General features: G+C 40.5%; 4 protein-coding genes across 11 annotated transcripts; 1 reads left to right on the top strand and 3 right to left on the bottom strand.

Moving 5' to 3' along the window:
• Positions 1-7,650: 7,650 nt before the first annotated feature.
• LOC134619230 (specifically androgen-regulated gene protein-like) lies at positions 7,651-9,417 on the bottom strand. Its single transcript, XM_063465002.1, has 2 exons — positions 9,267-9,417; positions 7,651-9,158 (listed from the first exon to the last, which is right to left on the bottom strand). Exons 1-2 carry the CDS (start codon positions 9,415-9,417, stop codon positions 7,651-7,653), a joined length of 1,659 nt encoding a protein of 552 aa, XP_063321072.1.
• Positions 9,418-17,358: 7,941 nt separating this feature from the next.
• LOC134618063 (ankyrin repeat and SAM domain-containing protein 1A-like) lies at positions 17,359-80,921 on the bottom strand. Of its 7 annotated transcripts, XR_010091787.1 has the most exons (28): positions 80,377-80,921; positions 68,189-68,269; positions 67,831-67,987; positions 66,885-66,947; positions 57,726-58,022; positions 56,989-57,064; positions 56,795-56,896; positions 56,611-56,697; positions 56,266-56,435; positions 55,940-56,002; positions 54,954-55,086; positions 54,132-54,175; positions 52,765-52,858; positions 48,545-49,038; positions 38,139-38,208; positions 35,004-35,119; positions 27,894-27,992; positions 27,272-27,418; positions 26,516-26,623; positions 26,095-26,265; positions 25,875-26,012; positions 25,711-25,782; positions 25,533-25,619; positions 24,873-25,010; positions 22,644-22,826; positions 20,206-20,300; positions 19,366-19,720; positions 17,359-18,897 (listed from the first exon to the last, which is right to left on the bottom strand). XR_010091787.1 is itself a non-coding variant. In XM_063463266.1 (27 exons), the coding sequence occupies exons 1-27, from the start codon at positions 80,544-80,546 to the stop codon at positions 19,705-19,707; spliced, it is 3,471 nt and encodes a 1,156-aa protein (XP_063319336.1). In that variant the 5' UTR covers positions 80,547-80,921; the 3' UTR covers positions 17,359-19,704. The 7 variants fall into 7 exon arrangements, 6 of the variants coding, with proteins under 6 accessions (XP_063319336.1, XP_063319337.1, XP_063319334.1 ...); XM_063463266.1 differs by having other exon boundaries at positions 17,359-19,720; XM_063463267.1 differs by lacking the exon at positions 19,366-19,720.
• A 707-nt stretch (positions 80,922-81,628) lies between these two features.
• On the top strand, positions 81,629-85,019 carry taf11 (TAF11 RNA polymerase II, TATA box binding protein (TBP)-associated factor). 2 transcript variants are annotated; one of them, XM_063464282.1, is made up of 6 exons: positions 81,629-81,667; positions 82,028-82,217; positions 83,708-83,838; positions 83,932-84,019; positions 84,122-84,218; positions 84,307-85,019. In XM_063464282.1, exons 2-6 carry the CDS (start codon positions 82,050-82,052, stop codon positions 84,435-84,437), a joined length of 615 nt encoding a protein of 204 aa, XP_063320352.1. In that variant the 5' UTR covers positions 81,629-81,667; positions 82,028-82,049; the 3' UTR covers positions 84,438-85,019. The 2 variants fall into 2 exon arrangements, with proteins under 2 accessions (XP_063320352.1, XP_063320351.1); XM_063464281.1 differs by lacking the exon at positions 81,629-81,667 and adding an exon at positions 81,674-81,849.
• A 192-nt stretch (positions 85,020-85,211) lies between these two features.
• On the bottom strand, positions 85,212-102,865 carry bltp3a (bridge-like lipid transfer protein family member 3A). The gene is made up of 21 exons (XM_063464294.1): positions 102,660-102,865; positions 99,889-100,051; positions 98,540-98,578; positions 98,196-98,287; positions 97,924-98,113; positions 97,419-97,559; positions 97,123-97,293; positions 96,723-96,903; positions 96,477-96,563; positions 94,106-94,276; positions 93,589-93,728; positions 92,627-92,768; positions 92,326-92,519; positions 91,005-92,200; positions 90,740-90,900; positions 90,517-90,656; positions 90,273-90,423; positions 88,700-88,965; positions 88,495-88,603; positions 88,231-88,322; positions 85,212-87,949 (listed from the first exon to the last, which is right to left on the bottom strand). Exons 1-21 carry the CDS (start codon positions 102,701-102,703, stop codon positions 87,833-87,835), a joined length of 3,987 nt encoding a protein of 1,328 aa, XP_063320364.1. The 5' UTR covers positions 102,704-102,865; the 3' UTR covers positions 85,212-87,832.
• Positions 102,866-103,357: the final 492 nt, after the last annotated feature.

Here is a 103,357-nt window from a genome sequence, read left to right as displayed (position 1 = left end):
CCGAGTGAACCTGTGAATCTCACAAAAGATTACTTTAATAAAACCGCGTAGATGATTATGTTGAACGATTAAGCTACACCAGCTGTTAAAAATACAGTTCGAGATGAAACAGTTCCTCAGGTATGATAACTTACAATTGGTATTTGTTTACAGGAAAATTGGTGAAAGCTTTATGAAAATCATCTGGTATATTGGGGAAAAACAGGATAGAAATTATATCTCGAGTCATCTGGTTCCAAAACCTTAACCAACACCACATTACCAGTTTGTCTTTTCCTGCAGGAGATTAGCTCAACTGCCACATTTCTCTCAGAGATTTTTCCCCCTCCTGGCTTTGAATAAGTAAGCCCTGTCTAGTGACAGAAATCAGTAATACTGAGATTCACTGAGGTATTTGTGAAGCATGTGTTAGAGGGAAAAACATTAAAAGGCAGCATTTCCTTGAACCAAATAAAGATGAGACAGCTTCAGCATGTTAAAACTTTTGAAGTTAAATTCGGGGGTTGAAGATGAACAGCCATCAGCCATTTCTGCAGATCATGAGTCACTCTGTGCACACCATTACCCCCAAGACCTGAAGAGAAATGAGGCTTGAGGAGTTACATGAATCAGAACAGGCCTTTTTCATATCATCACTATCACAACCCACTGAGCTACTGTGCCACATTTCACCAGCAATGACATATGAAGCATTTGTTTCCAGGAAGTGTGCAGCGAAGGAAACACATCTGTATCCCCACACCTGCTACCTCCTTCTGCATTATCACTTAAATTAACCAGCTGTGTCGATGCATTTATGTTTGCATTTCGCTGTGCGAGCAGATCCAACACTGTAATCATCACGCCTGCTCCCATGTGTAATTTTTTTCTCTCAATCAAATATAATTAGGGCATCACAATGAGGCTGATTGCAGATAACAACTCTGCTTTCTTCAGATGATGCAGACACACACATTATGATGGGGTTGAGGGCAGAAAGGAGGAGAGAGGATTATTACTCATTATACCGTATATTATCTCTGTCTATCTCTATCTCTATTTTAAAAATTACCAGTGAAATATTCATTATTTTGGATTCAGAGAAAAGAAATTTCATAAACAATGTCTTTTAGTGTGGATTCCCATGCTACCCCACATTTCACCAGAGACTAGGGGCCTCAATAACTAAGAGATTCAGTGCAACAGAATAACCTTCCGAGGATCCCTCTTTGCATCCACAGAAGAAGAAAAAACATGTAAATCCACAGCTCAAAGTCAAGCAGTTCAGTGTAATTAAAATAACATCCGTCAGGGATATGGAAATATCCCGTGTCCCCGTGTCCAAATCTCTGGGTAATTGTGAGCACTTGTATAACCAAATGAGCTCAGAGTCACACAGGGAGTTTGAGAAAGTCAGCACATGGTTGCCACAGAGCCCATGCACAAGTCACACTGGTGGATCAGTACACTTTTCATGGCAACACTTCATTAAAGACAGAGGTTTGTGCACAGGCACTACACTCAGCACCAGACCGAGCTATTTTTACAACAACAGACACACAAGGGAAACCCAGGCCATGTTTAATTTATGATTCTTGTCACAAAAAGGACTTTGGCTTCATATTGGGTAAAGAAAAGTGGGAGAGTGGAGAAGGTGAAGAAGAAGAAGGTGTCAAGAGATCTGTAAGGATCTTTCACAGGTAATGAGACCAATTGAGCTGTGTTTCACCAAGACTGAGACGGTCTTTATGCAACATGTTCAAGAGATTTGCTGCAGAGCGGCTGACCACAACTTGCTCCAACTTGTTCTGCAATGAATGAACAGCACCATTTTCCCTCTGAATTTTTTTATTTTTTTATCTGAAGGCAATATCTTTTTGTAATGTCCTTTGAAAGAGGCAAGTTGCTGTTTGGCACGATATGAAAAATGCATGATTGTCAGAGATACACCACATCAACACAATTTAACAACAGCTGTTCAAGCTGTTCTCACCTTGCAACTCCAAAATATCCACTTCTCAGAAATTAGAGGGCAAAAATATGCAGCAACCAGTTGTTTTAAGACAGTGTTGGTAAAACCTACATTTTGGCTCCAAAATATCAAAGTCAGACAATATTCCAACAGCTGTTTCTGTAAGATAAATGCGACATGGATGCATGTTAGGAGGCAACTGTGGGCCACCCCTTTACTATACTGCATGCTAATGAACTGTGGAGTTAGAGGCCCTGCAGAGAGCCTAATGTGCTCTTCCAGATGGTCATACACAGGGGCACATCACCTCATTTACTTTCTTCCAGTCCGACATTTGTGCTCCCAATTGTCTTAAAGAATTACGTGTGAATATGTCACAGCTTGGAGCGCAGAACTTTTTCCGCTTTGTTCATACATATTTTTTTACCCCCTTCTTATGCTAGGTTACCAACACTACCACAGGCCCAGCAGGATGCCTTGGTACTCACCATGCCAGCACCACAGGGGAGCCGAGTGGCTTGCTGAGTTCCACACTTTAGTACAGGCATCCCAGCGAATGCTGTGGGCTTGCCCCAGGAATGCCTCCTGACCACAGCCTCAGTCACTGGCAAAAACAGGGAGCAAGAGAGGGAGAGTGAAGAAGGAAATACACTTATCGAGTCAGAACAAACACAGATGTCACATAGTCACCCTGACCAGCTGAAAGACTTATTCGTCCCTATCGAATACCACGTCTCCTCGAACAAGAGTAATCGGCGAAGCTATGTTGCATTTGTAACAACACACCACAGAAAATGAGCTTCTAATGAGAGTTATCATCACCTTGCTGTCAGGCCCCGAGTCATGAAGGCTTGGTTACCTTTCAAGTGAGAGTCCTAGTGATATTACCTGAGTCTTATTGCTGTTGCAGCAGGGAGGTAAACAAGATACAAACAGCTTGTTAGCTGCATGAGCATAGTGCGGGTACTAGGGGAGATACAAGAGGGTGCTCGTTCTGTATCTCCTGCGTCTGAGTGTCTGTGAATACCTATAATCAAGTGGACTCATCATGATCAAATGAGACAGAGTGGAAGATTTGGTCCTGTTAGGGTCCTAAATGTAATCCTTTCTATGCCTGCATCTTTCAAAGTATCAGCCATCATTATACAACTGAATTGTATCACTGTGCTTAGTGGCTATCTGAAAGCACACACACCCAAACAGAGGAGCCATAATAACCATGAATTTTAAGTAAACTCTTTTGATGACACAGAGCTGGGCTGGGCATGCTTAAACCCAAGCACACTCAGCAGTGGCTCTTTGCCACTTTGTCTTCACTAATCCTCAATAATCTGCTCATATACTGAGAAAGGGATGAGGATTTTGGCCACAACTTTCAGACACTATGCAAGAAGGTAAGTACAGAACAGGTCCAGGGTGGTGGGGAAGTCCCATGAGCTCACTGTCTAGCCAGATAGTGCAACAGCTACGCCTACCTGCTCCAACCACTGACACCAGGGAGTGTCTACAAGGAGCTTTGTGGAGATTTAGCTCATCTATGCATCATAAAATATAAAATATAACTAAACCTTTGAAATTTTACTCCATGTATAACTGGTAAAATATCAAACTTCAATTCCCCTTTAAACTGTTTAAGGCTGAAATGTTGATGAGTAAAAACTTCCCGCAAATCACCCCCATTCATTTCTCCCACTATTTGCTAATACTCTGACATGAATCATTTCGAATGAATCATTTTGTCTAGAAGAAAAGATAACGGGATGTTGTTGCAAAGATAAAACCCATGGTTACAGCGGCCCCCAAAAGTGTTTTTGTTCCCCTTAAAGAAAAAAAGGTTTATAAAGAAAGTCCATCCTTTATCTTATCTAACCACATCCATATTTATGGCCAAATAATCAGTTAAAGCAATCAAATGAGGCACAGAGGGAACAGGCAGCTCTACACAAGAAGACCTCAGGCGCCTAAGCAATCTAAACCAAGAAGCAATGGTAGAGACAGCGCTAACCACCGCACCGCCATGTTACCCCGAAGAAAGACAAAACATCTAAGATGCAACAGGTCCAATTTTCCACAGAAAAGCATGTTTAGTGAGATTGAATAGCTCAGTTAATTGGTTAACTGAATCCTCCTCCCACATACGCACACAAACACACACACACTTTTAATGACTAAGCTTGAAACTAAAACTTGAACTTTCTGGTTCACATTTTTGGTAGTGAAACCCCCTTTGATGCAGACTTACTTTGTCCTGGTCTAGGCCTACAGCAAATGCATTTTAATCCTCACTGATGTGCCATAATGTCAGATTATCTGGTGGGATAGTCTAATCTCATCCATAAATGCAGTTAGAGGTCTTTTCAAGGATACATATAAAAAGCAAATAAACAAAAGACACCCGTTATTACAAAAGTGAATGGTACACAGAGAAACTGATCTGTTTTCACTTTACTCTATATTTTTTAAATTGAAATATTTAATTAAGCACTTTTTCTGTGTGCAGTTTATTTGTACACAGTTTTTGTTTTTGAAAATAAGGCGCAGAAATAAAAGGAGAAAAAAAAATCAATCACATCTGTGCACAAATTCAAATGTACAACAGCAACATATGGCCCTCTGCCATTATGGATACAGCATAAGCGGTTGTGGTTCTACCCACATATGAATCTAGACTGCACTCTAGTGGCTGCAGGTTTCAAAGTGAGAAAGTAATACAAACGTGAGGTTTTGACTCATCAGAGCAGAAGGAATAAATATGATTAATGAAGAGTCAGTTTTATTAAATGTCCTAGTATGCGTATACACATGTACACACACTAGTAGATCCTCTCTTTAGTGGATCCAACAATCACTACCAAACTTGTGCTCCTCCTGCTATGACAGCTAAAACGCCCTCCAGGATTTCAGAAAACAAAGATTATATCACTGTAACACTGAGACAAACACATTCTAAAATTGTATATTGAAAATTTTTGATAATATAATAATGGATACTGTAAAATTTCACTCATATTTGTACATTATCATTCTTTTTTTTTTATTTTTTGCATTCAAATTTTAGAACTATGCTTTGCATGATTAGATATAAACTGAAAGAATACATTTACAATGTTGTGGATAGAATACCAAACCTTACATTTGTTTACCTTTCTTAAATTGCTCTATTAAAAGTTGGAATGATCAGCTATTAGCAATCCCTGACTGCAGTGCACCCATGAATGTTCAGAAAAATATCACAGGACTGTTTTTACACTGAAGAAAACATAAAAATGTACAATACTCAAGCCAGTTGTTATGTGGATGTTTTTTTAAGAGCACACATGGACATAGTGATAGGTAACTGAAATCTTGTACATTCTGAAGTTTGGTACTTCAGCATAGAGCTGTGTGTCACATGCAAGTGCTAATAAGCAAGCCAAACGTATCGCTGCCCCCTTCGACTCTCCTGTGCCCCACAGTTTGAACATTACTGCTGGAGAATGATGGACGGGTGTTTGCTCTGTAGACTCTTGTTCACCTCTGTCATATTTCATACCATATTTCATTTTCTCTGTAGGCAGAATTTTATGGTATGTTTCTCATAGTGGCTGTTTCAGGATCCTAGGAGAACAACTGTGAAAGCTGACAGTTGCTGTCATTGAGTCCTTGTCAGTCAGGTCTGCTGCGCTCAGGTGGAAAGGAAAAATAGCTCACATACCAACACGCCACAGTGCAGCACAAAGCTGTCTGTGTCAGTCTGACGGCACCCACTGTAGCTGCTTTCTCTTCTCTTGGGTTTACAGGGAATGAGGATGTTCACTTTGAGTTAAACAAAAATAAACCACTGATACTTTACATACTAGCTTTTTGGTGTCTGGAACAAAACAGTGAGTACTATTCAACTCTGAATTAAACAAATGTGCTTCATCTCTTGATGTAAAATATTAAAAACAATATTCAAATTTCCACTCGGCTCATATTAAAAATTGCGACTGGGAGATCGAGATCAGGGATTTACTTTCTTATAAAAATATTTTTAGACTTTAAACAAAAAGCATAGAAATATTCTGAGTGTAGAAAATGCAAACTAGAGGCTGGACTTTAAAAAAAAAAAAAATCATGCTGCAAAGCTGTCCTAGGCGTTATCAGGATCAGAACAAAACGATTTGTGAGTTAAGGGCTGGTATCAAGGGCAGGGCTCAAAGAATTACAACAACGACAGAGTGCCATTGGCACTGATCCAGTCATGCAGAGAAAGCGCACCTTCACCTTGCTAATTTCTAATTGGACAGTTAAAGAGGAGTCATTGTTATCCGCCTGGACACACCAAGAAAATTTTAATTTTGCTCATTTTTTCCATCAGTACTGTCTGGAAAGTTTAGTTCCAAAAATAGCCAAATGTGTTGATCCAGTCCCTGCTTTGTTCTTTATTGGCTCTGTAGTTCTGCACCCTGGTGTAAACAGCTGCTCAGATAAAACACTTTTTCAAATTGAGCTGGCGTTCACAGAAGTAGGTGACCTCACCGGCAAATTACAGGAAAGAGCAATTCTATTTGTCTAAAAAGCCTGCAGCAGCAATAAAATGTTTTTCAGACAAACCGTCGGCTCGTAAATGAGCCATCATGAGCAGCAAAGATGTTCCATGAAGGCTGAACCGGGAGGTGAAAAACAGGTTGTACTAGTTCACTCGACATCACATCAGATAAAGTTGCTGAGGCTGAGCCACAAAACTGGTGCCTCAAGTTTTGATTTGATATGACAGACGCATCTGCGTTTTAAAAAAATGACCAAAAGGAGTCAAAACAATGACATTCAGAAAGCAGTCAGTTTATGGTTTAAATAAAAGATGCAATAAATGCCTGCAACTTGTCGACCCATTAACTCCAGACATGTAGCTGCTATGTAACAAGCTTATGCATCATTATTCAGCCATGCAAAACACATTTTAGATCCTTCTCACCCAGTGGTCACCGACTATGTGCTCTGAGTTACGGTAAGGTATGTTCCCGGACATCCCTTCCCCATCTCCATTGATTTAAAAAAAGGCGGGGGGGAACAACAACCCAACAACAACAACATCTTCTAGTTATGATACAAACTCTACAAAGCAAATAGGTTCAGTGCAGTTCACAGTAAATGCACAAATCTGAGTACTAGCCAGTGCTTGGTAAAAGGAAACAAAACCAGACAAAAAGTCTAACAGACTGTAGGAAGTGAAAATCAAATTACATAACATAACAGCAACACATGGAAGTACCTAAAAGGAGAAGTACAAAGAGACCCTTTGAAAGCACACAGCGAGGGACATTAAGAAGGTTTCTACTTATACTTCACAAAATAAACTGAAATGACTAAATAACTCGCTATTGTCTCATAAAAGCAACATCATTTACTTTACAAAAGTACATATATCACAGTGACAGTTAATGAATATTAAAAATATCCTTGACTGCTAGTTCTGTGGGAAATAAAACATTGGAACGAAGGTTGTACAATATAGGTAAAAAGTACATTCAATAATGTCCTTGACAGTCATTTAATTCCAAGTTTTGTTAATGCAGTAAAATGAAAATGCATAAATATGTGGTTAAGCTGCTTCCCAAAAGCTTTTTTTTTTTTTTTTTTTTTTTTTAAACTGTCCATACTAATCATGCAGAAAACTCTGGTATGTTTCTTAACATACATCATCTTAAAGTAGTCTGACAGATAAATGAGGTGCATATTCAATCTCTTAGCAGTCCGAGCTTCTTCAGGGCCCCACGGCGGTCCTCTTCATTTTCTGAACGAGGGCAGATCAGCACACTGATACCTTGTGATCGAGGCAGTTTCTGAGTGTCTCTGGAGTGATGCAAGGCAGTGTGGGCAGGCAAGGCCTTCTCTGAGGCTGGCTCTTTAGTAATGGAAGGCCCTGCCTCCAAACCCTCTCCTTGAGCACTTGAGAACTCCTTCCTACTCCCAAGAGAGGCGGGGCGTGGTCGATGGTTACGCAGCTGGTTGAGGTTCTGATTAATGCTGGTGCCCTGACTGGCCTCACTGTAGTCTTGACCTGCTGTATATCTGCTTATACCCACCTCAGCGCGCCCGAGGCTGGCTGATTTGACCTTTGGCGGTGTCAGCTGCTTGACCAGGCCAGGATAGCTAAGAGAAGTGGCATCTTTGACAGCAGATGGTTGATTTTCTGAAGGAGAAAGCTCAATGGAGTCACTGAAATCAGCAGGTGCTGGGAGAATATCAGGATCCAGAACTGTAAGAGCAGTAGAAGTGTTTGATGGTAATATAGCACCAGGGTTCAAAGGCTGGACAGTAACAGAGGCAGGGGTAAGGTTATGAGACTGTGATGATGGTGGTTCATTTGGAGCTGCAGGGCTGATTGGAGGAGAAGAAGAAGATGAAGCTGCCCAAGACACTCTGGTTTTGAGAGGAAGTTTAGAGCTCTGGTTTGGGATCGATTCTTCCTCACTGCTTTTAAGCAGGCCGAGCTTTCTGAGAGCCTCCATGCGAACTTTGTGAGGATCCAAGAATGGCCGCTGTTCACTGCTGTTGAGCACTGGATGCGCTGAGTTTCCATCAGAGTTAGTCATCTTGTGAGATTTCAGAATAATGTTGGGGGGAAGCTTTTTAGGCTTTGGGGCCACAACAGGTGGACTTTTGGGCTCTGCACTTTCAGGAGACGCTGGAGCAACAATTTGTGAACTTGTGAGCAGACTGAGAGACTCATCAGGCGGAGGTTTGATTTGAGGTACCTTGGTCACAGGGCTTGTCAAATTTTTCTTGACAGAGGCCCTCTGACGAATCTGCTCCAAATCAAAGGTTATTCCCGGCTTTTTCCTGGAAATTCCCACAGATGGAGTAAGGTCTTTTACTTTCACAGGCTGTGAAGGAGAGTCAGGTTCATCCCTAAAGTTTAAGGGAGGTGGAATTACACTCAGATCAATCTCAGAGGTGTCAGTAGATGGTCCTGGACAAACAATTGTACTTTTGACACTCTCGGGATCAGCATCTTTATTTGTGGCTGAGCTTGACATCTCAGTCTGTATAGCTGATGAGTGGATTCTGGTATCAGTAGAAGATTCAGGGATTAGAGGACTGTCTTGTGGTTCAGAGATTTGATTTAGCTGAGTTTTTCCTTCTTTGGCTAATGCTGTGAATGCAGGTGGTGCTGTGGGCACTTCATCACTTAGAAATGATTTCTGGTCGCTTTTGGAGCCATTAGGCATCAAAGTGGAAATGTCTAATTAAGAAAAGCACAATTACAACAGTTAGTGTTGCAGCACAAACTGTGCATCTGCGAAGCAAATAAAGGTACACAAGAAAATATACACAACAGCACATCACATACCATTTACTCTCATCTGATCTGCTTTTTCTGTCAGATTCTCATGATGTGATTCATCATTCGATACGCCGCTGTCCTCCTGCGTCTCCAGCGCTTCGATTGTTTCTTCCAGATACGTGAGACACGCCCTCTCCTCTGCAGATAAGTGGTCCATGCTGTCTTCACTCTGACAAAAAATGAAATTATATATTTTTGACTTTGTCAATTTGATTCTCATATTATCACCTGACTGTTTTGCATTTCATAACGCTTTTTTAAAAATACCCAATTCTCCCCATACAGTTTTAATAAATATAACATCTTATTCAGTTTGTCAAAGGCCCTAATTTAAATTACCACACAGTGCTGGTGTGTGGGGTGGGAGGGAGGAGTCTGTCAGTCATGTTTGAAGAAGAAAGACTCCACTACTGCATTTATTAGCTGGATAGGGAACTTCCCAGACTTGACGTTATCAGAAATGAGAGTGTCACGAGATCTACCTGAAACAGCTGAGTTGTGCTCTGATCATGCCACAAATAAAAAGCTATATTGCAAGCTCCAGTCTCAGCAGCAATGACCCTTCTCATAGCGTGAAAAACTCCACCTGCTGATGTCCAGCATTCAGCTGGAAAATCCCGAAACAAAGACAGGCAGGCAGAAACTCCGCCAGTCACATACCAGCATGCCCGGAGCATAGCATGAGGCAAACTAGGTGTGATAACTGCCTGTATTATGTGTTTAGCTTCATTAGTTTGACTTGTTTCTAGTGACAGCTTAATTTGCATTGGCAGCAAAAAGTCAGACTTGTTCCTGGTGGATGCTTGACTCCATCAGGGCTGTCCTTTTTCAAAGATTTCTAAGGACAGTCAAGGGGTAGAGGGTGTTGAATTCTGTAGTCTCAAGTTCTCATTTCTGCTTTTTGCAGACAATGTGATTATCTTGGCTACATCAGCCGGCGGCCTCCAGCTCGTACTGGAGTGGTTTACAGCTGAGTGTGAAGCATGAAGAATGAGAATTAGGACCTACGAGTCTAAAGCCGTGGTTCTCAGCCAGAAAATGGTGAAACTCTGTGTAGTGACTCACTAGTCTCCTCCAAAGGGTGTCTATGCTCACCCGTAGAGACAGAGTTGGGAGCTTATCTGGGAGGAGCATTGAGTACAGCTACTCCTTTTCCTCAAAAGAAGCCAGTTGAGGTGGTTTGGCCTTTGACCAGGATACCTCCTAGACAAGGTGTTTCAGGCATCTCCTACAGGGAGGAGGCCTTAGGGCAGACTCAGAGCAAACTGGACAGATTACATTTCAGGGATACCAATTGATTTTTGCGTGTTTATTTCAGTTATTTTATATTGAAGTCAAAATGAAACTGAATTGGTTTCATCACATAAATTCAGCACAAATAATGATTAAACTCAGTGGCACCAGAACCAAGGGATGATAAATAAGGTTTTAAGAAATAATGTAGATTAAATCTGTAAGATCAGGTGCAAAATATGCAAATTAATTGCAACTTTGCCATTTTTTACCATATCGAATAATACTCCAAGAAGAAATAATGTTTGCTATTTTGATTTCTTCTTACAGTAAATAATTCTTGGGATCCCCAGGGAACCCAGCTGGTAGTCTGTGTGTTAAATATGCAGTAGGTCAAACAGGTCCAAAGGAACAACTCCCATCCATCTCCTAGTTTTCTCTTATTCTATATTAGCCTGTTGGAAAAAAAAATATTTCAGGTGGCTGCTGGTGTCTGAGGGCTTCAGATTGTTTATACTTCATTTATGAAAACATGTGCTGAAACCCTTTGAAGGCTCCTCACTGACTAAACATGAGAACCTTTCATCAATTACAAATTCAGTTCCTCTCATCACTCAGACTTCACAAATCTCAATTATTTCTTTATTCTCTTCCAGTCGAGGACAGAAGCAAGAGAGTACAAGAGAGTCAGTGAAACAGGTGACTGAGATAAAGCGCTACAGCGGCACTCACATAGCCAGAGTTCGTGCTGATTACACTGTCCGAGCTTCCTGCGCTGTCCATATTGTTACGGGAACACCACCTGGCCACGTGTCACTCTTTGGCATTGCACATGAAGGAAGATGAGGGCATCACATGCGCTTCGCGGCCTGTTTCGTTTGTGTAAATCTCACTGAAAGTCTGTCTCAGGAAAAATCTGAAATGTCAAGGACAAAAGCATGAAACTACAATCAGATGAAATTTGTGAGTCACTACTGTCTCCACAGTGGACAATGTTCATTTCTTTGACAACTGACTGATGAAGCCTTAGTTTGAGGCTAAATATAGCTAGAGAATTAGTTGGTAAACAAAACAGCATCTTTACAATTATTGTGATAAATTAAGGTCATAAATTACAGCTGATAGTTTAATGATCCTCATAATGTAATGGCTGTCTTATTTTTGTAACATGATTCAAATGTGCTGTCATGGTCACTATGATATATTAAGCAAATCTTGTTTTGCTAATTGAGTCATTAAATAAAATAATGGTTGAGCTAAAACTTTGCCTTTTTTTTAAAACGTGGATCGAGGCACGCATTAAAGGTGAGTAGCTGTGAAATGGAGAATATTTTCAGTTATGCATATCTGTCATGCATAGTGATGTCTTTCACAGGAAACAGATTATCATTTATTAATAATTAAACTCACCTGTATGCCAACCGAAAAGACCTCTTATGGAAAACATTGTCGCATATTTAAAAAAAAAATTGAGTCAGTTTTCTAGTAAAAATGCCAAATATCTCAGAAATTTGGCATCTTCAGACTTAATAATTCATTTTGCTTGTGCTTAATTGTGCTTTCCTTTTTTTGCCACTTATAACAGTGTACTTATTTATTTATAATTCATTACTGGTTTGGTCTCTAAGATATTCCTACAAATCAGGAAAACGAACTCGTCATCGCAAGCAGACAGTGCTGTCAGCATCCCTTAATAATCAGTATTTCAGCCATTATGATGTAACAATCAAACGCTCTTACTTGCAAATACACACGGCATACCTCACATCATGGCAAATTTGTGCCAAGAATGCAGATATGTTGTGTTACTGCATGCTTGTGCCTCCGTTCCCTATCCTTTGCATATCATTACTGGCAGGTGAGGCATGAGGAAAGTATGCTAGTCGTAAAAAATAAAATAAAATAAAAAAAACAACCAAACCAACAGGTTGATTATTAATAAGAGCATAAAGAAAAGGCAACTTCAAGTAGGTGTTTTTTTAGGGCTAGAGGAAAAATTGTCGACAATGGTCGTCAAAAGTTTTTTAGCTAATTAAAACTAAATGGGTCAGACAAATTGATAATTTTACTTAAAAAAAAACAATTTACCGACCTGGTATAGAACTTATTTACCACATAGTGCTGCAGCCAGTTCAGGTATGTTTGTGGAAGCACAAGCAACACCATTATGTTGATTAAAAATACAAGAGTAACAGAATTAAAGTTTCTTTTCATACCCTGCTGCGCCTGCATGCAAATTATCCCCCAAAATAGCATGCTGTGTGTCATAGCTTTAGTTTATTTGTGCAATAGTAAATTAATGTGGTTCGAGAAGTGAGAGAAACTCAGACACTCAGAGGCTCATTCAGCAAAAACAATACATAACTCTGTCAGCACAAGAATTACAATGTACATCGAACATTCTCATAAAAACAAAACTTAAAAAAGCTAAAAACTAACACTTCCTGTGGGCCCATAAAGGGCCACCATAATTTTATTGCTGCAAGTGAAATATTTGAAATATTACCGAACAGTAAGATTGGGTAACAAGTGGGGGATTTTCTATGACTTTTGTGTTTTGAAATCTTGCGTCTAATTAAAAAGCATGTTTTTTAAAAGTAGCATTAAACACTACATTGAAGAAAATGAAATTCATTTTTAGAGGACATAAGAAACGCATGTAACTACTTTTTAATTTTACCGTCAGCTTTTTCACCTTATTACTTTTAAGATTTGAGTCATGCAAAGACAGTGACAGACTTTTCCTTTGTTCACTGATCTAATCAGCTCTATCTTCTGTACATGGCACTTTTGACCTGATGACATGAAAACTTAGCAAAGGCAGCTGGTGAAAAACCTGATCATCAACCCCCACATTCCCACATGTTTTCTGGAAACAAAAGCTAGTTGACAAAGCACACACCGGCCTCCCACAGTAAGCAGCTAATTATCGTCCCTCCCTTTGTCCAAACCTGAGCAGGCAACACCTCTTAAACTGGAGCACTGGCAAAGCACACTGCACCCACAGCTGAGTCAGGATTTAATAGTGACAGGAATGTCACTTTGCCTGCTTCCATGTCTTCGACACAACTCTTAAATGAAGCCAAACACATGAGCAGATGAAACCTTTAAAATATGAAAAGGGAGGATCAGCTCCAGGCCTTAAATGTGAGAACAGCTGCACAGTTTGTGAGCTAGACTTATTAAAAACCCAGGATAATGATTGATAGCTTTTGATAACAAATCACAGTGCCTTATTGAAAAACTCAAAAATGTTAAGTATGTATTCAAGGTTAGCCAGTCAGCCAGAGCTGGTTTAATGATTAACAATAAACAAAAGTTCATGGTTAACATTGGGTTGTGCAACTCACAGCCTGTTTGAGTGAACAGAAACATGTCTTTAATGTTCACACTTGTTCCATTAAAATGACTGTTAGTGACATTTATGAGCAAATATTTGCATTAATCCTGACTCAGATAATCAGGGTCTAAACACTATGGTCAGTTGTGTTATCTCTAAAAACAAATTTAGAGCATAAAAACTGATAAGTAATGCATATCGGAACATTTCTGATACTGATGTTAGTCTTTTGCTGAATATCTTACCCGTCTCTCTATTCCTGCTGCACTCCCCTCCACCCGAACAGACACAAAATGACACTCCAGGGTCAAAACTTACAAACTAATAAAAAAAACAAAAAACAAAAACATTATGTTATACCTGATGGTAAAATCTGCTCTGAACAAATGGAGCGCACACACTCACACACACGCACCACTCTAAATCATCACTGTATTTTCACAAAGTAGACTTACGAGCTTTCACACAACTTTATTTCGTCGTCGCCTCCATTGTAAGTTATGATTACACCCTAAACGAGCACATTTCGCTTTTAAGAGGACAGTTTCCTGATAACTTACCAGAAAAAGGTCGGTGAAACTGCACTGCTGTCAGTCCATAGCTGCGGTGCACCTCACTCCCCCGACAGCACTGTTCTGGAAGTAAAACTACGCGACTAGTAGTGACAGACGGGAGAGGTGCGAGAGGCTTACGGCCAGGTGAGGCAATTAACTTCCGCACAGGTTGGTTTGTGGCCAATCAGAGAACTGGCCGACTGAGACTTTTCCAAGGAAGAGCCAATAGGAGAACAGCAGTAAAACGAGCGAAACCTCAAATGATTTTTTCCCTTTTACTTTTCTGTGTGGAATACTGTCACTTATATTAAGTTATTATAACACTATATATAACTATATATAAGCATGTTAATAACAGGTATTTAAACCAATGTACTGTAATTCAATTGGATTTGCATAGCGCCACATCACAACAGTCGTCTCAAAGCCCTTTACTTGTAAAGTAAAAGCGCTACAATAATACAATATAATATTGAAAATATAAATAATACAATATAATCCTACAATAATAGCAAAACCCCAACAATCAGATGAGGCTCTATAAGCAAGCACCTGGCAAAAGTGGGAAGGAAAAACTCCCTTTTAAAACCTTTTAACAGAACCAGGCTCAGGGAGGTGCGGCCATTGTCGCCACCTGTTGTGGATGAGGAGAGGGAGGTAGGGCTAGAGACAAGCTGTGGAAAAGAGCCATAGTTTAATAATAACTGATGATAAGTGCAGAGCGGTGTATAAACACATAGTGAGTGAAAAAGAAATACTCAGTACATCCAAACCTTCCTGTTTGGATTTGGGAGACAGACACCATCTCTATTTTTAAGATTAGGCTTCAAACTTTCCTTTTCGCTAAAGCATATAGTTAGGGCTGGATCAGTTATGCTGCAATAGGTGTAGGCTGCTGGGGGTTTCCCATGATAAATTGAGTGTTTCTTCTTCAGTCACCTTTCTCACTCATTATGTGTTAATAGACCTCTCTGCACTGAATCATACTTGTTATTCATCTCTAGCTCTCTTCCACAGCATGTCTTTGAATTGAATCAAGGGAAGCCCTAACTATAAGCTTCATCAAATAGAGATTGATCTTTAAATTCGAGAGGATGTTTGTCTCCCGAATCCAAACTGGGAGCTGCTTCCACAGAAGAGAGGCCTGAAAGCTGAACATTCTGCCTCTCATTCTACATTTAAATACTCTAGGAACCGCGAGTCTGAGAGCGAACAGCATGTTTCTAATTTTGAGATATTGCACAATTGCAACAAAGCTGTCCTAGATATTTGTGTAATATGAACACTGAAAGATCTATCCTGGTCAGAAATGACTCCAAGGTTCCTCACAGTGGTACTGGAAGTCAAGGTAATGCCATCCAGAGTAAGTATCTGGCTTGACACCACATTTCTAAGATTTTTATCGTTGAGTAGCAGAAGAAGCAGGAAATTACAGCACAAAAAGAAAGTTTGATTTGTTGCCAAATCAAAATTGAACAATCTTGAGCGGAACAGGAACATCTGCATCAATTTTCACTGCAATTAATACTAAAACATGAGTGTGTCAACCTCAGAAAATTAAGAGGTTAATCAGAGCCATTAAAGACTGTTGCTTTAGGACATTTGTATCTGTGGGAAATGCAATGGAAATCCATCCAGTAGATGTGGAGCTATTTCAGCCTGCCTGACCAACATGACTACAACACAACTTCTGTGAGAAAACAAGGTAACCTAGATTCTCAGCATCTGATTGTAAAATTACTACCAACAAACATTTATTTCAGTAATAATTTTTTCCATTTTTACAGGCCAGATACCACACACAGTCTGTGCGATACTGTGAGCAAAGCAGAACATCTGTGGATCAGATCTCACAGTCAGCATCTGTTTTCCAGGAACAGCAGCATATGTCTGTGACAGATGTGTAAACATCTCCATCATCTCATCTGTCATTGGGCCGCTGCTAGTACATTTTTTTTCCATGCCAGCAGTCACATCAAAGATGCAGCCATAGTTTGACATTTTTTAAAGACATACTCATTACTCAGATTACAGAACAAACTGAATTTACTCTTGCCAGTTGAATTTGCAGCTAAAAACAATGAACAACTTAAGTTTAATTGGAAATACTTTGTAATACATGGAAAACATCAGGTATTTAAACCACTCGCTTAAATATTTTGTTAAATAAACTGAGTGAGATTTGCCTTTTCTCCCCCAAAACCAACGTTAAAACTTCTATTCAGTCAACATTAAAAGTCTATTTCAGTTTACATTCACAAATGTAATAATTATTTTGAGTAAACACACATGACGTCTTGTTGTTGACATTTCACCGCAGCTGGCATTCGAATTATAGCTGCAGCAGTTTTCTCGCGACTCATTTCCCTCATAACAAAGATAAAAATAATTGTCAAAGCACAACCAGAAGTTGGGGCAATTTAAAACCTTTGCAATATTTCAATTAACTTGAGCCGATAAAGCTAAACATGAACACAAAGTCAAAAGCACAATATGGCTTATGTAAGGTTTAAAAGGTGACAGCAGTAATAAAACTGAAGGTGACCGAGGTCAAAGGGGCAAAGAAAAGTAAAACTGTTGTGTTTATAATCCTGTGCTGAAAAGTGAATTTCAGTTCAAATAAAAAGTTTCTTTGTTCTGATTTAATGAACTTTTTTTTTTTTTTTTTTTTTTTTTTAAATAGACTGGCAGAAGAAGCAGCTGTAATACATATTTCCTTTGTAAATCCACTGAGCTGTTGCAGAGAAGTTTATGATGTGGAGATGGGGTGGAGAGCAAACATTTCATTGGAAGACGTCCACTAACCTCGGCTGCCCTGAGCCAAATCGAGATACTCTGAATGCATTGACACTCATGCATCACTTACCCTTAAAGGCTGCAACAGAGCTGTAAATCCATCCGAAATTTACCCAAATTTGGAGGAAGAGCCGTTAAAACAAGAACAAAGAATGTCCTAATAAACATCCAGAGACAACGATTCTAACTGTACCATTTATTAGTTGTACAATTATGAAAAATAATCATAAAAAAGACTGGAAGCCCAAGATTATTTACAATCTTTTTCTCTGAAGTGAGGTCCCTCTTGTGAGTCATGTTCTCAGCCTTCTTTTTTTAATGTTTTTTTAAATCACAGGGTATTTATTCACGATATGTTTAACTTTATAAGACAGTCCTTTTCTCTTTTTTGACAAATGTCAAAAATTACATACGTACATACATATACATACATACATATATATAGATATCTATAAAAACAAAAATCATTCAAGTATCAAAATACAGACCGCTAGATTCATGTACAATATCATTCTCATCATTGTTGTCATCAGATTAGTCCCAAAATATCTTTCCTGATCCTCAGCAATGTGCAAAAGCAGAACAGGACCAGGCTGATGGCTAAAGGTGCTGACACCAGCGCGCTGAAGACAGTGTACCATAGAGTTATCGTACTGGCCGGATAAAAATGTACCACATATACAAGAGTTAAATCAAAATGAGCCGACTATGCACCCATATACAGATTGGTGGACCAAACAGTACCATTAACAGTCAACATATTAGGAGTTAGCTAGAGAAACATGCCGTGCCCTATTGTTCTTGTCTGCAGCTATAAATCTAGAGTCGTACCGGCCTGCATGGCAGGTTTGGTGAATAATCTTGTCGAGATTAACTGAACAAAGGGGCAGGGAAGGAGAGAAAGAACCACACCTGATCCAGTTCCAGCATTAGGACAAATCATAGTCCTATAAAAAAGTAAACGCCCACCCACACACACACACACTCACGCAAAAAGTAAAATAAACACCATCCCCCGTTATTTCAATATAAAACAGTCTTTTAGTGTCAGTTTCTTTGCCCCTTGAGTTTGGTAAGAGAGCTCCTCCCATGCAAGATTACATTGTTTATCACAGTTACACATGTATGCAAGCTGACGGTGATGAAAGAAGCTAAAATGTTTGGATACAGGACAAACAACCCAGGAAGAAGTGTGTACCTACAGTGTGAGGTCTCTTGTCTGACAGTTTGTTTCATAATAAAAAGTGAATGTTCCTCATCTCTGCAGCAACTTCCCCTTTAACTACAAGTTCTGCTTTGAAAACGGCAGGTACATTTCCTGAAACGATAAACACCAACTCTCAGTGAGGGACGTGATGATTCATTTCGGAGGAAATGCACACAACATAACAAATACATCTGTCTCTAATGTCGCACGGAACAACCATCACTTTTCTAAGCATCGACAAGTTAAATGGAGGGGGGTGCGTGCGTGTGTGCGTGCAGGGTGATGAAGTTGGAGAAGTCTGATGAACCGGGGGAGCGTGTTGCGTTGCCGAAAGGTTTACATCCGTCTTATTCTCCAGGCCCGTGTGTAACTGTGGGCACAATCCGACTGCTGATGTGATCTGCTCGGTGAGAAGTGGGGCAATGATCCAGCAAAACATCCTACCCACCACTCAACAGGGCTCATTCCTGTCCTTTTCTCACTGTCTGGGATTGGCCACAGTGTCAGCTACAGGGAAGGGACACAGACACACGCAAACAAAGCAGTGGAGTTAAAATAAAGTAAAACCGGCGGACACAAACAGCACTATAGTGATGGATTACGTCCTTCGTAATGATTAACTCTTTTCACCAAGCATCTGTGAAACATTAACCTGGTATGACTGGGGGGGGGAAAGGCAATGCTGACAGGATGAACACTGAAGGCATTTGTTGTGAAAGGAAAAAAAAGAGACAGGGGAAAATGCACTTATTCTTTCAAACTTGGGGATTTTATGAAAGTGCTTAGGTGTAGTTAGTTCGCTTCAGATGAAGCATTGGGTTTAAATCCTGACTGATAGTTGAGAGCATGCCAGTTTTGAATTAGTTTGAGCTGTCTTTTTGGAGCAAGGACCACTAACATGCAGATCCATATCTGCCTCTGTGCCCTATTCTGTCCCTCTGATCCTCTCTAGAAACCCCACCCCAAAATGCTTACTTCATTAGCATCAAAAGGATCATATCACAGTGCTAGGATCTTGGCCTCTTTTGGCTTTAAGCAGGCAGCTGACTGTAAGAAGAAGAAGAAGAAGAAGAAAGAAAAAAAAAAGCCTTGCCCTTAATTGATCTTATTTAACCTCAATAACACCTGCATCCCTGCGAACATAAACATGCTACAGTCCGACTGATGCATAGAATTACAGGATCAGTTTCACAGTTCAGGAAACATGTCCATCCAGGTACAGGATGTGTGCAGTGGGTCACTCTTGGCTGTGGTAAAAATCAGTTTTCTCAGCACTCGGTGAAGTCAGGAGTTGGAACGTCAGAGTGAAAAGCCTCAGAGCGGCCGTCGCCTAACAGAGCAGGAAAAGCATTAAGAAAAGAGAGAGCTTATCACCAAGAGCAAAGAGTGGGATGTTGACAGTTGGGAAGAAAAAAAGAAAAAAAAGAAAAGAAAGGGGGAAGCATTGTTGGAGGAAGCATATAAGGTAAACAGAAAGGAGGAATAAGGGAAAGTGAGTGGCAGGCTCATAGTAGAAGAGATACCAACTAGACAGCTAGAAGACGGTGGGCAAGGTGGAGGGGTTGCATTAATAATCGAGAAAAAGTGTAAAGGTGCTGGCAGTTAAACATAAGAAGGGGCAACAGCTGGTCAGTTGTCATAGAGTGTGGTGTTGTCGGAGGAGGAAACAAGTGATGGCGGTGGGGAGGAGCAGAGGTCCAGCGCGGAGAAAGAGGCAGCGTCACAGTGAAAGGCACACAGAAGGAGGGGAAGGAAGGAGGGTGAGGCTGAGCCCAGGAGGAAGAGGGGTCCACTCAGAAAATGGTGGTCTCGTACTTAGTGCTGATAGTGCGCTTGGATTCCTTGGGGTCCATGAGCCACGTGGCACTACCCTGGGACTGAGAATCGCCTTCCTGGTCCACGATGTCCCCCTGTGAGTACAAACAGACAGCAATGAAATATCTGAATCTTTCCATACGAGGCTGATTACACTTTTTGTAATGCTTAGATTCAAAATGCAGCAATGAAGTATTATTGTGGCAACAAACTGTAATTGTTTGTGGTGAAATTTAACCACATTTACCCATGAAAGTGTTGATGTTTGTGCTTAAACAGATTCCATAAACGACACAGTATCACACCTATCCATCAATTATCATAAAATTACAACCCCAATCCTAAAAAAGTTGAAATGCTGTCTAGAATGTAAAGAAAACAGGATGCAATGATTTGCAGATCTCATAAACCCATATTTTATTTATTATATTAGACAAAAAGGTTTTTAACTAATACTTTTTACTATTTCATGAAAAACATTAAGTCATTTTGAATTTGATGGCAGCAACACTTCTCAGAATAGTTGGGGCTCAAAAGATCAGAAGTACTATGTGATGCACTGCCATCTTCTCTGAGCCAAAGCTCTGAGGCAACTTGGAAAACTGTTATGTGGTCAGACAAATCCAAATTTAAAATTCTTTTTAGAAAACACGGATGAAAAGTCCTCTGGAGAAGAGGGACTATCAGGCTTGCCGCCAGTGCTCAGTTCAAAAGCCTGCATCTGTCATGGTATGTGGGTGGATCATTCCCATGAAATAGGCAGCTTGCACACATGGGAAAACATTATTGCCGAAAGGTATCTACAGGTTTTAGAGTAACACATGCTTCCATCCAGATGACGTCTTCTTCAGGGAAGGCCTTGCATAGTTTGACTAAACTAAACTAAACCACATACTTCATCTATTACAGCCGCATAGCTTCGGTGCTGAACTGCAGTTCAGACTTTTCACAATCAAAAACAGTTGACACACCATGAAATACAACAAAGAAGACGCAGAACTACTGAGCAGTTAAAAACGATACAATAAACAAGAATGGGACACATTTCTCTGCTGAAAGTCCGGCAACTGCTTTCCTCATCTTCCAGAAAATGACCTTATGTTTTTTCTCAGTGTAAACAGTTAAAATGTTTTGCGTGTTCAGATGTGAATAAAAATATGGGTCTATGAGATTTGCAATTTTTGAAATTTTAACTTTTCCTGGTTCTCATTTTGCTGAGCACTTTTGGGAGTAATTAGTAAGTAGCCCATTTTGCTGGCTTTTTTATTGATAAAACATAATAAAATTTTCTCTATGTATATCATAAAGGGACTTTTAAAAAAAGTAAACGTAAAAGTTTCAATTAAGTAAAAACACCCAAAAAGAATTCTGTGTACAGTATATAAACTTTGTCTGTCTTACTACAAAGCGTGTCACTAGAGGGCGTTGGAGTTAACAGTATACATCATGGTTTGTAGTTTTCAACACAGAGCAGTGAAAATATAGTGAAATAAACAGACACAAAAAAAAGTTTACGGGCTTTTCAGGAAAGTCAGAGAAAATAAGCTGTGACAGGAAGGCAAAAAAAAAAAAAGAAGAGAGTGGGTGAGAAGGGTGGGGATGGGATAGGAGGCAGCACCTGGGCAGCATGGCTGGCAGAGTGCAGCGGTAGGAAGGAGGGACGGTGGTTGGTGCAGGTGTAACAGTAACAGCAACGACTGTCGAGAGGAAGAGGAGAGTCCTGGGAGAAATAAACACCACCAGGAGGAAGAGAGGCGAGCCAGACGGAGACGAAGATTAGAAGAGAAAAGGGAAAGTGCACAAAGAACCAGGAAGAAGCAGCGACAGAGTCAAAGGACTTAAAGGGCGGGGAAAGTGACACAGATTTTAACAGGCATGACACATGAGGAGGTCGCACACAACACAGAAGACACTGCAGGTGCATTTTGAAGCTTATATGTGCTTATCGGTGTGGATATGTGTAACGGAGTATGAAGTGCATGTGTGCTCAGGTGCAGATTAAACACATTTAAAAATGTACATGTAAAAAAACAAAGCCACACAGATGAAACACACTGAACAGAATTACATTGTTAAATCATTGTGATCATTAAGCTACAGCTAGAAATGTGTGACTTGTCCCTGAGGTGGAGTTAGCTCATTTATATTCAGCACAAGCTTCCCTCTTAATGGTTTAATGCTAATGCCCAGATGAACATCAGCATAGCATAACCACTGTGATGTCGAGAGGTGTAGACTGATGCAAGCAATCTAACACCGTTTTTGCTTCCAAAAAATTAGGCGTGCGCTGAAAATTAATCACAAAACACAAAAAGTTTTTTTTCTGGCACAGAGAAGTAAAAAAGGATTTAAAATTCCAAATTTGCTTGAGAACATGTTGAACAATATTTCAGCTTGATTTGGTGTTTTTACTGCAACACTTTTAACAACCAACTCACCGCTGTTTTGCGTATGCTGCCTCGCGGTTTGGGCACAGGTTTGCTGGACTTGGTCTCAATGACCTCTGATCCAGATCCAGCTGGGACGCTCTGGTGCGGTTTGGTCCTCTGGGCCTGCAGAGCCAGCTGATATGCTACCTCAAATGCCTGGCCCAGTGTCAGTATAATCTCATAGGTCAGGTTCTATACAGAAAGGGAGAAAAAGGAGGATCACTGAGTCATTACAAGCCTTTAGCCAAAGGACCACCACCACCACCATCTCAGTGTGCAGCGAGACAGCAAAACGTAACAGAAGAAAGATTTTTCCTCCAAAACTTCTTCAAAACAAAATTGCATAACCTGAAGAAGTGGCAGTAATCTCAGGAGTATTGTGCAGCAACCCCCTGTTCCTGAACTAGATCCATCCTCTGTAGCTCAGTAATAAAGCTGCTGGATTATTCTGTTTTACCCTGACAGCTCCCAGGTACGAACAAGCACTGCAGACTAAAGACAGATGATTCATGCTTTATACGTTATGCCTTGGGAGTCTGAAAAAGCAATCCTATGGTGGGAACAACAATCATCATTTGAAGAGACACATAACACAGAGCTGTGAAATCCTCTTTATATCCTTTGATGTAGTAACCTGCCCTGAGATAAAGCACTCCATGTACACCGATACGCAGAAACTGAACATTTCTCTTGTGTAGTGACGATTGTGCCTGGCGGACCCTGAAAGCAGCCATATAGTCAGTACAGTTTAAAATAACCAAATAAACCTCATGGAGATTCATATGGACACTTTCGGTAGCAGAAGGGACACGGCAAAGCTGTGGTAACGATTTGACTCATAGAGTCAGTGTTTAATGACTACCAACAGCCCGCAATCAAATAAAAAAACATTACTGTCTACAGCTGAAAACTTCTGTTAAGCTACTGCTAGCATAATGGACAGGTTTTTGACGGGGCTGCCACACAAACGCAAAGCAGGAGATGAAGCATCGCCAGATAGGTTTCCAAACCAACTTCCTTCCAAGTCAAAGACTAGAAAATATGGTGAAGCATATCTTCCCTTTGGCTTCACCTGCACAAGTGCAAGGTAGGTCTCCCCTGCAGAATTGGTTTTTCCTGCGTCGGGAGCACCCGCTGGGCTCTCCAAATCACAGACACACAGTATCCCACATTCTTGACTTTTAGTTCACAACCACTTCTTGTAATGACTAACTACTCCTGACATTTTGGAGATGTTAGCTCTTTATACAGTAAAGTTACAGTGGGATACAAATAACATCAGACTGATCCTGCAGTAATTTGTTCCCCGCTTCATATCACGGACAAACAGTATCCCACAGCTGTTTATGTTTTTGAACCCATTTTGCACAGAGAGGTGTTTTTTGAAAAATGTATTGATAGCAATGTTGAATATTATTACACAGGAAAAAAAAACAACTACACGTAAAGTAACTACACCATGACGACTCTGCCTTTCTAAATGGAGGGACAGTAACATTTTTCTTGTAAAACAAAGGGGGGCCCAGCAAAAAAGGTTTGGGAAACACTGAGCTACTACTACTGTTCAAGGCCCACAGGTACCCTGAATAAGCAGACAAATTGCAAGCTGAGATAAATAGCAGATAAATCTGTGCTTTGTTTTGAACACAGGGGAGAAACTCCAGAAGTACAAAAACTGCAATTCCTCTGTGCAAAGCTTGAAGCTGGCTCCAAAAACGACAGACTTCCATGTTAAAATGTCACATTTTACAGGTACAAAAAATATTTTGGCCTCTATGGATTGTTTCGCCCTTCATAACAATTTAATAACAACATAATAATTGAGGACTCATTCTGAAGTACTAAACTGGAGCGCTTCACCGTGTGCCTACTACTACTGGTGACTTTTAGAACATTTCTAATTGATTACATGACTAACACTGTTCATTTCTGTGTGGTGCTGACCATCCAAGAAGTTTGTGCTCTAATGTTTTATCCATCTGTTTCTTACATTAATTAGCCTGTATGTGTGTATCTATATTGCATGCCTGCTTGCATGCCATGAGCTGCTGTTTATGAATGCAACTTGCTAAGCGCTAGCTGCTAAGTTAACCCTCCACCCTCCCATCTTTGTAAGATAACTTCTGGCTCTAAAACGCCAGCATATAAAAGTTTCAAGAGCGATGGGTGACATCACAATCACACAATCATCTTTTATACCATCTATAGTACAATAGAGCCCAGTACAAGTGTCCTTACCACATCTACTGTGCTGAAGACATGGCAGTAATGGTGGCTGGTCTGCAGGTCCTTAGTGATGTAGGCAAATGTGCACAAGTCCTCTGGGTCCTGGGCTGCACAAGAAATGTTACGGATCTCGTGCTCTGCAATGATGTTCTGGACCAAGAAGAGCGACATGAGTGAGGTTTAGTAATGAGAGTACACAGTGCATTCTTTCATTTTTTTAATTTTATTTCATTCCATCAACATTGAGACAATAATGCTGTTAGAAAATGTTACAAAATAAAAAAACTAAACGGTTAAAGGAGAGACACTGACTGCCAGCCATCACAAGTGCAACTACAACAAGACCATGTTGAGCTTCAACATTTCAAAGCCTTTTTTTATTAATGTCAACTAAATGTCAATCAGATTTGCTTCCTACAAGGAAATATAAGCACAAACTAATCTGACACAAACTTGCAGGCATGATATTTACAATCACAGAAAGAGAGGAAGCTTGATGTCTGACTGCGTCACTTTCATGCACACATTAAAAAAGGAAACATGCTGTTATTTGCCCCGGCCTCAATTTGATGTATCACACGCCTCAAAGGACACGTCTGGTTAAGAAGTAAACCTTTACGCAAAGAAAAAATATGTATGTATGTGTGTGTGCGCATGTGTGTAGTCGCTAACCTTGTTGGCTGCATCGATAAACTTCACACCCTTGTATGTGATTGAAAGGACGATAGTCGGGACTTTTCTCATTTGCTCTGTTGACCTCTGGAGGAAAGATTAAAAGGACAGGTCAATTGCCACTCACGCAAACAATATCTATGAGTTTATCCTCAGGGATTGGAGAAACTTGTCATACCCGCATTTTGGCACAAGCATCCTGCGTGGACTCAGTGCCCCTTAGTTCCTTAATAAGCATGGAACCAAGATACTGTAATGAAATGGAGGGGGAAAAGACATTACTGCTGATGTGTTTAATCAACAAAGCGGAATCATGTAGGAAGGAGAATGGTGCAGACGTACACTAGCTTCATAAGCGCAGGATTCAAAGATGAGTTTCTCCGGTTGGTGATGCCAGTTCTGAACCGGGGCGTACGGTGCTGCTAGACTAGGTGGCCGCAAGGTCAGGCGGGGCTCTCGTTGCCAGTCTTCATGTCGCTCCTATAAAAATAACCATAAGTATCAAAGAAGCCTGGCAGAGGCCCTCAATAATCATTAACACACTCGTAGATATACCACATACAGGAGGCCTGTGTCGTTCGCTGCGATATCTTTGGGTAACGTCATAGTCATTTTCTTGTGCTTTTTTCCTCCCTGGCTCGCCTGCAGGCAGCAGAGGGTCCATTGAGCGTCCTGTGTAGGGCTCCATCTGACTCATGGGAGATGAAGTCTGGGATCCCGGCAGGTCTTGGCACTGCGGAGATGTAATATGACACAGTTGGGTATCTCATGTCAGATGCACTCTCGATCATTAGCTATCACGCATTCATCTTTGTCAATATACTTTGCAACATTTACAGGCTAAAAATAAAGAATTTGAAACATAAGCCTAAGTTTGTCGGACAGTATTCAAACATCAGATCTGGTTCCGAAGTGAGTGAAGAGTAAACAAGAAACATTTTGTGAAGCACTTTTACACAGGAAAGTAGTTTGTAGGTCCTCACCCTGATCTGAGACAAACGAGGAGGTTTGACAGGAGGCTCTTCATAAGGCCTCTCCGCTAAGGAAGCGATGATGCGTTTCCTGTGACCAAGTAGGCTAATTTTTAGCACCTGTAAAAAGGAAAATTATGAAGTGATCATACTGAGCAGCACATAAGGAAATGCCAGAAAACAACACATCAGGCACCGCTATCTCATTTGTGACGTTCCCTTAATGGTTCTCCATGTGAAGCTGTTTCTCCTCTGAGTCCCTTCTCTTCTGTTAATCTTGAATCCATATACGGGATTGCACAAGTTCACACGTTCATGCAGCGATACAGTGTCTGACATTACTTCACTGATCTACCGGTGATGGTATTGCACACAGAAATGGAGGAATGCAGCACCGATCTTGGAGTGAACAAGAAAACATGTTTCTTTCAGAGACCCTTCCCAGTAGTAGCAAAAGGCAACACATTTTCTCACAGACCAGTTAAGTCTGACGTGCCATCTTCTAACCAAGTAATTTCAGTTCTGTCTTTCAAAAGTGAAATTCTCAATTAATTTTTTTGAGTGAGACTTTGGAATCCATTTCCCAATATTCAACACAAATACACATTCACCTTCAGAGTTTTAGCCTCCTGCTTCAGTTTGGGGGGGGAACCTGAAGTAAACCGTCAAACTCGTTTCCCTATCCTGATTTTTTTTTTTCCAAGACACCTGAAGACTAATTTCACCCTCTGATACTCCTCACTGTCCTTGTACATCACTGTGACTCACATTGACAATCTCCAGCTCCCACAGGTTTCTGACGCAGTCCAGAGTGCGGTAGCCGCTGGACAGGAAGTTTTGCAAGTACTCATGCAGGCCCAGATTCTCCAGCCAGGAGGACAGGGAGTTGCTGCCGTCACAGCCGAGCGCTTTCACCTGCAGCAGAAAACGTAATCATTCACAGACACTTTGAGGAATTCAGGGCGTTGGCCGAACCAATATGCTGCAAATTTAGCCAATTTTCCTTGGCAGAAAATTGAAGGGTTCTGGTTTCAATAACCCCCGCAGATGTATTTTTGTATACAAGCAGAATGAGCTAAAGCAATACAAATTAAAGTGACAATACTGCAGAGGTGTTTTAGTTTAATTTTATTTTTATAACAAAAGTAAAGCTCCCAATACAATAATATAAAGCAAGCCCACCGCCAAACCGCATTCGACTTCATTATTAAGCACTATTGCTCCTGCTCAGCCGTATGCCTAACCCACAAATTAACTTGTTAATTTCCATAAATGCAATAGATACTTGGGTCTAAGGTGAGAATATTACTTGATCATCTAACATTAAAGCAAATGCAAAACACTGAATTGGGTCTGAAAAGTATTAAAGTAGGAATCAATGATTTATCACCTTTGGAAAGGAACGTGCTGCGTGCAGGATCTTCTTTCTGTGGCTCGGATCTGTGATTCCAATCTCTCTCAAGTCCTGGTCCTCCATTACATTGCTCCCCTTTAAAGCAACATACAAAACAAGCATTTTTTGTTACTGGCATTTCTATTCTAAGACCCATGAAAGTCATTAGAAAGCAAGGTACATTGAACTGTGTCATAATAAAGTAATTTAAGTTACCATTTAGTAAAAGGCAGTTTTTGTTTTTTTACGTAGTTTATTCAAGTCATCTATGAAAATCCCAAAACACAGACTGCTTTGATTTAAGATTATATATAATTAAGACGAACCCTCCAAGCTAAAAGCCTTCAGTGCAACGTGAGAATTGATCACAAGTATGCTACCATTGCATACCATTACTCCTGATTGAGATCCTCCCTAGAACTCAACTTAGTGACTATCACCAGAGGAGCCACATCGATAACCCCTTGAATGAGACTTAAGTGTGTGTGGGGGGTGGTACTGACAGGAATGCGGTGATTGATGTTCAAACCAGTCTTTGGTTACACACGATATCACCTTTGGAGACTGAGTGGCAACAAACGGATAATGGAGAAGGGAGGGATGAATCAATGTCTGAGTTGCAGAGTGGTCAGCGTTATGAGATGGAGGCGCATCGATAGCTGACGACAGCCGCGGGGGAAATCAAAACACCTTGACGTGTAAAAGGAAAGCCTTTATTTGAACACCGAACATCATTTATTCATTTATTTTAGTTCCATATTAAACAATTTCATGGTACAACAGACCAAATAAGAGAGTCACAAGACAGTAAACTGTGTTTCCCACAGATTTAGATTAAAACGATAACAGATTCATAATAAAGCTTCTGGGGTTTTCACACTTAATGTTGCAGCTTTACTGAGCAACATAATCAGCTGCCTCTGAGGTGAGTGAAAGAACTCCGAGATTACAGCTGATGATTGTGGGTCTTGTTTATTAACAATTTCCCTACCCACTGTTAGATCCTGGTTAGAGTGGCTCTTCAGGTCTCAGCATCTGGAGAGGAGAAGAAAGACTACTGTCTTCAACTGCAGTCCAGGAGGGTGGAATAGAACGTGAATATCTCCAAGAAGCAGCTGAATGACTGATTGGACCAAAACAACAACCACCCAGCAATTGAACTGGTAGTCAAAACCACAGGATGGCAAGGGCTGGGATTAGCCAATTAGCAGAGATTGAAGGAATTGCCGTCAGTTAAACTGAATTAAACTGACTGTTAACCATGCTCAGACTAACCAATAAGAAGTCGGTAAGGGTCACAAGTCCAGCCTGTTGGATATAAACCATAAATGCTAGCTGTAATGCTTCTACAGGGGAGTCAGCAGCTAACTCTCATCTGCCAGTATCACTACGGTCCAGAGAAGGTGCCGCCTCAGGGCTCATGTGGCTGACTCTTCAATATGAACCTAAAGTTAATCCTGTGGTGCTCACCTCTGCGCACACGCACACATACACACACACCACTAATGGCATAGCAGAGATGCTGTCTGTAGGTCAAACTTGACAGCCTGTTTTTCATGCAGATGCTGTTGATGCAAACAAGGGGCGGAGAGCATGAGGAGCGGGGAGGAGTGAGTCTGTTAGAGTAAATGCTGCAGAGCAATCTTTGTAATGCTGCCTGTGGAATCACAATGCTAATCACAATTCAGCTAAGACACTGACATAAACTTTTACATTGCCATCATGTTCATGCTGAAATTTCTAATAGGCTGTGATCCAGCCTGTCGATGGAAATCCGGAGAAGGAAGACGGAAAGCAGAAATATGAGTACCTGAATGCTCCAAGTGAGTTTATTGATCAGAACTCACCATGATCTTGGCTTCAGCCCACACTAAGCACAGGACATTATGTATCATCTCTTTTGCCTTCACACTGCCTCACACGAAACTGACAACTGAAAGCCCATTATCTCTGAGCAGCAACATGCTGATTGCTGCCTCTCTAGTTGAGGACTGATATGGTTTGTGGGGCTGAATGGATGATAATGCTTCAAAGTGTATGGATCATTGCATTACTGTCCCACTGGAGATTAACTGATAAATGGCTCTATGCGGGGGAATACAGCTGTAACAGACTGGGTTTACACTCTTTGCCCATTTCCTGATTTATTCATTTTTCTACCACTCGGATTTTCTCATGTGTCTTCTGCTAATTCTGGCAGATGTGCAGAAATGTTAACTCATCACTTCGAAATCATCCTGTTTATTGAGCTTTACAGACTTTAAGATTTGTTTTATGACATCTATCACTGAGGCAAGCGTTGTGTAGGTGCTGGAGTCCATCCCAGCCACCATAGGGCGAGACCCTGGGTACACCCTGGACAAGTCGCCAAGCTGACACAGGGCTCTTTTGTTCGTTTCTTTCAATCTTTTTTTTGTCCTTGGATAATTTTATTTCATGTTGAAGTTAAGCTGGCTAAGCTTAGACATAAATAAATGACTCCCAGTCCCCAGTCCCATGATTAATGGCTTGATGGTTGAATGACAACCTGACTGATAAAGCAAATAACTGTGAACACTAATCAACATTTTGCTTCTGGACACACCTCACTAAGCTAAACCAAACCAGAGCGAACTGAACACCTGTTAGGTGAAGAATGTTTGTTCATACCTGGTTTAATAAAAATTCTCATTTCCTTTCATGTAAAGTGTTACATTCACCTCTGCTATATCTGGATAAGCCATTTATCCTCATTCAAAGACTCTGAAAACACAAACAACATGATGTGGTGGTGACAACTCTGTGGGGAGATTTCTGGCTAATGTGCTTCCACAGGGTTGGCAGGTTTCAAGGAGTACATTAGTAGAGAGAACGCTAATATCAGCACAACATTGGCAAACAGAATACATTTAAAGCAGCGTAAGCTGGGCCTGTTTTATGCCTGTGCAGCTTGTCCAGCTCTGCTTTACTCTGTCCTCTCATTAAAATGCTGCTCTGTTCCTCCTCGGCCTATCCAGAGAACAGCCACAGTGGCCTCCCTGGTTTAAAAGCACTCTGAATTCAGGCTGGGTGCTCAGGGGCGCGGATCACTCATTCTGACCCTCTAAAGGACAGCTACCTAACAGCACTAAGACTCAGTTTGTCCTCCTAAACTGGCTGCCATGAGACCACTCAGACCTCAAAAGAAAAGTGCAAATGAAACGGTGACAGAACATTAAAAAAATGTTTCTTTCAAATTAACAAACAAATCTAAGCCCCCCCCCCCAAAGAAAAATCAATCAATCCATTCCCAGTCCTTTAGCTTCGGATGCAGGAAGCCATTACTGGATTTTTCCGCAGGGTTTGGTCCCTCGCTGCAGCATGAGCCCTTTGCATTTATTAAAAGGCAGAAAAAGCAATGACGACAGAAAAAAAAAAGGGGGGGGGGCACGGCGGGGGTCACGAAAACTTCATGAATTTAGATTACACGAACGCAACTCAGAAGTAGAAAAGGTTTGCCTAACCTTGGTGCAACTTTTAGATCTGACCAACTCTTTCTAAAAAAACAAAACAAAAAAGGCTTTCTCCTTATAAATCCTCAGCCACCTTCACTGATTTGAAACTCAAAGTAAATTTGTTCTCCCTCAGCTGACCGCATAAAAGTCAGATCCAGACGCCCCCGCCAGAAGACCGTCGGTCTCACAGTCGCCTCGAATACAAACGAACTTGCCGACTGTGTCACAGCGCAGAAGTCTAACACAGAGAAAAAGAGTCATTTCATTTCAACAGGCTTTACTTGTCAGCACCAACGAGCGGTGGAGAACAGCATGATTGCGCAGCGCTTGTTTCATCGGGACATTTGCTCCACGAGTCGATAAAAAGCATCTAATTGGTTTCAGAAAAAGGCTCGTCTCTGCAACGCTGCTTGAACACAATACATTCACTGCTGTTATTGATCTGCTTCTAGAGCGTGCCTGCAGGGGAGACACAGATCACAGTTGGCCGAGTGGCAGAGTAAACACTGTTTAATTAGTGATCTCGCTGCTACATCGGCTACAGCGACATACTATTTATTTTTCCAAGTATTCTTAACAACCTAATTCAGAGAAGAACCATTTTCTTACCATTGTTTAAAATTTGACGATGAAGTGTGAACATTTCAATTAAAATACTGGCATCTTGCCCGTCTTTTAGCAGCTCATAGGAAATGCATAAGAGTAATAACATGACTCTGCATCTATTTTTGAGTCTGAAGTGTTTGTAGATTGTTGTTTTGAAAGTCGCACACAGAAGGTGATCAGTCTCTTGAAGATAAAAGTGGATTGGCTGACAGGCATATCTGTACACAGTACTGGCAAAAAAATGTTTGTCTGGCAACTCAGCCAAGAACGAAATATGGCTCGTTTCTGCTCTATTCACTAATGCATAGATTAAACGCAATTCTAAAAGTTTAGCAAAGGCAAGGTGACTCAGAGGGTAATTCTAATTTCCAATTGAGACTAAATTGTGATTCATAAAAAAAAAGGTCAACATTTGCTGTGGGAAGGACATGTTGTTTTGTTCAGAGGTAAGAGCTTTTTCTCTAAACCCTGCAGCGACTTTAGGAAGCCAGGTGGTTAGTAAGCCATGTTTAAAGATAGAAATGTTGCCAGCTTGCTGCTTTGGAATAAAAAGAAGACTCAAGCCTAAGAAAAAGGAGTGTGAAAGCCTAAAAGACAGTAGGAAGATTAAACCCCGAGAGTAACTTCAGAGGCTTCAACACGTACTTAAATATGGGTGTGGATCACGCTTTCTCCAAGCGGAGAGGCTGATAAGTGGATGAATTCTCTAGTCTCGGGTTATGTAAAGTAGATTAAAAGGTTGTTTATGGGAGAATCAGAGTGCACTGAAATTAGACAGATATAGTTTGATAGCAGCCACACATTTTATTTATTAAACAAGAAACACCAAATTTATAATATTTAAGTCTAATTAACAAGCCTTACATGCAGAGATAAAGAAATAAATATACAGATACTGACAATCAGTGATGACCTTTATCTGGCGTCAGACCAGACAGTGATCTTCTAGTTTTCTATTGTCTAATTCTGGTCAGGTTGTGTTAATCATTGCTTCAGTTTGCTGTCTTTAGTTGACAGTAGTGGCACCTTGTGTGGTCTTCTGCAGTTCAGAGATGCTCTTCTGCATACATTGGTTGTAACGAGTGGTTACTGGAGTTACTTTCAAGTTGCCTTCCAGTGAACTCGAGGCATTCACAAGACATTTTCACCCAGAGATGTGGATGTTTTGACATTTTCAGATCATTCTTTGTAAAACCCTAGAAATAATTTTGTAGGAAAATCCTCAGTCCAGGCTGTCTGACACCAACAGCCATTTAAATCACCGTTCTTTTCCATCCTGAAGCTCCATTCAAACTTCAGAAGGTCATCCTGACCGTATCTGCATGCCTAAATGCATCGCGTTACTACAAACCCAATTAGATTGAACACCTGATTAGTATACATCATTAGCATACCAAATGAAGTTGCCTATATATAGTCTTTATTATATCCAGTTTTGCAAAGCTCAAGGTTAATGATTTAGAATTTAAAGTTCAAGTTTATTTTTAAAAATTGTTTAAAAAGTTTGATAAGTTAATCTCAAAGAAAAAAAGTGTGAAAAGAAAGAAATATATTCATTAATTTTTGTCCCATCACTTCATGTTTTTTTTGGGTTTTTTTTTATTATAGTAAATGTTTCCCTCAGAGAGATCGATGTTTTGTTTTGTAGTTTTTGAACTTTAAATGTCTGTACTGGTTTTAATATCGCTGCTATATCACATAACCTCAGGGCCTTATAAGTTGAAACGTGTACGTCTGTTTACATCTGCTGTCATGTGTTGTGGAGCTTACAAACAGAGGGGTATATCTTCTGAATCGCACAAGGAAACAGCTGTTATGCTTATGTACAATACGCTGAGTGTCTAAGGGACCATATTCTTTGGAGTCTTTGTCAGCTTCTCATAGTCGCACTCATCTGAGGCACAGTTCATTCAAATTCAAATTAAAAGTGCCCGAGACCCTTTCTTTCTTTCAGCTGAAATGAAAAGTTTAATTTGCACCCAACACAGTGGTTTATGAATTATTTTTGTAGTCGCTAAGGGAACTTGTTCTGTTTTGTTGTTGTTGCTGTGTTCCTGTTTATACGCAGCGCTCTGGATCTGGCTTCATTTACTTTGTGGTAAGTAGTAAGTCCACGTGGAGGGAATCTTGAGTACATTTATAACTTATGTGTGAATCTACAGTAGTGTTTGAAAAACATAATCTGTTGTCCACAGTGTGTTTTATTTGTTACAGTGAAGGTTTTTATAAGTCTGATAGAGATGTGAGTTCTTATCTTGACAAATAGGATGCTTATCTCTCAACTTTCCCACCGGTTCAGACTGCCAGCTGTGCCCCTTCATCAGATTTCAGGACTGAGAAAAGCAACTGAGCCAACTCAGAGAGGCATCGCACACTGTGGGCTCTATAAACTTGTCAGATTGGCAATAGCACCCCATTACCCATCAAGATTCTTCTCCCTTGTGGTCGGGCATCAGCTGCTTTGTTGGCAGCCGGCTCTCTGACTGTTAGCGAGAAGCCACGACAATCGCCTCCCAGGCCAGAGACAAACCATCTGAGAGTGTGAGGATCCAGGACAGCCTTGATTCAAAACTAAACCAGAGGTAACAGTATCAAACAAACTATCTGACAGGAGCTGAGCTCAGACTGCATCGGCTAAGTTGAATGGTGGATGCTTTGCTCAAGAGTCACCAGAACAGATGGAAAAGTTGAAACACTGAGTTAAGCCAAGCACTAAATAATGTAAATACCTATGATGCAAATATGATACCGAGTTATGTGAAAAGCATTTTTCAAAAAGTAAGATTATTATTATCACAGGGATACATCTAATTGAACTTTAGATGACGCTAACAGGATCATCATACTTAATGGCACTAATATGATCAATGCATAAAAGCACAAATGAAAGTCACTTTAGAGTACAGGGAAAAGGTAAAAAAAAAAAAGTCTTCAAAGATTTAAAAAGTGAAAACAAATGGCTAAACATACGAGAGAATTAAATATGAAACAAAGACAGTAATAAAAATGAAGTAAGTGAGGCACTCACCATGTAGTGAAGGTCGTCGAATCCATTCAGGAGTAGTTTGCTCTCGTACTGCGGCAGACCCACATGCTCCAGCCAGTCTCCCACGGGCTGGTCCAGCAGCCGGCCTGCAGCACCTGCTGACAGGGGAAAGCGCTTCAGGAGTGAGAAACCTTTCAGCCGGTAGCAGCGGCACTCCGAGGACGAGACGTGGCATTGCCACATCATTCTCGGCCAGCAGAGCCGAGCGCACCAGCAGCAGGAACGTGAGGGAGACAGTGTCCTCTGTGAACAAGGCGTCAGCTCCCGCAGGACAGCGGGGGCTGAACAACAGTCACTCGAAATAGATAAAACTACCCCTGAGTCGGGGGTGAAGGTAAGACAAAAGGGATAAATCCACAAAAAAATGGATAATATCTAAAAAATAAAGAATATATTTTTGCTATGGTAGTCAGCCAGGAGAATGCTGAAATGCATTTCTGTTTAGCACACAGCACGGTGCCTCACCTAACTCACAAATATGACTAAATATTTCATATCTGATTATGAAAAAGTCCCATTTCAGGAGGTACCTTTTTCTGCCCAAAAAGAAAAAAAAAATTAGGGCTGTTTTAATTACACTTTAACTTTACAATAACACTCAGAGGTTGGAGCATATAACTTTAGTTTAAGTTCTTCCAGGGTAGTAGATTTGTTGCAGCCAAGTGTAAGTGATCCAGACTTGTAGCCAAGACAGGTATTTGGTAAATAATTAGATCCCAGATTCACATATCCAACCTGTTTAAGATTTAATCCCCCACGGACAATCCAAACAGGAATCTACCTGTGATGTGCCACTGTCCACATCGGAAGCAGCAGGACAAGCAAAAAACGCAGAGGGACTTAAGGAAACCTGTGACATGACTGCAATGAACGGAGATTGATAACAGAGCAACACTATACTGACAGCTGTCAGCAGTCTAAGCTGAGAGCAGACTAATGTATACAAAGACAGATTGGTGCCTCTCCTCTAGTGAACATGTTACTGGAATTCTTTAACTCTCTTTCAAAGCAAATACACACTCCACACTAGAAACCAATCACTGCACAGGTAGTTACCTCCTAATATATTAACTACCCATCAAACACAGAGGCTAACAGAGTCAGTCGTTTTCTACCTTGTGAAATCTGGCAGCTTAAGTAAACAGCGTTAAATTCGATAACATAACATTTCTTTATAAAACACAGATTTGAAAGTTTCCCTTTCTGCTTGTCGGCTGTCTTATCATTTAAACCTGCTACATAAACAGTCACGTTCCAGATGAGGGTCCCATGTCAAAAGTTCAATTCAGACATTTCATAAGCTTGAAAATTTGTCAAGGAGAAAAGAAAAAAAAAATCCAGTCAAGAATCCGATCAGCTCCTTCAAAAAGCACTTTCAGTGATAGCTCACTCCCAGGATTAACTCCTCTGCAGACAAGAGAGCGCTAAGATTATCTGAGAGATGCGGTCCGGCAACAGACGAGGTCTAAAAGAAACATTTTTTTAGCTGCTCCTAGCTAAAGAGCAGATAACCTAGTCCTACAGATGCAGAAGTTACATCCTCCTATTGTCCTGACTGATCACAATTCTGCTGCCTGCAATTCCTCTCTCCTCCCTTCCTCTCTCGCTCTCTCTACCCCCCCTTCAATGCATACACTTCCCCACTCCCTCTCTCTCTCCCTCTGTAACACTGCAGGTGGCTGCTCTTTATCAGGGCTAGCTACCATTTCAGCTACAACCCCCCTCCCACCCACCCCTAATTTGCTCTCAAGTTCCTGCAGCATCTGTACCTCAGTCCGTTGTTTTTCCACATTCTCTTTGTAAAGGTAAATCAGTGAAGATACAACAGACTGGAGGCACAGAGCCAATCAACTCGGCACGTCACCGCCGAGCACCGGACCAAATCAAGGAGTAGAGGGAGGAAAAAAGTGATGCGGTTTATCACATCAAACAGAGAGCCTCCTCTTGACCGAGTCCCCCGATGGTCTGCTCCACTGAGCTGGAGCTGTGAGCGTGGTAGCTACAAGGTTAAGGCTCACACACGCATGGAAGTGGAATCAGACTCATGGAAACTTCACACCAAGTGCCTGTGATGGGATGCTAACTACTTTACTGCAGCAGTGTCAGCTTTCTATTTAGTCTGCTTCCTCCAAAGCAGAATGAGCTCACCCCCTGACATACGTACAGAAGTGGTTAATATTTAAACAGCTCAATCCAGCGCAGGGCACAGCAAACCACAGGGCTAGAATAAGACGATGGAGTTTGGCGAAGGAAAAGAGGATGTGCTGCTTTGTTTAAATATATTAAAAAGATTGCTCAGGCACAGCGGTGACTGACAGTGGATGTTGAAGAATGTCAACAGGGAGAGCTGAAGGGAAAGATTTGATTGCTCGGGTTACTGCTACAATCCTTGGACGCCATCCATCAAACCTTAATGACAGGCTTTGAAAAGCAGAATAACAGCAGAGCAGGTTACAGTCCTTACACTGCTTGTAATACAGGTTCTCTCTCAGGCACTTTGGTTTTAAAAATAAAGATCCTGGTACATTATGATGCAGATTTAGTACTTGGCTCATGTCAGACACCACAGCTTGAATTACTGCCTCAAAAAAACAGAGACACACAAAATAAACCAAGGGGTCAAATCTCAATGGTGGATGACACACGCCTTTTAAAAGAAACGTTTTAGACTCTTTTTTTTGTCATTTGTTCTATAAAAAAACAAACCAGTAATTTCTAAAATAATATTTTTGTATCCAAACCTCCATTTGTAACTAATCTGTATTTAGAGCTCTCCTCTCCACTATCATTGCCAAGCACTTGTTTAATATCTTTTAAGGTTCAGGGTGAGCATCTAATAACTATAACTATAGTATAAATCAAATTCCAAGCATTCCAAGCCCACTATTTGGCAATAAAGGCAGCCGTTGCATTAACATCCACACCCACAAAAAGATAAATAATGAATTAATACAAGGTGCTTTTGCTCACATTTATTAAACAGATGAGTAGCTAATGGAAAACTACCCATTTCTTCCTGTTTTCCTTCAGGTTTCCTTGATAAGTGTCAAATTCACAAATAAATTAAGTCATTTTAACATGCATGAAAAGGCAACAATATTAGTAATCATACTCTACCTGGTGTAGCGTATTGCTGATCTCTGGAAAAATCAATGCCTGCACCGATCATAGTCATCATCTTCTCGATCTAAAGACAGGAACAGAGGGGGGGGGGAAACAAAATGTAAGGGCTTGGAAGAGTGATCAGAGTTTGGCCACCACCTTTCACCAGCAAAAATACAGAGAAAAGCCCCTAAAGCAATAATACACTGTCCCTGTAAGAGCAAATGATGAGTATGTCAGCAAGAAGAAAATTAGGTTGCAGTGATTTTGCAAAGACATGTTAAAGGACAGCTTGAGGACCGAAACGGTTGAGTGCCCTTATATCCTATTTATGGTCACATTAAAACAATCATTGCTATTGTCCCACATTAAATGAGTAACCAGGGCTTGACTGCAGGTAGGGGACAACAGGCACAAAAATGCTGCTTTATACTGGCATGCCGGTCTTACCGTCCGACTCTAATAAGGTTAAAAGCAAAAGGGTAATTGTAATAAACAAGCTTAAAGAGAACGTGCGCAAGTCTGGAAAAATAATACAGAACAAAGTCTGGTTGTTTATGTTTCCCATGTACTTATAAAGCTCTCAGTGAAGAGAGTTTTGGAGCAGGTTTAACTGTGTCTTGATGCTTAAACCAATGCTTGTAACAAATGTTTCAAGACAACTGAAGCTTCGTAGACAAAACACAAAAAGGGTTAGAAACCCAGCAAGACTGAGAATGAGAAGCTACAGCTGAAACGATGCCCAGAAACCTAACATTTCTTGCAATAATTTCATGCATCATGACATAATGCATGATGCATGCAACATCACCAGCAGTTTGTTTCCAATCATAGTAAGTCACGTACATACACACATCACATGCACATGCCGCTTATGGACTTGTAAAAACACAATACTGTCATTTCATAGAAATGTATTCATAAGCGAAGCAGCAGTGGGACATGAAACTGCAATATTACATCTGTCACAGCACAGAATCATGGTTCCCTTTAAAGTGGCCCAGAGCTGAATATGCATGGACACTGGGAGTGAATTAAATGCAAACGGAGAGACTGACTGTGCTGCTGTCACACCTGTCAGGTACTCTGACTACTTTGAGTATGAGGCCATGTTGTATAAACTAGAGTGAACAGATAAAACTACAGCTGGAGAAGTTTTATCTGAATTTGAATGTCCTCGCTCCTTAAAAAGCCCCCAGACACATTTGATGACCCCATTAGTATAATTATATGTGAGATAATAAAGCGACACTGGAAAACCAAAGTAGCAGTCTTTTTCATCATCGATCAGCAGGTGGATGTTTAGTAGTGAAATAGTGCATAATTAGAAGATTAATGTCAGAAGGGCAGAGAAAGATATTAACTTTGAACAATGATGCATCTATTTTAGTATGCTGCTGTCAGACTGGAAATCCAGTCACAAACTGAAGTTTCTGGACTTAGAAAAAGAAATGAATAATCTGAGTTAATGTTATTCCAAAAGGGTTCCTAAAGCCTCAAAGGATCCCATCTACCTCTACAAAGAATGCCCCAGTAGAGGACAGAGCCAAAACCCAAAAGGACCAGAAGATTGACATCTTACGCTGTCGGAGGAATTAGATCTTCTTTGTTTTGGGGTGTCACAAGTCGCCGGTGTCTGCTGAGAGAGAATTCATCGTTTTGTTTCGCCTTCTTCCCATTCAAAGTGTGTATCCACACTGTGCCAACTATCCTCTGGCAGTGTTATTATAATCATCCTGTTTCACACAAAAAACACTCTTGACAGGAGATTTTAAAAACTCTAAATTGAAAGAAACACTATTCCAGATGGAAAACTGCACACGTTTAGTGCATAACAAATGCATCTGTTATGACTGGATCTATGAATAATCAGTGTAGTCATAGGAAGTGAAGAAATATAAACACAAAAGCTCAGGATCACACACTCAGCCTCAGTGTAAAGTACAATTCCTTCCTCATGTCCACATTCTCCACATTCATGTTCACCATCAGTCCTCAATACGGCAGAGGGAAAATGCCAAAGTTTTGGCGAGAAGAGGTGTGAGACAAAGGACGGTTAGAGAATGGCATTATTTTTGATATCCATCTGCCCAGTGTGAAGTCACCATACTCTTGATTAGAGTCCTGCATATTGGGCAGATGGTAGATTAGTCACACAAGCTCAACAAATAACTGCCGTCCACATGTTCATTCTATGTCGTTAAACAGGAAAGCTGATGATGGAGTGGGAACACAACTTCTAGCTGAGCAAAGAGCAAACATGAGTCATCAAAAATAGTTGCCTCCTCTTCACACGAGAGTCTCTGTATGCATGTCACACATACTGAAAGCATGTGAGACCTTGTGTGCTCAGACTTTTCAACAGTGATGGTTCAGTTAGTCTGAAGCATTTTAGGAAAGAAGAATGATGCTGGTTGGGAGAGATGCTCCCCCCACACCTCCCCCCCCCCCCCCCCCCCCCCCCCCCCAAAAAAAAAAGAATAGCTCTGTTTAGTAAAAATCTTTGAAACAACATGAACAGCATGTAGTTGCTGTTGCTTCTTGGATTCCTTAGATTTTCTTCTAGTGGTGAAATAAAAGAAAAACACAAACCAACTACGTCTTCATTAGAATTTCTGTTCACCTAGGGATGGCTGCTTATTTTCCTAAGTTGTGATATCAAACTGATCTTGACAGGTTTATGTTGCTCTCATAATAAACTAAATTATTAGGCCTTGGCAGGACAAAAGCAATTAGAAAGCCCCTGATGAACGCTGGCCTCGACTGGGGGTCTAATCTGTAAAATCACACACATGCATAAGCAGTAGCAGCACCTGAGTTAATGAAGACAAGGCAGTGCTCTTTGCCTCATTAAAGTGGCCAAGGTCTGTACTCGAGGGAGGATAATACTCCCATCAATCGCATCTTTGACACACAGTTCAGCTGCCCAAGTTTTTTACTCCACCATTCAGGAGATAAAACAGGCCATTGTACTTATAAACACTGAAGGAGAATTTAATATATACACTCACTACTGTGGATAAACAAAATAAACTGGATGCGTTTAAAATGTCACTTAAGTTAAAGCACAGAGCTTCTTTTTTTTCCTATTTAAAGAAATGTACACACATGAACGCACACACAAATCACAACAAAAAAAGCACATCAACGTTCAGTCCTGCTGTATTGGCCTCACTTATCCAGCATAATGGAAAAGGGAATGTTAGCTGCTCCAATGAGAGTTCAAGGCAGCTATCCAGAAAGGTAGGTGTGTTGGAGCTGGGTAAATATATCCTTATCAGAGGATGCCAGCCAGTGATTTCCTCAAAGTAAATCACATTCACAGCAAGAAGAGGCTTCTGAATTTCATGGTCAGGAACTAGGATGCTCAGTGTCGTGAGAATTAATAGAGGAGAGAGAGAGAGGGGTGTGTTTTTGTGCTGCAGGATTGAATCAATGCAGAGAACTGAAATGGAGAGGCATCCATTGTTAGAGAGCCTCACTGTGAGCATAGGGATACAATGAGAGGGGTCAGAAGTCACTCAGGAGGTGGAGGTCAACAGCTGAAGAGCCAGCAGTGTTGCGAGATGGCCAGGGTGAGATTAAAGACGCATGAACCCATTTATCATGCTCCTCACAGTAGGCCTGCTGCCCTGAGGTGACTTCGCAGAATAACGGGTCCGCTATCCTACCGGGATGTGAAAACACAAACTGTCTTTTCATTAACAGCCTTGAACAATGCCCAACTAAAGCCGAGAGAAAGGGTGGCGGCAGAGCTAAAGGACGCCTGGCAGTGTGTAGAGGGTGAAACAAAAGGCTGCAGCAGAGACCGTGTGCCCAGACCACCAGCCTCAAATTGGCAAGCTGGCACCAAAACAAGGGTTGGACGAAAACTACGGACTAGTGAAAAGCATCAAGGGGAACACAAACACAACCCTGTTTGTAGCAGGTGCCAAGACCTCAATGCCACAGTGGGACAAAACACTGTCAGCAGTCCCATCAACATCCTCCTGAAATAGCCCAATGTCATGCTTATGTTTTTATGAACAACGTCCCCTCTGGGAAACCTTGAACACTCATTCCGCATTACACATAAATATTTCCAGTTAAACTTAAACTAGAAAGGGCATTCCTTTGCAAATAATTACTAGAGTTATACCAAGCAGTGGCTGCTGGGTCAGCCCCCTGTGGCTCTCCTGTGTTCTCCCCCTGGTGGGGATCAGAGAATAGATTTACCTCGCTGGCTGCACTGGAGCTCTGACACACACCCACAGTTTGGTTTGATCTCAGCAAGTCAAACACATGAAACTGCTTAGCAAACAATGAAGACACAGAAAACCAACGCATAGCCAAACCCTTAATGATCCCATGAACATGGATTAAAAAGAAAAAGAGAGCAAAGAAATGATGCATGGCTTAAAAACATCAGAGAGGACGAGGTTTTTGAAGAAAGGGCAGGATAATCTGGGTGTGAGCCTCACTTTGTTTCCCTTTTATTTATCCTTTTATTTCTTTATAAATAAAGCAACCGGCTTCAATCAGTGAATACCAATCAGAAAGGCTTTAAAAGAAATATAATATCCACAGAAATGCTAGAAAGCATTCATTATTTTCTCATTCTGTTCAGTCATAGCAGGTAGACAAGATTAATGAGCCTCTAGCAGAGCTGCTGCCTGTAAGGGAATCAATACTCACAAAAGCTGGTTTCATAGTGGCTATTGGATCTGTGAAGTGCGAATCAAAAACGAAGTTAAAAAGTGAAGTGGGGAAGTGGATAGCGGCCCTCTCCTGTCTCTGTCTAAAGCTCGCAGTCTCCTTCCCTCTCCTTCCATCTGTGGAGCTCAGAGTGCTGGCCCACACAAAGCGCCCCCCTGGATTGTCATCTTCAGTCTGATTGCAAGGACCAGCACCAACCCACATTAGCATGCGCTTTACACACATGCACACACACTGAGAGCGCCTTAAAAGGAGAGATGCATAGGCCAAGACCTCATGCAAGTCAAATCTCCTTGTCTTGAAACCCGAGGCAGTGCATCCAAGGGTTTGTCTAGTTGAGAAAGAGGGGGGGATGACTAGGAACGATACTGAAAGGAAGGGGAAGAGGGTGTGAGAACCAGAATATTTAGCAAACCAGATTAAAAAGGAAGAAAAAAAGATGTTTTTAGAAGAGGTGTGTCCATGCACTTGGGGGTGGGTTTGGTAATGTCCAGGGACCCCAAATGCTGTCACACAGCTCTGTCGAGTGCTCCAGAGCAGCCAGTCGTGACCGGCAAGATGGCTGCCACAGCACATCAGGGAAAGCAAGAGTAAGCAAACACTGCAGATGGAGAGACAAGGGCTGAAGAGAATGCAGCAAGAGAGAGAGAAAGTGAATAGAAAAGGGAGTTTTCAATTTTCAGGGGACACTCCCAACATCAGTAAGAAAGTGTAGGCAAGGCTACGCCCAATGAAACTTTTACTGCTTTTCCCACACACTCCTCTCATTTGCTATGCACTTTAAATCGCTGGTGTGAATATTTCTATTTCAAGCAGACACAGGCTTATTCCCTGAAAGGAAAGAGAGAGAGAGAGAAAAATGAGCTATTGCGCTTTGGTTTGAGCACAGAACTCACCGCCATCTAAATCACTATTCATGTGAAAAGAAAAAAGCTTTCCGGGTTCATTAACTTTAAGTAAGGCTCAAAAATTGGACACAAGAAACTGCTTTTCAAAGGCTTTTAGAAGCTTACCAGCCAACCAAGGCCTCTAATAAACATCTAGTCACGATCAACCGAATCGAAAATGCCTAATGCGATTCAGCATGCTTTCAAAAAGTACTAAAACATGGCTTCATTGTTACGGAAAACTGTGCAAGCAGGGTAGTGGTAAATTCTACAAAGCATCATTTCATGACAAGCTACATTTTTTATTTATTTATTATTTTTTTTTGGTTTTCGGGGCTTGTATTTTAAATTTTAACTTTCTACATCACAGTACATGTGCTGCGACAGGGAGCACGACAAGGAACCTGTGCATGTGTGAGCTACATCAGAAGCTGATATTAGGAATATTAGGGAGTACGAACACATTTTATTCCGTAGCACCACTGATAGCAAAAGAGAAAGAAAAAATATATCTATATTTTTAAGGTCAACTGTCTAGTAGTAGTGGAGCCCTAAAACAATTTTATTACTTGTCTGGCTGAATGACTGGAGAGTAAATAAAATTTATTCCCAAGAGAAGAATGAAATTAACAGAGGGCAGCTCTCTGCCAGCAGCCAACTTAACGATTTTTTAAAAAGCCTCCAGACATTCAGATGAACTCAAAGCTGCCCAATTCCCTTGGTAAAATACACTTGCATGGCACATACAGGAAATGGGGGCACTGCTTCAAGTTCATCTCCTTTTAGCAGACCAGAGCTATTTTTTTTCAGTTTGGAACCAATATCACCATCTATTCTCCTGCCAAAGAAATGCAGTTTGTTTTGGCTCCTCCTCTTAGGCCACGTTTAGTCTGTTTACTTCATCTTTCTCTAAGCACCGGGGAGAATACAACAGGACTCGGGAGCTCCAGGATTATTGTGAGCTGCTGAGGATATCTAGGAAAAGCAGAAAGCTCCAATAGCCAAGTAATGTCACAGCTGGCTTAATCCTGTCACTCTCTCACGGGCCACATCCCTCAAGGTGCAGTCTGAGGAGGTGAGGTGTTCATTAAACTAGATAATTAGAATGAACAGTGACCTGCCAGTGACCAGACTTTAAAGGGGAAATAAAAGATCCAAGCACATACTTGATTGAGCTCATTACCCACTACGCCACATTCTGTAAAAGGAAGACAATGGGAAAACCTCTGGATGTCTTTTAAATAGACATCATTACACTTTAGGCTATGGTACATTTCCATTAGTATTTGTCATAGTTTGTGACTGAATTACAAAAATACCACTAGATCCAAATGGTAATGCTACATTGCTACAGGTATAAATTGGTGGTGCATATATGTCGGCCAATCAGCAACCAGAAATTGCAAGAAGTGGGCAGCCAGGTAGGTATAATACAATCAGAGACAATAATGCACAGTTTGCCCACCAGAGGGCATAGACATGTTGATTTTAAAACTAAAACAACCCATTTAGTACATTTGATAAGAGACCCTTTTGGTGAATGTTTATGGAATTATCTTATGTAAAAACAAACAAACCAGTCCCTATAGGCCCCTATATATTGCTAACCAGTCTTTTTTAAATAAATCATAATCCTTTCAAATTGGACTCACATTTAGTGAGATTGAGAAGCTGAGGCGGGCACAAAAAATTCAAACTCAGCTGACCATAATGCTCACCGAAATCACCTGATGGCCTTGCATCTGATTAAGCTACATAAGTAGCAGCCCTGTAATCTAGTCTATTAGTCGCTATACATTTGCAAGCCACTTTGAAACCCACACCCACCCCTTTTCTTCATGCCATGTTTGACTGACTGACTGACTGACTGACAGACGAAACTCAAATATGAATTGTGTTTAATACACAAACCTGAATACAGAGTATACCTGCCTGCAATACTGAGTTAAAGTCACTTATTAATATACTAACAATACTTCATCAAATCGGTGCATTACCTTAGTGTGGTGGTTAACACATTTGCCTAACACACGCAGGATCACTAGTTTAAGAGTAGTAGGAGGCACAAATCCTTCAGGATTGCGTCAATAATTTAAAGTCTGTGGATCCATCCACTGTGGTGACCCCTTGTGAATAAGAGAGCAGGTAAGTGTTCACTTAGTGTTCAGGATATTACAGAACAGTTCCTACTGGCTAGAGCTGAGAAAACATGGTCTAGTACACTTTAATTGAGGCGAGGCATTCACTCGGCTGCATACAGACGAATACCAAAGGTCAGTCATTTTCCACGAGTGTTTCCTTGGCAGCCTTTGACAAAACTATAAACTAAAGTAATGCCTGCAAATGCTGAAATAGCTCAAGAACAAACCCTCTTTGGAGTGCTCCCATACATAAAAGCTCAACAGCAAGGTTATCCCAGAATGAGTCATATTACCATAGTGGAAGGCAGCTGTGATCTTTCTCATGATAGAAAAGCCTGTTGAACTTGGATAAAGCACATGTACAAGGCCTCGGGCCTCTCTCCTTCCAAAAGCAGCTAAAGATGAAAGTGTTGACAGCAGTATTTCCATATAGAGCCAATATCGTGTCTGTTCCTTCCATAAATGCACATCAAAGATGTTTTGAACTACAGTATCCCCTCTGTGGGCCGGTGCAATATTTTTTATCATGATCTAATAGTGAGCAGTAAACTGCAGCAACATCAACACAACATCTGGCACTTTATGGTAGCACAACACTGCCAAATAAGAAAGTATGACTTTGTCGGACAACAGTCACATACCAGCATCTAATGACGAGGACATAAATTGCACTGGCTGCAACAATGACGCATAATCCAGATTGCTAGCGTGCAGTCTCACACATGAATAGAAAAAAAGAGATTCTTAAAAGCTTCAGAATCGCAGCACACCACAGTGTAATTACTGTATCGGTGGCATAAGTTGGCAGCGTCTAAAAACTGACCACCTGCATGCAAACCATGGCCCGCAGTAGCCAAGACATTGACCTCAAATCTGCAATTAGCTCACTGTGGTTGTTCTGACAGGGTCATGTAAAGGAACACTAGGCAGCAACGTGAGCTCCTCACTGTGGGAAGAGAAAGCATTAGTGCTATCTGAGCCTGCGATTTGCTCAGGATGGACAGGCATCACAAATAAAACATACAAGTCACTTCTGGACTGTGTGTAGCAGTGCAGTTATCAGTAACAGAAATGGAGCAGAACACAAACAGAACAAGGGGAAATTACTGAGAGGCTAGTGGACAGCTTATGCAAAACTTAACTGAGAAGCTTACAGAGGATTTCTTTAATTCTGCCAACAATAAGATGATTGTTTTAGGATAATGGTAAAAGAGCCAATGAGGAAACCATGCCAACTGTATCTTGTGTGGCTGTTTAATGACTGCAATACTAAAAACCAAGGTTTATAAAACTTATACCTTCTTGGTAACTTGTGTCTTAAAAGAGTAAAATCTAACAAACTCTGAAAAGGAAGGGTTCTATACTGTATTTGTTTAGCTGTGTGTTTTTTGTGTTCTGATGGGTTGTCAGTCTCTACAGAGATTCAGGTCGGAGTTTCACGTCTTTACAACAGGAGGAGGCAAGAGCCGAAGAGACGGATCTACGGCTTCCACGTCTTCTCTGAATCTCAATTTCCAAATCTCTGTCTCTTGTCTTATTTTTTCAGTCTCTCAGTTGTTTTATCCCCATCTTCTTGTCTTCTCTAATCTCTTCCCGCTGTGTCTCTACTCAGCTCTTTATCTACATCCCAGACAAAACATTAAAGCGCTGCATGCATGGGGAATATATTTAGATGTGAATATGCTCTGTGATACTAACACATAGTGGGATTGAGACAAATTTAAAAAAAAAAAAGAAAAAGTTTTAAACACAGAATTCTGAAAATATTTTTATACACTGCAGTTTTTTAACAAAAGAAATGTACTAATGCAAATATGTGCAAAGATCATTCCATCATTCCATCATTTACTGTTTTGCCAAAAAGTTTATGTTCCAGACAAGTTTTGACCTAAATTGCATGATGAGACATCAGGCGGGCCTTTGAGTCTTTGTTGAAGTTCACAATAGTTATTACAAATCCTTGCAGTTGATACACTTATTGAAGGAAAACCTCAGTATGTAGCTGCAACCAAAACACAAGCTGAGTTCAGGGATAACAACTATGGGTTTGTGAGAAAAGGACAGTGCAATCCTAGCTAATACGCTTATGCTCTAAATCTATTGTTAAACAAAACAAGTCAACTTTTGTACTTGCTTAAAAACTGTGTCCAATAATGTCAATGTCAATACATTTTAGAACTATATTAACCTTATGCACATAATATTAATCGTTTCCATCCAATGGGATTCATGACAAATGTTTTAGAAACAAAGTTCTTTTTTGTTTTTACACGTTACAATTGGGATGAGTGAAATTCTTCTAGTAATGAATGAGTTTGTTACCTAGCACATACACGTGTCTGTGCCTTTTACCTGTGCAGGTTATGGCAATAACATCGCAACAGCCTAAACACTAACACTGAGGCTTCAAAATGCAGAGTCCAGAAACCAGTGACTGATGTCACGGTGGCTACATCCATCTTTAATATACAGTCTGTGGTTTCACCTGCTGTCACTCTGCTACCTTGCAGTTACATTGCTGTGAAAAAGGTCACCTTTATTCATATTAAACATCTGTGAAACATGTAATTATTATATACTGGCCTGCATTATACAATATTTGTTTGTACATGCATAAACACTAAACGGTACAGACACTAAATCCTGTTTTTTTTTTTCCTCTGTGTGTGTCTTAAATATTTCAAGCAGAAACACTTACCTCATCCCATTCTGAGGTGAAAGAGGGAGATTTCTCAAGTCTCTTCTTAGCCGTGCTACAGTTAGAAACAGACTCGCTACGGTTTCCCAATCCTCCTTCCTCTTCATTAGGAGGCGACACGAGCAAGTCTGAGTCAGACTTGGACAGGCTGCGTGCCAGCTTCAGGTCCCCAGGAGGGCGCATCTTGACAGCAGATACAGCACCAGCCACCGAGTCCCTGGGCTCCTTGTTCACAGTAGCATAAATTGCTTTTGGATCACAGTCTGTCAGGATGGCGGCCATGCTAGGACGGCTAGGTGGCGGTGCAGCTGCCGTCACTCCCTCTTTAGCTTTGGCCCTCTTTTTTGTTTCTGGCTGGTCTTGGTTGGGTGGCAGAACACCTGGAAGCCGGAAGCACTCCTCACGGCTCTCAAAGACAGGAGAAGATCCGTGTAGGAGGCCTGTGAACTGCTCTGGTACACCTGCTTCCTGGTCCTGGCTGAGCTGAGAGTGATCTAGACAAAGAGAAAGGGAATAGACAAAGTCAGTGAAGAAGGAAAGCAGTCTGTGAGGGCTGGAAAGTAGACTTCCAACTGAGGGGCTGATCCTTACAGTGTGGCTAATAAGAAACCACCCACACAAGCCCTGAAACAGATCTGTAATTGTTTCCTACCAGGAGTGACGAAGAGAAAAAGGGGGAGAGAAGAGATGGAGCAAAGAGAAGGCGTATGTTGGCTAGAGAAATGACTGAATTCCAAACTCAGCTTGTAGCCGTCTGACAGCTATCTGCTGGTGCCTGAATGCCTGTATTTTGCAACAGGGAGTTGAAGCAAGTCATCTCTGTGAGCAGCCTCATCACAGAGGCCTACTTGTCTGTTAAGCCTGTTTTCCTAAAATGACATAACACTGAGAATGTCCCAGAGTTTCTGACTAAACTTTCAAACAAACCTACACATAAATTCCATGTATGCCAGAGAAAAATGAATACAACACAGCAAATATCACAAAGAGGAGTGAAACTTACTGTTTGCCGTCTTCTCCAATAAAAACAACTCCTTAATGAGACTCAATGGCAAGTGCAACAAAGAACAATGAGATTTTTTCCTCCTCCCCTCTCCCAAGGACTTACTGCCACCTAAGCCTATTTTCCACAATCAAATCAGCCACAGCTTGATAGTACCTGTTGTCATCGATACATTGGATTTAGGGAAGAAGAAAAAAAACTAACTCGTGCCGAGCCTGTCTTCTTCAACTGCAGTGACGCGTTTTGTTGTTTAAAGTGTGCGCCCTCTGTGTTTTCTAGCTTCTAATTCTAGCGCCTAACAGAGGGCGAGGAATGGAAATTTGAATCACCCCGTCCTCCAGCAGCCAGACTTCTGATAATTAGTCCTGTGACACATGGTGCAGGAGTGTGTGGGCTTGTGTGGTCTCTGCCAGGGTGACAAGGGTCAGGAGTGTTTGGTGACAGGGAATCTGGGGCAGAGACACCGCAAGAAAAGTAGTGACCTGTTGCAGCACTTTGTTTGTCCTTCACAAAACAGCTTCCTGCCAAAAAATGTGCCCGGTGCAGTCATTTTATCAGTATAGGAAAAGAATTAAAAAAGAAACAGCAGGCTGTGAAAAGAGTTTTATCTACACCAAACTACCTCAGTACTATTTCAGGGATCATTTCCAGGGAGGGAGTGTGCCAAACAACGCCCTAAACTCCCTTTTCACAAGCTACTAAACACTTGACTCTTAGGAAAAGTGTGTGTGTGTTGGGGGGTGTTTTGTGTGTGGGTGAGTGAGTGTCCTGCACACATATGTCAAGATCACAGCCAAACACCCACCCTCTCCTTGGCAGCTAGGGAGCGTGAACGCCCTATGATCACATCCATGTGCTTCCAACAAACTCACGTGGTGTTAACCCTTGCAAAGACCACCGGAGCCCCTTTCTATACAGTTCTAGGATGGAAAACCTGCACATATGCAATCTGATGTTTTTGCAACTCTTATATACTGGATGAAGTCACCACAGACGTGGGGTGTTTATTTCATTTGGCAGTGAAGCTCCATAGCGCCCTGATGATGTCATGTTTGGATTGCAGATGCTGTGGAATCACTGCTGGTTGTTACTTCACTAGCTACACAATCCAAAGTCAGTCTATATGTCCCTGGAAAACCTGCACTGTTTCTGTTTGAGTTTCAAAGACATTTTAAACTCTTGGTAGTGCACTGCAGCCCAACTACAAGGTACTAAGGCTATCTTACTGACATGGGGACATTTGTATTAAAGAACATAATTTGATCATATTCAGCTCACTGCAGCGCAATGAGCCTCCCCCATAAAATATATTTTTATACACTGCAAAGTGCCCACCCCTGGACAAACTATGCAACATCAACACTTATTACATGGTTCAAGGCTGTTTCTCCCATCCCTTTTTTAGTTTTTTTTTAATTATTGTTTATTAGTCAATATAATCTGCCCCACTGATTTGTTGGGCTCCACATAGCATCATATATAATGATGCAGAAGAAGTGTAACAAACACACAGGTGCTTTCTGTCTTTAACTTCCTTACATCTATCCTTTGATGTGCTACAGTTCATAAAAGCAGCACAAACAAGTTTAGTTAAGTATCAAAACTACAGAAAACAGACTCTGGTTGTGAACTAATGGAACAGCATGTATACTTTGAGGTTTATTTCCTCACCAACGTTGCTTATAACAGCGTAATATTTAAATTCAATGTTTTTTTTTAAAATTATTATTATTATTATTATTATTATTATTATTATTATTATTATTATTATTATTATTATTATTATTATTATTATTATTAATTATAATAATAATATCATCATCATCATCATCTGTGGAGAAACTTCTGATCTTACAGGTACTGCTTTGGAAAAGCTATAATACATCAGCAGCAGGTCTGTTGCGAAAATGTGGATTGCTGCTGAGAGCAGGAGGAATGTGTTTGAAGATAGACAATAAACACCATATATCGCTGACTCGGCATATGTCCTCCACCTGCCACAGAGATTGCTGAGGTTTGGTCCCTGACCGTCCATAGACCACATAAGTTACAAGAAAGATCACATCCACATGAACAAAACTAAATATTTAGGCTCCGCCAACTGCCTGGGTTTATGTAATACATAAAATAGGAACCAGGTTTAAGTTGCTGATCTGCAAAACCTCAAAAAGTAAAGAGGAAACAGGTCAGAGACAGGGTTATTTAAGTAGAAACCAAATTTGTGGTTTTGACAAATGAAATGAAGAGTATAACTTTAGAGTTCCCAAATATAAAAAGGAACCAAAAAAAATGAAAGGAACAACATTTTGCCGTGTGTTTTCCTCTCTCGAAATGATTTCTAAACTAGAGTTGCTAATCCTTGAGCTTTGTTAAAAAAGAATTACTGCTCTTGTAGAAAATTAATAACATTTTAATGTTTAAACTCATTACAGTTAACCATCTGAGGGGCCAGCTGTTCACAGTGGATTTTTAAATCAACTCAAAGAGGAACAGTGACACGACGGAAACACTGAATATGCGAATAAAGATGCTAAAAATGTATTTCTAATTCATATCAGCAATTAAAACAAATAAGATCACACTCTTATTTTCCGTTTTCCAATTTGTGTTTATTTTAAGTCAAAGAAGTCCCAAACAGACAGACTAATGTTACTGCAGCTGGCCAATAATTTTTTACGTGGTGAAATTACATAAAAACAACTCAAGAAGCCTAATTGGCCTAATTTCCAAACATGTGCCAAAACTCAATTTATTCAGTGAAGACATCTGTATATGTATCAGCAAAAACCCAGCAGCTATACTCCTCATCTCTGCTCCATGCCTGACTGGATGAAGTGGCATATCCAGCTTTAGGCGGGGATGTGGATCTAAGATAGGAATGTCACGATCTGATCAAGAATTCAGTTTCACATTGGCAATGAAACGAGTCTAGCCCACTCGCCAACGAATGTCAGTCAACCTGCCCCTGACGAGCCAAATCCCCTCTGCTGCCCGAGAATACCAATCGTGCACTTCCCCGGCTGCGCTAATCCAAGCCAGCCTATCTCAAATGCATCAAACTGAGATGCATTTCTCCTATTTCATTGACATGCTTGGCTTGTAATTTTCCAAGTCTGATGTGTCAGGTCCATCTTTCCTTACCCTCATGCAGCTTTACCAGCAGCAGTTGTTGTACCTTATTAGGTATCTAAAACCTGAGGACAGTGACCGTACTCACCTCCCGGCGCCCCTGAGCCCACTCTTCCTGGAGGGTGCAAGGTGTCTTTCGTCTTACTTGGGGCTCTAAGGTCGTTTGGGGCAGAAGGTTTATGCTAAAGTAGGACAGCAAGAAAGAGCAGATGATAAAAACATTTTCTGTGATTCTAAACAATCATAGTAGCTCGTCTGAAGCCCAGTTAGCAAATAACTAAAAGCCAGACTAATTATCCTGCTGGTCTGTTGTTAAGTGAAGACATACCCTCCCTGATCAACTGCATTATAATCGTGGTAGCATGTTCCCTTACAGTAGTTATGGTGTGGCTGAGCTCAGGAGACTGCAGATGAAACCACAGACGACTATAAGATTATTATCATCAGGCAGGTCAGAAGCACAGCCAACTTAATAGGAGCTTGCAAATTAAGACACAAGTATATACTGTGTGCAGCAGAGGGGCTGTAGAGGTGGTTGACAGCAATAATAAAATGCTGCTAACTGGATGATAGATATCAAAGGGCAATAAAAAAAGACAATGGCAATAAATAAAGTAGGCAGATTTACAACATTTAAGACACACTATTATCAGGGGCCGTTTAAGATGACTTCTGCCTTCTGCTAACATATGACTCAGTTTCTGACTCTGAAGAGACCACCATCTTAATTTTAAAACCTGCTATCATCACTTGGGTTGGGTCAAAAATTATCCACTCATTCACTATTCAAACCAGTATATAGGAAGCTTGTTGTCAAACAAAAAAAATACCTCCAGATACTACCTAACATACAAATTAGACAGATTATCATCAGCTGTAATCATGCATTTTTATACAGTATAATTTCTCAAACATTCTGTCATGACCACTTTAGTCAAAGTAGGATTGTTATTTCCTCTGCAGTTACATATATCTGGCAAAATGGCCAAGCTTCATGCCTTTCCACATGTATACATGTTAAGCCCTCGTACAGATCAGACAGGCATCAATGGATGGACCAGACTGGTCATATTTCACTACTACATTGATGTAGATTTTAATTCCATGTATGCTTTGTCCACCTCACATCTATCACCAATTGAAAACCACCAGTTAACTCTGTCTGTGCATGTGGGACTCGTACTGTCGTACAGGGCTGCTGGCTCAGCTTGAATCTTTGGCCTACCAGAAGTAACGTCAGGGCTGATATGATGCTTTGCAGCAGTTCTGTCATTTTTACTTCCACAAGCGCATGATGGTCTACAATGCTTAGGCTAGTGACCGAATTACTTTTCACAACTCATAGTAGGATACTTCCACATACAGTGCAGCAACTAGGGTACAATACTATAATTTTAGTATTCAAATAGCAACCTATTTTTGAAGCAGTTATAGTACATGAACAAAAGAGTTTACCTGAGGTAGGACACTGTTGGAAGACTGTATAGTGGTACTGTCATCTAAGGAGACAAGAAAACAAACGTTGGTTAACTAAGAGTTACAGAAAATCCATTGTTGGTTCTGACTTTCAGGAGAGACATTACGCTGAGAATGTCAAAGTGATGGATAATAAAATCATGTATTATGCATGCCGCCATTATCGGTCTAAGCGTCAGACAGACTTCAGATTAATCTTCCTGCCTTTTAAACAGCACCGAGTATGGAGACATGATAGAGCAGTTTTAAAACGGATGAAAAACTAATCATTTAACATTTCTGTCCAATTCAACAACCCCCTCCCCCCCCAAAAAAACCCCACAGTAAGTTATTCTTTTTTTATAACACCATCATTTCCATCGGGAAGGCCCGATGACATCCGCGATTAGACTCCAACACTTCAGCCCAGTTTTCTTTGGGTGATAGTCAAGCTGACTAAGCTGAAAGGTCCCATGGGTATGGTTTTAAAACATCTACATCAACAACTAGGGATCAAAATTGCCTCCTAATTGAATCCCATTTAATCCAATTACATGCAGTGCCATTCACCAGCCACAACTGAGGAGGGTCTGCTGAGGCTCTGTTGTGATCAAACAGCAGCAAAAGAGCCTGAGAGACAGAGCTCTCCCGTATTCATGTCAGGAACGAAGGACCTCCTGATTTATATGCAGATATAACAAGGTAAAGTGACTGCATTTTACCAAGAAATATCTTGTGAAAGCACAAACAAAAAGAGTTGCTGGAAAAACGTGCCTTTTCGAAATGTTACTTGTTGTTTTTGTACTGAATAAACACAATTACTTTTATATGAGTGGGGCTCATGGCTAGGTGGTGGTGGGATTTTTGTCTCTGCAGTCAGCAACAACTCATATGTGTGATCCTCCTCCTCTGCTGGCTCCCTTTTCTCATCAGCACTGCTGCTAGTATACAGGGCCTGCAGAAAAGTCAAAGGATTAAAGGTGAAAAAGAAGTAGCAGGTTAGAAATTACGAGGCAATAGTGTGAAAATATTTGTTTACAATAGGAAACCCTTCATGAAACATACACAGTATGCCCACTATGATCAGCAACGGTTTAGACCAGAACGGTCCTCGGACGCTGCCTTTTCCAATTCCCCTTTCCTATTACATGTGCTCCATTCTGCACTCAGCTGAGTATTTATTAAGAAGCCATTTGAACTGAGCAGCAGCCTTGAAGAAAATGAAAAGGGTTGTAGCTAAAATGAAACTGGTATCCTCAGTGACAGATTGTCATTTTCCAGCAGTCCCTGTGTCACAGTGTTAGAAAACATGTCTAACTTTTCAGTGGCATTAACTTTTAAAAGTAGTCTGTCACAACCATTTGCACACAGCTACAAGTGCGCGTGTGAGAATCTGTGGCGTTAAATGGCAACTGTTTCTGCTGGCTGTATGACCTCTGACCTAGTCGCATAGGATTTGTATTACCAGGGGGACTTGATGTGATTTACAAGTTACGCCCTCTCGTGTCTGTGTAATGCTACTATTAATATCCTGCCAGATAATTGTGAGCCTAATGAAAGACAGCAAACTGCTTCTTACCAATTCGTACAATGCAAGCTAACAATTTCAGCTCATGAATGGTTATCCATGCTGTGTATTTATCCAAATTCTCCTTAAAAACTATCCAAATTTGCATGCGTACATTTTTTTTCTTTAAATAGCAGATTCGGTGGTTGATTTGCATGATTTGAATGGGATTAAGATCATAGATGATTACCACAGCTATCACTAGAGGCAGTCCCATGTGAATACAGCTTTACTTCCTTACCTCTGAGCTCACCTCCTCTTCATTACCAGGGCCAGGATGTGACGAGAGAACCAGGCGATCTTTCTGTACATCAGCAATACGAGATGTAATAAAAAAAAGTAATCAATTCACTATCAGTATTAAAAGATGGCATGCAAACCTACACTGAAACACAAGAAAAGTAACACTGGTGGATTTTTGTAGCACTGTCATAAGAAGAGAGGATCACCATCTCCCTCTAGTGGGAGTTCAGCATTTCAGTGCCTCAGTCTATGTCTTGGTATGTATAACAGTGAGATGGGTTTCAACTAAAAACATTTTTTTTTTAAAGATCAGAAACTGCTGACCTTTCCAGCTTCACTATCAGGCCTTCCCGAGTCTCTGTCAGAGGACTTCCCACTGGTGAGGCTGTCTAAAGAGTGGCAAGAAGTGGCCTCAAACAGAGCTTCATATGGGCTCTCCTCCTCGGGCCCCAGGGCCAGCCCCGAGATTAGCTCACTGACTTTCTCCAGGTCACCTGCAAGTCAAAATGGATAAAGGTTGAAGCGAAAACAAGTTCTCACGTCAAAGTAATAGGTAAACTATTGTCATACTTTCATGCACAGTGGTTTTTTTCTTCTGCTTAAAGATTTGCTGCTGCGAAGGTAAAAATCACCCACTATCTCTCACCGGAGACTCCTGATAAATCTTACCCTTTTTCCGTGGGCTGGGGCTCTCCTGAGGTGGAGGCACCGGTGGAGGGGGAAGATCAATATCAGGGGGTTTTCCAGTCATATGACCTGGAACAAACAGGAGATTGTATCGCAGCTGTTTCATGTGATATAAATAAGAGAATAATTCCCACTGGAGCTCTGTATGTGCTCATTTGGTCTTTACCAAGGATCAGGGCAGCTATCTGTTTGCTTTTCTGAGAGGGCATATCCTTGACAATGTCCAGCGCTGTCAGGCCCTTCTGGTCGACGATGTTCACGTCGATCCCTGGGAAACGACAACCGTAACAGTTATGTGCTAAGTACGTGTTTTTCCTAAATACGTGGAAGTTATGTAGATTTAGCGCTCTAAGGTCTGACCTGCACAGAGAAGCTTCTGCACCACATCAGTCTTCCCAAACAGAGCGGCTTCGTGGAGGGCACTGCCTTTCTCTGTCTGAGCAGGAAAGAAAATGAAAAAGCATACGAATTTATGAGAAACATTATAGACAGAAGTTCTTAATATTTCCTATGTTATTACCAAAAAATTAGACTAAGAATATAGCAGTTCTGTTCCAGCACCAACACTTTAGTAAAATACATAGCGCATGTTGTGTGGATTCATGCCCACTACTCGGTCCACTTCTTGAACTGACAATTATGTGGTTGAGAAATCAAAGCAGATCATTTTCCAGCTCACAGGGCCATGCTAATTAAAGCCCTGCCGGATGCAGAGCCTAAAGGAAGCTGAATAGTCTCCACATCTTTTATTCAGAGGAAAAAAGGACAGCGAAAGGATCTCCAGACAGACGGGTGGCACAGTTTGATACAGAGTCAGAGCTCTAGGGCCCACCAGGGGGAGCAAGGCCAGCTCTGCTTTGCGCTGGCCTTACTACAACAGTTCCTTTGCAAACTGAGAGCTTAAGAATTTTACATTTAATCTCATAGCTTTAGTAGGAAGTAGCAAGAGGAAGTGCTGCAAGGACAGATTAAGTTGCCTAACATGATTTGGGCCATGAAAGTATATTAAGAAACACTTGCAAACAGAAGTTTTTCAGTAAAAAGAAATATATCAGTAAATATACATCAGAAAAAACAAAAACAACACATGCACATACCTCATAGTTAATGTCCATTCCAGCATCTAGTAACACCTCCACTACGGGTAGGTGTCCGTTGCGAGAGGCCAGGTGTAGTGGTGTGTGTTTCTTGGTGTTGCAGCTGAGCAGATTAGGATGGGCACTGAGCAGCAGTTTGACAACCTCCAGGCGGCCGTACAGTGCTGCCAGGTCCAGCGGAGTCTCAAACTTGTTATTCCTCATGGTGGGATCAGTGAGTTCCTCCAGCAGCAGCCGCACCACCTGAGAGTGGCCGTACTGGGCAGCACAGTGCAGCGGTGTCTCGTTGTCATTGTTCTGTTGGCGGTGGTGGTGGGGGGATAAATAAGTAAGAAGCAGCTTGGGGAAAATGGCAGCACAGTTAAGTTGAGGTAAAGTGAAAATGTGCAATTAAGGAGATAAGAATAGAACAGAGATGCTTGAATCGTGTCTGCAATAAGTCAGAATTTGTGACTCGATTGAGTCATTGTGAGAGTAAACCAGTCAGATGGGTACAGGCAAATCATGAAAGGTCATGAAAAACCACCAACCCTGAAAAAGCACACAGTGAGGCTTGATTGGGGTGAGGGGGCGGGGACTGGCAGGCATGCATGGACTAATGAGGACAGGTGTCTGTGTGGCACTGAGTGCCAGGGGCAGCAGGGTGCTAACAGAGGGGCAGGGATACATAGGCGGGTGGGGAATTAGCAGAGACATGGGCCGGTTTGACAAGAGGTCAGAATGCACTGACACTGAAGTGCTACAAAGGGTCAGGCATGTATAAAGCTTCTTTGTTGTTGCTTCTCACCAAAGCACAAAAAAGCAACAACCCACATAGCATAGGTAAAAGTAAAAATACACTCAAAGGGTCACCGTGATATTAACAATAACATTTGGTCTGCCCTGCCGATCAGATTCTTTTTCTCCCCACAAGTCCAGGTCAGCTTGACAAAAACCCCAAAACAGGGTCCAGAAAACTCAACTATACTTCTATCACACTTATAGAAAATATATATATAAGCAGCAAATCCTCAGAAGAAAATGAAACCCCAAAATTGCGTTTTTTTGATGACTTTCCTTTTGATGACTTTCCAATGTAGCTTGCTCTCACCAGTGTGTGAATGTGTGTGTGAATGGGTGGATGACTGAATGTGTAAAGCGCTTTGGGGTCCTTAGGGACTAGTAAAGCGCTATACAAATACAGGCCATTTACCATTTGATCAGCTGATCAATGTATCGACAAACTGTTTTGGTGCTAAAAAAAAAAAAAAAATGCAGTGATGATATTTTAATGTTGAAAGCACTCCTTAAGTTTAGCCAGTATTAGAATGATGTACTTTATATTGACATGCACAAAAACACGACTGAGCTTGTACTGTAGGAAACATGCTAACAAATAAGTAGATAAAACACAGAAGAAACATCAGTATTGAACAGATAAACTCAGTAATTAGTGCTAATTGATTCCAACCATTCAAAAGCAGGAATGCGATCAATAGACATGAGAGCTTCCAGCATGTTATCTCTACCACGAGCAGCCACCAGGGGGCAATCCCTGAAATCCTGCACGATCAAGTCAAAACACACAATGACAACATGCATATAGTCAATCAGAGCAGACCCTGCTGTACTTTCTAAGTAAAAATGTAAATTAATATCACTCTAGGGTGTTAGCAGAATTCCAATTTTGTGTTTTTCTGCAAACATGGAAAGACAATTTATTTCTCTGCAGCTCTGTGGCTCTCTTATTAGATACAGATGGGGTGTGGTAGAAAATGCCAGCTATTGCAGAACCGCATGTTCAGAGAGTCAGTCATTCCAGACTAACAGAGCCACCTACAAAAGGGCTGACAGCTGGCATGAGAAGTCCCCACATGGACATGCATGATGCCAGTTTGGGTGACTCCCAGAGGAACACGCCAGCTGTGCCACCGAAGACAGGCCGTTATGCAGGGCAACAGGGCAGTTTTAGACGGGTGTGACTTGCCTATTTACTGCTTTCTCTGAAACCTGGCGCCAGATGGGATCAGCAGGTATCTCCTTCTTTGTTGGGAGAGCGAGTATTGTACTACACTGGCAAAGCAGGTCACGGCTTGAGCAGGGAGAGAGGAGGTGGAGTCTAGAGGAACAAAACGACACCTGCCTATCAAAAAAAAAAAAAAAAAAAAAAAAAAGGGACACAAATGCAGGCCAACAAAAAGAAAAAAAAAAAAGCTTTTCTTGGATGAACTGAGCTGAACAAAACAAACGTAAAAGAGGCTTAAGAAAAAACAAAACCTTTCTCTGGCAGCTAAATTAAACCGACCCCAGTTTTCTCTGCCTGGGTAGTTTCATCATTTTCAGTTTGTACAGTTGTGCGCTCGTCTTTGGCTCCAAACAAATGCACGTGTACCGACACAAGCACACTGACACAGAAACGGTCTGAACCCCGCTTGAAAAGAGCACGTTGTCTTTCATCTGTGACGCACCATCGAGCATTTGTCACAGCTTTTTAAACAGATTTACTCTCAGCATTTCGATGACTTCAGCGGGCAAACACACACACACACGCTGTGATTATATCAGCATGATTCACTTCCTCAAACATGCAGGTCTGCTGCCTCCATAGTAATCCAAGTAAATCTGGCATACAAGGACTTTTTTTTAAATATTTTTTTGGCAATGTGGCTTTTCCTTCCTGGGAGAGGCAGAGGTGTGACATGCAACAAAGGTGCCTTAACTTTTAAGGAAGCCCCTTAGGTACAATTCTAAACTCAAACCATGCAAAAGCTGCCTTTAAAATCAGGGAAAGGAACTTTTTAGATAATACTGAAACGCCCTTTTTCCTCTTCTCTCATGATATTTAATAATAGTGCTGAAAAATGACACGCACAGCGGACACATACCATGACTTCAGTGCTTATGAGCATGTTAACACCAAATGTCTCCCTTGCCAAAGTGGTGGTCAGGGCACTGTAGCAATGTGTCACCCAGCATCTGATCGCATTAAACATGGCTGACCAGCCGTCTGACTCACTGTTAGGAAACACACAGCAATAGGACAGTGACCCTTGGCTCCTTCAGTGCCAGCACTGGTGCATGTTATCCACACAGAGGCCTTCCACTAAAACATCCACTTACTCCCAAACACCTCGACCGCTTTGCTTTATATTGCTGTTTTAGCTTATAACTGAAGCACTTATAGTTTATCCGACTAGTTGTATAGTAGGAGATTACAATTTATTTATATGGCTATTTTTAAGCATTTTATATCAGCAAAATGAGTCAGCCACTCGGGAATTGAACCTGTGTTTTGTTGCTCGCGGAATTTGCACAAATACAATATGCACACAAATCAAAATCTTAAACTTACAGCCTCCATTTCTCATTAATATCATGATTTATGTGGAGTGCATTTACAGGACAGACACTGCAGGGTCTTGTGTAATATTTTATTACATTGTTCAGCTGAACTCGTTTATTCATAGGCCATCAGAGGAACACACATAAATACAAAGCATAACTAGAACAAACTATTTGAAAGTCTGTCTACTTTGCTTTTGCATTAAAATCTGCATGTGAGACAAAAGGAATTGAAAGAGTGAAGACATGACAGCTGGAGAGCTGAAATATGGAGCCTAGTTTGAAACTAATTTCAGCAGACTGCTTGCCCCGTAGCAAACAAATCCCATTCAAAAATGCTATTGTACCGAGTTAATTTGCAATTTCTGGTGAAACACTTTTATATTGTTATATAAGAAGGACTTTCAGCATTGAATTCAGCTTTATAAAGATTGGGATCAGCATTATATCCTCTGCACTACCACAGGCCACATGAGCGGTCAGACAATCACGCACTAACAAGATAGATCTCGGAAGGCTATTACCCAAAATGGCACCAAAGGCTTGCAGCCGCGCTGGGAAAGATTAGAATTCATACAGCAAAGCTAAGACTTCCTGGGCAGTCGAGCTGCATCCTGATTGTGACCACAGAGCACGTCAAAGAAGAGGAGATTACGCTGCTGATTGACAAACCGTGGTTTAACCAAAAACATCTGGAGATTACACTCCATTGTGTTATCACGCTGCTGAATATTCTGAGATGAGGGAGAAAGACCCCAAGTGACAGAGAGAAGGGCGGGATGTTATGGTTCTCACAACCTGCAGCTGGGAGACGGTAACACGGTCTGACTAGCCACCACAGTCACATGACACGCTCACTGGCAGCAGGGCGAAGCCCAGTTTACGTCAGCCTGGCCTCTGGAAGTGGTAGTAGTAGTAGTGGTGGGTGATGGTGGTGGAGGGGTGGGCTGAGCAGCTGTTGCAGCTAGTGCGCCAAAGGGCTGCCCATCCTCAGTGCATGCCAGTGTCACCGATTGAATTGCTGCTAGCTTCTGTGCATTCAGACAGCTCACAGATCTTACACACGTGAACTAAAGTGTTGTTTTCTGGGTACTTGTAATAAAATTATTTAAACAATATTTCTGCTGTTATACTGAAAAAAGAGAAGTTATTAAAAAAATGAAGTAGTCATTTGCAGCTGGACTCAATTTGAATTTTTTTAGGTTTATTATGAGTTATGGAACAATTAAAATTAAGTTTAATTGTAGCCAAGGATAATTAAAGAACAGTGATGACTTGTTTGGGAGTTTGAGGAAGAAGGCGAGTTTTGCTGAGAAATGCTGATTTCTGTTCGGATTTCTGTTCTATATTTTGCTCAAATAAATAAATAAATAAACCAGATAATCACAAAAAAAGTAGCCATTTGTTCCAGCTTTGGTATTTTTCTTTATTAGTCAAAAGCCCTTTGTTTTTGCATATAACACAGAGCACCAATAATATGAAGGCAGGCTACAGTAATGGATTACAGGCTTTGGAGTCTTGTAATGAGATGGATGCCTAAATGGCTTCTAGCCATGGAGTGTAATTCTTTGCACAGGGTGTTTTCTACCTTTTTAATTTTCGTATTGCACTTGTTAAAATACACCACCTTCCAAACACAGCTACATAATATAAAAATGGGAAACTATCAAAATAAGACACCCCGGCTCTGCCCCCAATCCCTCCTCCTCAAATTTCTCAAAACTGACATGGGAGACACACCCTTACACTTACACTTACAAATGTGTAAGTGTGACAATGTTGAAACCCTGATTGCTCTTTTTAAAATAAGGAATCAAAAAAAATCAAAAAACATTGTTCCCTCGGGGGCATGTCAAGCATACTTCGTGCACTTTTTAGCATGAATGAGTTGAGAACAGGTCTTGGAGGGCAAGCCGAGAGCAGAAGGGAGTGCAAAGTGTTGACGAGGCATGAGCTGGACACTAGAGTGGCAGACGGAGGGGATAAATGAGCGTGCTGTCACACTGCAAACATTATGCCTGGAGGAAGGAAGGGAAACTCTGTTCGGCTTGATAATGAGGTGCCCAAGTCAGAAATATTGCATCTACTGCTTCCATCAGCAACTTCCACTGCGCACAAAGAGAGCAAGGCATAAGATCAGCTTCATTTCTGCATATAGTCTCACATGAGCTTGGCTTAAATCTGCACCAAACTAAAGTATTTCCATTTATCGTCATTAAATATTGTTCCATTCTTGGATACTTATTTTAGATGGCTCTAAAGTGGCTTGTGTGCGGAGACATGTAAAGCACATCTGAGGCTGGGTCAGAATTCACCAGCCTATTGTATATCGTATTAGACAAGTGACCTATATAAGAAAGCCTGGATGAGAGGTAGCATGAGAAGTCTGGGCAAACTAAGGTTTATAATGGTCAAATATGGTAATTTATTAAAAGGGGGGAAAAAAAGGAGGTCAGTGATAAAAATGATCTAATGAGCACCACATGCAGGTTTTCTGGAACACTTGAGTGAAGGTCCGTTACATATAAATGAACCAGCTCTTGCCAAATCAGTGAACACAACGCTCATTAGCGGTATCGCTGTGGTATAGTGCATTAGTAGGTGCTACTTAGCAAACACATATCTACATGTTTTAGCCGTCTATTACCCAGTAATGTGGGCTGCTCTTGTGCATGTTTGTGCTGTTGTTGGTTATGTATCTTAGAATAAACAAGTGATAACAGACAAAAAGCAACTAATAGATCACACTCCACTGGAGGCACTGTTTGTACTTCAGATCAGTGCTCGTTGTGGTTACTGGTTTTTTTTTTTCAGCTTCCTGGAAATACCAAGTAAGTGTTTGTAGCCTGTACATTGGTTGAATTCTCTCTGCTTAGCCAAAGAGCGGCACAAATAGACACAAATGCAGGACTATGAATCCAGCTTAAGCTGATGAGTACCAGATAGATCCTCTTTATATTTTGCAGTATACCTGGGTTTTGATTCTCATCTCTGTGGTGACAGTCCTACCAGTAGGGCTGCATTTTACATTCACCAGCAGTGATTGGTTTACCAGAACTGAAGAGGAAGCAACAGCTGTAACAGAGATGATTAAGCTTTGCACTGCAGGTTAAAATTTTCAACATATTTTAAAAGGCTGATTAAATGCTGAACATCCAGACTGGGTGTTGGATGAGATATGGTCATAACAATAAGGCCGACATTCCAACTATGACACGATCCTGCCTGTATCATGTGATACACTGCATGGCAAACGTCGACTGATTCTTTTTTCAGTAAGAGGAGATTATCATCATTATTTGCTTTCTCTCTGCTTCCATAATTTACATGATTTCTTTTCCCCCAACCAGCTTTTAGCAGTTCAAAAGCACAAGACAAAACTAAAACTAATAAACATATTTAAGAAAATAATCATGAAAACAATGATTAGTTTTTAGATTCAGTCTGAAAATAGCTACTTGTTAACTTTTTGTTCAACTCCAGAATCTTCAGCTAAATTTCAAGAACAGAATGTACTCTACATCCCTAACCAAACTGGTGTGGGGGGCACATCCTGTGGCCAGTGGCCAGTACTCCCCTGCTGAGGCTTTTGAAACATCATCAAAGTGGCGTTCCCACAGAGGTCAGTATCAGCAGGAGACAGAATGGTGGTATGATGAATAAACATTAGTTTGGCTAACTTCTTGGACCAGGATGACAGCAAACTGGACTCAATCCAGGATGATTTCTTGAGTGAGTTACTTCTGAAGCTGTAGTCCCTAAGACATTTTGTACAGCATCACTGCACACCTTACTCAACCACGCCAGCTTACACAAACCCAGCATCTCTCACTGCCACCGCAGGACCAATAAACCGTGACACTGTTACTATGACAATGTCTCACCTCTTCCCCTCTTCAGCAGAGCAAGCACAAACTGGGATGTGGGAGCAGGAGGAAGGAGGAGGACACACACCCATTTTTACAAGCACACACCTCTCTCTCTCTGATGTTGATTCAAAGAGACTTTTACATTGAAAACCTCCCATCTTTCCCATTCTCTTGAGACTGAGCTCTCGATGTGGATTGTTATGAATCTGGATTCAGAGCACAGACCGTCTACTAAGTCACATGATGCCATCAACCATGACCACAACCAGGGTCGCACCACCCACACTGCATCCTGATTTCTGGTTTATTAATAACAAGGCATCAATTATTCAGTTTCATGACCAGGAGTGGGGAACAAACTATCTCAGAAGTGTTTACACTGAGACATTTTCAACATCTCAGCAAAACAAAAACACTCCATTTAGTATAATTTTAAAAAAAAATCCTTGAATTAGAATAAACGGAAAAGCATTAGAACTAATGCATACATGCACAGAATACATGCTCTGATGTACTGTATATCAGCACTAAAGAAAGCCAGCCTTCCCATCCAAATGCTAAGAAGATTAGTCCAGGGGAAACGTGACAATGTACTAAAATAGTGTGCAGCTTTATCTACTGGCCTGGGTGGGTTTCCGGCTCTGCCTGCAGAAAATCAAATCAGGGAGCGACCAGCATGTTCACCCTGTACACTGCACTAACTGTGAGGATGACACTGCCAGCTGAGCACTCTGCACACACGTAGAAAGGCTGTGACTGGGGCTTCTCTGGGTAGCTGAATGCTATAGGGTTGCGCCTGGTGGAATATAGCAGGTACTACAGCAAGTAGTTACTTCACATGGATCTCTGTTACCTATGATCTGTATATAAAAGACTAGTATGTGTCTAACCTCAGTGAAGTTTATTAACAGCAGATTAAAATATACAATAGTGTTGACATGTTAAGTGATTTCATTCAATCTTCCCAGGTGAATTCATTTCAGTAACAGTCAATTTATACATCAACACGGATGGATTATATTCATTCTTATATAGTCGTTGCACTTTTTCCACATCTGTCATGTTAAAGCATTTTAATTCAGCATGCTATAATGCTAATTCCTGCTGATTAGCATTACACACAAAATACTGCAGTTTGTTTTTCCGTTATCTGATCATAAAATGAAAAAGAAAATGATTGCTTCATGGCGGCAATGGATTTAAAAAAAAAAACAAAAACAAAAACAAAAAAAAAACAGGGGGATAAAGTTTCTATTCCTCTTCAAGGAGATAAAAATCCCTGTAACCAGTGTTACTATCTTCCATCTGTTAAGACATTTATCTCTGCCAACAAAAATCGCAATCTCATGTTGGCCCCTTAGGCATACTTTATAGTCTGGGAACCATGAAAACCAGAATTTGTGCTAATCCATCGAAAACCAGTGGCAGATTTAACAGAAGACTTTCTTTATCTCATACAACTTTCACCCTTTGAAAGATTGGAGTAATACCGTAATGATTATAATAGCTTAATTGATGGTGGGGTGTGCGTATCTTTCCAGTATAATCCTCTACAGCTGACTCTGTGTTGCCAACAACTTTACGGTACTTAAACCAGGTTTTTCTTACCCACTGGAAAAAGACTCACAAATGACCTACAGCGTCCCCTGGAAGACAGTCATTTACTAAACCTTCAAGGGCATTTTAATACAACACCTTATGTATTCACGATCATGATCAAGAGGCTAGTACAACAGAGTCCCCCGTGGTAAACATAACATCTCAATACAACTGGACATCACAACATGTGGAGAAAGCATGAGAGCAGAGATTGACTGATAGCAGCGAAATTAAAAGCCTCCCCATATCTCTACAGCAGAGTGACCCCACAGGCAACAGCGACAAACACACCCAAGCACAGAAAGCCAACACAGCATTAAAGCAAAGAAGGAGGTTTAAAGGAAAAGTTTTGGCAGCACTGTGTACACACCTTGGCATTAATATAGGGGTCAAAGGGCCCACAGCGTTTGAACTCTTTATGGTCTACAGAGCTCTGGGAGGGAGGAAGAGAAGATAGGTCGATGGTTTTGGTTCAGACAAGCAATGAACAAATGAGTGATGGTCGCAAATGAGCCAAACTAAATAAAAAGGAGAAGAAAAACCAAACGAGTTAATAAACAATCAGATGTCATGAACAGGCAGGGAGAAATGACACACAATGAAACCAAGATATTTCTGAGTTCTTTGTGGTTAGAGACGAATGCTTGTTTGACCGAATGTTTCTGACTAGGTTTGCAAAGCTCATTATGGGTCATTTCTCCTCATCTCAAATAGGATAGGCCAGGGATGGTTTCAGTCTGGAAGCTATCTGTGCAGTAAGCAACCAAATAAAATATCAAATGTAGGAGTTAAAACAGTTAAAATGGTTAGAGGAAACAAGCACTTTTCACTCTAGCAAGCTGTCAAAGCACTTCAAGTATCACATTATTAAAGGAGAAGTTGAGGCTCAAGATGCACTGGAGTTCATGTACTCTCATCACAGTCTTTTTAACGGTCATCTTATTCAAATACATGCCATGCTGCACTCGAATTTTACGATCTCTATATGACTTTTCTTGCAAAAATGTCCACTTTAGTCTATTTAGAAAAGGATAAACGTCGTAAAGTTGATGTTTAAACCATCAGAAAGGTCATCTTGACACTACCAGAGATCAAATGTGCTGAAAAGCAAAGAATCATTAGCGTAAAAGAGAGCTAGGAAGCTTCCATTAGGCCTTTATGGGTCTGCTGCAGACACACATATTGAAAATTGACATTTCAATACTGTTTTCTCTTACATGTACTGCATGAGGAACGTACAAGCAAAACCAGAAGTGTAAGAGTGACCAACATTAACACATGCACATTAAAATAGATGACTAAGTGCATGGGCAGACCTGCTCGTTGAGTTTGGGGTGTGAAGGTCCTTGGTGAATGAGAAGTTTTACGATATGTTCATCTCCCTTCCACGCAGCCAGATGGAGAGGATAGCAGCCCTTGTTGTCTGCGATGTTAGTCAGAGCCTCGTTTCTTAGCAGCACCTCCACCACCTCGCTGTAGACGAACAAAGAGACGGGGCAGGTCAGAAAAAGCCAACAATAAAAACGACATTAATAAATACTCAGAGCCTTAGTAAACAGTCAATCAATAGATTCATCTTCCCCGTTGGACAATGGTCTGCCAGGCCAGACTGCATTAAATTTCAGAGCATAAACAGACGCATTCCCGAATTCCAAACGGTGATCGCTAATCTACCTGTGTCCATTAAGGGCGGCGTGGTGAAGAGGGGTGTATCCAGTGCTGTCCACGCAATTCACATTGGGGCCTCTCCAGATACTGAAAAGCAGAAAGGATTGTCAGTTTTCCATAACACAGGCAATACACAACAGGAATACCATACCCTACACCAAACAAACATTGCCCATCCCTCTGTAAAGTCTATCCACGGGTGTGACTGTTGCTATTCTGATTGCTATCTCACGGCTCCAGTCTCTCACGGCTACATCTACTTTAAGGTGGTGGCAAACCTTCATGTTCTCTCCTATTCTTTATAAAGATGGGGGATGTCAGGAATGAGGAAGCACTGGGCCAAAAGCCCCATCAAACTAGGAATACAGAGAAAGAGAGAGAAAAAGAAAAGAAAAGAAAAAAAAAAGTACTGCCAGCAATAGGAAGCCACTGAGATGAGCTCATCTACAATAAGTCTGTGCAACCAAAGCCTGATTATTCTGGCCAAGGTCCTGATGTAGAATAGGCTTTTGTTATGTAATCTAACTAACAATAAACAAAGCTTTGGGATGGAGCCAAAAGGCACCGATGGGGTAAAGTGTAAGACAGAGAGCTAAACTACTGCTGGCCTTTCATTTATTTGAGCTGAACTCAGCTGTCAGCTTAGATTGGTTTGTTTCTTTTAATTTGCAAAGAGCACTGTGGGGAGGAGGGAGGAGAATGATGACAGGAGCGGTGGTAAAGACGGAGTAGTGGGAGTAATTTCAAGAGCTAAAAGAGAGATAGAGTGCCAGGACGGGAGAGTGAGGCTCTCTGAAAGACCTTAAAACATCCTAAATAAATCATGTGACTAGGAAATCCCAGCACTAGTGAACCAAATATGTGAGACCAGAGTCGTCTGGCATACTGAAAGAGAATCAGAGCAAAACAGCTGGGCCTCACAGAGAATCTATCATAAATGTAAGAAGATTTGTTTAAAAAGAGATGAGAATTTTTTAAAATTTATTTGGTTTTTCAGATATTCTGGGAAAGATGTCTGAAATGCAAAACACTGCTTTGACAGCTGGATAGCTTCATAAATTATTACTGGTAGGAATTTTGATGCTAGCAAGCAAGTAACTTCTATGAATGAAGCCTGGAGAGAACCAGGCAAAAGAATAGCAGCAGCACAGTGCATTTCCAACTCTTTACAATGTAAAAACAAATTTAAACACACGGTCTGGGAGTCGAAGACATTTAAAGATACACTGAAGATTGATCTGTAACATAATCAGTGTGTAGACACCGTGGCAGTGGATGCTCACCCTTATATCAATGCCACTGACAGAGTGTGACTTTGCTCCACATTCACGGCTCATTTTTGCCGCAGTAATGGCTGTTTTGCCCCCCTAAAATACATCTCCCATAATAGCTCTGAGAACAGCCTGCAATTACACAGTCAGAGCCGTCTCATTAAATAAGTGTCTTGGAAGGCTCTGTAGCCTGCAGAACAATGGGCCTGACAGAGCATGGACGCGCAGAGACGCACCACTCTACAACTCATAACAACCTAAGCTGTTTATTTCTTGCAGCAGGTTTTCTGGGTGTCATCCCAACTAGTCAGGCTGCACGCATGAAGTGGGATATCAAAAGCAGTGCCAGGAGGAAAGACTAGTGGGAACATGTGGCAAGAAATGTTAGGGACAGATAAAATTCTGTTAGAGAGTGGAAAATATGTGAGCTTTGATTATGTCAACTTCTCACACACACACACACACACAGACACACACACACACACACACACACACACACACACACACACACACACACACACACACCCTGTCTTTTAAAAGTAACCGAATGTGCAGTAGAGAGAACAGCAACACTGTCCTTTGCTTGTCCACTGAACACATCAAAAGGGAGACTGAAACAGACCGCTAGTTGCTGTCCTAGATAAAGAGTTATATAACTGCTTAAAGCAAAAATCCCATATACAAATTAACATAAACATGAACGGAGCAGTGACTACAACTAGAGAATTAAACAAAATGTGCCACAGGGCAGAAAAAAAAGAAAAAAGAAAAAAAAGAAGAGAGATGCAAGATCATGCACCTTTGATTTTGGTGCATTCATTGTCTTACACAAGTAAAGGCAACAGTTTACTGTGCACTTTTATGTTTCCTGTAGTATATCCACATCCAGAATTTTGAAAATCTTCCAGAAAGAAACATTGTGCAAGACAGAAGTCAGCTGTATCATAAGACATATTGCAAGATTTCCCTTTCACATTTTAAGTCATAACCTTTAAGCCTGTATTTTTAGGTTGTTTTTACATATTGGTCTTCCTCATCTGTCATGAATCTCTGTTGTGTTACTGCCACTAGAAAAAGAGGGGAAATCTAAAAATACCACACAGAAACAAACAGTGTTTCACATCATCCTCATGACCCCAAACATAAAAAAACAAAAAAAAACCCAAACAGGAGCACGCATTATTCTACTGCCACAATATTTCACTTTTAATCAGGGATATAGCATTAATCCTATCAAAATCACCTCCACGCAGAGGGAATGAAGATGTCAGCTCATTACATTTTCTCACTGTCACAGTATTTCAGTTTGCTATTAACAGAGGTGCCTGCAGCAGCAGCTTTAAGCGCAGTACAAGTGTTACGTCCTCTGAGCATTTTGGCAGCGTGGTACTCAAGGGCATGAGTCAGAGTGGTGCTCGACAATCCACTTCATCCTCTTACTACGGCTCACAACCAACCTAACTGAGGGATGGGGCTTAGGCCCATAGCTGGGCAATGGTCAAAACAGAGTTGATTTGGTTTGGGAGGGGGCATATTCATGGGAACTGACTGAGGAATTCCTGTTTGAAAGGCTGAGCTAATCCTTAATTTGCCTGAGGGAATATCAGCAGGATGAGGCCTAAGTTTGAAAGAGATTCTGGAGGACTGTAATTCTGTTTTGTACAAAGCCTGGCTACGAAGAGAGGAGGATGGATAAGAGCATTTTCCATCTTTTATTTATTTATTTTTTTACCGTCTTTACTTTATTGGTTTAACAATATTAGTCATATATACTGAATATTTAGGCTTAATAATAAACTTTTCTCTTTACCTCAAGTCCAAAAGTCACTGATGTATTATTTATTTAGACCAATTTATCTCATGGAAGTATGGTTTTCAGTCTTGAAATTAAATCATGTTGAATACACAGTAAATAAATCAAGTCTGTATTGCAGTTTTATCCATATTCAATAAACCCAGTAATAGAAGCAGGTAAAATCCCATTTTAGTCCCACTGTTTACAATATTTCTTGCAATATATATATTTTTTTCCCCATGTCTTCCCCATGTGATGTTTTGTGTAATGTATGTATGGTCGGAGGGTAAGATGGCGCCGCCATTGCGTGCAATAGGTCGGCAGCCTTATGAAATTTCCCCTTGTGGGACTAATAAAGGTATATCAAATCAAATTAAAATGTTTAAACAGCAGACAGTATACAAATTAAAACAGAGACTAGAGCATCAAACATCCCAAATGTTCAAACAATATTAAAATCAAGGTATCTGAATATTTAATTGTTTTAGCCACTGATAGATGGGCTGGGAAACCCTATGACTAAATTTGCTACCTAATGGTGGGTGTCGGGTACAAAGGCCGTATGGGTTTGCTGACTCATCTAAAGCTAGTCAGCAATGAATAGCAGACTGATCACACCCCTTTCTCATTTCTTAGTTCTTCTGCATATTTGTCACACTTTATTATTTTATATAAACAAATTCTAATATTCAACAAAGATAACCCAAGTAAATACAAAATTCAGCTTTTAAATGGTAATTCCATATATTAAAAGGAAAAAAGCTATTCAACCCTACCTGGCCCTGTGTGGAAAACTATTTTGCCCCTCCTTGTTAAATCATGAATTAAGTGTGATCAACTACATTTTTTGGAAAGCTGAGTTCAAGTTTATTAGCCACACCCAGACCTGATTACTGCCAGACCCATTAAAGGAGGAAGTCACTTAAATAGAGCCCGTGAAGTCAAGTAGACTAAAGGCAACACATCATGCCACGAGAAAAAGAAACTTGGGAACAAATGAGAAACAAAGTAACTGATATCAGTCTGGAAAAGGTTTGGGACTCCAAGGAAACACGGTGAGAGCCATTACGCACAAATGGAGAAAATATGAATACTGGTAAACCTTCCCAGGAGTGGTCAGCCTACCAAGAGTGCATCAACAACTCATCCAGGAAGTCAGAACAGAAGCTGGAATAAAATCTAAATCTAAAAATCAGGCCTTACTCGCCTCACTTAAGGTTAGAGTTCATGATTCAACAATAAGAAAGAGACACAAATGGCATCTAAGGTGAAATCAACTGCTGACCAAAAAGAACAAAGGCTTTTATTACATTTGCCAAAACACATTTTGATGATGCCCGCGACTTTTGGGAAAATATTCTGTGGACTGATGAAAAAGTCTGACTCCTGTTACATCTCAGGAAAAATACAGCATTTCATTAAGAGAACATCATACCAACAGTCAAACGTGGCAGTGGTAGTGTGATGGGTCTGGAACTGCTTTGCTGCTTCAGAATTGGGACAACTTGCTGTAATTGATGGAACCATGAATTCTGCTCTCTGCCAGAAAATCCAGAAGGAAAATGTCTGGCTATAAGTTTGTGCAACAGTTGGTACAACAAGCAATACGTTTAGGGGGCAATTAGTTGACTATATGAGGAAAAAGTAAGTTCTTTTAATGAATAAAATCGTAATTTATCGGGTTATCTTTGTCTAAGTGTCAGAAATATGCAAAATGCAAAATCATGGCACTGCAGGTATAATAAAAATCTCAGCACTTTATCATTATTTGATCAACATTCCCAAAAGCTTACATCATCTTGGGCCAGTGAACTCATGTCATTTACAGTAAAGCTGCATTCATTTGCACACATCTACATTAGCTAACATTACGTGTAGCTCTTTTATTATTAACAAACAGTGTGATGTAAAATGACAATGTTTTAGCACATTATTTCATCTGTGAACATGATTTCTCCCAGAGTTATGTCAGATACTCTAAGGATTTTTATTAGTTTGGAGTTAAACATAACGAACACGATAATCCCACACAATATAATCAAATATCTCATTTTTAAACTGAGAGTGCATCAGTGGTAAAAATGACATACAGTGCATGTAAATCTTTATTCACTGAGCCCCGGGAAACTAGCAAGGCAAAATGCAGTAGTAGGTTTAAGCAAATAAGAACCCAGGTGTGTGTGAACCCAGTGTCAAATAAACAGATTTGCCCTCCAGCCTATTAGCAGTGTAACCACACTGCCAGGGATTAGTCTAGGCCAGGGCAGTGAGCCCAGCAGTGACTGGCACATGTCGCCCACCGTCAGGGAAATTGGGCTTAATTATGCATACTGCTGCCGGGTGCTGCAACCAGATGCCCTGCTGCCAAATAGTCTACTCGAACATCTTCTCCTCAGCAGAGACTGAAGCACTGGCCAGAGTTCCCTATGCCTGCTGAGTACTACACTCACTGACTTAATAAACAAAGAAGAAGAAGAAGAAGAAAAAAAAAAAAAAAAAAAAAAGACTGTTAAGATGCTAACATCTAATTGATGTTAGGACCGAAGAGCTATGACTGTAATTAAGCAGTACGTGCTCATCATACACATTGTTACAGATGAAATTACAGGAGAGTGTTTATAGCTACAAAGCAGTATAACGAGTTAGTTGGCACAGGGAAACGTATTAGGCAACTAAATTTCAAATGCATGACACAAGTATGGCACGGCTTCAACAAGTCTATGACTAACAAGTCTTAAAGTTACTGATAAAGAGAACTTCTTGGTCATGTGGTTTATTGTTTTGACCATTTATGGAGAAACTTTTCTAGAACTCATAGTGAGCTCATGTTGTATTAGGTATCAAATAGAATTTTATTCACGCCCAACAGCTCTGTGACACTGTGTTTAGGTACATTATTGTTAGCTAAATGACTATGGCAACATTCATCAATGAAGATACACAATGCTCCCTGCTTTGGTGATTAGGGCGTACACACAAATACATCTCAAGCTAGCAGAAATATCCCAGTGAGAACAGTGTTATGCGACAGATTAAGAGATCACCTGAGTTATTACAGGGAATCCTCAGGGGGACTCAAATGTCTCTACAAGATATCATAACAATCGCTACAATAGTTGTCAGCAGACTTTACTCTGAACCACAAATGAAAGCCTTGTGGTTCCAATTGTGGTTGTATCCTCTGGGGACTAGGGTTGACCATAATTTCAAGGCAAGCCACACAGTTGCTGCTGAGATATTTTAGCTTGGATCAAAGTGGAGGACCCACTGATCGCCCACTTTGATTAAAGTGCTTCAAAAAGAATCCTTGAGGCAAGAGGTCTTTGAAATTAGTTAAATAAATGAACAGTCTCATTCATTTCAGAAATCCTAACTGTGACGATAAACATTTCAACGAGGCTTGTGAACAGTATCAATCTTGTTTTAGTGCTACCAAAGTCTGAAACACTTCAAATGGATCAAACTGTGTGACAGACATGCAGCAGCTCACCAGGCGACACAGTCTTGATGAAGCCTGATTAAGACTTCATGCCTCATAAATACACCACACTGAGCACTTCACAGTGCAACTGTGTTACAGCAGGAGGTGTGAATATATGTCATATGGCCACTATGATCAGAACAGTCCAGTGAGAGGCAGCATAATCAAGATGACTTGCATGGAAAATGCTGGAGGTGAGGTAGGTAGACGTAAAAAGAATGAGATGGAACAAGAATACTTTTAATCGCAGATTCACAGCTGATGCTCCTGCACACGAAACAGATCTGACTGTTTGCCCTGGCATCCACTGAGCCTTTTGCTTGAAAGAGCAAGCTCATGTTCAGTTTCAGCTCAAATCTTGTTGGATTGATAGGCAGTTATTTTCTGTTATGCACACAAGCCAATTCTTGAAATTGATTTTCTGTAGAATCCAGTTGGGAGTTATTGAAGATTCTCAGTTTTGCTGAAAAGAAATTCACCAGCACGGTCATTCTTTAAATTTGACACAATGACTTTTAAAATGACTCTGACACTAATCTCCCCATCTTTGTGGTGATCTGTATGTGTGAATATGAAAGTAGATGCATTTCTGCGTTTCACAGGTACAGTCTGGTGTGAATCTGCTTAGTCACAGGTTAAATCATTCCAGAGAACTTTGTTCAGTTTCTTTCTTACATTTTGCAGGAAGACCAAAGCAAAGGGGAATTAAAAAAAAAAGACTGAGGCAAATTTGTTTCCTGTGTCAACACACTGGGGGCACTGTCATTAATCTGGCTTCAAGTACAACATGTTTTAAGTTTGAGGTGGAGTAGAGGTTGGTGTGGGCCCAGCAGGTGGGTCGCTGAGTGTGCTGAGAGCAGCAGAGTGTGAGATAAAAGAGGACGCCGCTTAGAAGGCAAAGCGAATGAAAAAGTCTGGGCTGGGGGCTGCAAGTAGCCAGTGAACACATGTGGGCCTGCACACAACAAGAAAGTTTCTTCTTATAAATTTGGCACACACACACACACACACACACACACACACACACGTTTATATTTGTCCATTTGCTACTAAACGTTTTTTAGTAGCTGGTGTTAAATACGGTTCACATAAACACATGACCATAAGAGTCAGTGTAGGTGTCTGTGTGTAGCTGTCATATCAACTTCTGTTTCTTTAATGCAGGAAGAGCAGATAGAAAGTGTAAATGACAGCATTTTATCTCAGAAACCAGAGGAGTTTCAGGACCACATGTTTTTCCATTACTCCACTGGGCTGTACATAAGTCTCTGTAATATCAGCTGAACCATAGCCCCAAATTGAATATCAAACCAATAGCCCCAAAGTAAAATAAATCTTTTGGAAGTCTCTGAACATCTAGTCAGCACAAAATATATTTAGCACAACAGATAAACACTCACTGTTTGTTAAAAAAAAAGTCATTTTATTGGCAGATAAGCAGATGTCATTAGACAATGCAGATGTTGAGTAATATGAGTGTTCATAATTGTTAGGCAATATTAAGAAATACTGTGAATATGCTTGACCAAAAATAATTTCCATTATAAATATTGCTTGTTTCACCCCCTTATAATTATATTTTAATTTCAGACCAGTTCAAAGCAGCCTTTTCCCCACAAAGCTAATGAAGAACCCCTTGACCCACTTGGATGAAATCTATTTTTAGCCAACCAGCACTAGTTTAAAATATGGAGGGCTACATACTGCATGGGAAGGATGCTGTATTTGTCGGCTTCTGCTCCCACCTCTCACACATATGTGGAATTCATCACTACTGAGTGCCTTTCAGCCTGCTTTCTCAGGCTACACAAACACGAGCCGGAAACATAACGCATAGAGCAGAGCATCCCAAACTCAGATGCTCTTGGAATGCTAACATGGTGGTGTTAGATTTCCCAGCTACCATTGCTCCCTCCTGGGTTGAAGCAGCTACAAATTCTTTCAGTTCAGAGGTCAACACATGATGAAATGTAACTGCCATGCCTGCTGCTGGCCCAGATTTCTACCGGGAAATGATTTGAGGCTCTTTGTGGTTGTGAAAAAGTAGACGCTACCTTCTTAACACGGTCTTTCTGCACAAAATGCCATTTTGAGACATTTTGCATGAATGTCCAGCTTTTCTGAAGCACAGCTAAGGACAGTGGGTGTCCAAACCCCGCTGTGAGCCCGTCATTTTGTACACACGTCATCCCTGCAACCCATCTTCACACATACTTGCACACTGGTCGCAATACAAAGAGAAGCTAGAGGAAATAGTGTTTTCAAAAGGACAGTAGGTGCAAGTTCTCCTGCAGCATATATTCTCTCGGCTGACAGCAGCCTGACAGCATGGGTCTGCTTGGGATGAGCCAGAAATTGTGGATGTAATGGGATGGAAAGATCTGGAGTTTTGCCCAAGCCTCTTAAAATGCTAACCAAGTATCAAAGCTGATGATCCTAGCGAGCATTCAGAAAGCAGAAAAACATCCCTTAGGGAAACTATATTTCAAGAGACCTTCGTGAATATCTTAAGCTGATGTTTATCTCCAAACACTGAAAAAGCCCCACTTGTTTCAGTCAACATCTTTTAGAAGCATACGCCTAAATGAGAACTCTTCTTAATAGGTGGTCCAGTTCAGTCCAAACGACAGCTCAATTTTCTTTGTAAAACTAAAAAAAAGTATCGAAAAGCCCCAGAATGGTCTTTTTTGGGCTGAAATGAATATGAAAAGCACCATTCGACGCTTTGTCAGTGGGACAAAGGACGCGGCTGTGGAGCTGGGAGACAAACCCTCATCTGGCTAAGCTCTCAGAGTGTCTGTCCAGGACTCCATGCATTCCTCCGTTAATTTCCCCTCAGTGGGCAAGCACTTTCCCTGCCAGGGACTTGTCTTACCTCCGGTATAACTGCTGCAGCTGCTTGCGTTTGGATGACCTGGGCCAGGAAATATTAGTGTTGTTCTCTTCCTGTCATAGGGCTTCTAGTAAAAACTACAGTATGGAGGAAAAACAAGTAAATATATGCCCTAAAATTAGATTAATGTAACTTAAATATGAGTAGCCGCCACTGTGCTGTAGTACTAAAAAGGTTACACTGTGATCTTACTACTTGAGGAAGCCCTGCCCAGCTCGTTTCGGTGTTAATGGAGCACCATGGAACAAATGTTTGGGGCGGCAGGGGTGTTAAACACGCCGGGGGTCAGTGTCTATACCATGGCAACGGCTGGGATGCCGCCTCCTGGGAAAGCAGACATTCAGCCGAGCAGAGCTGTACAACAGCCTGCGCACAAAAACACTGCAAGTCGTAACATGCGTTCCATTCCAGAGTAAGAACGCTAACGATCTAGCAGAAGCACACACACAACAACAAAACACTTCAAAGAATGGGACAAAAGTTGATTAGCTCACTCATCTGTGTCGCCTGTGGTTTCATTTATGCGATAAACGAGTAGGTTTTTCACTATATTGAATGTACAAGGTCAAATATAATGGCAGTTATTGCTGTTGTCAGTTGCTGTTTGTATGTCATCTCATATAACTGAGCCTGAAAAGCAACTTGAAGTGAGGAAAAGTGTTATTACACAAGTAGAAGTGAACATGGAATCAAGTGGCGGTACAAGCTGACACAACCAGAACAGGCGAAAATTCGCCAAAGAAAGCTGTCTTAGCCACAGATCAAATCTCCTCTGACAGGATTACAGGCCTGCACTTTCTAACAATGGATGATGAATGGGTTGCAAAGAGATTTTGATAAAAGGGGGTTGGAAAAACATGCACATACAAACCCACGGCCTGTGCCACTGTACCAATCCACTGTAATACCCTTAGATGTATTGACATTTTCATTGTGGAAACTAAATCAAATGTCATGCAGAACAGAAACAGCCCTCCAAAGCAGCCAGTCAGAGTCAACACTCATGCAAATTCTTATAAGGGCCTGCCCAGTATTCTCAAGTGTCGCCAGCCAGAAGCTTTTTAGATCTACACACCACCTATTCATTCATTCATTTCCTCCCAAGCCTAGCCAATAATTTCCCAGAGATCCCATTGCCAAACACCGATTGCTCAAGACAAATGAGATGACACAACGGGCTCGCCAGTCCGCCCACGGAGCAGTGAGGATGAGACGAGTCAGCCTTTACCGCATGACATTTCTGAATTGGATTTCCAATTAGGAGAATTTAATGTAATAATCTCAAGCAAATTTTGCAGTCTCCACTAAGTAACACAGTGGCGCATCACCCCGAGCTTTGCCTTAACACTTCTCCCTCAGAGGAAGGCGGCTGTTACCGGGAAACCCAAGGGAGCAATTTTACATGATTGACATACACTTAACCACAGACAGGCAACCTGCAGGTTGTATGAGAGGCAGCATTTAGAAAGGCTATAAGCCTTATATTTTTAAAGAGTCGACTCTTCTTCAACAAAAGGACTTCTTAAAAATTCTTTCTTTGCAGGTTTTCATATTGCGTGTAACACACTGTGTAAACCACAGAAACTTCATGATTAAAAAAAACAAATGAAAAAACCAAAAAAAAAAAAAAAAAGAAAAACCCCAAAAAAACCATTATCTGTCACCAGAGACAAAAACAAGAATCAAACTGTGGTGAGCCAATAATGCAGATAACATATAGCACAAAATGAAAAATAACTTATCTGATTTTTATATATATATATATATATATATATATATATATATATATATATATATATATATATATATATATATATATATATATATATATATATATATATATATATATATATATATATATATATATATATATATATATCTTATTTAATGTTCTCAACATCTGCACAACCTTACGGGGTTCTTACGCTTCTACTAAGAGCTTGTCCCTTTAGTATATCTTTTAGCTTTACCCAGTGTGTGCTTTTGGGTAATTGAATCGGATTATGTCCACAGTCACTATCAATTGCAGACAATACAGTGTGGGCAAGTATGACAGCTACTTTATATAACTCTAGGCTGTTTTTAATAGTGACCTCATAACTACTGAAGGCAGACAGAGAGAGCAGGAGGAAGGAGAGCTAACTCTTTCTAACCATACAGAGTAGGTCTTTAATAGATGTGACAAACCACATCAAATGTTTACCTCACTGAGGACTTCCTCCAGTGACTACTAAAAAGAGAAAGTCATTTTCCTGGCTCACACAAATCTGAGGATAGTCAATAAGGTTCCATACAACAAAGATTTCCTTATAATAAGAGAATTTTGCTAAACAATGAGAATCCAATTGTGACAAGACTTTCCATCTCCAGACCTGAAACTGTGTTCACGTCCAGACTCTATGTAAGCATTATAATTACTGACACATCTGCAATTCGTTTCTTTAACGTAATCGTAGGCCGATTCGTTGCAGATTTCTTTAGTTAAGTTGCATAATTTCCTCCCAGGCTGTTTGTGCACATTACAGTAGAAATGGCAGTAACACAGGAGGTGTAGGCTAACAAAGAAGCATGCCACTGCTTGGGCGCTGCACTGGTTTGGCTTGCGATTGTTTGACAATGCAGGGAAGCATGCAAACATGAAACATCGTTTCTTGCAGTAACAATAAAGGATTGGGTAATATTCGCCAGGGGCAAAGCTGCTGGCTGTCTCCCATGTAGTCAGAGCCACCTCGTCTCGGCTTTCCCTAAGCCTACCTGAGCAGACTGGAGAGCGGATGAGAGGAGGCGCCGTGGCCACCGCTGTTGCCGCTTCCACCGGTCCCAGACGATCCGCCAGCGGACTGTCGCTTCCCGGATAAAAGCTTCTCCACGGCAGCCAGGTTTCCCGTGCGCGCCGCTTCAAGAAGCTCCTGCTCCTTTCCCATCGCGGATCCCAGAAAGAAATCAAAGGAGGCGCGGGGAAAAGAAGGAAAAAGGGGAGGGGGTCGGTTATGGGAGTGAAATTCCTGTGCGAGCCCCTCTTTCTCCCGACCTCAAGTTATTCCTCAGTGCTGCTAAGTGTGAAGGGAAAACAAAAGCTCCCTCCGCCGCGCTGGATCCGTCCGACCCGATCCACGGGTGCTTCTGGCGCTCACTGGAGTGAAAAGTTTCCTTCAACAGCACGGCGCAAGCATCGAACAAACTTCCTCTGACCAGACCACTGTGCGTCGTCCGTCACTTCCTCGAAACTGCCCTTTCTTTATGCATCTCCAATCCGAAACCCTTCAGACGCACACACATTCGCACACACACCACACACATTTATACCCCCTATCACCGCCGCCCTTACTGCTTCAATCAGAAGGTGGATGGATATAAGCAAGATGGCGTATTGGTGAGAGACAGGCAGGATTTACCCATTCAGTGCTTTTAAGATCTGTTCGCCTCTGACCTCTTGTATCCACAGTAAACGTCCATACATAGTCCCTTAATTACTTACTAAACGCTTTATAAATTACTGATTGGTAGTCTGTAAATATAAATAATACTACTAGTAATAATATCAATAATAATAACAATAAGAAGAACACAAATTAAGTATAAATATTTATGAATAACTATAACTGTGAATTACTCTTACTATCAGTGGAACTACCTGACATTAGTAGCTAGGCAACTCTAATCGTATTAAATCCGGTCAAATTAATAAATGTTTTACAGCATTTTGTCCAGTGAAAGTAGATAATCTGGGAAATAACAAGAGAAAACTAAGGAATATATTATGCTTTATTTATTTCAGACAGAAGCCACTTGCAGCCTGAATATTTACTGACTATTGCGCTGTAATTAAGGGGCAAAAAGACAAAGCAAAATGAAACAAACAAACAAATGAACGAACATCGTCCTGTTTATTCCTAACATCTGAACGTTACTTCCATAGTCCCTCGCCGGTTACTCACAGAAGGCGGTGTTAATAAAGTTCGTACAAAACGGAAACGGAAATGCGTATGCTGTGCTAGCAACATTACTAGGGAAATTAGCCATTTGATGCATCGTACCTCTTACTGTAGGTGGTTACGTATTTATATAATCTCACAGCTACTGCGTTCATTATAATATAGTTTTGTGTACTGGGGTATATTATATAAATCAGGTATGTGTTAGCCGCCGCTAGCTTCTAATTATCGTTAGCTTAAATTGACGGCCAGACTGTTGCCGCTGCTTTGTTGACGCCTAGCTGCGGACAGGGTATGTGCATACTCGTTTGTTTGTTTGTTTTTTGTAAAGTTTTATCCACGCACTGCTATTAATACTAATGTACCTAATTTCTGGGCTATCTAGCTAAAATAATTAAGTAATTTAGCTAATTGTAGCTAGCTTTTTAGAGTTGTGGTAAGTATCTCATCAACTTCTTTGATATTTGCAGAATCTAAAGTAAAATTAGTAAAATGGCAGACCCTGCACGGATCAAGAGCGATGATGCACTTGAGAGGACATCTCCTACCGACGAGGAGCACCTGAAGTCAGAGGAGAGTGAAAATCCTTCAGCCACAGAAAAACCTGCAAATGAAAACCTAGAGACATCGTCGCAAGATCAGCCTAAAGAAATTAAACATGTGAGTTTCGGAGCGTCATTTGCATAAATTATTCAAGAAAGAGGTTATAAAAGAAAAAGTGGGATAATTAGGGCGATGAAGAAAGTAAACAGGAGTACTGGAAGGCTAGACGCACTGCAAAGGCTTATAGTGAGTTGTATGTAAGGAAGGAGAAAAAGCTTGTATCGACTGGTAGACGGAGAAATCAAGATGGAAAGTATTTGAAGAAGGTTAGGGCGATTAAGGATAGAGATGGAAATATGGTAAAAAATGATCTGTGGATCTAGATAGATGAAATGATTGGGTGCCAAGGGAGGATTGCTGTTACAGCATGATAAGGCAGGAGTGGCAGAGAAGTATGTAAAGGTGTTGCAGGACATGTACAAGGATATTGAGACAATGGTGAGGTGTGCGTCAGGAATTACATATAGGTTAAAGGTACATCAAGATAACAGATGAGATCAGACAGGTCATAGTTTATGTGAATTTTGATGTTTTCAGACTGCGTTGTGGTCTGTTAGTGGGAATGGGGAGCAGATAGAAGAGAGGTGGAGATACGTGTTGGAGAGAAGAGGAATCAAAGTCAGTAGAAGCAAACAGAATACATGTACTTGAATGAGAGGGGAATAGGCTTAAAAGTGAAGATGTAAGGAGCTGAGGTACTGAGCGTAGATTAGTCTATAAATATATGGGCTCAGCCATCCAAAGCAATGAACCGTGCAAAACGGAAGTGAACAAGGGAATGCAGCCATGGTGGAGCGAATGAAGACGCTTGTCAGGGGTCATTTATGCCAGAATGATAGCAGCAAGGGTGGAAGGGTTACACGATGGTAATGAGACCTGCAATGATGTGTTGTTTGGAGACAGTGGGGGTAACAAAAAGACAGGGGCTGGAGTTTAAGGATGCTAAGATTTTCACTGGGAGTGACCAGTATGGACAGTGTTAGACATAAGTATATCAGAGGGACACCTCAGGTTGAGTATTTTGGAGACAAAGTTGGAGAATCAAGGCTGAGATGGTTCTAATATCTACAGAGGAGGGATGGTGGATTTACTGGACAAAGGATGTTAAAGATGAAGCTGACAGACAGAAGGTAAAGAAGAAGACCACAGAGAGGTTTATGAATGTAGTGAAGGAGGACATATAGGAGTTTGGTGTATAATAAAATAGGATGCTAGGCAGAGGATGAGATGCAGGCAGATGATCCACTGAAGAAACCCCTAAAGAGAGCAGCCAAAACAAGAAGACCCTAGACAGTTGGTTGACAAACTGAAATGTACTGTTTCGGTTCCATTTTAAATAAATATTGTATTACAGTAAAATTAATGTTACATTAAAAATCATTTAACTGACCATATGTATACTAAGAAGTTTAAACCAACAAAAATCCTAAAACCTGAATGATCAGATTTGAATCTTTAGGCTGTCATTTGTGTTTTTGTTATGTGGTTTCACAGTGGTGTCTCTTTCTTTGTAGTATTTCTGAATAATTTTGTCTTCCACTGGATAGGAAACACCAGGAGGAGAAGATGAGGAAGAGGGAACCTCTGGCCAGCCTTCTTTGAAAAGGTTAAAAGTGGAACCTGAGAAGAAAAAGGAGAAGCGGCACAAGGTTGATGAAGATGAAATACAGAAGATGCAGTAAGACGGCCTTTTTAATCTCAAAGATCATCATTCTTATTCTTGAAATTATGTAATTTGCGAAAATTCGCCATAACTCCATAACATTTTCAGAGTTTTGGTGTCATCATTTTCTGAAGAGCAGCTGAATCGCTATGAAATGTACAGACGTTCTGCATTCCCTAAGGCTGCCATTAAAAGGGTAAGTTGTTTTTTTTGTTTTTGTTTTTTTTTTAATAGAGGAAGTATTAAAAAACCCTGAAAATGTTGTATTGATTTGATGTCTCTTATTTTAATATTCTAGCTCATCCAGTCAATAACAGGATCATCGGTGTCCCAGAATGTGGTTATTGCCATGTCTGGTATTGCAAAGGTCTTTGCTGGGGAAATTGTCGAGGAAGGTTAGTTGGAGGATTTAAGAAAACTGAAATCACCCAGACTACGAGGTTATATGAATTATAGTTTTATGAGGTGTCTTTGCCTTTACAGCTCTGGATGTTTGTGAGAAGTGGGGAGACACACCACCACTTCAGCCCAAGCACATGAGGGAAGCAGTGAGGAGGTTGAAGAGTAGAGATCAGATTCCCAACACAAAGTACAAGAACATTCTCTTTCACTGACACACCTGAGCTGCAGATTGTATGAAGATGACGGATAAATGCCAGTAATTTAATAAGTGGTGCAGAGCATATGGAAAACTCACCATGAAGCCACTTAACACATCTTGCAGCCAAGTAGGCAGTGACTGCAGTCCTGAAGAGCAGTCAAGGCAGCTGCTAAATAAAGCTGAGTTGTCATTCACCCCTCAAAGTCGAGGTAAACGTTTTTCTCATCATTAAATTGGTTGCAACTAAACAGTGAGAAATTATGGTTTTATTTAAAACATGTTTTATATTTTAATAGTCAATGTTTTTTCTTTTTGACTGAAACATTTTAATGTGATTAGGACCAAGCTGAAAATGCAAACATCATTTTTAGTTTGATTCCATATTTAAAAGCCTTCAAATCATTTAAGACCCTTCTTCTCTGTAGCCAATAGTATTAGTTGTTTGACCATGAACTGGAATTGGAAATAGTTTGGACTCAAGACAGACTTGATGGAAAAACTGGGTGCTTGACATTTGTTACTTCAGTTTATATTTTTGTGCAGGTTGTAATCAAGAAGATGAATTCTGTTTAAACTGTATTTGTAAATATTGTACTTTGAGATTAAAGTCAAGTTTGAATTATACTAGTAAAATGAGCAGAATGATACTCAGTTTTTTGCTCAGACAGCGCCATAAATTCACTGATACATTGTAACATACAAACATGCATTCAGTTGAAAAAGATAAAGACAAAATGTGTTTAGCAATTAATCATTTATTTATTTATTTTACTTAAAATTAATCTCTACATACTACGTTTGGTTCACAGAACCAGTTTAAAATTAGTCTCAATTAAGTGATGAAGACAATATAAAATTCTATTTAATCCTACACAACTCACAAAAAAGTGTCCGAACATTTGCATCACTTAGAAAGATTTCACAATTACTCCTCCAGTCATTTGAAGTGATCTACATGAAAACAAGTGCAATCTCCACTATACCACACAGGTGCAAGTAATCCACAAGGTATAATCAACAGAACATCACTTCAGCACATGCATCTAGAGAGAGAACACCACACTCTGGAGTGAATCTTACACCACTCTTTGTCCACTTCCTTTCTGCATGGCACACTGGGAAAAAGTTAGATTTACATAGAAACCCTGGCCTGCTCTGGAGTGCAAATAAACTCCGGTGTAACAGGTAATGAGCAGATTTAACTTAAAGCACCAGTTTTTTTTGTGGAACAAAAATGCTACTAAACATGGAAACCTGACTGAGGAGAAAGAAACTGGGTAAACCTCAGAGCTACATGATGCATCCAGCACGGCACGTTCAATTCCGTACCAATATATCCGTCTACTACAGGCATGCAAAAGCAAACACCAACAGCTGAGAAATATATCACATCTCTAAGTGATGAGGTTAAAAGGCAGTCTATGTTCTATTACATGTATAGATTGAGGATATTTTGAGTTACACAGCTGAAGGAGAAAACTGTGATACACATGTAATTGATCATCCCATGAACTGAAGAACACATCAAAAATGTGTAGTGTTACGGTTCTTTGTCATGTTTGTGGATAAACTCGAGTGTCTATTGCTTTGACATCTAACATTCCTCTTTAATAACATAAAATGTCAGTCACAGGCTGTAAATTTGCTAAAGTGCAAATTTACAATTTAAATTTGCAAATTTACAATTTAAATTTGCACTTGCAAATTTAAATTTGCACTTGCTAAAAAAATAAAAGAAATGATAAATAACATTTTAAATGAAGTGTATGCTGGCAAGTCACCACCACCAGAGGTCTCAGAAGGACCGTTATGAGTGGAAGTGAGTGGAAGATTTCTGTGACAGCTATGCAACCATTAAACCCCTGCCAAAGGCAAAATAACGAAATGCTAATTTAACATTAAGACACTTTTAGATAAAATGTAACTGACAGCTTCATGAAATGTTTACCCAACCAGTCTTGTATAAACGAGTCAATCGCTTCAAATCCATGTAACAGACTTGTGTGGATAATGGGAAGTGACAGAAATTTAAACTTGCAACTGGCCTGAAAAGATCATATCTGCAGATTAGGATTAAATACAGTTAAATATGAGTGTTGTAGTAAATCTGACAAATATACATTACATTATCAGTACCATAGTTCTTATAAATGTCACCTTCTTTGATTGATATGGCTTGAATACAATGTAATAAGTCAAAGCTTAAAAACAAAACACAGGCAGTAAAACAACACACAAAATGAAGTCAAGTCCATGATGTCAAATCACTACACACAATACATGCGTACAGAAGGAATAACACTATCAGTCTGAGTTGTTTCCTGGTAAGCTACAAAACACAATTAAAGAGCACAGGTACTATACCATTGCTAGCTGGTATATTCTCAGATGTCTTTATGCCAGAGAACTGGACTGACAAATCCAATCAGGTCAATAAATTGAACCTTGTGTGCAACCTCTCTACCGTCAAGGGAAAGGCACATTGCCTTCATTGGACATTCAGCCACAGAGCACATCGTTTCACAGTACCAAAGAAGCATAATCAACATTTTGCAACTAAAAAAAAATATATACATATAACACTGGGGAATGATTCAGCCTCTATGCGTAACCATGCCCCCCTGTTGATCAAATAACCAGGTGGAATTTGAAATGAATCAGGCTCGCCATGAAAGCAGTGGAGGTACGCTTTTTTCCCCCTCCTTTTAAAGTGCTTTTTTCCTACTTGTCAAAACACATTTTCCACCAAGTGGGAAAAAACCCCACAAGTTTACTTTACAATTAACAAAAGTAATCTTCGTTACTAAGTCTAGCTCTCTTACTGTCAGTATGAATATGTGCTACATGTAAATTAGCATTGTTCAGGCAGCATGCTTGAGAATATGTTTTGTGAAGTATTGAGATGAACTAGTAGCTGTCTGGCAGTGTCAGTGCATGTGAAAAGAGGTTTTGGCATGTTTTATGTGTGTAATACTTTTGTAACGCAAACAATCACTAGAGAGAATTAAAGCTTAATAATATGTACCTTTGCATGCTGCATGACAAAACACTAAAACCACACAAGTTTACCATCCACACTTATTTGGATGAGAAATAACCAGAAGAAGAAGAGTTGTTTACAGCAGTGAGGACTATCTAGACAGTTTTTTTTAAAAAAACAGTACAATTAATGTACCTATGTTAGTTCACCAACTTCCCCATCCTGTAATTGTTATAAGTGGCTTTTTTTTGTAATTTCATAAATAAAACAAGGGAAGTAATCCAAACACTCATCTTGGATTCCTCTTCTTTTGAGACATGTCTGATGTCCAGACATGAGTGAGTCATGCTGGTTCCCGACATTCAGCCTGACCAATCCCATCAGCATTCTTCAGCAGCAACAGATTCAGAAGTCAAGCACAATGAAGTTCAGAGGGTAAATTTGGGGTCATACTTCCTGACTTCCAGCAGGAGGCGCTCCTTCTCTCTGAGAGCCTGAGTAAGTGCAGCCTGTACCTCACAGAGCTGTGACTCCAGTGGTTGTATCTGCAACAACAGGATTAATGGATTAGTTAGCTACAGACCATGCGGGCTGATACGTGATTCTGAAAGCACTACCATTACATAAGCCTGTGCATTTAAGACACATCGCTGTAAGTAAGAGGGCATTAGTGTTACACCTGTATTTAAAAATTAATAGTTAATCTAACTGAGCTGAGTTTTAAATATCTTGACCCCACTAAAAATAAATAAAAGTCAAAGATACACAAATTTGAGCCCCAGAAAGCAGTACATTACAGAGCAACACATCATTATATACACATTACCTCACTCTGCTGTTGGACAGCGAAAGAGTTGTTAGGGTTATCCCCACCAGTTTCAGGGAAATTTCCTAATGCTTTAGAGCCTCCACCTCCAGCTGCAGCCAGAAAGGAAAATAGTGATGATCAGTTTCTGTTCATCTTTCTTTCAAACTGTGACAGCTGATACTCTATAGCTGGGTCTTTGTGGTTTCAAGGTTCATGATCAAGAATCTAAAATTCATCATGGTGAACAAAATTCACGTTGAAAAGCGTTCTTTTCTTGCTCACCTCTGACTCTCATGATGCCATCATCACTACGCTCGAGAACCAGCTCATCTACAATGAATGTGGCTGGAACAGGTTGGGGGGCTGTGGGGTATATTCTGGGACCATCATCCTTGAAACAAAAATTTATTTATTTATTTAAAAAAAAAAGTTGTTTTGACATCCAAAGCAAACACTTCACATGCCACAAGGACAGAAAGACACTTACCTTCATCGTGATGATGACGTTGCTCATGTGCAACTGCATTGGCTGACCATCAACGCTGAATTCGTCTTCAAGGAAAGGACCAATGTTAGTAACTGTTGAGGCTAACAACTCAGCCTGACAGTCTTGCACTCTCACATCCAGAAAGCCCAGCGATTCAGCGAGAGCAGAGTGCCGAGCTGCAGCTGGGCCCATTTCCGCCCGCATGCACAATGCTGGAGAGGCACTGCTACCCTTCCTACTCTGCTTCTGGACCGGCAAAACTGGTGCTGCACAACAAAAGAAAAAAAAAGGTACATTTGTAAACCATTCTGAGAATGCACACAGAACTCAGGATCCAGCATGCTCTCTCAGCATTAACTAATCTAGTTCAATTTTTGAGCTGAGCTAATATGTGCATACAGTGCTGTGAAACCCTCCTTACTAACTTCTAGGTTTCTGGATATTTGTCATACACGTTTCAGAACAAATAACCTTTAATATTAGAGAAAACCTGAGAAACTACAAAATGCAGTTTTTAAAAGAGGATTTCATTTATTAAGTGAAAAAGTGTCTAAATCCACCTGGCCCTATGAGAAAAAGTTATTGTCTCCTTAACCTAAAAACTGGTTGTGCCACCCTTGACAATGGGAAATGCAATCAAACATTTGCGATAACTCAGCGTTGTGAGTCTTTCACAACGCCGTAGAGGAATTTTGGTCCACTCTTCTTTGAGAATTGTTTTTAATCCAGCCACAGATTTATGAGCATGAATGGAGATTTAAGGTCATATCAAAGCACTAGGCCACTCCAAAACCTTTTTTTTTAATTCATGTTTCCATCAATTATGGCAAGTCGTCCAGGTCCAGCTTGTAACATCAGTGCACAGAGTATTTTCTCAAAAGTTTTGGGCATCATCAAGATGTTTTTTGCTAAATGTGAGACAAGCCATTGTGTTTTGTTTTTTTGTTGTTGTTCAGTAGTGGCTTTGACCTTGGAAATCTTCCACAGATCCCATTTTTGGCCAGTTTTTTTCTTATTGTAGAATCATAAAAACCTGATTATAACGGAGGCAAATCAGACCTGCTGATCTTAAGTTGTTCTGGGTTCTTTTGTGACTTCCTGGATGAAAATTGAGTATTCTTGGAGTAATTTATAAATTTAAATTCAAAATGTAATTTTACTTTTTAAAAACTCAAATACAAAACAAAATTTTGTATTTACTTGGATTATCTCTTTAATATATTGTTTGATGTGGTTAATATTAAAAAAAAAAATCTGTAAGGGGACAAACACTTTCACAGCACTGTATACAGTCCCTGTATAAAGTATGTTTTTATGGGTTCATTATGAAGGATTGTTTATGAGCCAAAAAGCTATTAAAGACCACGAAACAGAAGCTATTCATTTTTGATTTTTCTTAAGCCCAATCACAATAAGAATCAAACATAATTTCTTTTTTTTCTGAATATAATTATCAACCCACAAATAAGTAAACAGGAAAAAAAAGCATGTCATGAGTAAACATTAAATGAGGTCATGGCATAGATGAACAGGGGACTAAAATTATTTTTTAGCATGACAGATAATCACTTACTTTGAATGACACCAGCAAGCACGTCTGACAGTCTGACATTACCCATGTGTACAGGGGTAAGAGTTTGCGCTTCAACAGCCACAACTTGGTCTTCTCCCTTTACCTCAATGGTACAAGATGTTCCACTCAGGATCAGCAACAACACTGAGGACTGTACAACAGCACATCACAAGTTAAATTTTAACTAAATGAAATTCAAATTTAATCTACTTCTGAAATTTGTTATATGATCGCAATAACCCACCGTGTCCTGAGAGACATCCTCTGTACTTTGGGACAGGGAACTGCTAAGATCAGCTGATGAGCCTCCCTCTGTCCCTGGGGCTGGGCTGCCTCGACTGCCAACAGGTGTGCTGTTAGGGCGCATGGACTCCATTCCTGATTCTGGAACAAGAAACAAAGTTATGGTAGATGCCACTTGTGCATGTCAGAGAAATATATGTAGAATCTTGGTAGTATTTAAACACCTGAGTCCAGGAGGACAACAAAATTGTCACTGATATCGCTATCCACAGAAAGATTTTCATCAGGCAGGCTGCCATCCAAGATGGCACTGTCAAAGGAATGCTGGGAAGGAGACGGCTTCATGGATTGTTGACGAGACTCTTCTGAACGTTGAACCTGTTCCCTATGAACATACAGACACAATCTGTGATTAAGAGAAATCCAATGAAAAACATGAGGTGCACAAACATAAAAAACAGCATTAAGCAGGAGAGTACTAGCGCTTACTTTGCCTGTGGACTGAACAATTTGCTCATCCCCGAGCCACGACTCAACATGCTAAAGGCATCTTTTGTTATTGAAAATGCCCCTTTAGTCAGGTCCAGCGAGGCACTAATGGCATCTTTGGTCACATCCTTGGTGACATTAATGGCGCTTGACAGCTCTCCCTCAAGGCTGAAGGTAGACGGTTCTCTGGAGAGTACTACAGACTGTCCGGGTGAGAGGGGAGGAGAGGGAACAGGAGCCTCCGGACCCTCCTCCACAGCCTCACAAGCCTCCTCCACCCCTCCATCTTGTTCATCCTGGTCAAATCCAACTGTATTGATGGAGGAGATACCGTTTTCTAATCCACTGTCCTCAAGAACAACATCAGAGTGATGAGATGGTGAGATGTCAGAGTCACTTATGGGGCTGTCTGTTTCAGGAGTGTGGGGGACTTCTTCTTCAGGCTCTGTGCAGGCTGGTGGTAAAAGCAGACCCAATTCCACTGAGTCCACCACAAGGCCAAGGCAAACTGTAGCCATTTTTGTCTTCTGGTCACGAGCCTGCTTAACATCTCGTATATCCCGGCCCAACTCTGCTCCCAAGCGAGCCATTGCATCTTTCATCCTGAGCAGTGCAACGTACTGATAGTGGTTGAGCCACATCTTCACTGGTGTGATTGTGTGGGCCAGGAAATGGACCGAAGCAAGTGTAGCCTCTTGCTGATGAGGCTCCTGCTCTGAAGAAAGCTGATGGGTTTTGCTGGGACTGGAGGAGGAAGACAATGAACCGCTTTTAAAGGCACATGGCTGACACATCCACACAGACATGGCAAAGGGCTCAACAAAAGGCTGGGTTTTGCCTTTGGGGAATCGCCGTGCTCCATCAAAGCCTAATGTAACATGGGACAGACTGAGAGACCACATGTCCTGGGATCGCAGCTGCTTTCTGTCCAGAGGCTGGGGCTCCATCTCTTGAGCATGCTGAAGGAAGACGGAAGGAATGGGGTGGAAGGCACTCAGGTCTCTGGGGTAAGGGCAAGGTGGTGTGGACTGGAAGAAGGTGCAGCTGGCAAACTTTTCACATGTAGTATTGAGGTCTACATTAGACCCATGAGGGCAGTGGCGGGTGTTGCTGAGAACCATCTGGGGTATAGTGACAGAAAGGGACTGAGGACGTTCTGGATGGTCCAGTATGGATGAATCCAAGGGTATTATCAGCTATAAAAATATAAATAAACAGAAAATTACTGGCTCAAAATTCTATACAAAATACAACTAAGATTGGTAACAAAAAGGACCAAAACCAGAAAATAATAGTATGCTATAATCAGTTGAGTATTCACCTTAAGTTGAGCTGCATCCATGCGGATGTCTACATGTTCATCAGACTTGTTACTGTCTTGTAAATGGTAGAAGGCTTTGACCTGGTCCAGGGTGTGTAGGAGACCCCTGGTGAACAAATTAATCCATAACACACTAGCTTGGTCAACACAAAGCTGGAGGCTGTTTAACTGGGCATACAGGTTTGAGGTGGGCACTGCAAGAAGGAAAATATGGGAAATTAAACCAGCATTATTGAATACAATACACAGAAAATGAAGTAATTCTTCTGTGATATTAATGAAAATAAAATAAAATAAATACCGTGTAGATTGGGATTGTCAGGAAAGTAGTATTCAGTAAACTGCAGATGAACTGCTGGTATGTTGTCTGGTAAATGCAGCGCTTTACGGTTACAGGATAACAAAGACTGGGTCTTTTTGTTTTGTCGGCCTCTTGTAGACACCTAAATGTTAAGGGGAAAAAAAGTATTATTGGAAGTATTGATGGATTTATATTTTGACTAAACTGCCTTATTTGAACATATTAAGAAGCAAAAGATCCTGAATTACTAGTCAGATGTAGAGGGAGGTTTAAGAAAACAGAACTAAACCACCTGAGCCTGAACATCAAATGATTTCCTGTCCCAAATTTAAACTAAAGACCAAACATTTACACAGTTTCCCCTGGGTGTCTCTTGCTCTAAAAATGAGGAACTACAAGTGCCTTGAACTAAAATAACCCTGGATATTTTCTTTCATGATGAAAAGTGTAGAATATCTGAAGTGAAAATGCAGAACAAGCATGACTGAGTAATTCAAAGAGGCAAGGGGTTTTCTCTGCTCCAAATGAGTGGCATTACAGCTGACAAAACAAGTCACATGTATGTGATGGGATTTTTGTGTTGATGCTGAGGTATTCTACCCACATTTCATTAATCGTTTTGCCTATCACACTAACGATCATTTTGATGCAGTAATAGTCATTATTGCAATTATATCACTATCTTATCTATTACCACAGTTCAAGAAAGCAACCTGACGCCCTGAGCTGACATACCAATATGTCAGATTGGCCAAATCATGTGGCTGGTGTGAAAGAGGCATTTGGTTCCTCTATAAGCCCTGCCAAGCACGTGACTCCAAGACTACAAACTGGCCAGAACCTTTTGTGGTTTGAACCAACTGCAATGCCTGACTGCTTCTACTTAGGATTAGAGAGTTAGTAAGAAGAGTAAGGCTTCTGTTAGAGCAAGTATATCAAATGAGACAATGATAAAAACTTGCCTGGTGAATGTCAACATCATCCATCCTGATCACCACGCAGCTAGATCGCAGCCTCTTCAGTGATGATCCTGAAGCAGCTGAAGTCTTGCTGGCTGCCTGCTCTTTTTCAGACGAGTTTAACTTGGGACTTGGCTGTCCATCTGAAATATATGAGTAAATGCTCAGTTGCAAGCTAAAATAGAGTTCTCCATAAGAATTTGTGACATAAATATGTTAATTTTTTTGGTGAATGGTCACTATAATATCTTTTAATAATAATTTATAGTAGGCCGTTGTGATGAAGGAGGTAAACAAGTAATTCATCTACCGGTATGCATGAATAATATTACGCAGTCATATCTATATCTATTAAAAGCTATTAAGTGAATCTTGACTTGAAGTTGTTTGACTGTTGCTAATATCATCAGCACTGACTTTTCACTCCATCTATAAAGTTTTTATCTGTATTTAGGGCTCAATCTAAACTAAAGTTTAAGAACTTTACCAAGATAAGCAGTACCTCAAGTATTACTCATACCTTGTGCTGTTTTTGCAGGGGAATCCTTGGCTGACTGGGGAATTTCAGTATGTGGACCAGGGATCCCTGAAGCTTCAACTCTTCTCTGATACTCTTGCAGTAGTTTCCCAGCCCACTGAGCGTGGGCCTCCATGGCTCCACTGTGACGTTCCCAGTGTCGACACCCATCAGCTGTGCAAGAATAGCAACAAGAGGCAGTTGTGATTCAGCAGTCATTCTACAGTTAAACCAGTTTTAGAGATTAAAATTTGTTGGACTATATAAATAGCTACACAAAACAATGATGCATATCAGAAAAAATATAGATCAACAACAACAAAAAAAAAAAGACAAGGTCATTATTTTCAATAGTAGAGCGTAGAAAACAATACAGCATGACATAAAGGTTTTTTTTAAAACAAAAACAAACAAACAAGCAAAAAAAAAAAAATCCAGAGAAACCATTAAAGCTGAAATCTAAGAATCTAAAATAAGTAACTTATTTATATACATTTTAACCTTTTTCAAGATATTATTTATATTACATAAAGATTTCAACGATATATTTTGCATGTAAACTGCTCCTGCTCTGTGAGGCTGTAAAGTGATGAAATGGTAACGTCAGAAATGACACAACGTGAATACAAACATCATGATGTTAAACAGGTATAATGGCCATCACCCTGGTGTATCAGCATTCCAACAGCTGCTAAAAAAAACCCTAGACATATGATAAGTTAAGCAGTAGCTGGTGGGAATGTCACATGTTTTATAAGTACATAATGACAAAAGAATGTATTAGACAAATAAGATACAATCAATGTATTTTATTTATTTATTTTTAGTTTGATCTTCTGGTTGCATTACATGGGAAGTCAGAAGACTATCAGGCTAAATCAAAGAGGCTCTTATTTTTTATATAAAATTTAAAATGCCTTCATTTTCATGGCACGGTCATGTTTAACCTATAAAAACTCTGCTGTGTTTCTGCATACAAGCCTTCATCGAGGCGTTAAACATTCAAGAACACACTGGATCTTTTCTAGAAGTCAAGTACTAAATGACTTGACTTCAATAACAGTAGTCCAGCTACATTGCAAACCTTTGGGATTGACCACATTCCTCTTTGAAGAGGTGACAGATAAAAGACTTATAAACAAAGGGAAGGTTTTTTGATTTTTTGATTATAGGCCACCAAATACCCCAACTTAAACGAGGATTTAATTTTACTGCATTTTAATAAACTTTGTCTTATAAGATGCATTCATTTTGGCCGTGGTTGGTGCTGCTGTGCCAGTGTTTCTTTGTGACTGCTGGACTGACACAACATAAAACTCCAGTTAGGGATATTTGGTATCACGGCAGTGGTTACAACACCGAGCTGTGAAACCCAGTTTTGAGTGCTGCCTTCTTTAGTGAGAGATGCTATCAAGTGATGATGATGATGATGACGACGATGATAAAAACTTAGCAGCAGACTAGAAGCAAGGATATAAACATTTATATAGTTTCTGCATCACCAAGCTTGTAAGTGTCAAGCTAACACTGGTGTAATTTTACAGCTGGGCTTCATTCTGTGGTTTTTGTAGCCCAAAACTCATTATGGTTCATTCTGTCACTGCACTTTCTTGCAGTGGTAATCAAACAGCCTTGGAGAGTACACACAACCAAAGCCACAAATGTAAAACTAATTGTGGTTCCAGTGGAAAAGTCATTATAAAACCTTCCAACCTACGCTAAAATAAATAATACTGCTCAGTGTAATTTCAGTATGTATTAAACTGGTGGGCTGAATTATCATCGACCAGAGCTACAGAGTTAGTGGGGCTAAAAAGTGGGAAGGAAATTTGAAATTTATGCATTTATGACTTAAACACAACTTTTTAAGAGACTGCCGTTTTTCCATAATGTATCAGTCTAAATGAATCCTAACACAACAGAGATGTTTACTTGATTTAAATCTACAACTCAAAAAGTAAAGGAGTCAATACTTTTCAAAGTCAGTGTTCACACGCTGTACAGTATAAATACACACTATGTGCACACATTTGCTCATCTTTCATAATCATGCACTGTGTTAATGTTGATATCTTTTTATATTTACTTCAAACAGGTATAATTCTTAATGACACAGATTTTTTTTAAAGATCCTTTTTTAAAAGGTTTATTTACTTTAATGAGCTCCAAAGGTGACTGCTGTTCTACATTCAACATTTCAGTAATTCCACAGAGTAACAGCACTGAGAACAGTCTCCCATGCCATTAGTCTGCTTGAACAGTAATCCTCCTAAGAGCTAGTCCTGAATGAATGCTGTGGCTTTAGTGGGAGGAGTACAGAGCCTCAGGGTAAACTGCAGCTAAATGAGTCAAAGAAAGAATCAGTCACACTCACCAGGTCTGTGGACGGGATAGTAGTCAAAACCTAGCTTCCTGAAGGTCAGCTGCATGGCACCCTGCAAGCCTGGTGGGGGAGGCTCATCTATGTAATATCACATGACAAGAGTTTTAAAACCAGCCTGACAGCAATTACTCTTCAAATGCTGAACAATTTCATGTATTTAAGTGGTTACCATGTGCAGACAACACAGAAAAACTTAGTTACAAGACAGCAGCACATGGTAAGACACTTCCTTCTAACCTTCATCCATTGAAGAACTGTCATTGCATATGTGTAAGTCCAAGCGTGAGATGAAGGTGTGGTAAGAAGACTCTTTGACATCAAAGAGATCAAAGTATTGGCTGATGTTGCTGGGGGTGCCTGTGGGAGCCGGTTGGGGCTCTGTCCACAGACTCTGGAGGCTGGGAGATGGTGGGGCAGTCTAAACCACAGAAGAGGCAACACATTTAAAATGACCAAGATGATGATTTAACAAAACTGGGAAAAAATGTCTTACAAAAGTAAGTTTTATCAAATATCAGTGAGCGTTTCTTTTCTGTTGTTGTAACATAACTTGCTGAATTACTATATCCACAGATTTAAAAATTGGAATTCTTTTTTAATGATTTACAATATACGCAGCAAAAAAGTAAGGAAAGACCTGCAAGGATTCAGCAGCCATGCTTTTCCTCTGCTGTGCAGATTTCTCCATTGCTTCACTGAGAGATTTGGCATAATGGATGATGGCTTTGAGCTGAGTGTCTGTCAGCACCCACAACAGGTCGTCCAGAATGAAAAGCAGCTTTGACGCCAGCACATTACAGTCCTTTATCTGGGCAGAACAATGAAGACATAAGGACATTTTATTTTTTATTTTTTTTATTGATGGTTTAATGTCTCTGATCAGAAACCAGTTCTCTGTGAGAAAAGCAGATGAAAGCTCAACTACAATCTTACCCTGCGTTTAAGAGCAATGCGAATGCGCCCCTGGTTGGTGATGAGCCTTAAAGGGGTGCTACTTAGGTCTTGGTCATCACTCTCAATGGCATCTGCCTCAATACGTAGAGTTTGCCAGTTAATTTCTTTGAATGTCAGCACCTGAATGGGAAAATATACATATAAACCCATCAAACTATAACCAAATAAAATAAACAATGCGAGACTTGTTGTGATGGTTATTTTGAATGATTGTTACCAAAGAGAAAAGGGAACAGACATTTGCTTTTAACTGGATTACAAACTCTCATTCTAAAAGGCTGTTTACCCCAAAATAGTCTGCAGCTACCAAAGACCAGGCCATGTGACTTGATTACACACCACAGAAATCATTTACAGCAGGCTTAATGAGCAAACACAATTTCTGTGGTGGATCATTATTTTCAGTAATACATTACACAACTAAAATGGATAGTGCTGAAGCTGTGTTGGGAGGAAAGTGAAAGCGTTTGTGTGTATAAAGTACCTCTCCTCTCTTTGGATCAGTGATCCGGGTGTAGCGAAGATCACTACGTTGCCATTTGGGGTTCAGGCTGTTGCCTTGTAGCTGCCAGAGCTCAAAGGACGCGTGGAAGGCCTTAGCCTGGACCTTGATGGTAATTGAGTTGATCCTAACAGACATGCCCTCTACTACTTTTTCAGCAAAGCCATACTCGCTGTAAATACACACGACATGGGATGTAGTACAGTATTACAAAACAAAAATGTTTCTTTAGCACAGAATTTGTGAAAGCTTACCTCTGGCCTGCTGTTATAGCTATGGGAGAGGGGCCATTGGGTGGCCGAGGTTCTTCACATGTCCTCATCTCTACCTCGACCTTATCTAAGAACTAAACATAAGAGGAGACACAAACAGTCAGAATACAATTCAGCAAGCAAATTAGAGATGCAGCCAAAATTGAGCATATAAATATAATAATCTTTATATGCTTATCAGTCAAATAAACAGTACAATAGCAAAACAGGATATTGCTAGTGTCTTCCTAGAGTAAGGTTATTTTGGATTAAAGATGAGAAGGAAGCTAAATGTTGCAGAAATGTGCATGAGCTCTGAATAAGGACCAAAATAACACAATTCTTACCAGGCAGATGGGGCTTGTTTTCAACTTTGTCCATTGTATCTGAAAAGACAGGACAGCAGGGTCAACAGTGTCAGTCACAAGCACTTGCCGCAGCATTCTGTGTTTTCGTCATTCGCAAGCACATAGTGAGAAGCAAGCTCACACATTATGACACAGCAGCTGTGACCAAAACTGACACGCTGTAATATTTCTGCACAACAAATTAACTGGGAAACAGTAGTACTAGAAATAGTTCTAAGCATCATCTCTGTCTAGCATGGTAACTGAAGTGCTACATGTCACGGGCAACAGATTGCAGCCAAGCATATGGTGTGTTAGGCTGCTGCTGACATTTGGTAAGTAGCACTCAAAATAAAGAAGGCCAAGATTTATAGGAATGTCAATAGATGTGGTCATATACTGACGTACTGAACAAAGCAACATGCTGACCTGTTAGTGATCCTAACAGTGACCCTACAGAAGAACTGAGGAAATCACCACAGGCAACAAGGTCCATCCTTTGGGGACCATGAATGTCTGTACAAAAATTTATGGCATCTAACAAATGCAGTTAGTAACTTAGGTGACTAACAGATCAATCATCCTACTCCAGAGAGTCATACCAAAAGCAAAGCTGATTAAAAACAGTAACCTGATAATAATTCTTTGCTCAATGGTGCAGACATTCTTCATATTTGTGTGGGCTGCAAGGTTGGGTCTGGTGCATTTTTGAAAACAGTAAGACAATTTGATAAAACTAAATAAGTAAATGTCAGCAAATAGCTGAGGAAAAGAGACGTTATCACCCAGAGTCAGCTGGGTCAGCTCATTGTAAATATTTATTTGCAAAGGCATTCATTAAGTATTTTTTAAAAAAATATGTGTTAAGATATTTCAGATAAGATTTTTCAAGAGAAACTGCCATTGCACTTGAAGGTTGTTTGGATTTTTTGGAAATACAAATCAGACATCCTGAGAGCTAAATATACACTAGCTACTGTATCTGAGGATCACTCTAGCCTGCAGGCTTTGGTGTCCCTGTGAATCATGGCTTGCCTGTCTATTATCAACAAACAGTAATGGTTTGAAGGATCACAACATTCGCAGCAGTGCCTCTAGTAGTGCTCATCTTTGTGGTTCTGCCACTGCTCATTTCCTCTAAGATTCAGTGGACTATGAATGCTAAAATCTATTTCTGAGACACTAATAAACACCATATACTTTTGTTGAATTAAAAAAAAAAAAAAAAAAGAACTATGAGACAAAGACATGATGTACATATCCGATGTGTGACAGGTTTGTTCTACTATAGTCTTCTCTGAAAAGCACATCAACTGTTAGACCATTTACAGGGATCAATATTAACATACCCTGATGGCAGCCTTGTTGCAGTAGACCCGGGTTACAGCCAGCCATGTAGGCAGGTCAAGCATGTTCTGCAGAACCTCTTCATCAAGCTCGAGGTTGGACAACTGCCCCTCCCCCTTTAGAGTACTCAGATTGATTTTGTCCGGGGACAGATTCTTCGTAAACCTAAACAAACCAGTTCAAATATAATGTTTCAGAGTGAATACATACAGAATAAAATTGGAAAAAGTTTAAATAGGATACATCTAGGAAACACCAGGATATGCCACTGATGATCTGTGAGACAGAAATACCTCAAATTGAATAATGCAAATATGGAGGCAAGATGCTTTTGAAGTAGTGCAACTGGATGACTCATCCTGAGAGGCAGCAGCATTCCTAATAAAGTCCTCCAGCTGCACTCCCATCTAGAGCACCCTCTTCAAAGGGTCTAAGGTAGCAAGCTCCAAAAGCCAGGAATAAAAATTCAACCTACTCAGGGTAAATGTAGCAGAAATAGCAGAACTGGAATATTGATTTGTTTTTGTTTTTTTCCACCTACATTACATGGCTGAAACACCACTCTGAAAAATGCGTGTGACATTTCAATTATCAACTGTGAGACATTGCTTAAAATGAGGACTAAGTGTCATTTGATTAGAGCTACAGATTGCAGCTCACAGTTCAGGATGTTCTTTAAACTATAAAACTTAGCATCATCTGATAACATGCTTTTCCTGATAAACGTGAGAAGCCAGTGAGCTCCAGCTTCTTTTTTATATGAAGCAACAAAATAATAGCTCATTATCTATTGCAGAAAAAACCCGCTCTGCTGCTTTTCACATTAACCCCAAGAGACATCAGTGAGTCAAGCCTAGGGCGTAGACCTACTTCATATGGCTGAAAATACAATACAACTTTGAAATGACAGTCCAAAGTTCTTCAAGGTTGTTCATGCTTATCCAAAAGCCCAACTGCTTAGCTGTACAGTTACAGAATACTAAATTGGTTAAACAATAAACAATGTAGTTCACAGTTAACTAAATGGTAAACTTTAATCTGGCTGAGGAAGTCAAGTTTAATAAATTATATGCTTGTTATGCATGTTTAACTTCTTGTCATTAACTTGAATGCAAAGTAAGCAGAATATGATTTGACCATTTATGAAATGACCCCGATGTTACAGGATAACTGCTTTACTGAGTCAGATACTCACAAAGAAAAAATTAAAAATGGTAGTGAACTACAAAAAAACCCCATTAAAAATGCTTTAAAACATGGGTTTTCAAAGTGTTGACACCTGTTAGTTAAGAGCTGCACAAAACAAACACATTTAGCAAATAGTGGTTTGTGTTAGTAATTGCCTTTTCCCATTTATGGATTTTTAATTATTAGTTATGTGGCTTTTACACTTCTTGACACCAGCTGTATTTGTTAATATTCAGATGGTTTAGTCTGCTTTGATGGCTACAACAAAATAGGCTGCAACTGATGACTATGGATGAAATGTACAGAAGTGCCTTCTTTTCGTGATTGCAGGGAGCATATAACTTTCCCATGGGCCACCACTGTCCAGCAGACTGTACTTTGAGGTTTTAAGTGATTTATATCAACAGCAGGATGAAAAGATGAAATTGAAGAGATGATTAGATCATTTGCTATCATAGAACAAGCTATGGCAAGCTGAGGATGTGCTTGCCTGTCAACCTTTGATGTCCACTCTGTTCCTTTCTTCTGCAAAATTTGCTTTAATTATTTAGTGACAGAGACAGCAACGAGGAGGAGAATAGCTGTTAGTCAAATGCAAAGCCTCTAACTGAGCAGACATCCACTGTCCAGGCTCATCAACTTTACTCTTTACCCCATTTAGCTTTTGAGACCTTTTATACACATTTCATCATTGCTCTCCCACCCAAATTCATTTCTTAACAACTGTAAGCAGTGCCAACCAGCAATAGCTGAGAACACATTCTCCAACACCACCACCTAAAAAAAATTGACTGTGCATTACAAAATCGGAGGCTGTCTCCTGAGGAAGTAAAATAAGGTCAGATGTAAAGAATATATTGTTATTAAGTCTGAAAATAAGGTGACGTCTGAGACAGGGATATTCCTGACAACTTCAATAGCAAACATGGACTGATAATAACAATTCATTCATTTATTACGGCTTAGGACAGACATGCTTTTTATCATCCTGATAAATATGTCTGAAGGACAAAGATAGATAAAATGACGTGTACTTCCACCATAACATTGCCGATTTAGAGCTTTGCTTTCCCTTTCCCATGCTTTTTATGCCGTGAAGATGCGATTTATTCATGCACTGACAATAAACCCATTTAATATGAGAAATGTATTTTTTAAAATAACTGTCAAAACCTCATTCCTGACCCCTGTATTAATAAAATACAGACATTCATTGACTGTAGATCGAGTGAATTTTGTCACTTCTGTGTTATCATTATATATTCACCCCAGTGAACGCTATAGTATGGACAAAACCGTTTAAAAGCAAGGCAGTATGTAGTCTATAACCCTGTAAATAACATACACATGATTGGGAAAGTAGATTGACATCCTGTGTCGTTCACTGCCTCTTTACACTTTCTAACCGTTATTTGCAAGTCGCTGCTTCAATGTGGAGCACTAAACCAACGTGGACATCAAATTACTCTGACTACATGCAGATGACAAATCGCAGCCAACTAACCTTTGCTGTGGTTGTGAGCAGTAACGTTGCAACAATCCAGCTGGGCTAACTGGCTAACACTAACCCGAGCCTGACACTTACCTTGACAAATGTTTCAGGATTTGCTTTTTAATAATCCCAGCCATTTCTGCGAGCGTTAGTGTCGAAAGGTGTCGGTAGTTTTCCTACATATATAAACATATGTTAGCTCGCAGGCACCTCTATATTGTACACAGCACTAGCTGTGTGCATCTTCTTAGCCGCTGCTGGCACAGCACGGCACAGCACAGGCTAGCCGCTAAACACCGCACAGAAGCTAACCTCCGTTTCTCTCACACGCACGCGCACTAAGAACAACTTTAACGCGAAATCGCAACCTCCGCCAATAACACAATGCTGCCCTCTGCTGGATATTCAAGGGAAGTGGGAAGACAAGTGGCTTTGAACTGAGGCTGAACGATCCCACAAAATATTGAATTAAACTAGAAATAAACATCACAGTGAGCGACTGGTATTGCTTTGACGTTATGTGTTACTTGTTAACACACAAGCTTAAATTTTATATGTATTCATATATATTTAAAACCTTTAAACACAGACTTTGAAGTTTTAAAAAATCATTTAAAAATATGGCATTATAGTAACTGCATATATATTTTAAAACAAAACATCAACTAGGCAGTATGTTAATACTGAAGGATATGGCCTCGTACAACTATTACAGTGGATATTGCATTTTTATCTTGTACCTAAACAATGGCTCTCTTTCCTTTCAACAAGACCACTGTGACAACAGTGCT

This window comes from Pelmatolapia mariae, linkage group LG20 (genome assembly GCF_036321145.2).
Source record: "Pelmatolapia mariae isolate MD_Pm_ZW linkage group LG20, Pm_UMD_F_2, whole genome shotgun sequence".
Classification (NCBI taxonomy): Eukaryota; Metazoa; Chordata; class Actinopteri; order Cichliformes; family Cichlidae; genus Pelmatolapia; species Pelmatolapia mariae.
Note: the sequence above shows the minus strand (reverse complement) of the source record. Positions and strands in the feature narration are given on the sequence as shown.

Bases quoted from the DNA above. Each gene is read 5' to 3' on its own strand.
- LOC134619230 (XM_063465002.1), bottom strand. From the start codon at position 9,417: ATGGACCACTTATCTGCAGAGGAGAGGGCGTGTCTCACGTATCTGGAA. The intron at 9,159-9,266 runs GTATGTGATGTG...TTTCTTAATTAG, and splicing joins AGATCAGATGAGAGTAAATG to ACATTTCCACTTTGATGCCT.
- LOC134618063 (XM_063463264.1), bottom strand. From the start codon at position 80,546: ATGGGAAAGGAGCAGGAGCTTCTTGAAGCGGCGCGCACGGGAAACCTG. The intron at 56,897-56,988 runs GTCAGACCTTAG...GTCGTTTCCCAG, and splicing joins GCAGAAGCTTCTCTGTGCAG to GGATCGACGTGAACATCGTC. The intron at 25,783-25,874 runs GTACGTCTGCAC...ATTTCATTACAG, and splicing joins CCTGCGCTTATGAAGCTAGT to TATCTTGGTTCCATGCTTAT.
- taf11 (XM_063464282.1), top strand. From the start codon at position 82,050: ATGGCAGACCCTGCACGGATCAAGAGCGATGATGCACTTGAGAGGACA. The intron at 82,218-83,707 runs GTGAGTTTCGGA...TCCACTGGATAG, and splicing joins AGCCTAAAGAAATTAAACAT to GAAACACCAGGAGGAGAAGA. The intron at 84,020-84,121 runs GTAAGTTGTTTT...TTAATATTCTAG, and splicing joins CTAAGGCTGCCATTAAAAGG to CTCATCCAGTCAATAACAGG.
- bltp3a (XM_063464294.1), bottom strand. From the start codon at position 102,703: ATGGCTGGGATTATTAAAAAGCAAATCCTGAAACATTTGTCAAG. The intron at 97,294-97,418 runs GTAAGATTGTAG...TGTTCTGCCCAG, and splicing joins GCATTGCTCTTAAACGCAGG to ATAAAGGACTGTAATGTGCT. The intron at 88,323-88,494 runs GTGAGCAAGAAA...TTCTGGCTGCAG, and splicing joins TGGCATCATGAGAGTCAGAG to CTGGAGGTGGAGGCTCTAAA.